Source organism: Zalophus californianus, chromosome 2 (genome assembly GCF_009762305.2).
Source record: "Zalophus californianus isolate mZalCal1 chromosome 2, mZalCal1.pri.v2, whole genome shotgun sequence".
In the NCBI taxonomy this organism is placed as follows: domain Eukaryota; kingdom Metazoa; phylum Chordata; class Mammalia; order Carnivora; family Otariidae; genus Zalophus; species Zalophus californianus.
The window spans coordinates 59,666,626-59,810,804 of NC_045596.1; the positions used below are offsets into that span (position 1 = coordinate 59,666,626).

Genomic DNA, 144,179 nt, shown 5'->3' on the forward strand with positions numbered 1-144,179 from the left:
AATTCTTTAGGAAGTTTCATTAATTCCAGCCACTTTCCAGCTCTGGTGACTAGGGGACCAGCAGGCTCCTACTAACAGAGATATTGGAGGTGATCTGGCATCTGATCTGATAGAGGTGTGAGAAATAAGCAAGTCTAAGGTGGTGGGGAGGACTAAGTGCAAGGTCAGCTTTGATCTGTGTGAACATACAGAAACCTTGGGCTTTGGAGAGGGAGTATGGTACAGGGGATAACCCAGGGTGCCTGGGCAGGCATGCTATCTGTACCATTCGCTAGTTGTGTGGCCTTGGACAAGTACTTAAACCTCCCTGTGTTTCCATTTCCTCCCCTGAAAATGAAGATATAATAGGCCCACCTCAAAGGATTGCTGTGAGAACTTCACTTGGTTAATACCTGTACAGCACCGCTGCCCAGCACACAACAATCACTCGGGAAATGTTAGACTTTGTTTTTATGGCCCTGGTGCACAAACTGCTCAATTATGGGGTCCAGTCCTTACCAGCTATGTGACCTTGAGCACAGTACTTATCTTCTCTATGCCTCGGTCTTCTCGTCTGTAAAATGGAATAATATTAATTCCTGTGTCACAAGATTGTTAGAAGGAGTCATGATACCACACCTAGGAGGTTGCCTGGCTCAGTTATCCCATGATCACTATTACCAGACATTAGTATTATTTCTTCTGGTAGAAGCTGAAAAGGATAAAAGACATCCTGGCTCAGGCACCAGGAAATGCAGCGGGGTTGAATGTGTGGGAGAGTTTAAAGTACACGCAGGAACATTTGAAGAAATGAAGGAAAAGTTTCTCATACTTGGCAAGGAATGTGTATTCTCTTTTGCAATAGTGGGGTCTTGGCTCCTCGAAGTGACGCCTAACATGGCATATGCGCACCTGTTGTAAACTCGCATAAGAAAAGTTGAGATAAATTCCCGGGGGCAGAGAGCCGCTCACACTTCTTTGCATCCCCTCAGTTCCCAGCTGGGTGCCAGACGCCCGGACCTTTGCTGAACTCCGTCAAAACTCGAGTCTCGCGCCCTGACTGTCCAGCAGAGGCCGCCCTGGGCCGAGGCTCCCGGGACCCGAGCGCCGGGAGAGGGGAGGCCGGGGGAGGGGTGGCCGAGCCAGCGCCGCGGGGCCCTGGTGGGAGGGGTTTGGCTGGGGGCCGGCGCGGCGGCAGAGGCGGCCCGGACTCGGGCGGCTGGGATGGAGTAGAAGCGCGCCGGGCGCCGGACGACACGCAGCTGACGGAACCGCGCCGCGTTTGCCTCGCTTCTCCGCCCGCCGCCGGAGCAGCCCGAGCCGCGCGGGCCGAGCGCGCAGAGCCGCCCTCGCCTCCCGGCTGCTACGGCCGCCAGCCCGGCAGAGGAGGAGCCGTCCGCGCTCCGAACCCTCGGTCAGTCCCGGAGCTCGGCACCGCACACCAGGGTACCATGGTCTGCAAGATTCTCTTCGCTCTCTGCATCTTCACGGCAGGTATTTGGGGGCACCGTCCCTCCCGGATTGGCCGGCGCGCTCTGGGCCCCGGTGGCCAGCGCTGGGGCTGGGGCTGGGGCTGGGGCTGAAGCCGGGGACACCGGGAAGTAAGTCACCACGCGCGGGTGGCCGGAGTGGGGGGAGCCTCCGGAGTTGCGTGAAGGTATGTGCGCACTTGGATTTGGGGGTGGTGTAAGCCTGTCGAGATCCTGAGCCGTGCGGGACCGAGGGTATGACAAGGTCCTTCCTGCCGCAGCCCCGCGCCCACACAAACTCCGGGCTTTGTGGAACAGGTGGCTGCGCGACGCGTTCGAACCCCGGGTGAGCGAGACTGGCGTGCGACTCGAGGCTTCTCAGGTCTCCGAGCACACCCCGCCAGAGTCGGGCAGCAGACTTCTTGAGGCGATTGGACCCCGGGAGGGCCGGGAGAGGCGGGGAGAATCATAATCTGGAAGGCTCTAAGCAGTGGCTGCACGCGCGCCCGGGATTTGGCGGTCCGGGTCTCGGGTGTCCGGCGTCCCTCCGTGATTGCGCGCTGGGGATGATGCGTCACTAACAGCCCCACCGGCAGCTGCCTGAACCCGGCTCGAGCTCGCGATCACCGCCTGGGTTTGCAGTTCTACCGTGTGGCCTGGAGCCTCCCAAAAATGTGTGCAGTGGCAGAAACTGTCAAGTTGGCTAGAACTAGCCCCCGCCCCCGACACCCATTCTGGACGGCTTCCGCGCGCGCGCCTCGCTGGTCTCGGGACCAACGGCGGCGTCTCTGGCAGGGGCTGCGGAGAGAGGAGCAGGAGGGCTGAGCTCGGCTTCGTGGGGGCCGGGAGACAGACAACGCTTTCAGTCTGGTGTTGGGCACCCAGTTTTTCCAGAAAATGCAGCCCTACAAGGGACAACCGACTATGGATAAGGCACCAGTGGAACGAGCAGCCCGAGTGCGCGGACACTGGTATGTTTTTGATAAGAATGTTCCAAAGCCACATAGCACAAGCCGATTTGACTCATGCTTCTAGTCCGTGATTTTCTTCCGCCTGAATTGCTTGGGTTCCTGTTCTTGTGGACACAGGTCGTTACAGTCCCTCGAAAAGAAGCTAGGGGTTTCCTGGCCGCTCACAAAGGGTAATGCAATTTTGAGGAAAAGTTTCCCAACTTAAGATTGTAGCGTGTTTTGTTTCGTTTTTGTTTTCTTCCTTTACTTGCTGAAAGCCTGAGGAAAACCCCCTTTTGGTTTTGGTGTCCGCACTGTTTGCAGTCGCGTCCGCAGACGGTTCCCAAACACTCTGGCGGCTTTGGCTCCGCAGCCTCGGCGGGGCTCCGAGCGCCAGGATCCCAAGCAGGTGTAACAGCCTCATTCCAAACCGCGGGATTGCCATGTGAGGCAGTTCCAGTAACCCTCCAAGCAAGAGATGTTTACCACACGACATGAAAGGTGCCTTTACTTTCTTCCTCGCTAGAAATCTTTCCATGAAGCCCAAGGCTCAGAAAAACTTGAGTGAGCCTGTAGAACCAGTGGGTAGGTTTGTTGGCTAATTTCATCTTGTGGCTTGTCTTTTTAATTTTTATCAAGAGCTCTGGCAGCTGGCAATATCCGGATTAACCCTCCCAGGCAGTGTAGGTAGCATTTTTTATCCTAAGGAGCTCAACAGTTTTTTTCTTGGTCAATTTTAGAGCTTAGTCCAGCTGTTCTGGGGGTGAGAATATTGCCCTTATCCATTGCTGGAGTGAGGGGGCTGGTGGGCCCACTGAGCAACCTCATCCACGCACACGTGGGGTGGGGGGTCAGAACCAAGACGATCACAGCCTCCCAGTTCTGGGGCTCTCCAGACCCCAGAAGACATAGTTCATGTTTCTGTGTACGTCTTACGAACAGAGTGATGAAGCTTCAACCTTCCCTCTCTAGGGATCCCTGTGTTGTTAGAGCTACTGCAATAAATTGTGACGAAAATAATATAAAAATTGGCATAAATACCTCAAGAGACTCTTTGCATCCCCAAAGTAGGGTGTTTTCAGAAACCAAAATATCATTTTTCTAGGGGAAAAAAAAAATTGCTGTGTTGGTAAAGGAGAGAGGGGTGAGGGTTCCTGAAATGAAAGTGGCCTGCGAGTTTCTGTGGCTCATCCCCCAGCTCCCTTGGTAAAGCTCCGGTTGGTTTCACCCAGGATTTGCTGCTCTTCTGCTCTCCTTCTCCTCTTCCTCCCCATCCTCCTCCACTCCCCCGCCCCCACCTACTCTTCCTTCTTTTTTGCTCCTCCAGGAAAACTCTGAAGGTGATACTTTCTTGAGCCAGGAATGGGGTTTGGCAGGGGACCTTTTTTTAGCTTAATAAATCCACTCAATATATACATAGCATTTTCTCCTGCCTGTATAATGGATACTTGCAAATATGTGGTCATTGTCAACAACCATGATCTCTACATTTATTCACTTGTATTTTAAAAAGAAGGAAGAGATAAATAAATCTTTAAAAAAAAAAAAGAAGGAAGAGAGCTTGGACTGTCTTCAGTTCTTTCAACATTGATTGTGTTGTGAACTATCATGGCTGGTTTACAGACCATTCTCAAACATCTCTATGTACAAGGCGCATAGGAATACTGCCTCCAAATTAAATTACAAGGCAGCACCCCCCAAGTTTTTGGCTACAGAACTGATGAGGGAGGGAGGATGGCAGGCCGAAGGAAGCTTCCATCTTCATCCCTCTCCCTCTCCCCTCTGGATTCTCTTCTTTTTTCCCACCGCCATCATTACCCCTCTCTGGTGTTCTGTGTCCCCATTTATTTAGAAACTCCCTCACTGAGACATCGGAGATATACTGGAACTCTCAAAAGGCCTTTTCCAACACTCAGGGAGGACAAAAGGGAAAGAAGCGTAGATAAAAAGAGGCACAAACCCCATGATCCTACTTTCCTGCCCTGGATGCTGCCCTGTCTGTCCCTGCTCCCCCCCACAGAGAGACCATCACATCCCACCCCGTTACCTAGGCCGATGTCTTGACCGTTGGTGATCAAACCCAAGAGAGCTAGACTCCAGTCCACCACCCAGCTAGAGATACTGTCTGTGTTCTGGGCCTGTCAGATCGCTCTTCTCTGGGTGACTAACATCTAGAATGGTTCTTATCATTGAAGGGAGACCCCACCCTACACATTTATGGCTCTCTTGTCACTACAGATCCAGGATATATGTCAATACTTTATCATCAGCATATTAAAGTCTTTTCATGAATCATATCATAAACATATTAAAAATAAACCAAAATTGCACACACATTTATGAGAACAGCAAGGTTGCCTGTGGTTGTTTGGGAGTGGGGGTGAAGGGTTACTCCCATCCCTTTAGCCTGGGCACCTCCCATTCCTCTGAAGTCTGTATCACAGTCCAAGAAGTGACACCTCCTTCCCATGAAACCTGACCTGAGAAGGTGGAAGCTCTTCCTTGTTATCTGACACATTTACTGAGGCAGTGTTGCAAAGTGGTAAGCCCGTAGAAGCCCGTAGATTCTGCAGCTAGATCGCCTAGGTACAAAGCTAAATTTCACTACTTACTAAGTGTGTAATTTAGGGCAAGTAACTTAACCATTCTCAGTTTTCTCATCCACAAAATCGGGGAAATAAAACCTCATAAGTTTATTGAAAGTTTTAAATGACAATGTACTCACAGCACCTGGGACATAGGAAGCACTCAATAAGTGTTAGCCACTGTTGTTTCTATTAATCTTATTAATAACGTTTACCAGTGTTTGGTACCCATTAGGTCATCCTCTCAGAAGCAGAGCTTCTACATTTGTGCTTAGACTATGTAAATCAAAGATCTCAACTGATAGTCCAGTACAGGGCCAGCTGTTTTGGCAAACCTTAATGTGCAAATTAAGAAAATATTCAGCTGAGCCTACTAAATGCCTAATTTGAAAAGATTAATAATGTGCCAGCTCAGATTTAGCACAACAGTCCAAAGGAATGCTCTGGAACAAATAGAAGTAAAGTCTCACAAAGGACTTTATTTCTTCCACAAAGTCTTTTGGAAACTGGTGTGTTTCAGAAGCCCAACTCAGCTAAACCTTGAGGTCAGGTTCCCAGAGCCACAAATTTTAGATGATTCCGATCAAAGAACTTAGGAAAAGGCAGCTCCTGGTGCCTGAATGATCCAGAAGGGCTCTCTTGAAAGCCCAGAACCATCAGTAATGGCCAGATCTCTAATTTACCTTGAGCATTTGGGCCAGGTCTAATTGTGTGTGTGTTTTTATAAGGAAAATATTGGCCAAGTATTTAGCCTGTTTGATCAGACTTTCTTAAGCAATAATTTTCCCTGTGGGAGTGGGGAGGTGGGGAGGTGGAAACAATGGAGAGGGACATTTTAGAAATATTTTCAAAAGGGATTGGCTGTCTTAACGTCCAAATGAACGGAACCCTGCCGTAGCATTTATAATAATTTGCTTCCTTTTGGAAGTATCTGTCACTTAATCTGGACATGTTAGTTTAGAAATCCAATATTTGTTTTGCTAATAAGATACTGAAACAGTTGTTTGCGGAAAAAATGTTTTATTAGAAGACAGTGGCAATTCTAAAAAGAGGTAGGCAAGTAGTAAGTGTGTGCCTTAGGTAATGCTGGCTTTTTACTTAGAAATGCGGGGCTAATGGGTTATCGTCCAGTTAAGGTGACTATAAAATAAGACTGATTTGTGTGCGGCATTACTTTGCTTTTAGTCACAGCTTAAATTATTTAAATGACAGAATTCATGTAACAGCAGATTTTCTGATGTGTGGATCTTTAAACATTCATCGTCATCCTTATACCAGCATAGCCCATTTCTTTGACCTGTCTTTTACCTGTTTTAATGTCATTTATAAACCTTGAGAGCTTTGCCACTTTTAAGTAATAGAAATCATTACAACAAAATAGACAATTAAATAATTCTTTTCATCTGTGTTTTCCATTGGTGCAGGGCAGTATAATGTCAATTGAAAATAAGCTGTTTTAATTTTCCTTTGGCTAGTGTTGCCAGATTTAGCAAATAAAAATACAGATTGCCCAGGCCAATTTGAATTTCAAATAAACAGTGAATTCTAAACATGTCTCACACAGTAGTTGGGACACACTTAAACTAAGTAATTCTTCACGGTTTATCTTGAATCCAAATTTAACTGGGCATCCCGTATTTTATCTAAAAACCCAACGTTTGGCCTTTCATCTGCGGTTCATCTGTACAGTGGGTTTGATATAGGACTCGCTTTACCTTGAACCCCACCTCACCTAGCTTTAGTTGCCCCGCTCCATTTCAGTCTGTTCATGGGAAGACAGGGAGATTCCAGAGCGGCTCTCTCTAGGATAGCAACTGCAAGGAATAAGGTTCAGAAGCAGCTCTCCAGTGAAACATTTTAAATCTGATTGCATTTCCTTTTTTTTTTATTTATTTTAGAACATGCGTGCACTCTGGAGTTGGGGGGGAGGGGCAGAGGGAGAGGGAGAGAATCTTGAAGCAGACTCCCTGCTGAGTGCGTGGAGCCAGAGTCCAAGTCTGGGCTCAATCCCAGGACCCTGAGATCATGACCTGACCCAAAATGAAGAGTCAGACACTTAACCAACTGAGCCACCCAGGCACCCCTCTGATTGCATTTCCATTAGCTGTGCATTGTTACGTGTTTCTGAACATCTGGGATTTCTGTAGGCTTCCTGAAGCTACATTACCTTAGCCTCTTGTGACTTTTCCTTTAAAAAAAAACCAAAACGGTATACGTATTTTAAATGGTAGCAATGTTCTTGCCTGGGAGCTGGAACTAGAAGCCTTCTAGAATCCAGCTGGCAGCTAATTAAAAAAGAAAGTTATAGAATAGGTTTGGATTTCACTGCTCTTTTCGGTGCCCGGATCTTAATACATCTCACAAGTATTAATTATATAAGGTTTACGTAATTCCTACAGGGTAGGTCTATTGGTACACTTGAAATCTGTAGGTATAAAGCCTGAAGCAGCATATTAGAATTTCAAGGCCAATGGAGGGTGGGGGGAAACCCTTAAGCGATTAGACTGTGGTAGAAATTTGCATCTTTTATACCTATGGCAGAATCTCTGAAATCTGTGAATAGGTAACTGTTAAGTGGGAAAAAAAATTGTGGCAAGTTACCGGTGTGATATTTGGAAAACACATCTTTTCGATTCAAGAGAAGGTGAGTGGTAGGATACAACTTTGATGATAATATCTTCCACTCAGTCCACATTCTGACACCTGATTTTGTTTTCTATCAGGGAGGAGATAAGGACATAGGAACTTGAGTGCAGGTGTTGAACGTGAAAAGAATTGGAGGAGAGAAAATTTTGTTTGATTTTTGTGTGTGTGTTTTTGGCCGTGATTGAATGGGGTGATTAAAACATATTACCTTTTAAATGATGATTATTCTTGCCAGTTTTGTGTTGTCCAGAAGCATAACCTCATTACTGACAGTTTGTTCACTTACTATCACATTCTGTGATGGATTACTATGGGTGCTTCTGCTTCTTACGAAATCTTTTTAGTTTCTGTTAGAAAAGTTTTTGTGATCCTACAGATGGACAGCAGACAGATACCAATCTACTGGTGTTGAACATTTATTTGATTGCTATACACTCCACGGCATGTGATTCTTGCTTTGTACTGTAATTTGGATTCTTTAGGAAGAACAATAACAATTATCATAAGGATAAAAGGATGCTCTCTTTTTTCACTGTACAAAAGCTACAATGCCTTGTCTATATGTGTTTAGGGAAATATTTAAGACGCCGTAATTCTATTGAGTTACTGTAGTGTGTCAAATTATGTCAATTACGAGGGGATTTCAGTATGTCTCAGAATTACAATACAGGGGAATTTTGATGCCCATTTGTTCATCAGAGGGTCCTAAAGAAATCTGGTGGACTGAACACCTCTTTGTTGGCCTGGGAAAAGAGGCACGTTATTGGTGGATCACACACTCTGCCAGGGGAGGAATTCTTGCTCTCGGTGGATCTGCTGCATGAGAGGCAACATCAAGATGAATATGGGGGTGCCTGGGTGGCTCGGTCGTTAAGCGTTTGCTTTTGGCTCGGGTCATGGTCCCAGGGTCCTGGGATTGAGTCCCACGTCAGGCTCCCTGCTCAGCGGGAAGCCTGCATCTCCCTCTCCCACTCCCCCTGCTTGTGTTCCTGCCCTCACTATCTCTCTCTGTCAATAAGTAAAATCTTAAAAAAAAAAAAAAAAGATGAATATGGCCATCACCCAACCGATGAGGAACCCTGGATGTTGTGTCTTAAAAATTACAATTTGAGGGGCGCCTGGGTGGCTCAGTCATTAAGCGTCTGCCTTTGGCTCAGGTCGTGATCCTAGGGTCCTGGGATCGAGCCCCACGTCGGGCTCCCTGCTCGGCGGGAAGCCTGCTTCTCCCTCTCCTGCTCCCCCTGCTTGTGTTCCCTCTCTCGCTGTGTCTTTCTCTGTCAAATAAATAAATAAAATCTTTTTTAAAAAATTACAATTTGATAGGGACAGCATTCAAGAGGACAGAGCCCTGGAATTCTCCTTTTCGAAGGGCTGTTCAGACAGGTCTTAGCAAGAGAAGGAATGATCAGTTTTCAAGGTTATAAGATTATTCATCATTTATATTCTAGGAAATGTTGGTGGGGAAGTAAGTGTGATATCAAATTACATGTGGAAACTGGGTAAGAAATGGACACTGTGAAGGAGTCATGGCTGTTGCAGAAATTCTGCATAGAGTACATGGGAAAGCCCGGGGGTGGTCTGTTACGTGAGATGGAGAGAATATCAGATGGCTGAATGTGGTGGCGGTGGAAGGGTAATAGGGGGTAATAATTAAAATTATTGGGGGCTACTAAAGACCAAACCAGCCCCTTGCTACTGCTGCTGGGAATGGAAAACTCATCAAGTTTCATTTTGGGTGGAGGGGTACGGGTTGGGATAAGTGATTCCTCCTCAAATTTATATGAATATAAAGCCTACTTTAGTACACCTTTTTAGGTTTGTGAAAGGTTGCAAATTGAGCCTTTCGGATAAAACAATGTGGTGGCCCTTAATGGCAGGTAAGTAAGGTATCCTCAGCATTATAAAAGGGGACAAAGAATGAGAAAATGCTTCAAGATGTCAAAAGGAATTTGCTGCTTAGTTTGGATCCATTAAGGAGGGCTGAGTGGCCTGGGGGTGCTCACTTCAAGGCAGCCATCCTAGACCCTCCACTTCAAAGAGTCCTATTTTGAGCAGACACCCCTTTACATGCTTATAGGATGAGGCACACAGCCCTGATATTTATCAGGTGAGAATGACATATTTTTTTTTAAGATTTTATTTATTTATTTGAGAGAGAGAGAGAGAGAGCATGAGGGAGAAGCAGACTCCCTGCTGAGCAGGGAGCCCCATGTGGGACTCGATCCTGGGACTCAAGGATCATGACCTGAGCCGAAGGCAGACACTTAATCAACTGAGCCACCCAGGTGCCTGAGGATGAGATTTGTGAGAAGCAATAAGGCTGGAACAGGCTTTGGCTAAGTCAGGCTGGCATGGAATGCCAACTCCAAGATCTCAATTTTCTGTGTTGTTGGGTTATGATATATACATTGATTACCATGTGAGTGAGCATTCAACAAATGTTTATTAAGCAAGTACGCCAACAAATAGAAGGTTTAATTTATTTTACTTCATTTGCTTGCCTGCATCCCACTACTAGATTGTAAGGTGTGGGCAAAGCAGGAATTTTAGCTGCTTTGTCCCCACTGTGTCCCCAGCACGTAGAACAGAGCAAAACACATAAGGGGTGCTTAGCAAATAACTGTTAAATTAACTTTTAATTGAGAACCTACATGTACTAAACATTGTCCAAGACTCTGGAGAAACAACAGTGAACAAATTAGACAGAACTCTACCCTCAGAGAATTTTCATTCTTTGAGGATGATGAATTTTGACTTGGTCAGAAGAAATCAATGGTTGACTATCTAATAGTCATCTTAAACTCAGCATGTCCAAGTCTGAACTCCTGGACTTCCCTCCCCCAGGAGGCTCCAGATGAAGCCTTGCCCATCTCAATTAATGGCAATTCAACTTTCTAGTTGCTCAGGCTGAAAATCACGAGTCCTCTCTGAGTCCCTCTCTCCCACCACCCCTCATCCGATCCTTCCAGATCTCTTTGCCCTACCTTTAAAATAGATACAGACTCAAACACTATTTGCCACTTCCACTGCTCTCGCTCTGGGTGAACCACTGTCTCTTTCTCCTGGAATACTGTGGTGGCCTTCTCTCAGGTCTACCAACTTTGACCCTTTCCCTCCTAAAATCTGTTCTCCACATGGCAACAATTGATCCAATGGAAATGTAGTAGATGATGTCATTGCTCAGTTCGCAGCTTAGCAATGGCTTCGCGTTGCACTCAGAGCGAAATCCCAAGTTCTTCAAGTGACCATTAAGACCTACATGAACTGCTGCCCCGTTCATTCTTGGACCTGGGCTTCTTCCTCTTCTTTGCTCACCCTATACCAGCCACACTGGCATCCTTATAGCATGCAGCGGCTGGTTCCCCTGTCTACGACATACTTTTTCAGATGGCTAATTCCCTCACCTCCAAAAAACCTTTGCTCAAATGTCACCTTCTCAATGACCAGCATTTTAAAAATTGCAGCCTGTTCCACCGAACAACATCACATTCCCAGTGCCCCTTAACTGCCTTTTGCCTCTACTTTTTCTTTAATGTCTGTCTCCCTCCATCCCTTACCCATCCCTGCCCCCCTGGGATTTTGTCTCTTACTTTCTGTGGTAGCCCCAGTGCTAAATACTACATGGCACTTAGGGTGTACTCAAAATATATTTGTTGAACCGAATGAGTAAAATACATTTTTGAGGGGTGCTGGATGGCTCGGTCGGTTAAGCATCTGCCTTCGGCTCAGGTCATGATCCTGGAGTCCCGGGATCCAGCCCCACATCGGGCTCCCTGCTCAGCAGGAGGCCTGCTTCTCCCTCCCCCTCTGGCCCTCTCCCTGCTCATGCTCTCTCTCTTGCTCTCTCTCTCAAATAAATAAATAAAATCTTTAAAAAAAAAACCACATTTTTGAGGGTTGGTAAAATGAAGACTTAATTCAAATTTTGCCTTAGATCACCCAAAAATGAGACATTGGCAAACTTGCTTACTATCAGGTGCTTATGTCTAGTGTTTCCAAATAGCTTTTTAAAAAAAAATGTGAGTCAGCCTTTAGTTTTCATTGAAGTTTACAGAAACTAAACTTTAAAATCAGCTTTTTTTTTTGAGCTATGAACTTACAAAACATTTCTTTTAAAAATGTAAGCCTTGGGCGCCTGGGTGGCTCAGTTGGTTGGGCGACTGCCTTCGGCTCAGGTCATGATCCTGGAGTCCTGGGATCAAGTCCCGCATCGGGCTCCCTGCTCAGCGAGGAGCCTGCTTCTCCCTCTAACCCTCCCCCGTCTCATGTACTCTCTCTCTCTCATTCTCGCTTTCTCAAATAAATAAATAAATCTTAAAAAAAAAGACACTTTGATTGCCTTACAAATCATATTCATCAAAATAAAACTGATCTTTTAAAAAAATAAAAAATAAATAAAAATGTAAGCCTTTCCTCACCTCCATGGATATCACTTTGAAATAGCTGAAATGTGAAAAAAAAAAAAGGAAAAAAAATAGCTGAAACATTTTAAGTTCTCTGGCCAATTAAGAAAATGTCACCTTTGAGCTCAGCTAGAAAAGATAAAGATACCTCCACTATTTGAACATTTTTGAGAATTTTCTGGATAACTAAAAATAACCTGATGATGAAAAGTGATTTGAGTCTAAAGAAAGCATGACAGGCGGTTTCCCAGTGATGTTTGAGGAAGTTAAGTAAATTCTAACGCTGAGTGTTGAGAGCCTAAGTTAGTCACCAATAAACTGAAGAATAGAATGAGAGTTTTCCTGGCCTTAAAGACTCTGCATTGTGCCTCCACTGGTGATTCTGAATTGTGCTATATAGTCCAAGCAATAGTTCGAAGTGGTTGAATCCTGACTAGAATCAGACCTGCATTCCTGTGAACGCTTGTTATCAACACTGCAGGGCGGACCCCCCCGACATGGCTGGTGTTACAGTCACCCAGGCTGGCATAGCCCTCAGCTTCATCATCCAATAAATACTCATGGTACTTTCTGGCTCAAATAGAAACATTTAAGTATTTAGCAGCTGCCAAAAAGAACACAAGTTTAGGAAATAACAACATACTTGCTTGAAGCCTCAGGGACAATGGTAAAATTGAAGATTGTACTTGCAGAGTGACCTATAAACAAACCAAAGAACAGAAAAGATGACACTTTATATTAAAAACATTTGCCTTGCTTGTTCAGTGAGGTCCACTTGCCCATTTTTGAGGGGGGCGGGTGCTCGGGCAGCTTGAAGGAGAGCAGCATGGGCTGTAAGCCGGGGAATGGCCAAGGGCAATAAGCCTGTCCTGGTGCTGGGGGCGCTGCGTTGGGTGGTGTGAGCATGACACCAGAGGACTGGGGACCGTTCCCCCACCTCTCCTCTGTGGGAGGGACTGTGTTCCGAAAGGAAATGGAAAGCAGGGCCTGTGGTAATTCTAGGTTTCATTTTTGAGGAAGTGTCAGATGGTTTTCCAAAGTTGCTGCACCACTTTATATTTGTGTATCCTATCTCAATAAAGTGACTCAAGTACATTTTTTAAGAAAAGAAAGGAAAAGCCATGCACATTGGCAAGAGAAGCTTCCCCAGATCTCCAAGGCAAGGGTCGCTGCTGAAGGAGGAGAAATCATTACATCACTGAGACCATTTGAGTATGGAGGTTTATCATAAAGGGGGAGATGTGGTTTTTGAGATGAGGAAATTTACAGCTAAATTTTTGTTAAAAAAATTAAATATCCGTAAGTGACAGTCTCGTCTTATTTTATAACAGTCTTTTTTTTAAAGATTTTATTTACTTATTTGACAGAGACACAGCGAGAGAGGGAACACAAGCAGGGGGAGTGGGAGAGGGAGAAGCAGGCTTCCCACTGAGCAGAGAGCCCGATGTGGGGCTTGATCCCACAACTCTGGGATCATGACCTGAACCGAAGGCAGACGCTTACAACTGAGCCACCCAGGTGCCCTTATAACAGTTTTTTAAAAGCTGCCCTCAAGCACTGTTTTTTTTTATTATGGAAACTATAAACAGGCACAGAAATTGACAAGAATGTATCTATCACCCACCCAGAACTGATTCAGAGTCTGTTTGTTTTGGTAAAGAACTTTTTTAAAATTTTAATACATTGGAAATCATGTAAATGTCTAACTATAAAGTGTTAGTCAGATAAACTAGCATACATTCAATGTTCATTCAACTGGGCAACACCAAGCAACTGCTTAGAAGTAGGAGGTGGTTGGTTCATTTATGTATGAACACATTAAGTGGTTACAATATATTGAACTAGTAAGTGTAACTTTATATCTCACAATTATATCAGACAAGCAAGCTACAGAATAAATGTACATTGTGATGAAATATTTAAAACATTTTTATGTGTGTGCCTGTAGAGAAAATCATTTAGAAGAATACGGTGGTTATTTCTGGCAAGTGAGCTTTGGGTTTCTTTCACTTTTTATGCCCTTTTCTTTTGTCTGACATTGTTAAAATAGTTTGTATTGCCTTCACAATTAAAAAAGTAAAGATATTATCAAGATTTTAATCCCTCTTTATCAACAATGTAGTTGTTGTAACTGCTGGATAGCTACTTCTGTTCTCAAAATCTTGAGTCAAGAAATCCTTCTGATGGACCCCTCAAAAAATACATCTTAGGAAAGCGGATAACCTCAGAAAGGTTTACAGGATATCACTGATACAATGGGCCAGGAAGGTTCTGGGAAGGAATTGACTTAAAGTAATATATTTTATAAAAACAGAGTGCTACATAAATCATTGATCAGAACAACCGTCTTGGATAGTATTTTAAGAAACTCTGACTTAACTGATCAGTATTTGAGATACTTTGTTTCAATACCTTGGTTGTCACTTATGGCAGCAATTTTTAAGTTAAAACATTATTCTAAGCTTTTCTATAATGAAATCTATCATCTTAGCTATCAAATAAGAAAAAATAGCCCTCAGAAGAATATATGATTTGTTTTCCTTTGGCAACATTAAATTTGTTATAGCATCTTTTCAATAAAATAATCAATAAAATGTGGTTTAGGTAAATGCTGGAGCATCCGTTACTAATAGTCCATGAGCAGATAGGCCGACCCCTTCATATTCTAAATAAAGCTAAATATGCTGTTGTGGAATGGAGATTCCACATTTGTAATTTTTAGTTGTAGTAGGTATCACACATCATATGATGCTTATTTCATTTGCAACTTCATCTAATCCTCCTAACAACTCCATGAGATAGACTGTACCAATCCCATGGTGTAGTTCAGGTCACCACGTCTCAGAAGTTAGGTAATGAGATGTAGATCACACAGTTGATAAGTGACAGAGCTAGGCTTTGAACCCAGTCTGTCATCTTTTACCCACCTTAGGCCCTACTGTCTTGAATGGCCAAATCAGACTATGTGAATTTAGTGTCTAAAGTTTCTCTTGACTCTGATCCTCTTTCCCAAGCCCACACCTACAGACTTGATCGAGACCCTTGTCATCTCTTCCTAGCCTGTCACAGTAACTCCTAAATGGTCACTGGCCATTCTTTCCCTTCTCACAGTCTCTTGCCACTCTTTTGGAAGTCATTCAGGCCAGGCCAAACTGCCTGCCCCCCTCCAAAGGAGCAGAAGCAGACCTAAATCTGCTTAAGAGTCTTCCAGGTGCTCAGATTGTGGCTGCTAAATCCCATTTCCACCAAAAAGAATGAAGGCTTCTGGGAGAAGTGGTTAATTCCAGGTGTGAGTTAGAAAATACAAAAGATGAGCCTGGAATATCTCGTCATACCAGATAGCAAGGATGCTGTCAAAGACAAACATGGCTCCTGTGAAAAGGACTCAGAACCCCTCAGTGAGGCCCCCCGCTGGCCAAAGATGGAGCAAACTGAGCATCAGTAAGGATAACTGCAATGAATTACATTATTCATTACAACTGTAATGAATTACACATTCATTACAATGCATTATTACATTATTCAAACTCATGAGTTAATTATGATACCAAAAACAAAGCAATAACACAATACTTCATTTGTCTCTATTGGAGGATGCAAACAAACCAACAAATTATTTTGAAAAATAATAAATAGGAAGATTTAAGGTTCTTGGTGGATTGATTGATTGATCTTTTTTGCCTTTATTTTATGAGGGGTATCAGTGGGTGACCAAATATTAGATGATGGGATGACCATCTTTATACAGGTTTTCCAGCTAGTAAATGAAGATGGCCCGGTGGGAAATAGAACAGCACCATACTACATCACCTGATGAATTAGTGGGTCCTGGCACTGACCGTCAGTGGCTGCCAACATCGTGAAGTGTGACACAACCAGATACTATATCTCCTGTGGAAGGGTACCCCATCCCCTGTGAAATAGCCTTGACACCTTGAAAGGAACCCACATCTGATCAAGCCTCCACATCCAACTATCAAGTCACAGGAGGTACAGAGGACCAAAGAAGGTGTTAAATAACAGCACAGGAATGAAACCAGCAAAAGCCAGACCAAGAAAACTCTACTTGACAAACAGACTGATTTCTCCAGCGAATAGATTGCAAGGGAAAAAAGAGAGATTAAAAGAAAAATGGGAAGTCAGGATTTATTGATGAAAAAGAAGCTTTAAGAGACATAGCAACCAATCACGATTGTGGGCCTTATTTGGATCAAACCAAAACTGTGGAAATAAATTATGATCTTTATGAGACGATTGTGAATTTAATCATTGACTAGACATTTGATGATACTAATGTATTATCATTTTCAGTATGACAATGACGTAGCCTGTATATTTTCAATGACAGCCCTTATCTTTAAGAATTACACGCTGTTGTATTTACATAAGAAGTGCCACTGTGCCTGGGATTTGCTTCAAAATAATAAGGGAGTGAGAGTATTACAGGAAAAAAAAATGATCATGAGTTAGTAGTTCTTGAAACTGAGCAAAGGGTATGTAAGCGTCCATTACACTCTTCTCTCCCATTTTGTAGATGATTAAATTCTTCCATTATTCAAAGTTTTTAAAAAGGATCTTCCAGAAACCCCCATTTCTTCCAGAAACAAGTCCAAACTCCTTAGCAGGTGGATTAAGATCTGAGTTAGAGGCATAAGGAAAGCAAGGTGGTGCAGGCAGTCACAGTGTGAGAGGCTAGAGAAGCAAATAGATCATTCTTGTTTGGGAAGTCTTCCCCAGGATGGGAGCACCTGCCACATACCTTCAGGCCTTTGCCCCTGCCAGTTCCTCATTCTAGAATGCCATACTCCACTCTCTGCCAACCAAAATTCTCTTTGGCCTGCAAGTTCAAATTTCCCCTCCACTTGTTTGCATATGTTACCCCTTTAGACTTCTGGCCTTTGGAGAGCAGGGATCTCAGTCTTAGTTTCGTATCCCTCCTGCCCGTGTATGAGTGTGTACACAGTAGGTGCTCAGTACTTACTGAACTGACCTGAGGAAGCTGAAGCTCAAACATGTAGACTTCAAGGTCTCACAGCTCATTTGTGGCTGAACTTAGATTACAAATCTCATGTATAAAGGAATAGGTGTCCCCTGACTTCAAAGACTCCAAAGCCCCTTCCACATTGTTTCCCAGCACGCCAACACTTGAGCGTGATGCTGGAAGGCTCCATGATCTCTGAGAGAAGTAACACGTTATCTTAAGAGTAGCTGAAAGTGATTTATGGATTGGCAGGTAGAACGGGGGTGGCCTATCGGACAAAAACCTGCTGAGAGTGTAAAGTGGCCTGGGAGCTGGGACACCACGTGGGTAAGGAGTTGCCCAGGGAGAGACACCGCGAATGCACTGGCCATCGAAGGCCCCGAGGGAAGCACAGAAAGGAGAGGAGATCCAGTGCACCTGCACAGGATCCCACAGCAGCTCGCGACATTTGGAAAGGAATTATAATCGCTTTCCAAACAAGCCTGCTGTCTTTGGGCAGCCCCCCTTAGCTGCATATATTTATGAGATAAAATTTCCCTCTAGACAAGGAAATTCAGTAAAGATTGTCCTTTAAAGGATGCATAGGTAGAGGAATTCAAAAGAAAGTGTCTCCTCCTGGGTAGAAGGGGGATCCGGTCCCTGTGTTCTCGGTTACCCAGCAGCAGGGGATGCCAGCCAGCGTTCTATCCCCAAACACCACTCCCCCATCCTGCTGCAGACTGCTTGCTCCCTTGGACTATACCACACTGCCAAGCTTGGGATAAATATAGATTAGCTATTGTCTTAGTTTCCTAGGACTGTCATAACAAATTACCACAAACTTGGATGGCTTAAAACAAGAGAAATTTATTCTCTCGCTGTTCTGGACGCTGGAAGTCTGAAGTCAGGGTTTCAGCAGGGCCATATTCCCTCCCAAGCCTCCCTCGAGGGGAGGGCCCTTCCTTGCTTCTTCCAGTTCCGGGTAGCCCCAGGCATTCCTCGGCCTGCGGAAGCATTAACGTCCATCTCAGCCTCCGTCTTCACAGGACCGTCTTCCCTCCGTCCGAGTCAAGATTCCCTTCCTACAATAACACCAGCCATCCAGTCATCCTGGATTAGGGCCCACCCTAATTCAGTATGGCCTCATCTTAATTTCATTATATCTGGCAGGACCAGATTTCCAACTAAGGTCACATTCACAGATACCTGGGGGTTGGGGCTTCATTATATCTTTTTGCGAGGACCCGATTCACCCCAAGCCAGCTGTAGTATTCTCAGATCTAAGCCATGTTCATGAAAGACCCACCCCCACTGGTAAAAGAAGCAGTTAATAGTTTAATCAGTTTTAAGTGACTTTTACTCAAGATAGCAGCTGCAATCACGTCAAGTATTTTTTGGTTTTACTTGTTTACTTTTTAATTTATTTATTGCTCTCCGTGATAGAAGGCTGGTTGAGACCGTTTACATCAGGCGTTTCTCAAACAGAATGCTGTGGGCATTTGGAGGGGACATAGGATGCAGAGACAGCATCCCTGGTCCCTGACCACTAAGTAACAGTATTACCCTACAGACATTGTGACAAGCAACACAAGAAAAATAGGAAAAAACAGAAGGGAGGGAAGGAAATGCCTTCACATATTTCTAAACTTATCAGCCTCATTGAAAACCAATGGTGTAAATTAATGAGATTGTTAATGGTTCTCCTTAGAATACAGAATGGGTTGCACTAAACAATAGCAGTTCTGCTTATGTAGCCAGAATAACTTTGAGAGTACTCTGGATGCTTCCGGAACGTTCTGATAACTGGCATGACTTGTAGCATGTGTGCTTCTGGGAGGCATGGGGCAAATTTGAGGGCATTGTTTCACTTCTTCTCTGCTGTGGTTAACACTGTATTGTTTTCAACCTTTTGCCTGAGGTAGAGTCAGGAAGAGAATAGTAAGAGCAAAAAGTTACATGGATTAAAAAATAGCCTCTGCTCTTTTTTGGTGTAGCTCATTGCCTGTAGATATGATGCCTATCCTCTATATGCAGGGAAAGCATGATCCCCTCCCTAAAAAAAAAAAAAAAAAAAAAAACCTCTTTTCCCCTTTCTGTGTAATGTGTTATTGGATGTGGGACATGGGAGGTCACAGGAATCTTACATGGGAAACTTGAGAAATCGTGACATTCTAGAACAATGGACTGCCAGTGTGAGGTGTGTGTGCGTGTGTGTGCGTGGGTGTGTGTGTGTAACATATGTATATTTGCGGGTAGGATGTGTGTTTCCCTCCTTTCTTACCTGCATCCTTCCTTACCAAAGTAATTAGAAGAATTTTAAAAGGAGGAGACCAGGTCACACGAGGAAGAATTTTTTTTCAGGGAAAATTAATATTCAAGGGATTCATACATTTTCTATAATATCTGAAGTTCAACTCTTCCTCCCATAAAAAGCTGGATATTCTATATATTTAATTAGCTATAATCATATACATCCACATCTTCTGATTGGTAACTAGGATATTAATTAGGTAGGATATGGACATTCATTTGGTTCTATAGCTACCCTGTCATTTGTTTTGGAATTATAGCTTTCCTTACAAGTCAGAGTGAAAATCAACATTTGAAGTTCTTTTCCCTGGATAAAACACAATTTCTCTTATAGGAGATTTAATTACTCAGATAGTTTTGCTTATATAGGCAAGAGAAATATTCCAAGAAAAGTGAGAGGTGTGCTATCTGAAGTCGTTATTGATTTGGGTTATTCTCAAAGGAATAAAAAAAATTTAAGGCTATAAACAAAGCTCCTTGATGAGAACTGAGTTCATGCTGAGATAAAAAGTTACAAAGCAAGAGAACGGCCTCATTATATTTTTAAAATCCCGGGGAGAGCCATTGTTTTGCCAAAGCAATGTGGTAAAACAGCCTGGGACCCAACATCAGTGCCCAGGAGACGAGGAGTAAAGAGCTTTAGAAGCTTTGAATTTTTTTCTAAAACAATTAAGATTAAAGGAGTTAATCAGGAAATCTGAGGTTATATAAGGGTTGAGCAAGTCAACCAGCTCATGTATCTGGTTTGGGGCACATGTTTGGGATGACCAAACTTTTCCATGGAAGATTGTTCTGTATGATAATTCTTCCAGAATTGAAAGGAGCGACAAGAAACATTAAAGTCTGAAAAACGATCCCCACCACCGACATCTGAGAACATCCTGGCCTCTCCAGAGACATCTGACCAAGGAAAGCGGATGAGCCAGCTGGGGCTCGAACCCCCAGGGGCCTGTCAGGAGGAGGAAGGAGAGTGGGTCAGGTGTGGTGAAACAGCTTGTCTCCCTTGGCAAGTCAAGCTGGCCACTGTGGAGGCTACCCGTTCTATCGTGACTGGCCCAGCCGCCCCACCGCCTCCTCTCCAAGCTCGGCCTTGGCAGCTGCTTGAGACAGGGCACTCGAGGCAGGAACTCGGAGCAGATCTGGAATGGAACCTCCGAAGCTCTAAGGCTCAATCCCCACAACAAATGCTTCTCAGAATTGGTGGGAAGAGATCATTCACTATTTTTGCAGGAGCTACCCCAGGAAAATTAAAAGCCTTCTGAGATGGGGCGTGAAAACACAGGAGTTCTAGGGAAAAGACCCAGTTTCTCTTTGACTTCATTGTGGTTGGGTTTCTAGGAAGGCCCAGAAAACTTGAACTAGAGACACGGTCCCCACTGACATGTGCCAGGTAGGACTTCACCAGGTCGGTGCTAGCCAGAGTGACCTCATTTCTCTTCTTTCTTCAGCTGTGCCTAGTCTAGTCAGACTGTCAATGGTAGCGGCTTGGATTTGAAAGGGCACCTATGTTCTTTGCTTTCTGAAAAGGTTTTGTTGTTTTTTTTTTTCCCTTCCAATTTTTTAAAATTCTGGTATAGTTAACACACAGTGATATATTAGTTTCAGGTGTACAATAGAGTGATTCAGCAGTTCTACACATTGCTCAGTGCTCATCACGGTAAGTGTACCCTTCATTCCCTTTACCTATTTCCCCCATCCCCCCACCTACCTCCTCTCTGGTGACCATCTGTTCTCTATAGTTAACAGTCTTTTTCTTGGTTTGTCTCTTTCTGTTTGTTTTGTTTCTTAAATTGCACATTTGAGTGAAACCATATGGTATTTGTCTTTCTCTGACTGGTTTCTTTCACTTAACATTATACCCTCTAGATCATCTGTGTGGCTGCAAATGTCAGGATTTCATTCTTTTTATGGCCGAGTAATATTCCATTGTATTCATACACCACACCTTCTTTGTCCATTCATCTGTCAATGGACCCTTGGGCTGCTTCCATAATTTGGCTATGGTAAATACTGCTTCAGTAAACATAAGGGTGCATATAACTTTTTGAATTAGTGTTTTCATTTTCTTTGGGTAAATAACCCATATGGTATACTTTGGGTATAACCCACTGGATCGTATGGGAGTTCTATTTGTGACTTTTTGAAGTTTTCGTAACTTTTTGAAAATCGTGTTTTCCACAGTGGCTGCACCAGTTTGCATTCCCATCAACAGTGCACGAGGGTTCCTTTTTCTCCACATTCTCGCCAACACCTGTTTCTTATGTTTTTGATTTTAGCCATTCTGACATATGGGATATCTCATTGTGGTTTTGATTTGCATTTCCCTGAGGATGAGTGATGTTGAGCACCTTTTCATGTGTCTGTTGGCCATGTGTATATCTTCTTGTGAGAAATGTCTGTTCACGTCTTCTGCCCATTTTTAATTAAAAACTACTTGGTTTTTTTTTGGTGTTAAGTTGTATATGTTCTCTCTATATTTTGGATACTAACCCTTTATCAGATATGTCATTTGCAAATACCTTCTTCCATTCAGTAGGTTGTCTTTTACACACTATAAGGTTTTTTGTTTTTTGTTTTTTGTTTTAAAGAGATGGTTCCTGCTGGCTTTATTTATTTATTTTTTAAATATTTTATTTATTTGACAGAGAGACACACAACGAGAGAGGGAACACAAGCAGGGGGAGTGGGAGAGCAGGGAGCCAGATGCAGGGCTCGATCCCAGGACTCTGGGATCATGACCTGAGCCGAAGGCAGATGCTTAACGACTGAGCCACCCAGGTGCCCCTACACTATAAGGTTTTTAACAACCCAAATGTGACCTGTGTTTGACTTATAATGCCTGACCCCCCCCCCTCAAAAAAGCTGCTATTTTGAAACTACACAGTGAGCAATGTGTAGGTCAGACTTTGCTGTAAACTCAGTGTTCTAAACCAGCTCATTTACTTTTCACTTGGGACGCGGATGGTATATTCTAGCATCGCATTCAGAAAACAACCAACCCCACTGCACCACAAGAGAGAAATTTTATTGGTTGTGATGACACTGAACAAGTAACAGGCACCAAAGCCCCATCTGCAAGGGAAGTATTAGCTCTCATCACCTGGACTCCTTAATGTGAAAATTATATTGTTCGCAAATTTTCTTGGCTTTATTTGTATAAGAATATGCTTTTTTAGCATCGGACTTAAGCAACACTTGATTTTTCTTTTTGGTGAGGAGTCAGGCAAAACATGGGCAATTAGCTAGGTGCTATGTAAATTCAGGAAGCCTGATTAATAGTTAGATCAAAATTTATCTAAGAATTTAGGTTTAAACCCTGGTGGATAAAGTATCCTTCTAAAAGCTTTAGGAGTTTGGCTTTAAATGGGACATTGGATTAATTCAATCTATCCTTTCTTGCGACACAGCATTCTTTCAAGGTATAAATTCAATTTATGGTATGGAAAATGGATGAGATATGCATAAGCTTGTCTTGATTTAACAGGGATGACAAATTAAATATTTGGGTAAATAAAATATTCCAAATAACAGCTTTCTCTATATAATCTGGGTTGTCAGTTTTTAAAAATGGAAGAACAACGTTTTTAAAACTATATTTAACATCTGTGGCCAGGCCCCTGATAAGCTCCATGCGTCCATGTGTCATCTGTTAAATAAAATTCTTAAACGAGATGACCTTTGAGATCTGCTCTTTATGATCTGCAACAGACTCTTAACCTGAGGTCCACCAAAGCCTAGATGATCTATAAATGAGCACCAGGAAGTCCACGAAACACCTAAAATTGTACCCAACACTGCATGCTTGTATTTTTGTGTCTTTTTCCCTTGGGAGAAGATCCATAGATTGCATCCACTACTTGAACTCTGGGTCCCTAATAAGGTTAAGAATATCTGACATTCATCCTGTGATTCATTTTACACTTAAATGATTTACTCTTTCTTTAAAGATCCTTAGGACTCCTCAGGATGGTCTGGTGCTAGAGGATGGCATAAGCCTAACAGTAGTGCTGCCTCGAGTTTACACGAGCTATGGCTTCCAATGTCCAGATTGCTCTTGTATGCATCCATGTCACCCTCTCATCACCCAGAAAGGCAGAGATTGTCCTTTCTAGTTACAGATAAGGAAATCATGGTGGGTCAGGGAAGAATGGTTCAGAGACATGTCACTGAAGTGGTGGGTCACTGAGAGCCCTGGGAGTAAGTCATGGGTATTCTGATTTCCTGACTTTGTACTCTTTCCATTGCAGTCTGTTTTGTAGAGTGCCATAAAAGCCACACTTTAATGCACGGCTTAGTATTTTGGAAACCACTAATTTAGTTAAAGTCTTTAAACTCTAAGCTTCCCAGATACCTGATCCAAAATTAATCAGACTAGTGGCAAGTATGAATTTCAATTTAAAAATGGAAAATACGACTCTAAGCATATAGGTCTTCAGGCTCTTGCTCCTTAACTTCTGATAAACACATTCGAATAGTCCCTGCGGTTTCCGCAGAGCTTTCTGGGGCAAAATGACACTCAAACCTCACTAGCTCTCAGTTGGCTCATACCCCCATTATGCAGATTAGAAAAATCGAGACTCAAAGAAGTGAGGCAACGTGTCCAAAGTCCCAGTGAAAGGCACAGAGCCGGAACTCAGTGCCGATCTCGCGACTTCAACTTTGCACCTTCTCATTGTACTACAGCTGTTTTTACAGTGCTCTGAGGGCATCGAGCGTAGGGAAGGGGTGCACAGGCTGGGAACTGCGTTGTCATGTGACAACATATGTGCAAATGTGAGACCACATTTTGCAGAGACTCATGCATTGGAGAGGAAGCTGTCTGCAGAAGAAATTCCTTGAGGGGATCAACAGTGCATTCCCTGGAGTCTAGATTTGAAGAATTTTTCTAAAAGTGCAGAATCTTTTAGCATACCAAGCGAAGAACAAAGATACCTCCAGCCAGTGAGAAAACTACTGAGACTGAAACCCTCCCCAGTCCTAAATGCAGCCTACAACTTTTTACAAAAATATTCTGTTTTTCTTTCCAGAAGAATACATAGCCTACTTCAAAGCAGGGGGACTACAAGAGAGATTTAGGACAAGAAAGGCTATTGTTGCTACCTATGTCTTACTGGGTTTTTGCAAATTCCGTAGAAGCCGAAACCCAGTGATTATTCCATTATCTTTTGCCAACATTAAACCTTCTTCCTAAGTAGTTTTATAATAGTAAGTGGCTGGTAGAGACATTTTTATGAGCAGGCTGTGCTGAAGGTACATTAAAATGCACTGGGAGATGCATGACTTACGTATTTTGATTTTGATTTCTAAAAGACCTAAAACTGGGCATAGATATATCAAATAATGGGGAGAACGTTTGCCAGAACCCCTCAAGTTCAGCTAGTGGTAGAGGAACACCTCAGTCAAGTTTTCATTCCAGGTCTGCAAAGAACTTGGGGTTTGGGGCCCATGACCCTGCTTTTGAACTCCTGTTCAGCCATGTAGCAGACAAAGGAAGGGGGAACTTACATTAAATCTAATAAGGTGCCAGATACCGTGTTAGGCACTTTACGGACATTTTCATGCCCACCTCTACGGCAGCCCTGGAAGGTTGGTACTACTGGTCTCTATTTCCAAATGAGAAAACAGAGACTTGAGAAGATCCAACAATTTGTTCAAAGCCAAAGAGCTAGTGGCACCCAAATCTGAACCCAGGTCTCTCTGCCATGAAGCCCTGGCTCTTTTTAAATTATTTTAATTATTCTTATAATTAATAATTATATTTATTTTAATTATTTATTTAATTAATTATACAGCCCAGCACCTGTATTCTGGGCTTCAATATCTCCATCTGTAAAATGTGATCATTCGATATACCTTTCAGCATTGTTGGATTACAAGAGATTAATTCACCCAAAACAATGCCGCTACACAGGAGGTCTTCAATAATTAACATTTCTCTTCCTATTCATTGTTCTGTCAATAGCTCTGATTTTGTTTTTGTTTGCCCAGTTAATCGATTAGGGGTTTTGTTTTGTTTTGAAGATTTGGACCTAACTCAGCTCTTTTAAAATGCAGAAGCAAGAAGGGAACTCTTAATGCAGGTGCCTATATGACTTTAGAGGAAGGGAGGGCAGGCAGGGATAACTTTTTGTTCTCCTGCTTTCTGTCGGGGGCGGGGGGGGGGGGGTGAGCCGCAGGGCAGGGAGTGGGGTAGTGCTGTTCTGTTCCTGCCGAGAATGTATGGGGTTACCAGGTCTCTTTGTAACTATGCACCAAGACCCTTGTGAATAACTTTAACATCCTTCATAAAGCATGTGCGATCCTGTTGCTTTGGGGAGGGGTTGAAGCAAGACAGCAGCCCGGCTGCACCCTGCCAGGCCTGCAGTGTGTCTGAGCAGATGTAGGCAGTTAGTCCAGAACACTGCCCAGGCCTGGTGCCTGGTGGACAGTGTGGACAAGACCTCACCAGCTTTGGTAGGAATGGCAGCATCTCCTTGTCTAGAAATGACAGCCTGCTTGCAGAGAGATTTGTCTCCAAAATAATGATCAGTTATATATGTGGATATGTATTTAACTTTGCTCCCTGCCTGAAGGTCCCAGAACCCTCTGCTTGCATCTAAATGAATGCATCTAAACTACAAGTTCCAGGGAAAATGGAAAGCATCTAGATCAGCTGGAGTAGTTGGAAAAGGTGGTGACTCTTCTCATCTTAGAAATATATTTAGTATTTTTGTCCAGAAAACATTGACTCAGCACCTTTTTTGAACTGAGGATATACAAAAATGATTGAGGCACAGACTTAATCTTGAATGCACTGACCGTCTGGGAGACCAGACTTGCAAACAGATGTCCTAACAGAACCTCGTGGGCTCTGTGTTTGAGGCATGAATGGAGTGTAGTGGAAACCCAAAGCAGATGGACAAGTGATATCTGAGTTAGTTTTTAAAGGATAAATAAGAAGTTGCCAAGCAAAGGAGAAAAGGAGAGGAAGGGGATCCTACACACAGCATGTGCAAAGGCCCAGTGTCCATCCCAGGAGAGACTGTGAGGAGCTCAAGAGGCTTGGTCGTAAGACGGTGAGAGGAGAGAACAAGCTTGGGGCCAGGGTAAAAACATCAGGGGTTCTAGATTATGACAGTCAGTGGGCTCAAGTCCTCCCCCTGCCACTTCTAGGATGTGGCTCTGAACCCCTTACATAGTCATTCTGAATTTTGTTTTCCTCATTTATAAATATGGAAAATAACAGTCCCTACCTCTAAGGGTTGTTGTGTGGATTAAATCAAAATAGCCCATAGCACAATTCTAGCAATAGGAGTGCTCAATAAATGTCAACTCTTAGTAGTATTTTTGGTAGCAGTAGTTAATGCTACAGTAAAATCAATCACTAGGAACATGAATAGTGTTTGCGTTAGACTCCTCAAGAGTCTCTTTTAAAGAAAAAGGTCTAGAACAGTGCCGTCCAATAAAGCTTTCTGTAGTGATGAAAGCGTTCTCTTTCTGCACCAGCCATCACCTGCATCTGGCTGTTGAACATTTGAAACGTGACTAGTGCAACTGAGAAACCAGAATTTTCATTTAATTGTATTTCATTCAAATGGCCACACGTGCCTAGTGGTTACTGTATTAGACAATGGAGGTCTAGCATCATGGAATCATAGAAAATTCAAATTAGAGATTTATATAAACATTCTTCAGACTCCCCCCCGCCCCATACACACACCATTATATTAATGTGGAGATGTTGGCTCAGAGAAGGAAATTGACTTGCCCAGGGTCACACAGATAGTTAATGACAAACTTAGTGCTAGAACCCACAGGTCTTCTTGCTCCCTGGGCAAGGCTCTTACTATCCTAAAGTTTGGTTGGATTATCCTTTCCACCCTGGAATGTTCCTGTTGCATAAGCCTTGTAGGATCTGAGCCTTGGGCCACCTCTCCTTCCCCCACCATAAACATTTCTGCTCCTTTTGTTTCTCACACACTTGCTGCACCCAGTAGATCCCCAGTAATCCATAACTCATTGACAGATATTAAATTCAGTCCCTGGTTTTGACAGATGCTAGTGGGAGCATTATGTATTGGCAGCAGCTCATTTGGTACAAAATGCTGAGCACCACTCTTTTTATAACTAGTGCTTTTGTTGTTGTTGTTATACTATTATTATTTTTTTTGTGGCTTTGCCTGGTTGTTAACCAAACTGTCGACAAAAATATGAACCTTATTTTACTATTTACAAAACACAAGCCCAGATTATCATTGGAAAACGGAGGCTATTGAACCAATTAGCAGAGTTATGGCTTGAGAAGGGATGGTGGGGCATAGACACAAGTCTTTGCAAGAACCAGTGTAAATTGTTATCCTTGAATTCAGAGGCAGCCATGCTCAGGGGACTGGTATGGTGCCCAGTCTACAGATGTAGCTCTTTCCTTCTTCTGAGAGGGAGACTTCAGCCTTTATCTGTATCAGACCCTGGTTAGGAATGGCACGTGGTATCAGGGAGCTGATCTTCGGGTTTGCTGCCTTGCTGTCCTTCCTGAGATGTGGGTGTGGGTGTAGAAGGAGGAGGGTGGTCGGTAAGGGAGGTAGCCAGGTCAGTTAGCATGTACCCACAGTTCACACAGGGCTCCTCCAAGACCCGAAGGAGGTACTTCACTCTTGCCCTCCTGAGCACTTGCCATGCATCCTACAGGGAGGACAACATTCACAACCTTGAACATGGTCTTAACCTGGCCCTGCATGATTGCTGAGGTCATAAGAGTCTCTATGCTCCAAGCATACTGTCCTCTGCAGTTTCTAGAACATTCCTTTCAGCCCCAACTGTGTTTTTCATCCTCAGCTTAACTAATTTACTCATCCTTCAGGTCCCCTATAAATCTTACTCCTCCGGAGAGGCATTCCCTGACCTCTACTGTTAAAAAGTAAATCTGCTGCTCCCCACACCCTGCACATCTCTCTCTCTCTCTTTCACACACACACACACACACACACACACACACACACACACACACACCCAGTAGGTCTCATTGCATCCTTCCTTGATGCTGTCATGGTGATTCTTGTCATAGCCTGAAATGAGCTTAGTTTTATGTTTATTTGATATCTCCTTAGACTGTAGATTCTAAGAAGGTCAGGACTGTGTCTGTTTTATTTATTACCTGTTTCGAGGGTCTGGTCCAGTCCCAGACATTTTGTAGGAGCTTAGAAAACATCTGTTGACTTAAAACATAAAGAAATAAAAGCTGCATGAAGGGCAGGGACTACCCGATTTCCCAACTAAGCACAAGGAATGATTTTTTTGTCGAGTGATGGAACGAATGACTGAATGGCGTGTCCTCCTGATCTCTAGACTCGTTTCCACTTCTCCGGGAATTTAGGGGTAGTCCTGCCTGAACACTGTCTGGGACACAGAGAGGGGGACTGGGTGGCAAATAGCTGCAGCAGAGTAAACGGGTGAATGTGGGATTGCCTGTGAATGTGACTGTGAAGAAAGGCAATATTGAACCTTTAGGCAAAATAAATTCCTACTCCCCCCCCTCCTGCCCCCCAGATACCAGGGCCAGGACAATTTGCCTCCACTTTCCAGTTCATCTGGCATGGGTGGACTTTTTTTTTTTTTAAGTCATTTTTTGCTTACTAGATTGTGTGTAGAAAAAATTATAATAAACTTTCTTTATATAAAAGAAAAAATGGTGATTGAAAAAATGATTTATTTATTATCCCTAGGTGACTTTTGTGCAAATGGGTCTTCGGAATGGCCTTTGCTGAGCCAGATGATGGGTGTACAAATGCATAAAGAAGAGAGTTGGGGGGATCTGGGGTGCAGATTGGAGTTGGCGGGCTCCAGAGGCCACCTGGGCATGTAGAGGCCGCAGAAGCTGACCTTCCTGCATACAAGGGACCACGGATAGCAGTGAGGGTTTCTCTCTTTCTTCCTTCCTTCCTTCCTCCCTCCCTTCCTTCCTTCCTTCCCTCCTTCCTTCCTTCCTTTCCTTCTTTCCTTCTTCCTTCTTCCTTTTTCTTCCTTTCTTTCTTTCTTTCCTTCTTTCTTTCTCTTTCTTCCTTCTTTTCCTTTCTTCCTTTCTTTCCTTCTTTCTTCCTTTCTGTCATTCTTTCCTTCTTTCTTTCTTCCTTCCTTTCTTTTTTTTTTTTTTTAAAGATTTTATTTATTTACTTAAGAGAAAGCAAGAGAGAGAGCACAGAGGGAGAGGGAGAAGCAGACTCTCCGCTGAGCAGGGAGCCTGACACGGGGCTCCATCCCAGGACCCTGAGATCATGATCTAAGCCGAAGGCAGATGCTTAACCGACTGAGCCACGCAGGTGCCCCTCAGTGAGGATTTCCATTAACTTGTACTCTGTCATACGCCAGGCAACATTCTCCTCCTTACCCTTCCCCACCTTCCACCATGAAACCTCTGGTAAAATTTCTCACTACTTCCTTGGGTAGTGGGTTTCCCCTTGGATAGCTCTGGAACGTGAAGAGTCATGCTCTAAAATTAATGAGCAAAAAAGATGCCCAATTTGTAATACTCAGAACAATCAAAATAATCACAAAAAACATGACCATGTAATGAAAAGGACACTTCACCTCTGTGATATTCTTTCTGAAACCCCATAACCCCAGTCTCATGAGAAAACCATCAGACCGACTCAGATTGGGGGACATTCTACTGGACACTTCACCAGTATTCCTGATGGCCATCAGGGTGACAGAAACAAGCAGAGGCCAAGAAGCTGTCACAGACCGCAGGAGGCTAGGGTGATGTGAACATCGAATGCAGTGTGTACCTGGACAGGATCCTGGAACAGAAAGAGAACATTAATGGAACACCTGATAAAATCTGAATAAAGTCTAATTAATAACAATTTTAATTAAATAAAAACTTGTAATGCATAGTGATGTACCAATGATGATTTCTTAGTTCTAACAAAACTAAGATATCAACAACGGGGAGATCTGGGTAGGAGTATATGGTGACTCTTGGTACTATCGCTGCAATTTTTCTGTAAACCTAAAATTATTCCAAAATAAACAGTCTATTTAAAGGTAAAGGCTCATAACTAAAATAGCCAGTGTTTTCTATAAATCTAAAATTATTCCAAACTAAACAGTTTATTTAAAAAGAAAGCCTCAAAACTAAAAGACTCAATGTTGGCTCTTCGTTAAACCAGTAGAGGAAGCAAATAAAATAAATAACTACAGTTTTTTTAAAAAAGTTTATTTAAACAAAGTAATCACAAAAAGGAAAACTTAAGCTCCCCGCTAAGCAGACAGTGATATTTGATATCACCAAAATGCTTGACCTCTGGCTCCTATAGCATCACAGTCATTACCGTCAATGAAAAAATTACTCCGACATGTGTCAAAATGGTAAGGAAGAATTCATTCAAGACTGTTGCAGTAGGTGCCAAGACTATCGAGTCGGAGGAGAGAGATCAGGCTCAACTCCAAATACAGCAAGGACACGTTGGGTTTGCCAGCCAAGGGTGTAGGGGCAGTGGGTGGAAAATCACTAAGAGGACACATCAAGGGTAGGGGGATTCTTGCTAAACTGACCTCACCGGAACCTTGCTGAAGGTAGGCCAAAGACATGTATAAGTAAATGTCTAAAACATCAAAGGTGAGGAATGAGGAACTTGGTCAGGTACCAAAGGTGATCGGGTATCAAGGTGGAAGGGATTCTCACTAAACTGACTTGGCAGGATTCTTGCTGAGACTGGGCTAAGCAGGTACAGACAGGATGAGAAGGGGAAGGAAGGACCCCAAGGTCAAGGACTAGTTGAGAAGAGGACCCGGAGGAGCCTGACTAAAGTTTGATCAAGGAGTCTTTAGCATCATCAATCAAACCAATACCATCTGATTCCAATTTGAGTGGCACCTCTACTATCAGCATTCACCTTATTTGACTCCTGTCCAGATGATTTGGTTACATCCATAACCTTGGCATGTTACAGACTGGGAGCAGATTCCAAGTGATTTCACATCCAGCAGCTGGATCGTGGCCACTGGCCTTACCGGGTTGATATTATATGAGCTAATTTCCTCCCAAATTGATTAGCTTTGGGGTCTGGAAACAGCAAGCTTTGAGAATTTGGCATGCAGTCTTGCAGATGGTTTGTTACCCAGACTCTACCCGGCCGTTCTTTCCCAGGGCAGAAGTCCTTTTTCCAGTCAAAAATCCTTATGCAGTTGTAAGAACTTCAGGTATAGTACAAACACAAATTCCGTGAATCTGCCAGTTTAGGTCAAGAAGATCAACTAACTACAGGAGGCTTTTATTTCCCTCTGTGCCAGTCCAGCACATTCATTCACATTGACATATCCAGGTGTGCACGGCTTTGCAAAAACTGATAAGCTCAGTCTCCACTTTGCATTACTCTTGGTGGAGAATGTCATGGTGGTTTGTCATTTGGTAAGTCCCGGAGCAGTGTCTCTCCATGCAAAGCCAAGTGATGAAATGAGAACAGTGAGGCAATTTTGAGCAGAACCAGTTTTGGGTTTGGGCCTGTATTCTGACCTAAAATTATCTTCACAGTAGTTCCGTTTCTCCAGCTGGCTTTGGCTAAGGGAACACCTTAGCGCCCAGCCTGCAGAGAGACAGACTGTCATGGGGAGCACGAAGCAGGAGAGCATGTCAGGGGAGCCAACAGAGGTTGACCTTGGCACATGGGCCAAGCTGGTGAAAACTTAAGTTCAAAGTTGTTTTCTTTTTTTTTTCCCCCCCCTTTGGTTTCAGTTCCAAAAAAAATTTCATAAGCTAACACATTTTGACTCTCCCAACTCCTCTAAAAATAAATTCTGAAAGGACATGAAAGAAGGTCATAAAATCCAACCAAATCCATGCCTACCTGTAAAGTCCTCTTGTTCTGTTGTTATTTAACTTGTGGTTTTTCCTTGGGGGATATTTTAATATACCAAGAAGGTGAAACAGTGGCTAGAATATTGGGCAAAATGTAGCCATTATTAAGCAACACAGCTCCGGATTGTCAGCTAACAACCCCAGCACTTTGGTGGTTTACTTAAGTATCCAAACCAGCACAGTGGGTAAAGCAGCAAACATAGGATTCTGATGTTTTGGAAGAGGCCAGGGAGGATATCTAGGGGTTTCATTATTTCTGAAGTCTTCCCAGGATTTTTTCCCGCTTTTTATTTTCCTTCTTGCAGAACTCTTTACTTTCAACGTCATCTCTTACCCAGCTTTCAAAATAAAACTAATCTATGTCTATGACTTCATTTCTTTTCAGCAGTTTATGATATTTAAAGACAAGCGAACCATAATTTATTTATAGAATGTGATTCCCATTTCTGTTTCTCTATTTTGTCTCCTAGAAAGCAGAGGAAAATAGCTCTAAATATATCAGAAAAATTAGACACTGAACTTTCCTTTCCCCCAAATGCTACAAATAAAATTAGAGCATTTGTCTCAAGAAAAAATTAAGGAAAAGAACATTGCATCATTTGGAAATCAGATTACTGAAACATCAGGTCTAGATAATTAAGTTTGTACAGGTCAGGAAATAAGAAAGTCGATTTATTCTGGTTTTATGCCCCACCCTTTATGTGGGTATTGTATTCTGTAATAAGACTTCTGTGCTTCTTGAATTCTATACCATCTCAACCTCAAAAGAGATTTGAAATTTTCCCATGTCATACTCTATTTGTCAGTGTGCAAAGAAGAAGGAAAAGGAAGGAAAAATAATACTGGCACTTAAATGAACTGAAACAGTAATTAATTGTGAAATCAGCCGCCCTCCCCCTGATGTGGTTCTGCCGACTGCAGAGAGAAAAGGCAGTTTAGCATCAGTTGTCCACTGTGCTTTCTTTGGCCAATTTTGCATCCAGTTTCTTTCCTTCTTTTTCTTTTCCCAGAACAAACAAACAAAAAACTTCCTTTTGATCGTTTACTTCTGTCTCCCCATTACTCACAGGTAGCAAAATACGTGATGTGATTTCAGCAGACTGAATTAAAGCAAAGCTCAAGTTTGGGAGGGTGTCAAAATCGTATTGTAGAAATACAGGCAGATCTGCAGGATTTCGGTTTCTGTTCCTTCTGAGTGTAGCAGTGCGCTCCGTATTTAAGCAGTGCTGCGATGAAGTGAGACAATCTCCAACGACATGATTAATGTCTGGAGGTGTGACACTCATGTTGTCTCGCTGTCCCTGCCCCATGCCAGAACACTTAAACCTGAAACTCGGGGGACAGAGAACTTGGATACTGGCAATTTTGCAGCATCACCACATGCTTCGAATGTATAACTCAAGTGAAAAACCACAAGTGTAAAAATATTTCTTTGCAAAAGAAGAGGAAGGAAATGCTGCGAAAGACAATAGTAGATTATGAGCTAGTTTGCCAGAGCTGTTCATGTTCAGGAATAGAAATAACCTTCCAGACAGAGAACAGGATTAGATGGAATTCAGGCCAGAAGTCAACCACGTGTGGCTGCCGGCTCTTGGGGCAGGTGGCTGTGGTCAAGGTGGCCACGGGGGGCGCACATAGGGCTTCCGCTGGTGACAAGGCCGAGGGTGCGGAGGAGTGGCCCGTTAGCCTCCAGCTGCTTCGGCTCACATTCAGGACTACCCAGAGGGAGCCCAGCTCACAGGCCCCTTGTGGTCACGTTGAGGGGTCCAGAGCCCCTTCCTGGCTGTTAAGTAGCTTAAAGAGGGTCTGTCGGCGGTGTTAGGAAGGAATGTGCAAACCTAACCTCCTACAGAACATACAAGAAGGCACTTAAATGCAGAGCCTCTGGAATGTTGTGTTATCCAAGTTACTGCCATGCAGACACCAAATCTGAATGCTATTGCCTCCCCCATCTGCTCCAGGGCTGGCCTGTGTGGCTTTCCTTCCTGAGTCATGCAGGGGTCCTCCAGAGAACATGGCGGGGAGGCGGGGGCAGATGGCCTCACATTTCATCCCAAGAGCTGAAGGGCCTGTCTTGCTTGTGAAAACAGTGTCTTCAGGGGAATGATACATCTTCTTAAGCAACGGGTCAGAAAGCATGGCTCCTCGAGGGTTTCTTTTCTTCCCGAGGCAGGGAGCGACAAGAAGACAAAGGCCACAAGACGTGGCGTTGGCATGATGGGAGCGAATACCTTGTGGGGAGGCTTGCCTCTGTACCTGTCCCCGCACGGGCAGCCTGGCCGCTTCTTCTCTTTTGGGTGCTCTTTGACAGCTTGCCATCAGGCCAGGCAACCGGAGAGTGGCCAGGGCCCAGCAGGGTTTTGTTTCCCGCTGCTTTTGAGGTCACAGTGCACCTCACTCACATCTTGAGATCTGTGGGCTGAGCTCCCAGGGCTCCTAACAAGGGGCCAAGTGAATCTGGGAGAAACCTTTTTTTTTTTTTTTTCCTTGTCTAAGGCATTGGCATATTCGGGAAAGCAAGGCGGTTCACGGCCAGATGACCAGCCCTGGGCCCTGGGGGTGAGGGGTGGGGAGGGGATGAGAGGGACATTATGTGCAGTCACCTGCAATCCAGGTATTGGAATGCTCTGAGTTAAAAGGGGCTTGTCCCCACGTGAGGAATTAGAGGCCATGCCTCCCTGAGCTAAACTTAGAAGTGACGGTATGTAGCCAAGTGATACACAGGGGTTCCTGGGGCACCAGCCAGATGAGACATTCCAGATCATTCTCTTCCAAGCCTAATTTATGCCTTGATGCCAGCCTGACCAGAGGAGGCACTGAAGAGGGGGCCGTCTTCCCATGTGGCCTTGGCCCTCTTCTCAAGTCTGAGGGGATTCTGGGCCACGTGGAGCTGCAGAACTCACATGCCAGCTACTACAGCTTTTAGTGACAAGCAGGGCAAGCTTCCGCCATGTACACGGTGGCCCAGGATTTGTGGAGGACTCTTAGCCAGCTTTGGGGAAGGAAGGGCTAGGACTGTAGAAAATCAAGTCATTCTCACCCCCTTCCACATTCCACTAAGTCCAGATCGAGGGAAACATCAAATCTAACTGCCATGAGTAGCTCCTCAGTTGCCAGGCATGTGGGTGATCTTAGTAGATTTTCCAGAGTGCATTTTCAATCCAGAAGCACTGTCTTCCCCATTGGCAAATATCTACCCTGCCGGCTTCCAACCCACTGCCATGTGTTCAGGACGGCAGTTTGATTTTTATGTTACCACCAGCAAAACCTAATCAGGAGGCAAATGTTCTACAGACAAATGTAGTTCTGTTTTCCAGAGCCAGAGATCAGTACCTTGAAGTAGAGGCCGCATAGACTTGTGGGGGCCACCAGTAGGGGTCGGGGTGTAGCTGGGGCCCCACCTCTGCTTCTCATCAGCTCAGAGACCGAGTGAGTCACCCAGTGACTGGACTCCTGCTCCTTTATCTGTAAAGTGAAGCTACAGCGTGCAGCAGAGGACAAAAAGGACACCCAAAGGCTGAGTAGGTGGCGTTGGGAGGCAAGTGGCCTTCAAACCTCATCAGTTCTAAGACACTCACTTCATGGGGCGCGTGGGTGGCTCAGTCGGTTAGGCGTCTGCCTTCGGCTCAGGTCATGATCCCAGGGTCCTGGGATGGAGCCCCGCATCGGGCTCCCTGCTCGGCGGGGTGTCTGCTTCTCCCTCTCCAGCTCCCCCTGCTTGTGCGCTCTCTCTCTCTCACTCTCTCTCTCTCTCTCTCTCAAATAAATAAAATCTTTAACAAAAGAAAAGACACTCACCTTTTGTTCTTTACATTTACCACCTCTGGACCTGGGTGCATCTCACGGTCGATGGCCTATCATGGTTTGTCAGCAGCATTTTGCCTCTCTTCCCGGTACACAAAGTAATGGTACATCTGATAATCGCGACTTTTTAGGCTTGATAAAAATGCAGTCCTGTTTCTGAGCTGGGGTTGCTTACCTGAAAATGAAGAGGTTGGGGAGGCCAAGCTCTGAGGTTCTGAGTGCCGCTTTGCTGAATCGTTCATTCCATCGCCTTCCTCCACGGGTGGGGTGAACGAGGGGCTGGCTTCACCTTTTAATAACCTTACACCCGATCCTAATTTTCTCCCAGCTGGGGCTGCCCTTTTCTTTCCAAGAGAAAGTCCTCAAGGTTTCCGAGAAGTCTGAGGTATCAGAACACATTCTTCCTGCCTCACAGAGTAGCTGGCTGGTGCTGCTCCCCACCAGGACCAGAGGACAGCCACCAGCATAATGATTTCTTGTCACAGATCCTTCTTTATTCACCTATAGCTCCTTGAGGTCACAGGTAGTAGGGGCTGGGCTGGGGTGTACAAGGGCGAGCAGGGGTGAGCAGGGGTCTTGAGGACATCATGTCCCTGTCTTGGAGCAGGTCAGTGGGGTGGAAACATTGAAATCCCTGAGTCCTGCCTGGTTGCCGGGTGGAGCGAGGCTGCCTGCACCACCTTCCTGAGGAACCATAGAGCTGAGGAAGGATAAGCTAAGGCCCTGCCACTCAGCTCTGGAATCTCCCGACCATCCACCTCTTGTGCCCTTGTGAGGGATCCCTGGCCTTTGCCCTAAATACTGGATTTGTGTGTTTTGTTTTGTTTTGTTAACAACGTTAACAAAAAATGCCTGTGACACTATTTCCTTTTCAACCAGATATGTCCCCTTGGTTTTGAAACTGCTCTGTTTCCCTCCGAACTCCTCTGTTTATCATTGAGTTGCATGTTTATAGGTCTCATAACAATAAGATAACTTCAGAAAGAAGCGCAAATCTAAGTTAAAACCTTTTTGAAATCTTTGCCTTTTTTAAACATCACAGTTGAATCTGAATGTTCTCAAAATTCTGTGTTTGTAGCGCGGCTCTTCAATAGTGTTAGGAGCTCTGACATTCTGCTGTAAATAGCTTCTTAGAATCAAGAGTCGTATTTGAGGGACTTATCTTTTACTTTAACACCCTTGTGAAAACTCTTCAGGTAAACACTCAAAGTAGTAGTACTCCACGATTTCTTACTCTGATCGGCAGAGACCCTAAGAAAGTAACGCAGACTCAGTCTGAGCCTGGTAACATAACAGGTACCTCTGTGTCCTCTGGATTACTTCATTTTAAATATAAAGTCCTTGATGATGTAATTTTGATGATGCACTGTGTTTCCAGGCTGAGAGGTGAAACGAAAGTTTACAGTTTTGGCTTAGAATTGAGGGGCGTCTGGGAGCTGGCCCAGCGTGGCAGAGAAGGCATGGGCTTTGCTTTCGGGCAGGTGACAGTTGAAAACGTTGGTCCTGCCCCTTATCTGCTAAATGGTCTTTGTTTCTCTGAGCCTCATTTTCCTCATTTGTAAATAATGAGACAGTAATACCTCAGAGTGTTATTCTTTTTTTTTTTTTAAAGATTTTATTTATTTATTTGTCAGAGATAGAGCGAGTACAAGCAGGGCAAGTGGCAGAGGCAGAGGGAGAAGCAGGCTCCCCCATGAGCAGGGAGCCCGATGCGGGGCTTGATCCCAGGCCCCTGAGATCATGACCTGAGCCGAAGGCAGACGCTTAACCAACTGAGCCACCCAGGCGCCCCCTCAGAGTGTTATTCTTAAGATTAAACAAATAGTATACCAATGTACCTACTACAATCCCAGCACACAGTAGGTATTTAAATTTACTCCTTCTTTCCCATTTCCACAATGCTTTTAGAAGCTTTATTCAATATTTTTGTTGGTTTGAATTTTTTTGGTTTTGCTTTTGCTTCTGTATTGCAATCAGCAGAGTGTAAAATCTGGATGTTCTCACCGTGGTACCCATGTAAGCAACATAAACTTGAAACAGAGTAATTAGCAAAATCTGCCATTTAGGCGATGCTGGAGAGAATATATGTGGAAGAAAGTAACATATTTTTCCAATAAATGTGAACGGATTTTAAAGAGTATGAAAGAGTTAATGATCTCAGCATATAAAATACTTCAGTTTCCCGCATAAAATTCTCAGCATCTTGAAAGCAGTCAAGGCATTTCCCAGCGTTAAATCACAGTGCAGGGGTAGAGCTGGGGACGTTGTGTCTCCTGGAGGGCACTGGAGGAGGGGGGTCAGGTCTCCTCATCTGCATCTGAGTCCTGGATGGGAGTACGAATTGAAGACAAAGTCCTGCTGTGGGGTCTGGATCACCTCCGATCCTCCCTCAGACCCTCTTACCGTGGTATAAGCCTCAAGCTGGACATTGAGTTGAACACTACCTTTTTCAGGCGTAGAAAACCCATACTGTCCACGCACCGCAGATTCTGGCTCTCTCCTCTCTCCTGGCTCAAGGAAGCCCAGGCCACCTCCCTCAGGTTTCAGGACCCTGGGACCCCCAGCTGCCTCCTGACCTAGCAAAGACATGCTGGGGGAAAGACCACTGGGAATGTGTCCAGCTTTCTAGACTTCCATACCGATGCCAGTATGGCTCTGTTCATGCCATTTCAGGAGACAGGGAGACATAGAAGACTTTTATTGGCTATACCAGCCTGTCAGAAGTTTTTCACTCCCCGTTTTGGTTTATCAACAGAGAATGTGGAGGTGGCTGCATCCACCATAGAGTCTCCCGATTTGATCGCCTGAAAGGGATGAGTTTCAGGGGCAGCACTGGACACAGCAACAACCCTACCAGCCCACTGTGTGTGTCAGTAAGACTCCATCCAGCTGATGCTACCAGCTCATGTTCCTTCCTCAGGGAATAATTTGCACATTTTCCCACCCCCCACCCCCACTTTTGATTGTCAGCAGAGCCCCTGAAAAGCCAGAACAGGTGGACCATAGCATCCAGTTTTTGAAAGATTACAGCCTCTATCAGGCACATTAAATTTGGATGTATCATTTTTCTTAAAAGCATCTTTAGCTTAGCATTAGAGTTCAATGAGCTCTAATTAGACATAACCAGACAATGTAGTTAATCAGAGTTTGGCATGTCCCAGTCAAGCTAGATTATGATTTTGTTTTTGTTTCTGGAAAGCAAAACAAAATAAAACAAAAATATGGGATATGAAGTTCCAAGAGCAGTAGTTCACTGATCTCAATTTCCTTGATCGACTTTGTGAGTTTTGAGGAAGTTGGAAGATATAAAAGCCTGCCTGTGAATACAAGGAAAGGATGTCTCTTACTAGGTTTTGAACCTTGCCAGACATTTCACAGGCGTCCATGTACCAAAGAAGCTTGGGAAACACTGGTATCGAGTCGTCTTTGACTCCATTCATTGTATTGGTTAGATTAATATAGTTAGGAAAGACAAGTGAATTGGTAGTTTACCAACCCCTGTATAATCAACCCTCCCACAATGGCTTGGGTATAGTTTCTTTCTTTCTTTCTTCCTTTCTTCCTTCCTTCCTTTCTTTCTTTCTTTCTTTCTTTCTTTCTTTCTTTCTTTCTTTCTTTCTTTCTTTCTTTCTTTCTTTCTTTTTTTAATGAGCTTTGCATAATTACACTTGCAATTTATATGTTTTATAGAAAATTAGAAAACTCGGGGTGCCTGGGTGGCTCAGTCAGTTAAACGTCTGCCTTCGGCTCAGGCCATGATGAGCCCCACATCGGACTCCCTGCTCAGCAGAGAGTCTGCTTCTCCCTCTCTCTCTGCCCCTCCCCATAGCTCATGCGCGTGCTCTCTCAAATAAATAAATAAAATCTTTTTTAAAAAGAGAAAATTAGAAAATTCAAACAAGCAAACTTTTAAAAAAATAACAGCTTACTCTTCCAACCATCCATAGATCACCCCTGTTCAATCTTAGTGCATGAGTGTATTTTTCAAATCAAGTTGCTGTAACCTGGGATTAAGGTTTCAAACCGGGCCATCACTGGTGAATGTGAACTTTAGTCCAGAGGCAGTGGCCCTCCATTTCCAGGGTGACTTTCAGAAACACTTCCTTCAGGAATATTTTCTGAGAAGTTCAGTCAAGCTTTAAAAGAAAAAAATTCTAAGGCAATTTCCCCAATGATATGCCTGAATTAAGTTGCCATTATTCTAAGACATATAGAGTTTAGTTCTAATTCTTTCTATACAGAAAATCATTATCACCTCTGGAGTCAATCAGCTCACTATTCAGAGGATTCTGGGCTCTGACCCCATAAAGTACACTTGCTAGTCTCATGCATATTTTCCTACTTTTCCACTAACACTTTACCAAGAGAAGAAAATCAGGTCTCCCTTGCTTTACCTCACCCCTAACGTCATTACAAAAAATTGTTCCAGGGACCAGATACTGTCATGTTTCTACGATGACAGCTCAGAATCTTATGCTCTGTGGGAAGAAAACCAGAGGAGCCAATGACAGGTGGGCACCAGGAGAGGTTCATCGAGGGGGACCTGCACTGTCCCTCACATGCTGGGAGATTCATAGCAGAGTGAGGCTTTTGTTACTGACAGTGGTCTGGAAACGAGGTCGTTCGGAAAACAAAAATCTCTATCCTTTTATGGAGAGTGTTTTGGAAATCTTAACCCCTAACTCTTTTATGGGGGAAATCTTTCTGAAACACATGGTTTCCTGACTCAGGAAACAAAGCAGGGGTATGTACATCATTCTCGCATCTCTGGGTGACACAAGGTCATTATTAGGGGAGCGCCGTGATGCGGGGATGCCGTGGGATGCGGGCGCGTCCAGCCATGGGACCCCGGTGGGAGAGTGTCCTTCCATGTGCTGGTGGCCTGGCCGCAGCTGAGTGCCCCTGGTCACGCATCTGCTCCTGCTCAGGTGCATGGCTTCCAGGGCCCATGGCACTTCACCCCACTTCTTCCCTCTCCCTCCCATTTACTCCTCTCTCCCACTACTTTTCCTGTCTTCATTTTGTACATTAGGCCCCAGAGAGTTTGCCTTTTGAACTAGAACCAGTGCCTGGAAATTCATGGGCACTGAATTATTGCTTCTTTCCGGCTTCCCTTTCCCCCCGATCCTTCACCTTCTAGTCAAGCCGTCTTCCAAGACCTACCTTGTCTTTTGTCTTTGTGTCCCTGATGTCTTCCTGGCTGCTTGAGTTCATCCTTCTCCTCAGAGGCCGTCTGCACCATTAAGAGTTAACCAGTTAGTGAGACTTAACCTGTTCTCCTGTTGGAGAAACCATCCCACAGTCACCTGGGGTCAGTAAAGACACCTGTGAGCCCCTCTGAGTCCCAGGCTCCCTGCTCTGTTCGCAAATAGTGATTTAAAAATGTAAAATCCCCGCATAGACCAGAGCTATATTTAATCAAACAATAACTTACTGGCTTGAAGCAGAGCTTAACAACATTTATCATGTTAAAAATGATAATGTTTGCCCAGCACACAGGGGTAAACAGAGGAGAGGGTCCAAGCCTGGTTGCCCAGCTGCCCTGAGAACTGAGGGGTTGGATGTCTACACCCACACTTGTAATCTACCCTTTTTTTTTTTAACCTGTAACCTATTCCTGGCACTGCATCAGGAAGCCTGATAATAAAGAATTGTCCTGTAACCAAAGAGGCAGAACTCACTTGCAGGAGTGGAAAAAATTAGTCCCTGTGCATTATATGTGTACCAGAAAGTTCTCCATTATTTGGGAACATTATTTTGAGTACTAACAGGGTTGCTTTGGGTTTAAAGATGGACAAGTGAAAAGCATGAAGTGTAAGAATAGCTAGTGTTTTCTGAATTTTCACTAATCTAGTACAGATTATTTTAAGTGCTTTAGGTGGATATCAGGGAAGAACCCCAGCTTCATGAAAGTGGAGATCACATCCAGCCCTCAGCCTATTTTTGTTCAACTTGTGAGTTAAAAATGGTTTTCACATTTTGAAAGGTTGTTAAAGAAAAGAAATTCACAAAGAAGATTATGCAGTGTAAATCATATGTGGCCCCAAAGCCTAAAATATCGACTGCCCCTACCGAAGACGTTTGTCAACTCCTATCACAGAGGATGGTAAGGGGTAAAAAGATCCCCCAAAAAGATCCAAAGGACATGAGTAAGCAAGCAGGAAGACTGGCTTGCCAAAACTCCGTAGTTGCTGCAGGTAGACAATGAGCCTCAGCGGATTCCCGCAAGACAATTTCTCCTTACAGCGCAGCACACAGTAGGGGCGTCACGTGATGGTGCAGGCACCTGTGCCACTAAGGCCTGCACGACAGGATGGACCCAGGTGGTTGCCTGTGCAGGCAGGTGTGCTCCAGCTGCGGAATCCGGGGCCAAGGACTTAGCAGCTCTTAGAGCCGGCAGTGAGCAAGCCAGGTTCCCCCTGGGGAGCTCGTAGTCAGATGGCAGTCACTCTGTTTCACCTTTGCTCACTTAACTGGCTACGTGACTAGCTACAGAAATGGCTCAGCGTCGGAGTATGGTTGGGCCTTGCAGTTGGGCACACTCAGCAAGGAAGTTTCCAGATGCTTGGGCCTGGGGCACACTGTCTTTCCCAACAGTGGATCGCCCGTTTCGTCCTCACCACAATCCTGTGAAGTAAATAAATACTACCGATTTCCCATTTTGCAACTGGAGACACTGAGGCTCAGAGGAAGGAGAGCAACAAAGTAACCCACCCGAGGTCAAAAGTAACTTGCCCCAGGTTACATAGCTCAGAGGTGGGGAGCAGTGATTTAGCCCTGATCTGTCTGAATGCAGAGCCCTGAATACAGTTGCCTCATTTTATTCAGCAGGAAGCCAAGAACCACAAGGGCTAGACGTGCATTCTATACCTGATAAAGTAATTCATTGTTTTGCCTTCTGGCTTTAATAATGGTAATGCTGAGAGATGGCATTTTTACAATGCATGGGGCCTGCCATGCATAACCGTTCGAAGATTTACACGTGTTTAGATGCCAGCAAAAGTTTGCCACAAACTTTCCTGGTTAAAAAAAAAAAAAATGGATTTGGCTAGGTTTTACTTTCCTCGGTGGTTTTGAAAGGTTTCCTTTGCAGTATGAAAAGCAAAACACGGATTTAATTACCCTTCTCTAGCTAATGTTGGAACTGCCTAATTACACTAAAAACATTAATTGCAGATATTACAGACAGCAACTCACAATAAAATGTTTTCTCATCATTTATCCAGGCCCATCAATTAAGCAAAGTTCCAGGCATCTTCTTCCAAAACCCTTTTGCGTTATTCTCTCTACATTTCCACAAGTAATGATTTGTATGTACAGCGTAGTAGCAGGTGCAAAGACGTGGTGCACATGTGTTGTCTATGTGCAGAAACTAACACAGCAGCAGAGGAGGTTGCTGGAAGTGGGAACATGAGCACGTGCATGTGAACTCCAATGACAAAGCTAGGTCTGACACGGGGTGTAAATGAAGGGGGCAGGGCTGTTGCATGTGACTTTTGCTTTGCAGGTAACAGAAACCTCTGCAACTGTTTAAGCAAAAGGGGAAGAATTTAATAAAAGAAACTGGTCTTGGGCGCCTGGGTGGCTCAGTCGGTTAAGGCTTCACCTCAGGTCATGATCCCAGAGTCCTGGGATTGAGCCCCGCATTGGGCTCCCTGCTCAGTGGAGAGCCTGCTTCTCTGCTTCTCCATCTCCCTCCGCAGCTCCCCCTGCTTGTGCTCGCTCTCTCTGTCAAATAAATAAATAAAATCTTAAAAAAAAAAAAAAGAAAGAAAGAAATTGGTCCTCCTTATAATATCCAAAGGCAGAAAATTCAGACAAGTCTCAGGCAAGATGAGGAAATGTGATAAGGAGCCAGCCAGCCAGCTCTGCTCCCCGGGGTCTCGGGGCCCCTGACCTGGCTCTGCTGCTCCGGGGCGGTCCAAGTTCACGCTAACAAGTCTGGTTCTGGAGTCCAACTGCTGGATTCATGTCACAACTCTGCCACTCCCATTAACCTCTCTTTGCCTCAGTTTCCTTGACTGCAAATGCTTGGGTTTAATTGAGTTCTCTGAGAAAATAAATGAGATAGTACCTGGACACATATTAAATGCTCAGTATTATTTGTGTTTCTTTTCTATGTTTGCTTCATTCTTTAACATCTGAAAATCTGTTTCCCCTTCTTCTTTATGCATATGCCATCCCAATGTAAACATTAATTCCGACAAACTACCTGATGTCTCAGTCCCAAATACAATTAATTTTCCAAAGGAAGGGGTTTGATTGGTCCAACTTGGGTCACGTGTTTACCCCGGTCTGGTCAGCTGTGGTTGGAGGACAGGACCAGTGTTTGGGTGTGACCACAGGGGCCCGTTCCATTGTTTGTTCTTAGAAGAGAAGACACATAACATTTTCATAACACTTTTATATTCACTGTAAATATTCACAGTTAAAAGTTAGAGGCAGTGAATATTCTAGTAGCCCTATCTATAAGTAATAATTATATTAAGGAAAGGTGTGTGTAAAGCGAACCCTATTTTAAATGGTATACAAGAGGACCATGAAGTAAAATTATTTTTATGGTAAGACTCCTTTTAAATTTGAAATAACAGCTTGAATATCCATTTTGTATATTAAAAATTAAAATATTTGAGGTGTTACCAAAGCCAGATTTTGTCAAGGTCAGCAGATGCAATTGAAGTTTTAAATTCTGCCACTCAATTAGTTTGATAACCTTTTGAAGAAACTCAACTTCCCAGATTTTGTGTTGTTTGTGGTATTCCCTTGTGGTTGATCACTAAGGACAGAATCCTTTCTGTTTTGAAAGGGATTAAAGTCAAATAAAAAGAAGTAAATGAGGGGCTCCTGGGTGGCTCAGTCAGTTGAGCAGCTGACTCTTGGTTTTGGCTTAGGTCACGGCCTCAGGGTCCTGGGATCGAGCCCTGTGTCAGGCTCAGCAGGGAGTCTGCTTGAGATTCTCTCTCTCTCTCTCCCCCTTCTGCTTGTGCTCTCTCTCTTTCTCTCTGAAATAAATAAATCTTAAAAAAAAAGAAGAAGAAGAAGTAAGTCAGCACCTTCCTCCATTTCCCTGGAGGGGGTATTAAATGACCTTTGTCCTCCTTTCAGTTATTTGAGACATAAACAGATTATCAGTATCCTGACTCTTGTTTGAGCTACATTTGTTTCATTAATTCAGAAGTCATTCAAGTCATTCAAGGCCCTGTGCTAGGTTCCATGAAGGAAGCCAGGAGGAATAAGATGCGGTCTCTTCCTTTGGGAACCTTGCTGGGGGGGAAAAATGACTGTGTATGCAGCGGACACATTCACGGTGCCATGGAAAAGAGATGGCCAGGTATGTGCTGGACACATTCACAGTATTGTGGGAGAGACAGCCATGTATACAGCAGACATATTCACACTGCTATGGAAGAAATGGATGTGTGTACATTAGACACATTCACACTGCTGTGGGAGAGACAGCTGTGTATACAGTGGACACCTTCACACTGCTTTGAGAGAGATAGCCGTGTATACCGTAGACACATTCACACTGCTGTGGGAGAGATGGACCATTATTCAGTTAACTCTGTAGCAGGGAACCTTGCACAACATGGGTGCTCAATCATTTCTTGTTGAATGAATAAACTAATTAGTGCATCAAGGCAGGATGATAAAAGTGCTATTGGACAAGTGCAAAATGTTATGAAAGCATAGAAGAGAATCATTCATTCATCAAATGAATACTTCATTTGTGCCTTCTGTGTGGCAGGCACTATTCTAAGCATAAGCACATGGCTATTACTTCTGGCTAGAAACTTTGAGAAAATGACATGAAGGAGCTGGCATGTGTGCGGGACCTAAAGTTCAGACTCATAGGTTTAAAGAGACATAGCTGGGCCTGAGAGAATTCCAAGAGAAGAGAGGAGTGCAGTTTGGCTGGAGATGGCAGCTCTGGGGTGAGTCATGTTGGCCAAGATCACAACAATGGTATAAGCTGGAGTTACTGAGGAAAGAGCCTCCAGTGCTGTAGGATACTTCTGGACTTCATTATGTAGACAGTGGACACCTGTTGAAGCTTTTGAGGAGAGAAGTCACCTAAGCAGGCTGTCCTTGTGGGAGATTTACCTGGAAAGACCATCTGGGATGGATTGGTGACACTAGAGGCAGGGTGTCAGGGATGAGGCCTTGAAGGAAGGGAGTGATGATGGGAATGTAGAGAAAAAATGAATAAGAGAAACACTGGAGGGTGAGAATCTGTAACATACAGGAGACATCATAAATATGAAACTGTTGGAACTGGAAAACAGATCAGGTGAAAACAGTAAGAGACTGAAGTGTTCCAGATGAGTCCTGAGCTTCAAGCTTAAATTAGGAGACTGAAGGCACCATTAGTGAAAATGGGAACCACAGGGGGAGGATCAGAAAGGCAAGAGAGATGAGAAGGTGAATTTGTGGATAGACTGGGCTTGAGGTGAGAGCAGACTGTCGACGTGGTTGACAGAGTTTCTAATTCAGGCAAGCAAGGCTTGGGAGCCACTGCAGTAGGTCCTTAAGGGAATAACTTTCACCTATGAGATAGTAATTTCATTGATATCTTCATCTACAAAACCAGTTTTTCTGTCTGGAAGAAGAATTTTGCAACTGCAGTATGAATAGGAATTATTGAGCTCCTTCAGATTATTGTTGGCCTCAGCACAATACAGATCTAGCTAGAGACGAAATTTAGAACAGTACCAGAAACAGCAAATGGACCTTGGGCTCTGTCTGTGATCCAAGAGACAGGGACTTAGGATCATCCAGGGAACGTCTTGGAAAGTCACAGGTTGCTACCATCTGAGTTGGGCAGACATGGACATTCACAGCAGAAAGCTGGAGCTCAGGATCAGAAGGCAGGGAGATGGCCATAATAATGGGAGTCAACCAAGTGTAGTAATTAAGATAATCAGACTAAACTTTCCAAATGGCAGGTTTTTCTTGCCCGTGTTCCTCTTTGAGATATTTGGCACATAAATTCCAATTTGGGGCCCTCTGGTGTTGTAAAGTTGCCACTGAGGATTTAACAAAATTAATAGCTGAAGCCATCAGATTCAGTGGTATTATGCAGAGGAGCTCCTGTATCTATGGAGTGGTAAGAAAAACTAAATATGAAGAAAACAGAGATAAGAGAAGGACCACAAGGGTGCACTTTTATAGAGCAAACAGAAGATACTTCACAGCCAGCCCTTCCAAGAAACCGTGCAAAAAGAAACATTTTTCAACATATGCATAGCACTGTGTTAGGGCAAAAGAAGTCAAATGATGCATCTTCTGCCCTCTGGGAGCACTTTTTCATGAGCGTAAGGGATATATGAAAATGGAGGGGGGGAGAGTAAACTCTGTTATAGATTAGTAAAGAACAGATTTCTTTTGAACATCATGGAGTGATAGAGACCAGATTTAACTTTCTGCCTTAAACGGCTAAAAAACAAAAACAAAAAAACAAACTATATGAATCAATGGTTTCCCAATATTGGACAACAGCCAATAATCTCTAAGAGAAGGGAAGCAAACAGGATGAACCCCATAATTGCCTCAGTTTGATACCTAAACAGAGTGCCAGGCTGGGGTACAGAGAAAAAGAACTTAGGGAGAGCCAGGCAATCTCCCTAAGTTGAAGAGATAGAATTGAGAATCTTCGAGGACAAAACTGCTAAATTCCTAAGGCAGTGTACTGGAAATACAGAGAGAGCTCCAGAACCTGAAGAAGGTTCCTTTCAAGTCCTAAGCTGAGTACTACGTCCTTCATGCTTGCATGGAAACTGCTTAAAGTTGAGGAAAGAATTACCAGACATGAACATGGTTTGACAGAAAAATTTCATTCAAGACTGGAAATAATTCAAGTTCCCAGCAGCCAGAGGAGAGAAACTCCATAATACATGGGGCATCAGATTTAGTACTCAAAAGGATATTGCCTAAGTAGGGGGGCCAAATTAACTTTAGCCTAAAGCCAGCTATGGTCCCACCTAACAAAGCTTAAATGTAAGCTGTGAAAAGATCAAAATGATTCCAAATAACCATGTTACAGAACAAAGTTCATAAATGGTTTAAATAATGCAAAAATAAATAGATAAATAAATAAATACCCAACATGATAAGACACACTGCCTGTCACCTAATCAAAAATTACCAGGCACATAAAGAAACAATACAATACAACTCATCATGAAGAGAAAATTAATGAATAGCATTTTAAGGAGACATGTGGAAGATTTTTAAAAGAGACAAGTCAAATGTATAGAGAAGAAGATTACAATGTCAAAAACCCAAACCAAACCAAACAACAACAACAAAAAAAACCCACAAAAAACAAAAGCAAAATAGCACTGAATGGGACTAACAAAACTTAGACCCGACATAAGATAAATTAGTAAATTTAAGGACAAAGTGATAGGAATTTTCCAATATAAGATAATGAGAAAAAAGATTTAAAAAATAATTGAAAAAGGCAGGAGTAAGTGGTGGGACCTCTCTGTGCGGCCTCCTCTACATATCCTCAAGGGAAATGGGGAGTTTAGAAAAAAATATTTGAGGACCTTATGGCTGAAATTTGTCCAAACTTGATGAAAACTATAAACTTAGAAATCCAAGAAATTCCAACAAACTCCAAGCAAAAAAAACATGAAGAATACTGCATCAGGCCACATCTTAATCAAATTGTTTAAAACCAATGAAAAAGAGAAAGTCTTTAAAGCGGTGAGGGAAAAAAAATACAATGAAGGACAAAGATAAAAATCATAGCAGATTCCTCATTGGAAACAGTGCAAGTCAATATAAAGAAAGTGAAGTAACAACATTAAAGTACTTGAAAAAAAAAATACTGTCAATCTAGAATTCTGTACCCAGCAAAAACAAACAAACAAATAAACTAACTTTAATAAACAAAGGTGAAATAAAGATTCCTTCAGACGTATAAAAGCTGAAAGACTGTGTGTGCAGTAGTAGACAAGCAATGTAAGAAATGTTAAAGGAAATCCAGAAGGAAAATGATGCCGGGTAGAAGTCTGGATCTCACCAAAGGAATGAAGAGCTCCAGGAATTGTCCTTCTAAACAAAAATGATAACAGTGTGTTGTGCAATTTATAACATAGGTACTGAAAAAAACAAAACAACAACAACAAAAACAGTAGTAGTCCAGTTCTAAAATGGCTCCCAGTGATCCCCACTTCCTGGTGTAATCCCTTTCCCTGTGTGTTCGAGAGATCTGGAAACTTGCTTCTTGTGAATGGAATATAGCAAGAGTGCTGGGATCTCACTTCCAAGGTTAGGTTATAAAAGACTGTTACTTCCATCTGGCTCACACTTTCTGTTTCTTCTTGCTTGCCCACTTGGATGAAGCAACCCTTGTTGTGTGCTGCACTATAGAGAAACCCATGTGGCAGGGAACTGACGGTGACCTGTAGCCAATGGCCATGACAGAATTGAAGTGTTCAGTCTAAACACTCCTCAGGACCTGAATCCTGCCAGCCACCAGATGAATGAATTTAGAAGCAGCTCCTTCCCCAGTTGAATCTTGAGCTGACTGAAGCTCTAGGTACTTTGTTTACAGCTTTGTGAGATACCTGGAGACAGGGGAGCCAACTGAGTCCCATACTAATTCCTGACCCACAGAAACTGTAAAATGATACATGTTGTTTTAAGCTTCTCAGTTTTGGAGTAACTTGTTAGGCAGCAATATATACCTGATATGCCAGGAGAAGGAAAATGGAATATATATAAGGATAAATGTAAAATACTTTTGCCCTATTTTTTACATATCCTTATAAGATAATTGAGTGTTTAAGGCAAAAATTTTATAACAAATGAAGAAATTAAATGTATGGCAATTTTTTTTTTTATTTTTGTGACAGAAAACAGATCAGTGGTTGTTTAGAAGCAGGGCGAGATACGAAGAAGGATGGAATTTCAAGGGGGCACAGGGAAACTTGGAGGCAGTGGGTATGTTCATTCTCTTGACTGTGGTGATAGTTTCATAAGAGTACACATATGCTAAATCTCCTCAGTTTTGTATACTTTAAGTATGTGCTGTTCGTTGTGCATGACTTATATACTCAAAAAAGGTATGAATAAAAGAATAAAAAATAAATAATAGAAGTTTGGAGAAGGGGAGAGTCCAGGTAGGTTGTAATTATTACAAAAAATTTCACAAAGGACAGAAGACCGAGCAACAGAGTCAGGCTTTGGTAAAGTGGTAGAAGGAAGGCAGGGAGACACTGAGGCAGAGGGTAGAGTACTCAAGACCAAGAAGGAGGAGGTGGTATTGGTGTATGGACAGGGAGAATTAGCCAGAAAACCACCTTCCTCAAATCTTTCAAGGTGGTTTTTTTTCAATTTCTTCCTGAAAATCTCCATAGGGCAAATTCCTATAAGTCTAAGACATAGATACTATTAACTCCAAGAGATGTTGATACTTCCTGAGCCTGGAAATTAAGCTACTTATACTAAAACAATATCAAATCCCCTTAAAACGGACACTGTCACTTAAGTAAGTGACATTAATTACCATGGCATGGTCTTCCAAGGCAATTTCCCCTCATTAATTACTCTATGATAAGGCTGGATGTCTTAGTTCAGCTCATTTATGGCTGTTGCATCCCATATATTTAAAGGTTTACTATTCTATTTTAGCCAACAAAAGACAAGATAAATCACTAAAAGCAATGTAAATGGTGCATCAGATTGTCCCTGCTATAGGCTTACAAACCAAAAATACTGGGACTCTTTCCCCACTGGGAAGATGACCTCATAGGGGCTCTTGTTTCCTGACACTCGGCTACTTGGGAAGTACACGCTGTCCAAAGCAGTTCTCATAAATGTGAATAAAAGCATCATCATAAGCCAAAGCAGATACTACATGAAACTCCTTGCAAATTTAAATTCTTGTAAGCCAGAAGGGCATACTCCGGGATATAACTATAACGGAAAATAAGCTTAAGGAAGAGCAAATAAGACCAGGTTAAGGAAGGGTTTTATTGTTAGATTAAGGATTTGGGACTTACTTGGGAGGCCTCTGCTATCTGGAAAAGGGGAGGGACGTGATGACAGGTGTGCTGACGGTCACGTAGAAGGCATGAGCAGAGTAGAATTGGACAAGAAAGGAGCGAGGCGGGAGGGCTGAGAGGTCGCCATGCGGTAGATGATGAGCATGAATAAAGCAAGTGGCAGCATAATACCAAACGCATGTAATAACAATAATTAATATTGATTGCTTCTTATGTGCTCTTCTAAGTGCTTATATGTATGAGCTCTGCATTGACTGCATATTTACTACGGGGTGTATACTGTTATTATCCCGGTTTTACATTTGAGAAAACCAAGGCACCAAGAGATGAAGTAACTCCCCCATGGTCAGAGAGCTACTGAGGAGCAGAGCTGGGGTTTGAAGAGGATGGTCTGGCCCCGGAGTGCCATGTTAGCTCTGCAGACCCTCAGGTGTTCAGGCTGTGTGGGCCCCATGATAGTACCAAGAACGACATGAAAGGAACCCAGTCCACAAGACCCTGAGTGCACTCACAGCTCTCTGTGTCCATGGCCCCTGCCTTCGTCCCAGACCATGGCTTCTCTTCTCTGAAACAGCCTCCAGCTGCCTGCCCCAGCTCCAGACTTGTCACCCTCCAGTCAGTTCTCTGCTCTCCCCAGAGCAATCTTCCAGAAGCTAAATGCTGATCACATTGCCCCCCTGTTCAGAATCACTGGGATGGAGTCCAAAGCTCATCCATGCCGTCTAAGGCTCTACATGATCTGGTCCCAGATCCTTTGGCATTCTAGGTTCCAGACATGCCATGAGACTTCATGCTGTCTCATTGCTGGGATTTGGTACCTGATGCTCTTTCCATTTAAAGTATTGCTCCCCCTGGGGCACCTGGGTGGCTCAGTCATTAAGCGTCTGCCTTCGGCTCAGGCCATGATCCCAGGGTCCTGGGATCGAGCCCCGCGTCTGGCTCCTGGCTCAGCGGGGAGCCTGCTTCTCCCTCTCCCTCTGCCTCTCCCCTCCCTGCTCATGCTCTCTCTCTCTCTCTCTCTGTATCTCTCTGTCTCAAATGAATAAATAAAATCTTTAAAAAAAATAATAAAATAAAATAAAATACTGCTCCCCCTTCTTCCCACCCTCCCCATTCTTCATGGACTAATTTCTACCCATCCCTCACATCCAATCTGAGAGGTCACTTCCCTCAGAAATTCTATACTGGCACCCTGAGCTGCGTGTGCCTGAGGCCCTCCCTTGATGTGCGTGCCCAGTGCCTGGTACCTTCACTAATTATACAGCAGTCTGACCACACACTTCATAATTGGTTCACTCCCCTGAATATTAAGCTCTGTGAGGGCAGTGACCTTGTTCATTATTATATCCCCTGCACTTAGCATGGTACCTAGGACATAGTGGTCTCTAAATAACTCTTTTAATTGGAGGATAAACAAGGATTGAGTTTGACAGGATATAGAAAACAAAAGAGAGAGAAACCAAACTTTCTTCTAATACACCGGACCTAAGTAGTACCATTGGCAGCACCAAGAGGGTATTTAGGAAAATCCTTTGGGGTTATACTGGGGCCTGTGGAATCTGGTGATGAAATGTCATCCGAGAAGAACTGATCTGTGTGCAGCTGAAATGCTGGAACAAGCTCATTTGTGAGGCTGGAGATTCAAACTTGCAAATGTTACCCTCTTAAGATTTTACCACTTTTTTTTTTGAAAATCTTGCTCTCCTGTCTTTGCTTGGTAGTGTTTACTTAGACTGATTGTGGCTTTATTACAATGAAGCAGAAATCGAGGTTATTATGAAGCATATTCCTCTCTAGGTTGTGTGTACAACCACACACAGAAAGGAGAATTAATTTTCTCTGCATTGTTCAGAAAGTTTGCTTGTATCTTTTTTATTCTGCTGTTCTTTGCTTAGGCCGTAAATGAAAGGACGGATTTAGGAGAGAGAAGCCAAAGCTGAAATGTACTTGATTCAATTACACAGCAAATAGGAATGCTATTCCTGATATGGCAAAGAATAATTTGGCTTTTCTATACATCATTATTTGATAAGGACTTAGTTAAAGGTAGATTTTCTGGATGAAGACTTGTGAATGCAATTCCAGCCCCATAGCCATACCAAACCAAAGTGCTTCTGCTTCCGCCTACAGGGACCCAACTAACCGTTGATATGTGCTGTTATGGTGAGATGTGAATCTGTCACGCTCAAAGTAGCCTCAGAGCTGGAGAGAAGGCGCATCGATAGTCTGGCTGGCAGATAGCCCCTGCCAAAGGATGTGTGGGCATCTGGTCTCTAATCTAAAGAATGACCCACCCATTTCCTTCTGGTTAAACATCTAAGGAATTTGTATGTTTGGCTGGACTCTGTGTGTGTGTGCGTGCGTGCGCGTGCGTGCATGCGTGTGTGCGTTCATGTGTAGCTTAATATTTCACCAGAGTGCAAACAGAGTGCTTCCCTTCTAGCCTCCACATCTACAGGAATAAGATCCTCCTTACAAAAAGACCTAAAGGATTACTTAAAAGAGACATACCAGGACCCAAACCCCTGCTTTGCCTCTTGTGGGCTGTGTGACTTTGGATGAATGGATAAAGAAATTATGGCATATATATTTATATTTATAATAATTCAGCCTAAAAAAAAATAAAAGAGATCCTGCCATTTGCAACAACATGGGTGAATCTGGAGGACATTATGCTGAATGAAATAAGCCAACACAGAAAGAAAAATAAAAACGAACTTTGTGACCTCACTTATATGTGAAATCTAAAAAAGTCAAATACATAGAAGCAGAGTAGTAGAACCGTGGTTACCAAGGGGCTAGAGGTGGGGAAATGGGGGGAGATGTGGGTCAAATGATACAAAGTTACAGATACATAGGATGAATAAGTCTAGAGATCTAATGTATGGCACCGTGACTGTAGTTAATAATACTGTATGGAGGGGCGCCTGGGTGGCTCAGTCGGTTAAGCACCTGCCTTTGGGCTCGGGTCATTATCCCAGGGTCCTGGGATCGAGTCCTGCATGGGGCTTCTTGCTCAGTGGGGAGCCTACTTCTCCCTCTGCCTGCCGCTCCCCCTGCTTATGCTTGTTCTTTCTCTCTCCGTCTCTGTCAAATAAATAAATAAATCTTTAAAAAGAATACTGTACTGAATACCAGAAGTATGCTAAGAGAGTAAATTTCAGGTGGTCTCATCCTACACACAAAAAATGGTAACTTACATGAAGAGATGATATGTAAATTGGCTTGACTGTAGTAATCATATCACTTTATATATATATATAAATAAAATCATCATGTTATACTCTTTAAATATATACTGTTTTTATTAAAAATAAAATAAAAGGAACTTGGCTAAGGGGAAGGGTGATCACAGGAATAAGGGAGGCCCGGAGGAGCCGGTTTGATGGGGAAAGGCAAACCAGTTGCTGGACTTATTGAATTATGCAAGGCCCAAAAGGCTATTGGAGACAGAGCCCTGGAACCCAGGAGAGAACAGCAGGCTGGAGAGGTAGACCTGGGAATTGCTTTTAAAATAAAGCCACAATGTAGAGCTAGCTGCCGCTGCCCCAGATGAAGCACATGTGTGTTCTGGGCGTCGCTGCACCATCCCAACACTGCCACAGGGAACTTAGGAATATATTAAGGAAGTGGTTCAGAGTTACTTTTTGAATAATTTTATTTCTAAGCAGCCACACTTACAAATGCATTCGAAGTCAGTATACCGAAAGCAAAATGCCGCTTCAGGTTGAGCTACCAATTTTTATACATCTTCCGCAATTCACCCAAGTTAGCTCATGTCGCCAGCTTCTGTCCTTCCGGACTGATGCGTTTAATAGCATCTGTCAGCAGTGGCTGCAGAGTGGCATTTTGATGGATCCCAAAGATTTTCATCAGAACACGCTGGACACCACGAACGGTGCCAGGGGGCACCTGCCCCGGTGGCGTTGCTGACACTCTTCCCAGCAGAGGTGGCCTGGCTGCAGAAATACTGGAGGGAGAAGTGGCTGGAAGTTGGTTAGCACATGAAACCCTGAAGACGATGTTTATGTGTCTGTGTGTACCCAACCAGTGATCTATGGTATTATAAGCAGAGATGTAAACTCTGTGATTAAAGGGAGTAAGTTAATTCTTTCTGGAGTAGTGAATGTGTTCGGGAAAAAGAGCCTAAGAGAATCTGGATTTTTAGGCAAATTAAAAATCAGAAATCTTTCTTTACACAAGTGACAAATTAGGAGGTAATTAATCACATTAAATGAAAATTCACCGTGGAATTCCTTCAAACAGCCAGTTTCCCTCATTACTTAAAGAATTTGATTAACATTCATTACCCTCTTCTATCAAGCATGTTTCCTCATACTGATTTCAACTGATTTGGTTCATCATAAGGAATATTTCTGAAGAGAAGATTCACTCCTACAAAATTAACAGGGTCCCCTAATAGCACATAAACTGGAAATAAGATTTGTTCCCACTTAGGTTCTGTTCTTCATACCTTCATCTGAGCTATGAGCTTGCACGTGTGACTGCAGGCTCCTCATGACCAGGGTCCCTTCTCTTTCCTCAGGGAAATAACGGGGACTTGCTTCTCTCTTCCCTTAGGATGGTGTGCCTCTCTTTCTTTTTCCTTGGCTCATTTGTTTTGTTTCTTAAATTCCACTTGAGTGAAATCACATGGTATTTGTCTTTTTTCTGACTGATTTATTTCTCTTGGCACAACAAACTCTGGCTCCATCCACGTCATTGCAAATGGCAGGATTTCATTCTTTTCTATGGCTGAGTAACAGTCCATTATATATATGTATATCACATCTTCTTTATCCATTCATCAGTCGATGGACACTTGGGCTGTTGCCATAGTTTGGCTATTGTAGATCATGCAGCTATAAATATTGGGGTGCATGTACCCCTTCAAATGAGTAGTTTGTATTCCTTGAGTAAATACCTGGTAGTGCAATTGCTGGATCATAGTAGGGTAGTTCTATTTCTAACTCTTTGAGGAACCTCCATACTGTTCTCCAGAGTGGCTGCACCAGTTTGCATTCCCACCAACAGGGCAAGAGGGTTCCCCTTTCTCCACATCCTCACCAACACCTCTTGTTTCTCATGTCGTTGAATTTAGCCATCCTGACAGAAGTGAGGTGATATCTCATTGTTGTTTTCATTTGCATTTCCCTAATGATGAGTGATGTTGAGCATCTTTTCATGCCAACACTGTAAGTTTTTAAACCTGTTGTTTAGGAGACAGTTTAAAAGGCAGAAAGAGAGCTAAAGCATAGAAATTATAATTAATTAATTCAGTGTGTTATTTAATAGTCTACCAATCCCTTTCACCTTGTTGTTTATCTGCTTCTGTCTCAGTGTGTTCAGACTGCTGTAACAAAATTCCACAGACTGGGTAGCTTAGAAACAACAGAAATTCATTTCTCCCAGTTCCAGAGGCTGGGAAGCCCAAGATCAAGGCACCGGCGTTGTCAAATTCTGTTGAAAGCCCTCTTCCTGGTTCATAGCTGGTGTCTTCTCTGCCTCCTCACAGGGTGGAAGGCACTGGAAGCTCTGTGGGGGTCTCTTTTATAAAAGCACTGATCCCATTCATGAGGGCCTACCTTCCCCTGACCGAAGCACCTCCCAAAGGCCCCACCTCCTAATGCTATCACATTGGGAGTTAGGACTCCCACGTATGAATTGGGGGGTGGGGGGAAGACACAGACATTCAGACCATAGCACCAAGCTTTCAGCATGCTTGGCAAAACAGATGATCTGTGGGGAGAAAAAGTGGTAGAGGAGCAATCATGGCCGCGCCAATATCAGAGGTCTTTATTCAGAAGGGTCAGGTACAGAAGGCATTAATCAACATGCACGAGGGGGGAAGTAGAGTCACATTGCAGCGGTTAGTGGAAAGGCTGTATGAAACATAAAACACATTTATATCACTTCTGGTATGCCTTCTTCCGGAGCAGGCACTCAACAGGGACTTGTCACGTTGGACCTAAACAAACAGAAATCTGATTGAGTTTTTACAAAGTAAACCGTGGAGTGAAGCCAAAAATTGGAAAACAATAGGAGGGTGCGATTCTGGTGAGTGTGTTCTTGCTTAGCGCCCACCCGCCCACCCCACCCCCAGCACTGAGGAAGGCAGGCCGCCGGTCTAAGAAGAATAAGGAGAGGCAGGTCCCTGGTGGTTATTCGGTGCTACTGAAGCCAGTCAGCCTCATTCAGGTCCTATCAAGATTCACCGTGAAGCTGCCCAGAAGTTTTTGAATGTTTTTTTTTTTTTCAATAAAGTGGAAAAATGCAAATCCCCGTTAGCTGGGTTTTTTGTTTTGTTTTGTTTTGTTTTCCTTTCTGAGGCATTCTGTGGGTGTGGGAGGCAGCTCAGCTTTCAGAGGCATGAGCCTAAGGAATGCCTCTAGGAATGCCTCTAGGAACGCTGACAGGTCCTGTTACCTGCTGCTTCCTTAAAGGATGTGGGGAGCTCTCCGGCCCTGAGGCTCACAGCTGATGCTATGAAGAGTGATAGTCTCCCTCTGATTGGGCCTGCAAAGTGCCTTTTGCAAATTATTAGCAGATTAGAGGAGGTGAAGGCACGTGGGCCCAGTTTCCAGTTAGAGGTCAGCACAATAGCCTAATATTTACTGAGCTCTTACTCTGTGCAAGGCATTGTGATAGGCCTTTTTACGTGGTCTGTCATCTATATTGCAAGTGATGGAAAACCTGACCAACAGTGCTTTAATCCCCAAAGGCATTTATGGTTTATTTAACAGGAAGTCTGGAGATAGGCAGACCGGTCTTGGCTTGGCAAGTTCAACAGTATCATCATGGAGAAAGGCTCTTTCTTTCACTTTCATCCCTAGTGGATTGACTTTCAGCCTTAGCTTCACAAGATGGCTGCCCCTATGCCAGACATCACATCTGCATTAAAGTCAGGAAGGATGGGGAAAGAGTAGGTACCATGGGAATTTCCCTTTCTTACATATTCCTTTTATAAGGAAACAACATTTTTTCCAGAAGCCCCTTAACCTACATCCCATCAATCCTGCTGTGCAGAACCTACATCCCATCAATCCCTGCAAAGGAGGCCAGGAAGGGAGCATTTAACTTTCATAACGTTCATAGCTTCTATAGGGAGGCAGGCAAGAGGGGATGGGGAGTGGATGTTAGCTTAGTCAAACAACAGTGTCTGCCTTTTATGGATTATTGATTTCATCCTCACAATAGCTCTATGAATGGAGTACTGTAGATACCCCAGTTTGCAGGTGAGAAGACAGAAGTTAAGAGATTTGCCCAAGATCAAGCAGCTGATAAATGGTTTGGCTTATAGCTTCCACCATAGCTGGCAGCCATCTAGCAAGATGGTTAGGAAGGCAAGTCGCTGAGATAGACTGCCTTCTAGACTCTGAATCCAAGCTCTACTTCCTTTTAGTTTATGTCTTGAGGGGTTATTTAACTTCTTTTCACCTTGGATTGCTCACTTGTAAAATGGGGATAACCTTCCATTTATGGTGAAGAGTCAGTGATGTAATAATACTTGTAGAGTACCCAGAAAATTTGGCTTGGAATAAGCACGAGCAACTTGTTAACTAAGAATCTATGAAGCAGGCTCATTTATCGTAGCCCCAAACTGGAAAGAACCCAAATGCCCCCCATTGGCAGAAGGGATCAATAAATCGTGGTGTAATCATACAGCTGAATACCATGCAGCAGTGAAAAAGGATGAGTTATTAATACACACAACAACACAGGATAGTCTCATGGTGAGTGAAAGAACCCAGACATAAATGAGTACACACTGTGTGACTCCATGCATATGAAGTTCAAAAACAGGCAGAACTAACCTATTGTGATGGAAGTCAAAAGAAGAGTTCCCATTGGGAGAGTTAAGTCTGCAAGAGGGGATGAGGGAACTTTCTGGGCTGCTGGAGAGGTTCTGTATCTTGATCTGAGTGGTGGTTATGCCGGTATATACACATGTAAAAATTCATTGATTTGTACACTGAAGATGTGTGCATTATACTGCACATACGTTATATTTCTATTTTAAGAGTACATAAAAAATGTTAAAAAGAGAAAACCAGAAACAATGAAGCATACCTGTTTACGCTGACTGGCATTTCTGGAGGACACTCTTAGAAAAAAAATGGTGGCAGGAAGGGGAAGGAGGGCTATTGGTCTTCTCTCAGAAAGCCTCTGCTGCACGTCCCCCTCCCTTCAGAGGAAACTTCCTCTGAGTCATTTGCCCAGTCATGGAGATGTGTTTGTACTGGAGCCATTCTTGCCTCTTGCCTGACCCCTGGGTGGTCAGTGGTGAACTTTAGTGGGGAGGCAAACAGAAATACATCTGATTGCATTTCTCAGGCATTATCCTATAATGAGTCAGATTGCCTACTAATTGACCAATACGAACGCCAGGATGCATCAGCCTGGAATGCCCCCAAGAACTGTCCTTCCAAAGGCAGACTGCCATGGAGCTGACCACCTAAAGAGCTCCAGCTCTTTGTGTGGAACAAGAGGTCATGGATGCTGCCCTCAGCTGACCTGGGGACAATGTTGGGGGAAGAAGTGGGCAAGTACATTTAGGCTGAGAAGGCAGTGGTGCCCATGGCCCAGGGCTGCCGCAGCCATCAGGGTGCTTCGAAGCCTGAAAGAAGATCCTCTGAAGGAAGAGGTTCAGAGTCAGACCGGGACAATATTAGTGGCTTTCTTACATTTTATACTTTGCAGGGGCTATGGGGGCTGGGAAATAACCTATTTGTCATTTGCGCTTCTCAGGGATAGGGTGGAAGAAAGGGTATGCCACCCCTCAACCAGGCAAGAGACCACTGCATTTTACAACACCCAAACACAAACACCTTTTTTTTCTGTTCAATCCCATGAAGGTTTTTTTGTTTCTGTTTTTGTTTTAATTTCAGAAATTGATAGAGCAAACAGGAGAGGGACAGGGTTGCTGAATTGTGCCCCCAGGCCAGACAGTGTGGCCAGCAAGCCCTCCAGTGAGTGTAGGGAAGAGAGAATCAACAGCCTCAGCTCTGGGTCAGCAGAGGGGTGGCTGCCTCTACTTAAATTTGGTCACTGCAAGTCACCCAGAGTGCTACCTGCACTCCCTCCATCCCCTGTGTTTGGGAATGCCTGAAAATCCTGCAAAGTGAGGCCTGGGGAGAGGGAGCCTGCCCACCAACGCTGCCTGGGAAATGTGTATGGGGCGGGCTCCATCCTGGGTTTGGGGGGCCCAGGCCCGGCTCTGGCCTGCACTGCCCCAGCAGGTCCCCGGCCCCATGCATTCCCAGGGCACCAGAGGGATCCCCTCGCTGTGGGCTGCAGGGCCCTGGATGGAACGCAGCCTAGGGCACAGACACAGAGTTATGTGTAGCAGTTACATATTTAGACATTCTCTGTGTGGACCTTTGTGTGTGCTCTGGTCCTGGACCCCACAAATATTGGAACTGGACCTTTGGAAGGGAAGAACGAGAGAACCTGACACTGGTTCAGAAATCCCCCCGCTCCCTGATGGAGATGTTAGGTTGTCTTCTTCTTCCAGCCTACTACCCATGGCACATGCCCATATTCCCCGCAACCACAAAGCAGCCAACGAGAAGGTTCTCGCCCTCCCTTCTTTGTCTCTTTCTCTCCACTGCTCCACCCTGAGGAACCCCAGTAGGGTACCTTTGGAATTTCAGGTACCTGTGGGCGTCGTTGCTCAGCACAGCCGCTTCCTGAGACCAAGCACCACAGTCCCCACGCAACCAAAGATAATGAGTTTTGGGGGGACATCCTACTGACAAAAGACAGTTGTTGCTTCTGGAACAAAGAAAGAAAATGTTATATTTTTTTTCTCCAGGAGATAAAACCTTCTTCCCAAATGTTCTTCTGTCATTAGCCTTCCCAGCACCCACAGGGAGCCCAGTGATATCATGAGGTCCTGACTTTACGGAGAGAGAAATTGAGTCATACACCAGGTCTGTAGGTTCTCATTTGGTGGCTCAAAAACAAAAGGGTTTTTCCTCTTTTTGGACTAGGATTGCATCTCATTTCCATAAACAAAACCCTCAGGAGAACTGGCTTTTCTACTTCAAACAAGTGTCTTCTTAAACACAGTTTGATGGCTTTGGGGCATACACATTCTGCCTAGATATGTGATAGCCTTCAAATACCATATGGGCGGACCAGGCTCTGATTAGTGATGGTTTTGCAGATGTTAGATGACTCTTCTGGAGTGGTGGGTGCCCTCAGTTGGGAATTTTTGTGAAAGTCCCTAACAGTGGCTTCACTCAAACTAAAGAACACAAAGACCCAGTTTTGTTATTAAAAAATATCTATCATCGTAAGATTATTTTTACTCCCTCTTTTTCTGTCTCTTGCACAGAAACGTAGCCCATTCAGTGAAGAAATGGTGAGGCCAGCCTGTGTTTGGGCCAACTGACCGATGGCCAGCATTTCGAGGGCTGTGTGTAACTCTGGTCTGTATCATGCCCGGAGAGAGGAAAGTCCTGCAGTCTCCAAAGTGGAAACGAGCAAGCAAAAAATAGCAAACGTCTGCTTGGAGACCCATCTACAATTTCATATGAGCTGATGGTTTTTATGGAACTTAGAGACAGATCAAAGGGAAGATGAATTTGTCCTATCAGGGCCCAGCCTATAAGCCAGAGAACATTTCTGTTTTTCAAAGGGTCGAGAATCCATGTTTTCACTCAATGAATATTTATTGAGTCCCTTATCTGTGCCAGGCACTAAGACACAAAAAACAAGCTGCAGTCCCTATTAATAGGGCTCCCAGACTGATGGGAGACAAGCATGGAGAGAAACCATGGCTCGGAATAATGTGTGCTACAATTAAAATCTGTGCTAAGTGCTGTGACCCCATCAAGTTAGAGAATACTCTACAGAGGGGTAAGGCTCTCGAGTGCTCAGAATTGGGATGGGGAGAGGGATTCGGGGTGGGAAGAACACAGGCAAAGGCAGGGAGGCAGACAGTAGGGAACAGTTCAGTTTGCTAAAATATGTTTATTTTAGGAATCATTTGAATTCCTGTTATGAGCCAGGCAAGGAGGATGCGTGGTGAGCAAATCCACCACGGCCCATGTTCCGTGTGCATTTTGGAGGCTGGAGAGGGAGGCATGCGTTAGACAAAGCTTCTTGCAAGCAATCACATAGTTAACGCACTGAGGTCAGTGCTAGCCGGCGAAGGTACAGGGTGCTCTGAGCCCAGGTGGGCTGGGGGGTAGGGGAGGGACGGATTTAGCAGGAGAGTCAGCAAAGGCCCTTCAGCTAACACTGGCATGATGAATAGGAGTAACTCAGGCAGAGAAAAGAGCGCTGTTTAGGCAGAAGGAATAGAATTAAGGGAAAAGCCTCGTGTGTTTGAGGGCCTGGTGGGGAGCAAGGCTGGAGGGGCAGACTGGGGCTGGATGGTGGAGAGCCCTCCAGGCCTTGCTGATGAGGGAGCAGAAGGCTAGATGAAGACAAAGCATAAGCTGACACCCTGCATCCTACCCCCCCACCCCACCCCCACTCCTGGGTGGGACATGTGTGACATTCCTCCAGGAATCTCCCAGCTATCTTAACGTTAATACCTTGCTAGAGGGGAAAACAACCTTAACTTGACAGTGGCACGGCCTCTGGTATCTTGCAGGTATCTTGTAGAGCGCCTGGGTGGCTCAGTGGTTAAGCGTCTGCCTACAGCTCAGGTCATGATCTCAGGGTCCTGGGATTGAGTCCCGCATCGAGCTCCCTGCTCAATGGGGAGCCTGCTTCTCCCTCTGCCCGCCGCTCATGTGTGCTCTCTCTCTCTCTCTCTCTCTCTCTCTCTCTCTGTCTCTCTCTCTCTCATTCTCTTGCTCTCTGTCAAATAAATAAATCAAACCTTTAAAAAAAAAAAAGCATATGAAAGTTCTTTTGAAACCTCCCTTTTCCTTACTCCCCCCAACTCCCGAGTATATAATCACCACTCCTCAAGACCCCGGGGCAACAGCTCTTTCTGCCCACGCGTCCAGTCCGCGCGCTTTAATAAACCACCTTTTTGCACCAAAGACGACTCAAGAATTCTTTCTTGGCCGTGGGCTCCGGACCTCACCTATATTCCAAATCCCCATCATTGCGGGGCATTTGAAGTTTTAGCCTCAGGTCAGGGGGAAACCAGCTCAGGCTGCCCGTTCTCTCAAGCCTCGAAGGGGTGTCGTGCAGCCCGGTTGGCTTTTCGGGAAGCTCACTGTGGCGGCCGCAGGGAAGCTCGCGGCGGCAGCCCTCTGGCTAACCTTAGCGGTCGTTGAGCTCGCAGCCCTCAGCAGCCGTGGGGCCTCTGGCAGGCAGGCCTGGCGTGAGCCGCGAGACCACAGGCAGAGGCAACACTCAGCCTGACTTGGCAGCAACGGGAAAGGGCCTGACTGCGTTTTGATCGAGTTTCACTGAATTTGCCAAAGCTTTGTCACATGTTTCCTCAGGTACTTGACAAGCCAAGGGCAGGAAAGGACATGCAGGGGGGTGGGGGGGGATGGGTAAGCAGCACCGGCAGTCGAGCTACCTGGGACTCTGGCACTGGCCCATGTTGCTGCTCATGAAACCCAGGAAAAGGTGACCGTTCGGGGCGTTCATCGTCCACTGGCTGCCCATGCGGCGGAATGTCGCTGACACCCAGTGGGGGCCAGGAGGCGGCAGCACGTGTGCAGAATGCAGCCACTCTACCCTGGAATATCTCAGCACGGGGAGAACTCACCTACCCAAACCTGGCGGCTCCCAGATCCCTTCTCCTAGCAAGGCAAGAAACTGGGGATCGAGCCAGACACCTTGCTCTCGTACATCAAAGAGACGGAAACTCTGATCCTGGCCTTTCCCATAAAGGACAATGTACATGGAAATGAATAATTTTCTTTCCAACTAAGAATCCGCCTTTTTTCTGAGCAGCAAGTGGCCAGCTCTTCTTGCAACAGAAAAGCTTCAACCTGACCAAACTTCAGGAAAGACTGCCATTTGTCAGCCCACTAGGAGGAATTTCAGATTAGGTGAAGTTGGCCATCATTCCCCTAGAACTCTCCTCTGGGCCAAGTCTAAGAGATTTCCTTCCTTGAGTCAGCCCAGTTCAGGCATGTAGGCCTGTCACTGCCCAGGTGGGGCACACCACATCTGGCGATGTCACTGTTTTGGAACAACACACATTCACCTCTAAATTGAGAGTAATGGGTTCGATTTCTTCACTCTAGTTTTTCTGCCATTTTTCTCAAAGAAATATGAGAGCTAATTCTTTTCTTCAGGGGAAAGTGGCTCTATTTGGGATGGGAAGGTGTATGGGGCACTGCATGATTTCAGCTTGTTCAGCTGCCCGGCCTCCTGTGCCCCACCCACCCCCTGCTTACCTGCTACGGTGCATTCTACCGCTCTTTTCCAGTCAAGGACACAGTCTGATTCTGTCCCTACACGATTCTTTCTGGGCCACATAGCCCAGCTACTCCTTTTAGAAGTATGAGTTCACTTACACCACTTTCTGCGTCTGTCTTCCATGTATCAAAGGAGGAGCAGTACTCACATCACAGAGCCCCTTTCTAGCTCTAAAACAAAAAAAAAAAAATTTTTTTTAAGATTTTATTTATTTATTTGACAGAGAGAGACACAGTGAGAGAGGGAACACAAGCAGGGGGAGTGGAAGAGGGAGAAGCAGGCTTCCCGCTGAGCAGGGAGCCGGATGCGGGGCTCGATCCCAGGACCCTGGGACCATGGCCTGAGCCAAAGGCAGACGCTTAACGACTGAGCCACCCAGGTGCCCCACTAAAAAAAATTTTTAAATCCTGACAAAGTATACATCCTTATCCGTTTGACTTACACAGTTTGATATTCCTTTGGAAACACAAATCCATCATGTGAGAAAGCAGAAATGATACTTCCTCAGACTGTCTCCATGACTCTGAACATTAAGGTCCTAACCCCCAGTGTGATGGTATTTGGAGATGGGGCTTTGGGGAAGTGATTAGGATTAGATGAGATCGTGATGGTGGGGCCCTAAGGATGGGATTAGTGCCTTTATGAGAAAAGACAGCAGAGAGCTTGCTGTGTCTCCCTCGCTCCATGAGCACATGTGAGGAAAGGTCATGTGAGCACACAGAGAAAAAGTGGCCACCTATAAGCCTGGAAGAGAGCTCTTACCAGAAACCGAACGGGCCCACACCTTGCTTAGACTTCCCAGCCTCCGAACTGTGAGAAGTAGACTCCTGTTGTTAAAGCTGCCCAGTCTACATGGTATTTCGTGCTGGCAGCCTGAGCAGAGGAAGGTAGCAGGCATTCCTTACCATAGTCCTAGTGGGCCTTGGATGTCTTCATGCTGCAAGAAGACCCACCACCACCATGCGATCGCAGCAGTATGGAATGCACCATCAAATAAGGCAGAGCAGAGACTTCTAATGCCTTATTCAAGTGAAGATGACCAGCACTGTCACAATCTCCTGCATCGTTGTTTTGTTAGGAGTAGGAATTGCTTGAACTGGACGTAAAGTACTTTAAATAAGTACTCAGAAGGTAGCCATGGAAGATGAATGACCACCTCCAGTCCTCTTTGGAAGCAGGAAGATAGGAGTTATAATAGTATGCTAGTCAGAGTTAAACAAGAAATAGATACTTCTATTTCAACAAAACCAATTACTGGAGCATGTTCTTTTCAGCACTTTAATGATTTTCATGGCAGCTTTTAGCTCCACTGGAAATGACAAAGCAAGTGTCACCCTGAACATCATACACCTTAAGTGGCATCCAACTCAAATGTCATCTTTTCTGTGACTTTTCTAAATGTCATTTGAAAATGACATTTGTATACTTTTGCATTTCATGGTCCCTATACAGAATGTCTCCATCATACTTCAGGGCTCCCACTATAACCTGCTTTTACTTCAGTGAGGCACTTGCCACATCATATTACAGGAAGGTGTCCTTTCTGTCCTGCTGGATATTGAACCCTCTGAGGGCAAAGCCACAGGCATAGAAGCTACTCAGTAAAAGAATGAATGAATGAATTAGTGAATTAGTGCTCCTTTGTGTATGACTTATTCCTCACATATCCCAGGCTTCCAAAGGCTCTGAATCAGCTACCAGACTGTGACCGTCTCTGCCTGCATCTGCCCGTCTATTATCTGATACTCTCAGCAGTAGTTAGACGTCGTCATCTTGGGGTTTTGGCCACAGAATAATGAGCCATGGGAGCTACCAGGATGCAGAGCCAGTGAGCTCCAAAGGTCGCATATGAAGATCCAGCATCTTAATAATATTTTTCCCAACTGTTGTTCTGTCCATATTTTTAAGATCTCTTGCTCTGTATTCATTCTGAAATCACTGACACTTCAGAGCTGCGAAACGTCCACTATAGCAGCATGGACTATTATGTGGCCTATTTTAGGAGGTCTGCCCTCCTATTTACTAGGAGAGTAACTCTTGTAGTTTATGGTCTTTACCAACTCCTTTTCTATAAGATAAAACCAAGTACTTCGATAACAATTCAAACGTTAAATTCAGTTAAATGTGAGAAAACTGTTTTCAGAATAGATTCTGTAGCACAACTTTTCATCAGCTACGGCATCTACTGTGTGCCGGAATGGAGAGGTAAGCAGTGTTCCCCCAAGTGCCTGAATGCCTCCACATACATCTTTTCCCCCTTCCTCTGTGCTGGGATCTAGCCCGTGTTTTACTGCTTATGAATTTTGATCATGGTTGGCCATTACCTGTAGGCTACCCCCAAGGAAATCTCCTCTGAGTATGGAGGGCTAAAGAGTTGAAGACCTAACATGACATCAGGCATAGGTTTGTGTCATTGTAGAATGACAGAGCCTGAGGCTGACTTGAAAGCAAGGTTCCTGCGCTCATGTAACACCAGGTAGGCAGCCATTCCTGAAGTAGCTCTGATGGATGTGGCCATACTAAGTGATATGTAGAAGAGAATAGAGAGATTCTGGAGTATTTTTGGATAACGTTCTTAAGTTAATTCATCTTCCTTCTTCCTTCCCTCCCTCCCTCCCTTCCTTCTTTCCTTCCACAAGGGCTTACTGAGCACTTACCATGACCTAGACACTGTCCTAGGTTTGGGGGAAACAGCAATGAATAAGACCAGGTCCCTGGACCCTCATGGAGCTTACATTCTGAAAGAAGAGAGAGATAATAAGTAAATAAATAATAATATGATTTCAGGAAGAAACTTTTATTTTATGAAAAAAAATGAGCAAAGGGTATGGTGGTTCCTCAAGAAATCAAACATGGAATTACCATATGATCCATTACTTCTACTTCTTGGATATATACCCAAAAGAATTGAAGGCAGGGTCTCAAATGGATATTTGTACACTCAGATTCATAGCATTATTCACAGTCACCAAAAGGTAGAGACAACCCATCAAAGTCCATCAGTGAATGAATGGATGAATACAATGTGGTCTATATATACCATAGAATATTATTCAGCCTTAAAAAGGAAGGAAATTCTGACACGTTACAATATGGATGAACCTTGAAGACATTATTCTAAGTGAAATAAATTAGTCATAAAAGGCCAATTGTAATATGACTCTACTTACATGCATTACCTAGAGCGGTCAAATTCATAGAGACAGAAAGTAGAATAGTAGTTTCCAGGGCTGAGGAGAGGGGGAAAAAAAGGAGAGTTACTGTTATTTAATGGTACAGAGTTTCAGTTTGGGAAGACAAGAAAGTTCTGAAAATGGGTTAGTGGTGATGGTTGAACAGTAATGCAGTAATGGGAAGGTACTTAATACCACTGAGCTGTACACTTAAAAATGGTTAAAATGGGGGGCCTGGATGGCACAGTCAGTTAAGTGCCCGACTCTTGGTTTCTGCTCAGGTCATGATTTCAGGGTTGTGAGATCAAGCCCAGCATCAGGCTCCACCCTCAGCGTGGAGTCTGCTTGAGACTCTCTCCCCCCTCCCTCTGCCCCTTCGCCCCCCACACCCTGCACTCCCTCTCTCTCTCTCTCAGATAAATAAATATTTTAAAAAATGGTTAAAATGGTAGATGTTATACGTATTTTAACAATTAAAAAATTAATCTTTTAAAAAGTAAGCAAGGAGCTGGAGTAGGAATGATTTTAGTTAAGATCATCTGGGAAGGCTCCTCTGAGAAGGTGGCATTTGAGCCAAGACCAACCTGAATGATGAAGCGAGCGTGGGGCAATGTAGGGGATTAGTTTGGAATTTTGTTCTAAGTGCAACAGAATGGCTTTGGAGGGTTTTGACTAGTTAAAGACCATGCTCTGATGTACCACTTTAAGAGATCATACCGGCTGCTATGTGAAAAGTAACAGAAAGGGAGAAAATCTGGAAGGCAGAAGACTAATTAATGAAGAGATTATGGCAGTTGTCTCAGCGAGTGACTGGTGGCTTGGGTGATGTTGAGATGATGCAGGAGGTGGGGAAAAGTGGTTGGGTTGGGTATATTTTCAAGGTAGACTCATCCTGATTCGCCAATGGATTTGATATGGGGTGTGAGGGAAAGAGGTGCATTAAGGGTGATGTCTCAGTTTTTAACTGAACAACTGAGTGAAAGAATATGCCAACCACTGAATGGAAATGACTAGGGGAAAAGCTAGTTGGGGGATGGGGGGAGGGGCATGGGGACTCAATCAAAAGATGGTTTACATAAAAAGTAAAAGCAAAATCCAGGACTAGCTGAGTGATAGCACATAGAAGCCATTCATTAAGAACTTGAACGGATGAAAGAATTAATTAGTTAATTAAATGGAATGTGTAAATGGAGGGAGGAAAAAAGGAAGAAAGGAAACTAATTCTAAATGTTACAAAACGTGAAGGAGAACATTTTGCAAAATGTTATGATCGTAAAGACCCCAAGCTAGGATTTGAAAGAAATAGGTTCCAGTCCCAGATAATATTTCCAAACCTCAGATTCCTCCTCTCAGCTTTTATTCTGGGACTTTGTGCCTTTCCCCCTTCAAAGGCAATGGGTTCACATTTTGACTCATCCCACCAGCAAGCCCATAGCCCTGGTATCATTGTGCATAAATGCAAAGCGCACGTGCGTGACACACACACACACACACACACACACACACACACACACAAACACAAGCAGAGCTCACAACCTCTGGGGCAGGGAACAGCCAATCCACAAGTCCCTCCAGCTCTGCACTCACCAACCACGGCCTCCCCACCCTCAGCACACGCCCTGGGCATCCCCAGGTATTGGGGTACAGGCCCCAAAGTAATTCAGACAATTCCCGGTAAAGGTCAGTTCCCCAGAGAGTCTCACTTTTTAAGGGCACAGTTTTAAGCAAGCAGGAGACAAGATTAGGTCATTCCATGCATTGGCTGGACGTGTGTCAACTGACCCACTAATGGTTCTTACTGGGCCTGCAGGCTGGTTCCCACTGATAGTCACAAAGGGAGAGGGGAGCAGTGAGTGGGCAGAAAATATTCACAAGTCACCTTCACAGTTGGTAGGGCACGATGCAAAATGAGAAAGACCTGTGAAAATGCTGTGACGCAGGCTTCCCTCGGAGGTTTTCACACACTAACCACGTTTTGTGCCGGCTCTTCCACAGGATTGAGGGTACAGAGCCTGCCTGCGTCATCCCCCTTGCCTGTTTCTCTTCCGGCAACCACTCTCCCTTCCACGGCCATCTGGACAAGCTCTCCACAGAGCCCTCCTGCCTCCCTGACCAGTGGCACTCCCAGCAACTCAGTCTTCCCAGCCACAGCCTCCGCGCCAGCACCTCTGCTCCCCAAGAACATTTCCACAGAGCCCAGAGAAGAGGAGACGACGAGCAGCCTGGCCTCCCCCCGGGAAGGCACGAACACAGACCCCTCACCAGCCGGCGGTGGGGTGCACTTAACAGCCACACCCTCAGAACACAACTCAGGCACTCCCGAGGGGGCAAGCGCGCCCCCCACAGGGTCCCAGCCCCCCTCGGCGGCCCCCACTGAGTCTCCCACCCTCACCTCCCCTCAGGCTCCAGCCTCATCACCCCCACGCCTATCAACCTCACCCCCGGAGGTTTCTTCTGCCTCCTCCGCCAGCACCAATCACAGCTCTGCTGAGACCAGCACCAAGCCCACAGGAGCCCCAACCCCACCGGAGTCCCCAGCAGAAGAGCACAGTTCTGCCCACACACCCACTTCACATGCCACAGCCCAGCCGCTGCCCACGGAGACAGCACCCCAAGCCACAGTGCCGGCAAAAGTGACCTGTGTGATGATGGACATGGAGACCACTGCCTCCCCTGGGGTGAGCATGCAGGAAGTGGAGCATGCGCTAAGTTCAGGTGAGTCTTAGTCACCAGAACACGGGGATGTGAAGAATGCAGTTCCATTAACCCCACCCAACTGATCTCAGTTTGAGTTTTGGAGAGCCAAGCCTGAGGTCCGTTCACCAGAACTGCCACCAAGGTACAAACGTTGCTTTTAGTCACTTGATTGATTTCCACATGCTATCTCACTAATTGCCGCCAGTCCTCATGATGTGTCTTCACATATGTCACAGAGAATGTCCACAGGGGAGACAGTGTAAACAGAGGGGTTAACTGCGTGGCTTTTTGGCCGAGCTTCCTAGGTTTTAAGTTCTGGCTCCGGCCCTTGGGTGAGTGACTTCATCTTTTTGTATCGTTATTTTTCCTCATCTGTAAAATGGGGACAAAACAGGTTCTGTTGGACATGATTCTTGTGGGGATTAAATGAGATGACCTATTAAGTGCTTAGAACAGTTCCCAGAGGGGAATAAGTGCTCAGGAAATGTCAGTTATTAGTGTTTTGCTCAGCCTATTAACGAAGTGCTTACCTCATGGAAACCAGTCAGGCCAAGTAGGATGGGGGGGGAGGGGTAGAGAACTTGTTTATTCTTTATAGTCACTGATATAGTTCATGGGAAAGACAATAAATTTTACAGGACATCGCATTTGTTTTTATTCCCCCAGCAGTCCTCTGAAGTCAGTATTATTCTTATCTTGATTTTGCAAGCTTAGAAATTACAGTGGAGAGAGATTTAGGGTCTCTTCTGAGGTCACATGCATCTGGCATTGACGTAAAGACGGTAAACTTTAGGGTATTGAGCAGGAAAAGGCTTTCGTGGGAGTGTTTGGCCTCCCGAGTGAGAAACAGTGAGGTGAGAACCCCCAGAAGGTGAAGGGGGGGACGGAGCTGTGGCCCCTCCCCTGGGGAATGTTCAGAACACAGCCACACGACTAGCTGGGGTCAAAGGCATGGCTGTGACTGAGGAGAAATGAACATCTTTTAACAAACAATCAATAAGCAACCCCTGTGAACAGAAACTCCCATGTTTACTGTGCATCTACCAGTATACTGTGCTTGAGGCAAAGGAGGAGAAGACCGGTCTTTGAGATTTCATAGCTACAGTAGAGAGAAAAGGGCACGACTAACTCTTCATACCACTACTACGATCACATTAGTTTCTAATCCGAGAAAGAACTGAAATGGGTAGAAGGATCTTTGAGCAGATGGGATACAATCTGTTCATTTCAAAGGTGACGAAATTATGTCCCAGAAGTTTGGAGGGGCTCGCCCAAGGTCACCCCGCCCAGGGGCAGAGCTGGGCCCGGAGCCCAGATCCTGAAAACCACGATCAGGCCTCCTTTCAGCAGGCGGGGGTCGCTGCGCTGCTCCTTCCCCAGCCCGGCAGGCCAGGGCAACCCAGAGACTGGGCTAGCAGATTAGCGTTTGGGGCTGTTCTCCCTGAGAGGTCCCTGAGCGGCCTTCATAATGGCAGTAATTATACCACACTTCCATTTCTCATTTTGTCCTATTCTGCATGACATCCACCTGGCGTATTTTTATTCCTCCAAGGACTCGTCCACTCCACGGATATCTAGCCGTGGTCAGCAGTGAATAAATCTAAAACAAGGTAATTGCCGTGGCAGTGAAATGTGACTGGGGGCGGAGGGAAGGTTCCATGATGCAGGGAGCCCAGGAGCTGAGTCCGAGGAGAGGAAGGGAATTGAGACCTAAAGAGAGCCAGGGCCAGGGAGATTCAGGGAGCCGGAGACAGAGTAGCTGAGAATCCACACAGCAGCTGCAGTCCCCGGAACTGCTCTTGCGGAGGACGGGTCCAGCGCCCTCCACCTCTGCCAAGTCTAGGGGTTAATGTGAGGCCCGGCTTGACCCGACCTGTCAGCGGCATTGGCCGGGGATGGGCACTGCCCTGGGCTTTGAGGCGCTGTCTCCCCCTGGCCTCCAGGGCACGTCTCTCAGGGCTTCACCTGCCTGGCGGAGCACTCCTTCGCAGTCTCTGCTGCCTCCCTTCGCCCCTCATCCTCCTACCGTGCCGCTCCCCAGGGCCAGTCCTGCCCTCCTCCGCCCCGACCTCTCCGCACTCACTCCTGAGATGATCTCATCCCGTTGCAGGACGTAACATGCCATCCGTTTGCTGATACCCCTGAGACAGAAGGTTCTATCCCTGTTTTGTTTCAATGAACTAAAGTCACGTATAGCCGGCTGTCAGCTAACTCATATCCCCACAGGCCTGGCTCGCAGGCAGCTTGCGCTGAATACGTGTAGGGTGAGTGCCTGATTTCCTCAGCCCTCCGTCTGCTCCTCCCTCACCTTGCAGAAACCCGGGGCTAGTCCTGGACTCCTTCTTTCCTCACAGACTCCTCAGGCAGCCCATCAGAGCCCAGGCTTCTCTCAGCCCTCTCCCTCTCTCACCGGTGTGACTATAATATTCCTATAACGGATCCCCACTAGCTCTCCCTTGCCAGAGAAGTCCTTTTAAAACCTAGGACAGACCCTGTCACTTCTTGGCTCTGTGACCCTTCTGTTGTTTTCCCTCCGAAGCACAGCCAAAGCCAAGCCTGTGTCACACCTGCAGTGCTCCCACAGTCTAAGCCGTGCGGTGTCTCTGCTCTCCTCTTCTTCTTCCACTTTTACCTGCAAATGCACCGGCAGCCTTACTGTTTCTGGAACATACTGAAGACACTCTTGCCACAGGTCCTTTGTACTTGCTGTTCCCTCTGCCTGAAAGATTTTCCCTCTAGGTCTTCAGTGGCTCACTCCTTTTCACCCATCAAGACTTTGTTTGGCTGCCATCCCCTCAGGGATCCCCATGAGCCTTTCCCCTTCCCCCTGGGTGAACTAGTCATCCCATCACTGTTGGTGCCGCTACCCTGACTTATTTCCCTCTTGATTACTTACCATTTTCTGACTTTATCTCATTTATTTAGCGAGTGGGTGTCTGTTTTCCACCATTAGACTGTCAGCTCCACGAAAGCAAGGAACTTGCTCACAAAGAGGAAGATGAAGGTTACATCCCCGATCCCTAGGACAGAGCCTGACATGTGGGAGACCCTCAGTAACATTTGTTGAATATGTGAATGAAAGAGTCAGTCAACCAATACCAGAGAGGTTGCTTAACCTCTCTGAGCGTTGGTCATCTCCTTGGTAAGGTGAGATAAGGCTAGTATCCCCATGACGAGATTATTGTCAGGTTTAATTAAGAAATTTAGAGCTTAGTGGCTATTGACCAATGGTTCAGTCAATGTCTGTGATTGTTATTTCCCTATGATTTCTCATCATCATTATTATTGCCATTTTACTATCGTTACTATTATTTTTGTTGTTGTCGTATTTATCATAATGAAGAATGCCCACCATCTTCAACAAACTTTTATTGAGCTTTGACTGTGAGGCTAGGTACTAGGGATTTGGCCATGAATAAGACATCACTGTCCTCATAGAGTTTACAAGGTAGCATGTGCACAGCATGGCAGGTAGTCTAGTTTAGTGGATCCCAGACCGCATGGAAGGGGGAATTTGTAGAAGCAGGAAGCAAGGTTTCAGGACAACCTGGATGAGGTGATCTACTTGACTTGCCAGACCATTGATAGTCATCAAAAGCTTTTGATCAGGGGAAGAAGATGCTGAGAATCATATTTTAAGGATATTCCTGTGGCAGGAATAGGTATGGTAAGTTGTAGGGCGTTCAGTACCAAAAACACATAGACCAGTTTCTACCTGGTTTCCAGTTTGCCATTGCCCCTGATAGACCATGTCACTTCATTACTCTGACTTTAAGGGCTCTTAGCTATAAACTAAATACAAGAAAGGCAATCTTTTGGGTCCTTTTGGCTTATCATACCAGGAGTTGTGTATTACAATTATCCTATGCCGAAGAAATGAGATCCATATTCACGTAAGGCTTACTGAGAATATACACGTTCTAAGAGTCAGGCTAGCACTGGACACAAGTAAGCCCCTGGGTGATCTTCAGAACATTCCAGTTAGGTGATCTCAATGGTATCTTTTCTACCAAAGAGATTCAGTAACTTACTCAAGTTCTCACTTGAGTGACCAGACCAGGATTCCAATTCAGTTCTCCTGATTGACCCTAAGTCAAACGTTCGTTCCGCTACACCGATCCTACCTGAAGTCACAGAAGGGAAAAGTTGGGGGAGGACCGACGGCCTCCATCACTACTGTGGAAATAAGCCACGTGGGATGTTGTCAAAGGCTGCACGTGGCCTGCCGAGTCTAGGGGGCGGGGCTGCCTGGCGGGAAGGGAAGCAGGTGGTAGTCACAGCCTTCCAAAAGTGGCTATGCAGAAGAAATGAGTTTTGGTTTTTGTTTTTCAGTTTTTGTTTTGCTTTTGAGGAAGAGAGGCATGATCTGTTAAGTTTGGATCCTCTTGTGTTATTAGATCAGCTCTCTTCAAGGGTGGACAGTATGAGAACGATATGCTTTGACCCATGACCGAAATTGAAGGGTGCCGTGTGCAATTTGGTGCGCAACACGTGCTTGAGGGATTGACTGACGTTGCATACCAAGTTATATTGGAGATATCTTCAATTCTTGCAAATGCAAATTTTGAATTATGGTCACTTTGCTTGTTGCGGAGTGGATATTCTCTTTTGTCTGTAAAACCCAAGTGTCCACTGGCCTTACTGTGCTAGCTTATACTCCTCATTACAAAGGGAAAGCCATGTAATTGTGAAAATTGATGATGGTCTTTGAACTTTATATTGCTAGTCTGAACCCCAGTCTTTATTCAGTATGAACTGTGTTAATAAATACCCTTCCATAAAGAGCATTTGGCAGGCACAGACATCTAGACAGCCCTGCATCCATACCTGAGAGGAACTTTTAGCTCCACATGACATTTCCTTATTCCATGATTAACTCTTAGGATGAGCCATAGATTTGAAAAAGAATGAAGTCCTGAAAAAGGTGGAAGACTTTTTTTTGAAGTACACCTGGAAAAATTGTAGGAATAAAAAAAAAAAAATGTGCATCGTGGTAAGTTAATTTAAATGATGTATTAAAAATATGTTAAATATGTTAAAAATGCGTATGATTTATTAAAAACACATAGGTGGGAAGATCATCTAAAAGAATGTTGAACATTTACTGATTTACTGATCAGATTCTTTTGGAATGCCCAGAATGTGTCAGGAAGCGATCATCCTAAAATGCATTCTATGCGTCTTAGGCTCAGTGGTGCAGACGTCCCATCGTTGTGCATGCCCAGGCCTGGCCTCTTACGCTAAGTGGGGCCGCCATCTCTTCATGTCGCTCCTTCTTTACTCCCTGTGTCCTCTCCATCACCAAAGTCTTAGGAGCTGCCAAATTCGTCCACTTCTCTTCATTCTCCCTCTTGTGTCCAGGCTCCCATGATGGCACCCTAATGGTCCCTTCACGTGCTCACCTGCCCCAGTCTCCTCATCCTACCCATTCTCCACATGGCAGCCAGAGGGACGATTATACACAGATCTGCTCAGGTCACACACCACCTTGCTACCACCTGCATCCCAGCCCCTCCGGGGCCTCCTACTGCCCTGAGGTTGAAATCCGTAAGCCCAAAGAGCCCTGCAAGGCCGGGCTGTGCTGCCATCCCCGCCTCATCCCACCCCCTACCCTTCACTCTCTGTACCTCCCACCCTGGGGTCCCTCTGTTCCATGAACGTGCTGATCTCCCTCTTGACACAGGGCCTTTCCTCATTAGAATGCTTCTCCTGGGAACCCCCAGAACACATCCCTTCACTGGCTAATTCCAGCTCATTTCAGCTCAAAGATCACCTGTTCAGGAAGTGTCTCCTGGCCCACCCCCCAGTCCCACTCTGGTCTTCCAGTTACAAACTGTCACAGTTCAGTTGGTATCTCTTCTTCGCATCTACTCCTGTGGCTCTTTGTTTGTGATTTACACTGTGTTTCCAGGTGCACGAGAGTGGGGCCTTGTCTGTGTGGGCTCACAGATATATTCCTAGCACCCAAGAGTCTAGTTTAATGACAAAATATCAAACTTTAGACAATAAATCCACATATTTTCTTAGCCTAACAAACCCTGACCTTTGAGAGTGAAGAAAAACACTTTCACCTATTGTCTTAATCTGTCTGGGCTATGAGGACAAAAATCCCATAGGTGGGGTGGCCTAACCTACGATGTAGTTCTCAGAGTTCTGGAAAGCACAAGATGAAGGCACCTACAGATTTAGTGCCTGGTGAGGCCCCCTGACGCAGACATCTTACCATGTCCTCACTTGGCAGAAGGGGGCACAGGAGCTCTCTGGGGTCTCTTGTATAAGGGCACTAATCCCATTCATGAGGGCTCCACCCTCACAGCCCAATCACCTCCCAAAGGCCCCACCTCCTAATACTATCATATTGGGGGTAGGATCCAATGTATGAGTTTGGGGATTGGGCACAGACATTCAGTTCATAATACCTGTGCACACAGATACCCCCCTCATTAACACACAGCCATCATTATAGACCGTCTAAAGGGCTCTCTGCCGCCACTGTGGGTTTCAGCCCACCCTCCTTCCCACCACACCTCTTCTACCCTGCTGACTCCCTCCTGTCTGGTTCCTATGGACTTCAGAGTTGATGAGATTATGGGTTGCCATAAACCTTCACTCACTTTTTTTTAAATTTTGTGCCCACTTTTTGAAACTTAGGCTAAACCTCAAAGCTTGTGAATCCCAAGTAAATTCCCATAAGGAGCTCCAAAGATCAGATTTCATTTTAGGTAAAAATTGTTCTGAATTCTTGTCTCCACTACTTTTATTTCTCCTTTGCTTTCTTTTACAATCTAAATCTTAATCTGAAATCTGAAGATGAAATATTTCCAAAATATCCTTTGAAAAATATATGTCAAGGTAATAAAACCAGCTAGTTACCATCTATGTTGTTACCTAGTAGCTAGTTACCAAGCTAGTTACCATTGCTGTTGTTACCTGGTAGCGGTTCATCTCCATCCATCCAATATGTTAATTGTCTCAGTATCACCTTTCATTACATTTGGACAGTTTCTGTCTCAGTGGAACACTTTCTTATTTTCTGTTTCAAATACTTTCACCAGTCATATATGACTAAAGTGATTCTGTAAATGCTTCACTGAGAGAGTGGGATTTCGCTTAGAAGCACAGCTGATGTCATTAATGAATCTATGGCTTGCTGTCTCAGTGGGGAAACTGACTGGAATAGACTCGATTCTATATCTAGACCCTTTACTGTAATCTTCTCACTCAAAAGATTGCGTCTTTTCATTATCAAATAATAGGAAAGTGAAAAGGGATCAGCACCAATTCATCATCTTTATCAAAATAAGAATCTAAATATCCCACCCCAGAGTATTGACTGGGGAGCATTGTACTAGGAGAACACATAATAGATACTTAATTAATACTGCTCTCAGCATGCCTTGTGTCTCAGGTCTTACACAAGAAAAATATTGGCCAATAAGAGACAGCATTTCACTTAATAGTACCTTGCTTTTATCATCAGACTCATGGTTTTCAGGTGGGAACCACAGTCTCAAAAATGAAGGTGAGGGACACCTGGATGGCTCAGTTGGTTAAGTGTGGGACTCTTGGCTTGGGCTCAGGGCGTGATCTTAGAGTCAGGAGATCGAGCCCCCCTTCCAGCTCCCCAGCCAGCACAGAGTCTGCTTGAGATTCTCTCTCTCTCCCTCTGCCCCTTCCCCCTGCTTGCATGCTTTCTCTCAAATAAATAAATAAAATCCTTAAGAAAAATAAAGTAAATTTAAAAATGAATGTGAATTTAGGTTAAGATCATGAAATCTCAGTAAGTCCATGGAAGTAGGCCATCAAAGACACTTTGCCATATTTCTGTCTGGAGAAATTGTGGGGTCATTTTAAAACCAAGCTCTAGAAGGGTAAGAATATTACTAATAGTACAGACTTTGGCATCGGACTGCCTGCTTCAGATCTCACCAACGCCACTTGCTGGATGGGAGATGTGGGCAAGTTTGTTCATCACTGGGTGTGACACTTTCCTCATCTCTAAAACGAAGGCCATAGAATTGCTATCTTGCCTCATGGGCTGCTCATTAGGATTAACTGAGACAAGCATGTGAAGTGTCTCTTGCAGAGTTCACACTAAAGTACATATTAGCGATTATTATTACAGTGGGTAGCCAGCTCTTCATGTGGATACCAAGGGTTTGACTCTTCTAGACTTTGATTTTCTTAACTTAAAAAATCAGAATGTTTGTAAAACACTTGAAGACTCTCAAAAGGATTATTACTGTAAATCTTAGGTAATAAGGATCCATTTAAGTATCTGTCTATAACCCAATACAGAAAGGGATAATCAAGAGTGTGAAAGGGAAAAATAACTACATTCATCTGTATTCCGTGATAAAAATCATAAATTTGCACACTGCGTGGCACACAGGGTTCAGACTCTATCTTGCGCTCTGAGAGGTTCCTTCCTTCTTGCACATGTCCTCTGAACCAAGGAAATAGCACAGTGGAAGGTCTTACTTGCTAAGGCTGGTGAACCCTGAAGGGAATCTGAGCCTCACCTGCACACCAGTTAGGTCTCAAAAAGGGCATATGCCAACTTTTCTGGTTTATTTTACCCTCAGGATTGTTTTATCCATGGTCATGCCTCATTTTCATCATTGAAATACTAGAGAAACAACAACAAACCTCCCCTTCGGTGTCCATGGAGCTAAATGAGGGCTCTTAAGCAAGACAGTGGCATGCTTCCTGCAATCCATTATTTTTCCCCTCTGAGTCATTCACAAAGGGATGAGTTGAGATTCCCAACCTGGTCCTTCATGTTGAAAGTCAGAGGCTACAAAAGGCTGCCTTCCCAGCCTCTGCATTCCTCCTCCTACTCCCTGCCATGCAGCTAGTCCCCAAAGGAAAGAACCCTAGGAGATTCTTTTGGATCATTACAATGCTAATTGTATTAAGGATGCTGAGATAGCAGAGTGATTTAGGGATTTCTTTTCCTCTTTCTGATTAACTCCCGAATAGAAATATCTATAGCCCCCAGTCAAGGAATTAGATGAGCTAACATGACACAGCTGACCTGCTCACACTTACAGATCAGAATTTTCAGAAGGGCAAAAAGAGAATTCTTCATCATCCAGGACAAACAATAGAAGGGATTCTCTGTTCTTTTTTTTTTTTTTTTCCCTCCAGAAATCACTCCAACCCGCACTCCCCCTTCCCTATCCCCCAGGGATCTGAGCTGAGATTCCCACCCATGGCAAGTTGTGGTACTCTTAGCTCATTAGAAGTTCTAATTCAGCCCAGGCTGAATTCTATTCATTGTATAAAGTAATTTAAAAATAGTGACGATGGGCAATGATGCCAGGCAGTGCAAATCTGTGCTACAGGAGAGAGCAGAGAAGGCAGAACGGACATGGGGCATGTGAGGGAACAGACATTGGGGCTTAGTTAACATCATGGACCCAGAAGTGCAGTCTTCCTCCATGTCTGCACTGCTCCTGGGAGGGGCTGAGGCAGGACAGTTGGACCTCCCATGTCACATTTCCGCCAACTTTGGCCTCCACCAAGCAGCAGTATTCATGAAGCTGCCGCATTCCCTAGAGCAGTGGCAGGTGTCGACACAGGTGCTGCTGGCCCCAACTTTCTGCCCTCCGTTCTTTTTGGCCTCTTCCGGGGGCCTGAGGGAGGCTGATTTACCCCCCAGCCCAGCATCTCATCCCCCAGCCCCTTTGAGAAACTGGTGTTCCTGGAGCAGTGTTCCCAAAGTATGGTCCCTACATGGCTAGTATGCAAGGTGCTGAACCTTTTTTTTATCTTAATAAAACCTGTTTTTGTTTTCCTGTGAACTTGAAAAAATAAAATAGCACATTGAATTCATGACTGCATAGCTATTATTGTTTAGGCTATATATAGTAAGTATCTAAAGAAAAATAATGACTTGATTTAAAGACATATTAAGAAAATTATAGTGTAGGAGGTGTGAAGATGGCAAAAAAAAAAAAAAAAAAACCACGAGAGTGGTATGGAGATGTTTGAATTTTAGAAAAAGTATACCGTGAGGCAGAGACCAGGATCTTATCCTTGTTTATTGTCTCAGCTACCAGCTTCACTTGGGATGAGTCCAAGAAACAGAGAATTTAAAAGAATGCAAACCAGAAATCCAAAGGTGTCTAGTCCCAGCTCTGCAGTTGATGGAGTCTGATCTCAACCAAATCCCTTAAATTCTATAAGCTTCTGTTTTATCATCTGTAAAATGAAGAAGTTAGATTCAGTGAACCTTCTCAGAACTTCCTTTCAGCAGTAAAATGACATTATCCCATTGGTCACGATCTCACTGGAAACAAAACCTGAATTTGAGATCCACAGTCATTGCTAAGATACCCGGGTTGGCTCACATGTCCTCACATCAAGCTTTCTTACTGGCTTTAGGGTTTTATGGGTAAGAGGTGCCCAGAGCCTGTGAGACCCTTGTACTGTACTTCCTGATGGACAAAGCATTTTAAATACACTATATAACTTGGAAAGATGCTCGAGAGGAAGAGTGTGTTTCATCAAAGTTTGACACCTCGTAAGCAATAAACATCAGCTGTGTGAATGGTTGAATGAGTCCTTATTTTACAAGTAGAGACACAAATGAGGCCAGGAAGGCGGGGAGGAGTAGAGTGACTTGCCCAACACTGTTCAGCTCGTGGGAGCGCATGGATGGCTCAGTCGGTTGAGCCTCCGACTCTTGGTTTCAGCCCGGGTCATGATCTCAGGGCGGTGAGATCGAGCCCCCCCATCGGGCTCCTTGCTCAGCGCAGAGTCTGCTTGTCTCTTTTCCTTCCCCTTTGCCCGCTCTCTCTCTCTCTGTCAAATAATTAAATAAAATCTTAAAAAAAAAAAAAAAAAGACTATTCAGCTGGTGCCTTATTAGGCCAGTCTCTATGCCAGGCCTTCTAATCACACAAAGTAGAAAAGCATGGGTTTGGGGGATCCAGCCTTAAAGGTTGAATCCCATTTCTGCCCACTAATCAATTGAGCTGGTAACCTCTTGAGTTACTATGTTACGTTACTTGAGTAACTCCTTGAGTTTCTGGTAACTTCTTGGAGTCTCTATTTCCTAAATGCCCAAATGAAGATGCGACCCATCTGTGCCTAGCTGGGGCCTGGCACGGGGTAGCTCAAGGCAATGATGGCGGCGGTTCCAGCTGTGATGACCAGGGTCTCTTTCCTTCATGATCTCACTCCTGTTCTCGGCCCAGTACTCCTCCGCGTGTCCCCTGAGAACAGCTGCTGAGCCAAGAATGGACTCAGGGCAATCTTTAAGGAGACCCTGTGAATAGCATTCAGATGGAGGCTTAGCCACGTTTCAGGAGAAATTCTCATTCCCCGCGGGCTCCTTTGGTCTGGGGAGCGCTGAGTGAGAGGAATGCTCCCTGACATTGAGCGGCGGCTGCCGTGTGATCATCAAAATGCCGGTGGGGAGCACCGTTTGCTGTTTCTAGAAACCCAGTCTAACTCACAGTACAAGTGTCAAAGGAGAGCTTGGATCGGGGGGACCTGAACACGTAGTTTGAACAAATTCCCAGGTGGGAAAGGGGCTTCATTCGTGTTGGGAGACACTGTAATTGTGAGTGAAATGAAGAAACTTTAGGACCTTGATAACCAGGAATAGTGCCCATTTGTGTGCCCTGGGCTGTGTTCACTGCAGACCCGGGTTCCCTGTGTCCCTAAAGTGTAACTCCTGTGCCCACATGAGAGGGACATGAGGAAAAGGAAACGAGCATTTGCTTGATTTATATTAATATTAGTTAAGCTTCATGTGTCCAGGACACATCTTTAAAGAGATTAATATTTTCAGTATACATCTTTACATGCTACCTAAGTGGGTCAAATGCTTAGATAAAAGTGAAGCCAGTCCCCAAACCAGGTCTTCCGATTACAAGAGGAAGAAGATAGGTACTGAGGGTTCTGTCCCAAAGGTTGGATCCCCAGTCTGCCCACTAGCCAATTCTGCCCATAAACGAGCGTGTTAAGTAAGAAAATAAGCATGAAATAAAAGGTGCCAGTTGTGGTAATATTTGACTAAATTTTATAAAATTTACCTCTGCCACTCTGCGGAAGGGAATGAGTAAGCGGTGATTTAATGCTTTAAAGATTTGGGCGTATGGGGCAGTGGGGAGAAGGTCCAATTTACTGAGGCAAACTTAGGTTGTGCTAATTAAAAACATTTCTGTAACGTCTTTGGATGCAAGCTGCGTGCCTTATAAAGGAGCTCTGTATTTGCATCATAACTACTAATAAAGTCCAATGTTAAAAATAGCTACACTTTCAGAAGAAATCGTATATTCTATGAATTTCTTACTTTGGGCCTAGACAAATGAAGAAGTATATTTGGTATCCCAGGATTTCAAGGACTTTCAGTCGAGAGAGAGCAGACATCAAGGCATGAGAGGGCTCCCGTAAAACCATTAGTAAAACGGCATATAGTGTCTTTATCTTGTATGTATGTGCATAACTTACCCAGAGCTACCTGTGTCAGTATTAGCTATGTGCTAGGATGTTTACTAAATTGTGCCATGCTAAGTAAAAGGGCAAACCTCTAGAAAAAGAGGGCTCAGGATGAACAGGACATCATTTCGGATGAGTTCCAAGAGAAGACTAGATTTGAGAAGGTTCTTGCAAACCAGCCCTCTCCCCAAAACACTTCCATGGTCCCCATTCCCCACACTGTCACGGTGTCCCCAAACACCGTGTCTGGCTTTGAGAACACTCCCATGATTTGGCCCCAAATACCCAGCCATTTCATGGTCCCTACTAATTTCCATTACATCCGTTTATGTAGACTGTGGCCTTGGTTTTGTCAGCTTTGTAAATTGCGTGACCTTGGGTAAACTGCTCAGTGAATCCCTCAGTATTGAGGTCTCTTGAATCCTAAAGTGAAGGGGCTGGGCTATGTTAGGTGTCTATTCTCCATCTAGCTGGCTCCAGCCTCAGATCTTCATTGCTGTCCAAGTTCGGCCCATCCTTCGAAGAACAGCTTCATCCCCAGGATTCCAGCTTGTATAGACACCCCCCAAGTTAGAGGCAGAAACACTGAGCTTGGTACCATCCACCTCCCACATTAACTACCTACCTATCTGTCCACCCGATCCTACACTCCACTGGATGGTTCCAGAGCCTGACACCTGTCTCTGCAACTGGGTAGTGAAACCTGGGAGCCCTGCCTGTTGCTTGTCCACGCCCTACTCGGTCCTAGCTCAGAGGAAACCATGCAGCTTATTCAGGAGAAGTTCATGGGATTAATTCAGAATCAGAGGGAGATAAGCTCAGCTTCCCTTGTTGTGGGGTAGAGTGGGAGGAAAAACAGGAGTGAACTCCAAGCAGAATTCAAGGCCAGAAGTCCAAGTGAACTGAAATAATGGTAAAATTAGGATCCACCTAGATCTCCCAAATACTGAGATTTTTCTTTATCACTTTCTCTCCCCCCTACCATATCCCGCACACACGCAGGGACACACACATGCCCCAAAGCGAGTTGCAGTTAGTGTCAACCCCCCGGGGTCACTTCATATGGGGCAATGAATAGCACTGGGCCATGCTCTCAGCCGTTCTTTCGGACCACAACACTCACTAGAAACCAATGACATGGGCCTGATTAGGTCGCTGTTCTGTGGCTGTTGGCTGCTTCTAACTAGTCCTGCCTACAATTACTCTGAATTATAGAGTTTTAACCAACTTTCACCAGGACCTACAAGAAGACCCGACCCACAGCACAGCCCAGAGTGAGGCCGGGCGTCCTGGACAACCAACAGAAAGCATGTAGGGGAGGTGCAGGGCCGCAGGGTTCAAACCTGGGTGGACTCGCACGTACCAGCCCAGGGTGGCACGGACCCGGGAACCTGTGCCGGATTCCAGCAATTCCAGGGATCAACGCTGCTCCTCCCGGCCCTCAGCTTCTCTGTGCCTTGGTTTCTTCATCTATAAAATGGAGATAATGAGAGTCCGTACCTTGCAAAGTTCTCGTGATCACGAATGACATGAATTCGAATAAGTGAAGCTCCTAGAACAAACAGTCCCGGGACCAGAATAAGTAACGAGAAAGTGTGGGTTGCAATTATTTTTCTTGTCGTTGTTAATACTATTAACATTGTTGTTTGGAGTACGGAGGTGTGATGCGAGACTATGACTGTAAGGCTGGGACGGGCTTTTCCTAGTGTCATAGAGTTTGCCCCCCCCCCCCTCCGCGGAGGTCTTACCTCCCAGTCCCCACCCCACCCCTGCCGCTGCCCCCTCCCCTCCTCCAGCACATGCGCAGACACACGCTCTCAGGGAGGAAGAATGCCTTTTGAGACAGGATGTTCCTTTCCTCTCCGTGACCTTGACTGAAGGAGCAGCCACGCACTCTGAAGTGGTCCCCTGCTCCTCTTCTCCATTTCTTACCTACTTTCTGGACCAGGGAGAGGAAAGAAAAGAACAAGACACGTCTGCTGTGTGAGAGGCGGGTGCGGGGAGAGAGATCCCTTAACAGGATGCCATAGTTTATTCCAGGCCAGCACAGGGCACAGAACAGACTAAAAGCAGGGCAAGCGATGACCTCCAGGGCAGCCGCCTGCCTTCCGGGGATGCCAGGTCTGACCGGGAGCATAGCCTTCTGGGAGTTAGCTGTGGCTACTTCAAGGATGTTATCTGACTCTGTTCGGACAGTTATTCCCAAAATAACTCTCCTCCAGTTCCATCATCCATGGGAACTCGCAAGCACATGCCGCAGGGGTCGGACCATAGCTGTAGAGTATCATAGGAGGAGATGCTCGGGTAAGACCTGGAGCAGGGGATTCCAAGATGGAAAGACAGGAAACCTGCTGCTCGGGAACTTTCTCAGCACAGTGACTGGGCTCAAAAACTGCCAGTTCTCTTTCTCTTTCTTTCTTTTTCTTTCTTTCTTTCTTTCTTTCTTTCTTTCTTTCTTTCTTTCTTTCTTTCTTTCTTTCTTTCTTTCTTTTTCTTTCTTTCTTTCTTTTTCTTTCTTTCTTTTTTCTTTCTTTCTTTCTTTCTTTTTTGCCAATATTACATTTATTAATTCGACATTAAATAAATGAATCAAGTACCCACCGCGCGCTAGAGACTGCACCTGGGGTTGAGAGTGCAGGAAGTAGGGGAAGAGATGCAGGATGAATATGGTTAGAACCTGCCTGGGGAAGCTCATAAACACAACAGAGAGTGTTTGAAAGAGGCAGACACAGAGAGCTGAGAACCCACAATAACACGGTCATTAGCATGGGGGCGCCGGGAAAGCTAATCAGAAGGGTTGGTATTTAGTTAGGTCACCAAGAAAGCTGGGAAAAGGGCCAGTGGAAGTAACCTGTATATGTTAGTGATTACAAATGCCAAGCCTGGAATGAAATAGTCCCGGGTTCGAATGTTAGCTTAACCATTTATCAGACTGTAAAACCTGAATCAAGTTCTTGAATTCTCTGAGCCTTAACTTTCTCATCCATGAAATGGGACTCAGTCCACTCATCTCATAAGGAGAATCAAGTGACAGGATCGCCATCAGGCTCTTGGCACAGTACTAGCCCAAAGTACCCACAGGGTAGAGGTAACTGTGGTTCTTTAGCCTGTTTATTTTTGTTCTGCGTTGTTGTGAAGGTGGTGAAGTGGCCCACTGAGAAATCCCAGCCTCCAGCGAGGCCCGGTGTTCCAGGAGGCTTGGCATGGATCTTCAGCAGCCCTCTAGTCAGGCAGAACATGTTGGCAGGGTGGAATGTGCTAGCACAGTGGAATATTCTTGCATCTCGGCTTATAAAATATACAGATAAGTTTCCTCCAACTCTCTCTAATGCCTTCTGGCTCCAGGGCTCTTCAGCATGCGCCACACCCAGTCTGTAAGGAGCACATCCCACGGAGGAGGAACCGAAATGCCAGCCACCTTCCCATCCCCCGCTCTCAGCGTCCTGCCCACCAAGTGGCCATACCTTCCTCACAGGGCAAAGCCTTCACTGCCCCAACCACACCTTCCTCATTCTCTGTCCCCCTGGCCCTCCTTGAAAAAAAAGTCAGTAGGAGGAGAAGGGGAATTCCAGTTTAGTTTAAACAGAACTCGGGGGCGGGGGGGGGGATGACATTTGTTTTCACAAGGAGGAAATCAAGCCTTTTCAGTTACCATAAAAATTGTGCTGATGTTGGCTCAGCAAACCCCTCATATGCTTGAACCATGATGCCCTGAGGTGTGGAACTTCCCAGGATGAGGTTCCTGGCTGCTTCTGAAGGTAGCAGGCACTCTGCGGGTCAGAGCAGGCTCAGCCCACAAGACCTCCTAGGCTTAGGGCCTGATAGAGAGCGACTTCCAAGGGACCCTGGCACCCCGGGAGAAGAGCCGGCGGCTGGCAGAATAGTTAAGATATTGAGCAGTACCAACCCTCAGAAGTGCCCCTTTGCTCAGCTGCCCTCAGGAGCCCATCCGGGGGAAAATCACCTGCTAATCCCTGCTCTGGTCATAGAGGCTGCCCTCTGTGAACAAGGAAGGATGGCCTTGAGAGCCCCATTTGAGGATTGGGGCTACATCGAGAGCTAGAAGACAGCCACCAGCCACTGAGAGGGGCAGCGGGTCACTCTGTCACTTGCCGTGTTTTGAAAAAGAACAGCACTTGAGTTGGGGAACTGCCTGATTTATCTTTAGAAAGAGGTGATGTATAAATATATCCAGTAAATCGCAGAATTGGAGGTGATCCAACTGCCTAGGGTTAGGAAAGAAACTTTGAAAAAGGTCAAACCTACAGTTTCCTGTATTAAACTCTGCTGGCACAAGAAAGAAAAGTCTTATAGAGAAATCAACTATAGTCTGTCTCTTCTCCTGTTTTTTTTTTTTTTTTTTTTGAAAGGGGCAAATTAAATTTAAAGGTCAGTTTTTAAGCAGCTCCTAATTGCAACCACTGTATCTCTTTGAATCTTGAAAGGCCCCCATCACCTTACCTTGCAGTCATAATCCTCATTTCACAAGCTCTTAAAAGAGCTTTTAAGAGGCTTCAGTGAACTTTGAATTGTTCTAATTTCAGCACAGTTTGGAGGCCGTGAAGCTAAGTGCAGCCTTTCAAAGCAGGGGTGGAAGTTTTCCATAAGGGGATCTGACCTTGAACTTTCTCTACATCGATCAGATCTGCACATCTGAGCATTCCGTGTCATAATTCTGTCTTTACCGTGGTAAAAAAAAAAGGGGGGGGGGAGAGAATTAACCTGATAATTACACGAATCTGGCTCTGAAGGGTTCCAGGAGCAAGGAGGTGGGCATGTGAGCGTCCACATATGTGGAAGCCCTGAAATGGTGGAATGTGGTCAGTCTGTATGGACACATCAAGCTCTGGTCTTAGCCTCAGTGTTAGTTAGCAGTGGACCTCTTTGGCTCTCTTTTAGAAATTCTAAACCAGCAGAGAGAGCATGGATGTTTGATGTAGCCTTCTTTCAGTCAGAACTTTTGGGGAGTTACTAAAGAGTTAATAACTAGACTGATTTGCTTCTTAGCTGTGCTCTAATTCCTTTGGTGGAAGGGCTAACAAGAAGAACAATATACAAAAGCCGTTCATAAGAGAGGGAAAGAAAGAAAAGGAAAAATGACAAAATAATCTACAAATGACAAGTCTCCAAAAATGTGGGGGCAGATCCATCACCCTTGAGATCCAGTACATGACTGGTGGGCACTGGTCCAGGACGGTACATTTTGGATAAAACTTCCACTCGGTGTACGTGGCATCTCATTTAATCCCTGCTAAAGTCATGGGGGCGGGGGGGAACAGCTCTTCTTTCTCTGTTGCTGCAGGTGAATGGCATGCAAGTCAGTGTTAGGTAAATAACCCATGCTACATACACAGCGAATGATGGAGGCACACTTGAATCCACATGTTCGGACTCCAGATCTCTGATGCTCTTTCCAGTGTGGTTAAGAGTCCCGTTCATTTGTTGAAGTAGTAAACAGTTTCCCAGTGGCCTGAAAGAGTACATGGTGCCCCTAACACCAGGTTTAGTGCCAAAAAAAGTCACTTTCACTATTAGGGGACAAGAGCCCGATTGATTCTTTGCATTTCTCAGGTAGAATAAAGCTGAAGTAAATACATTATTGGTCCAAAGCTCACACAAAAAAGAGTGTTGTGCTTCAAAGTAGTAATCTTGGGAAGCAGTATGGTTATTCTTACAAGGCTACCTGCTCAAAGGGTTTTTAACTGCCCATTAATAGTTGCCTTTGGAGCCAGATTTCAAATTACACAATAAAACATTCATGTTACTTTATAATTACACCTGGTTATTTCCATACACAGAAAATGGTGTTACCTCTCAGACCAGACCATAGTTTTACACCAAACCTGACTTTCTTCTCTACAAAAACAAATTCACCTTCCGAGGATGAAAACTCAACACTTCCCAAAAAGGAGTTTTAGAAAAAAAAATGCTTTGATTTGATGGCATCATTAAAATAAGTACATCTCCTACCAAGATGATCCTTTTGAAGTGGACACTGCTGATACAACTGTGTGGTTCTGGTTTATTTAAAAACCAACCACTTACTCTGTAGTGACCCTTGAATAAAACATCCCAAGCCTCCCAAGATCTCCCAAGGGTAGAGAGAGGAGCCAGAGTCTATAAAAGAAGAAAATAGGATGTCGGGAGGTTTGTAGTCCCCACCTCTGCCACCAGCAACAGCAGCAGCAAAACAGCCTGCTGTCGTTCTTAAAACAACAAATATCACTGGAGACTATTTTCAGAACTCCAGGCCAGCCACACGGTCTTAATAAAGTTCGCCATTTACTCAATCTCTCGGAGCCTGAGAAGTGTATTGGTAACAGAATTAAGATCCTGGGTTTCAGGGCGCCTGGGTGGCTCAGTTGGCTATAATCGTCAGCCTTCGGCTCAGGTCATGATCCCGGGGTCCTGGGATCAAGTCCCACATCGGGCTCTCTGCTCAGCAGGGAGTCTGCTTCTCCCCTGCCTGCCGTTCCTCCCCCTGCTTGTGTTCTCTCTCTCTGTGTGTCAAATAAATAAATAAAATCTTTAAAAAAAAAAAAAAGAAAGAAAGAAAAGATCCTGGGTTTCGTTCTAGCTCTGACTTCTGTGCAGACCGATGAAAGTGAATGCCCTTCCTTCATCTTCTCCCTCTGCCTCTCCTCCCCTGCAGGGAGCATCGCCGCCATTACAGTGACGGTCATTGCCGTGGTGTTGTTGGTGTTTGGAGTCGCAGCATATCTGAAGATCAGGTGAGACGCACCTTACTCTTCCTTATGGAGAAAAGGGTTCCATTTTGTCAGTTTGAGAGCTGGTTTGCTGAGAGCTGGTTTGCAGGGCACGCTTGTGTCCTGATAAGCACCCTAGCTCTTGGGAATGCTGGTAGGGATGTAGCAATGGCCATCGTAGCACGTGCTGGACAGGAACCCATGCTGTGGTATTTGAACCTTGGCAATGCAGAAGAAATAAGCGGAGGTATACAGCATGATGTTGTAATGGAATGAGAACGGACCTGCAGTCAGGAGACGGAGGCCGTGGCCCTCTGCCCTTAACTCCCCTCCTCACCCTGAAAAAGCTACATGCCCCCCCCCACCAACCTCAGGTTCTTCATCTGGGAGATGGGGTGGAGGCTCAGTGGTTCGTAAATACTGATGTTCAGAATACCACTGTGTGGATGTGTGCCCAGTCTGTAAGGAGGTTTTCACTGATTCTAAAGCAAAATGTTGAAAATACAAGGAAAGTGTAGTGTTTTCGGGGTGCGTGGGTGGCTCAGTCGTTAAGCGTCTGCCTTCGGCTCAGGTGATGTTTTCAGGGTCCTGGGATCGAGGCCCGCATTGGGCTCCCTGCTCCGCGGGAAGTCTGCTTCCCCCTCTCCCTCTGCTCCTCCCCCCTGCTTGTGCTCGTTCTCTCTGTTTCTCAAATAAATAAAAAATCTTAAAAAGAAAAGAAAGTGTAGTGTTTTCTATAAAATTAGATCCCCCCCCCGAGATTATGTTTATATTTTGGCTTTAAAATATCTCATCTTTTATGAAATGAAGGTGATCACGGATGGCAGCTGAGTTTTTACTTGCTTTGGCTAAATAGAAAGTTGCAACAGTCTGTGAGCCCCCAATTTTGTTGTCTACTGCTTCGTGAAATCCCAAAGGCTCAAAAACCACATTGCTTACCCTAAGGGTCCTTACAGCTGGAACATGCCTAATGGCAAGTTGACAGTCTTATTTGCCAGTCTGTGCAGGGCCTCTAATGAGTGACAAAAGGCCACGTGCCACCATGAGCACAGCCGCTCTCTGACCCCCTCCCACGGCTGGAGTCATCTTTATGGTAGCTCCGGGCAGGCCGTCACTCCGTCCCTTAAAAGCCCCTGTACTTTTGGGTGGCTTCCCCCTGTACTTAGAATTATTTTCTTTCTTAAAGATTTTATTATTTATTTGAGAGAGCGAGAATGAGAGAGAGAGAGAGAGAGAGAGCACATGAGAGGGGGGAGGGTCAGAGGGAGAAGCTGACTCCCCGCCGAGCAGGGAGCCCGATGCGGGACTCGATCCCGGGACTCCGGGATCATGCCCTGAGCCGAAGGCAGATGCTTAACGACTGAGCCACCCAGGCGCCCCTGTACTTAGAATTAAATTCTAACCCCCCAGCTTGGCCCTCAAGGTCATTCACGGAGCCTGCCCTACATCTTCTCACCCATCACTTCTCTCTCTCCCTCTGAACCCCCGAGTCACAGTCACACAGGCTTTCTGTCGGTTCTTAGAACGCGCCAGGCTCTTCTTCTCTCCAGGCCCTTGGCTCTTGACCGACCCTGTCTCTGAAGGCTTTTCTTCTAGCTCTTTCTCATGCAGGGTTTTCACATCACATCCTCCAGAAGACTTCCCTTCCAGTTTGGTGCCTCATTACGTTTGTCCTGGCTATCGCCACTGTTTATTATTTTATTCATTGTTTTATATATTTGTTTACTTGTTTATTGTCTCTTTTCCCCACACAAAAAATGCTAAGCTCCATGAGGACCCAGACTTTATGAGCACAACACCGGGCGCAAAGAAGATGCTCAATAAACTGAATAAGTAAACCACATGTTTAACTTATCATCTCTGCCGCACATTCCCTTTGCTCTCCTCTCTCATTTCCTCTGCTCGCCCCAGCCCAAACCAACACCCACCAGGAACCTCTCCCATGCTCTTTCCCTTTTACCTCCCTCCATTTTTTGTTCTAAATTGTGCACCAGCTCAATCTAATGATGATGTCAAGTATGAGAATGCCTTGTGATATCACCTTACCTAAGGTACAAAGAACAGGAAAGCCAGGTTTCAAAGAGAAATTGGAATTAAAGGGCCAGCGTTACCTGTATCTAAAAGCCTTTGTGAAAGCATCCTTGTCTCCTTCATTGCTTAAAACATCTCTTTTCTTCACGAAGTCTGTATTCCCTTGACCAAAAACTTAATTTTATGAATTATATCTTACGAAATGGTACACTTTTCCGTCCATTTCGTTACTAGTTTATCACTGCGGGATACGCTGTTTTCATTAGGAGTTAAATTGGCTTTTAATAAGCTAGTCTGGAACCCTCATTCCCACTTTGTGTTGAGGTGGGAGGAGGCAAAAGCGGAACTTACGGATAAACTTTAGAATCACTCTGCAGTCACAGTGGTGAGTTTCTGAAGGGCTGGGTCACAAAAAATATGACCTCCACTGAAATGTGGAGTCGAATAGAAATGCTTTCCTCTTGCCACACACTTGCCAAAATTTATCTTTGTCTTGACTCCAGGCAAGAATTCAGGTTTACCATCTCAAACCACTGCCTAATCTATAGAACAGTGATTAAGAATTCAGACTCCTTGGGGCACCTGGGTGGCTCAGTCGTTAAGCGTCTGCCTTTGGCTCAGGTCATGATCTCGGGGCCCTGGGATCAAGCCCTGCATTGGGCTCCCTGCTCAGGGGGGAGTCTGCCTCTCCCCCTGCCTCTCACTTATTCTCTCTCTCTCTCTCAAATAAATAAATAAAATCTTAAAAAAAAAAAAAAAAAGCAGACTCCAGAAGCCAGGAGGCCTCAGTTAGAATCCAAGCTCTACCAGTTTTCAGCAGGTTCTAGTGTGACCCGAGCATGTGACAGAGCTTCACTAAACCTCGCTTCTCCTTCCTGTGTAAGATGGGGGCCATAATATTAACTGCTTGGTAGCACTGTTGGGAAAATTAATGGACACTGCTTCCCAAGTACATAGCACGGTCATCAGCATCATCAGCATCAAAGAGGTCAACTAGAAGGAAGGGCCCCCAGGAAAACAGTTGCTTGACAAGTGACTGAGTGTTAGCTGTGTGCCAGGCCCTCCTCTAAGCACTGGGGTCCCATCAGTGACGAGACACAATCCTGCCATCACAGAACATACTTCGTTTGGAATATTTTGTTAGCAGGTCATTAAAATCGGTTCTAATGAGTGCTGATTAAAATTGCATAACATTTTATTTTAAAAATTTAAAGAGTGTTTTCTCCAGGCATTCTCAACACCAGATAAATTCAGTGAATGATCAAGATGAAGTAGTCACTGTTTCTCTCCCCCATTTGGGTCCTCCCTCTTAAATGTAGAAAGGCCCCGGGGGGATAAGTTTAAGGTTGTTATTTATCTTTGGGACTATAAATTTAAGGATGGATAAAGTGATCAGACCCCGTGTAGAAACCCCCTAAGGAAAGCCCCTTTCTGCTGCTCTGATAATTATTTTGGCAAAATGATAACATAAGGAGGTTAAGAGCCCTCACGAATATTAAGGCTATGCCAAAACCCTTTCGAGTGTTATTTTGCCAGATTCTTGGAAAGCCCCACTTATCATTCATCAAAAATACATGTGGATCAATTGACAAATTGTGTGTGTGTGTGTGTGTGTGTGTGTGTGTGTGCGTGCGCGTGCATGTGTACCTAGGATTAGGTTTTCCCTTGGCTGCAAGTTTACTGCATTCCTATCATCCCAGATTTCTGAGAACAATAACATGACAAGAGGTCTGTCTTCTGTGGTCCTTCAGCTCACTTGGCTGGAGTAGCAAGTGACTGAAATCATAACCCAGGAAGGAACCATTTCTGGCCTGCAGCCAGTGGGCTATCAGCCTGGCGCAGCCAGGGTCCCTACAAATGCAAAAGAAGAGTCTGCTTCAAAGGGCAGCCCCACAACCAGGGGAAGAGCATGTCTTGTAAGCTCTGCTAAGTGGCTTGGTCGGTTCACCTTTTCCCAAATCCTGACTCCCTCTGAAGGCATCGGCCGCCTCCGCCATCTATTTCCATGCTCCTATTCTTCTGGGACCTGTGACCCCTAGTTCTGTCACAGTATCCCCTGCCTAGAGAACCACCTCCTTCTGTCACTAAGCCACTGTTGGAAGTGACTTATAAACATGAACTGCCCTGAGTCTGCCAGGGGTCTTCTCCATCACCGACCCCACATCTTCACTGGTGGTGGTGTGGCAGGGAAGGAGGAGTTGTGGGCTTTGCGGTCAGGTTTCACACGGACCCTTCTCCTTACTGGTTAGGGGGTCTTGGGCAAGTTATAATCTCCCTGATCCTTAATTTCTTCATCGGCAAAAATAGAGTGGATAACACCTCTCAAGGTTGTTTTGAAGATGAAATGGAGTAATGAAGATAGAGCACCTGGTGGTTAAGAACATGTACTCAGCAAATTTATTAATCACTGTGATCAGTTTTATAGTTCTATGAGTATAACTATATATAGTTGTGTTAGTATCATGGTACTGATACCTAACTCAGGTTAGGTAATACTAATACCTAACTAATCCTAATACCTAATACCGAACTCAGGATTGTTACAAGGATTAAGTTATAATACAGATACACAGTCAGCGCTGGTTGCGAGGTGAGGGCGGAGGAAGGGCTAAATCCTGTCATTGTAGTTGTTGTTACAATAGTACTTACTACCTCAGTGCTCAGTTAGATGGTCGCAGCTGACAGTCCCATTCACCAGGCATCGGGGATTCAGAGAGGGAAGGGGGAAAGGACACAGCAACTCAGGTTTCTAATTATGCCCCGTTGGGCGGATGTCCACGTTCCCTTTGATGGTTTCAGTTGTGTTGTTTTCTGCACGCCTGTGAGGCTGCACCCATGTTATAGGTTCATAAGCAAAAACTACTTCTGAGCAGTCTTGATTCCAAGGCTTATTTGCAACTTGCAAAGAAAGCAAAAGCCCTGCCTGCCTCTTGCAGAAGGGTGTCTTTAATTCGTGCTGATTGAAGAATGAGGTAAGTCGGTTTTGTTTTTGTTTAAATGGGCTCAAGACTGTTCTGCCAGGAGATAATCCCCTGCGCGGGAGACCGTATCTGCTATCGCCAGCAGTGTGGATGCTGCTATAATTAGGTGTGGGTAACCCAGGCGGACAACATGGGCTGTTCCCGTCACAAAAATAAATGTGATCTTGATTTATAGACACAACAGGGCCTGGCTCGTAAGGCATTTTGTTAGAAGTCACCTGTTCTGCTTTAAGTCTTCCAGTGATTACATTTTATACAACTGGATGCCTTTTGGTTGTTGGTAGGTTTTAAAGAGTTAGCCCAGCCAGCCATTAAGTCTAAGATCTTCTAGAATTTGTTACTGACAGGTTGACTTTTTAGATCAGCTTTTGGCATTCTGTAGGTCCAGCTGACTTGATTCTCTAGCTCAATGCTTCTGAAACGTTAATGTGCATAAGAATCAATGGGGGAGCTTATTATAAACACAGTTTCCTTTCAGGTGATGACTCGACAGTGTTAGCAGCTTCTCCTGAATGTTCTCCTAAACCCAATTTAGTCATGTCCTAACTTATTTTGACAAAAATCCAAAAAAAGGGGAAGATGCTTAGAGATGATACTATACAAAGTCTTCATGAAGGAAGTAGGTCTTAAAAGAAATTAAATGAAAATGAAATTTAATTTAGTATCCTGGATTTTATCCACAGGATGTGTCCATGGCTTATGTAGGCAAAATTAGGTGCTCTTCTCTGCTAAACATTGGAAAAACAGCTTCGATGGATATTGGACAGCTCATTGTCATGTTCAACTTAGCATATTTATGCTTAGCAATCAATTTTACCCACTTATAGGCCAATATCAATCTGTGAAAACATGTGGAATTAGCAAACACCAGTCTATAAAAATGTTTATCATTGAAAAAATCTGTATTTATATCTGAACTCACTTATATAACCCATTCATCACTTTTCCTCCTTCAAGTGTCTAGTGCGTTCCTCATGGCCATTGTCCCTGTTCATAGATCTGTCATCATGGGTCTCTAGAAGAAATACATTTCAAGATAGTCCCCCCCGCAAAACAAAAACAAAAAACGTCAGTTTCCTGGGTGTGGTCCCATAGGTTCTGATGCAGTGTGGCAGCTCACAGGTGAGGACAATGCTGCAGGCTGTGAAAACCATACTTTGAGTAACCCTGATCTACCCCTGTCCCCCAACACTCCAAACACACACACTGTAGATACGGTACCCCCACTGTTTTGTGTCTTGGTTACTTTGGACATGCTGATCCCCCTGCTAGAGGTGTTAGGTTCATCTCCTTTTTTAATCTGGCTAGTTCCAAATTGTCTAGCTTGAAAGAGATGCTCTCCGGGAAGCCTCCTCCCCACCATCTCCACGGGGAGCCCCTTACTGCAAGCTTCTCCTTTGTATGACTCAGTTCCCTATCCTGGAATCACTGCCTTCTTTGTCAGTCTGCTCCACTAGAAGGATAAGAAGCCCCTCGCAATACCTGACAATCAATAATTGTTTTATACATAGTTCCTGGAGTAGTGAATGATTCTGGGTAGCAAAATTTGGGGTACAGCAGCAGTGTTCATTTATTCCAAATAGGAGGAAATGGGGTTTAGAGAAGAGGGAGCTTGTGGGAATCTGTTAAAACCATACACTTTCGTTAGTTACCTCGTGACTCTGAACTGCTTTACAAATAAACAGGTGTTTCAATATGTGGGCCTTTTCTGTGATGAGCGTCTGCCAGGATGATACTGGCAGATAATTTTAAAATGGAAAACAAACAAATTTCATCTACACCTTCAAAGTAAAGGTGATTATTTATAGGTAAATTCAAAAGTAACTGGTCTTTAAAAGAAACCCAGACTGTGGACAGAATACCTTGAAAATGAATGATTGGAATGTTTCCATCATTGGGATTTGGGTAGAAAGACAGGACTGATAGGTTTCCTAAGTTATGGTACTCATTCTGCCACCGACTTGCTACAGTCACTGTAAATTCACCCCTAATGGTCACAGCTTTCTTAGCCTCAAAAATGTCGCTGATCGTGTTCCTTTCCTAGTTTGGACAAATGTGACATGGCTATATGAGACGTCACTATCAAGGGAAGCGGGGTGAAGGGCATACGGGAATTCTTTGTACCATCTTTGTAATTTTTCTATAAATCTAAAATCATTCCAATAATTAAATAATTTATTTTGAAACAATTATAGGCCAGTAGCTATCACACAGATACGGTGTTTGCTGCTTCCTCAGAGCCTCTGCGCTTTCTGTTCTCTCTGCATGGTTTACCTCAGGCATCCACGTGGCTCATCCCACACCTCTTTCACCTGTCTGTTCAAATGTCATTTTAGTGAGACTTTTTTCTGATCACCATATTCCTAAGAACAGTCTCCACCTCACATGCAGAACTCCTCATTCCCCTCTGTTGCTCTGCTGTCCTCTACTGCACAGATTACCTTCCACCATATTATTTTTCATGTCTTATTTGTTGTGCCTGCCCCCACTGGAACGTGAGGTCCCTTAGGACAGGGGTTTTGGGGGCGCCTGGGTGGCTCAGTCGGTTAGGCGGCTGCCTTTGGCTCAGGTCATGATCCCGGGGTCCTGGGATCGAGCCCCACGTCCGGCTCCCTGCTCAGCGGAGAGCCTGCTTCTCCCTCTCCCTCTGCCTGCCGCTCTGCCTACTTGTGCTCTCTCTCTCTATCTCTCTGTCAAATAAATAAACAAAATCTTTAAAAAAAAAAGGGGGGGGGGGACAGGGGTTTTGGTCTGTTTAGCTCACTGAAGTATCTCCCGGCCCCTGAATAGGGCCTAACAGATTGTAAGTGAATTCATTTTCAGTGAATCTTTAAATGAAAGGAACCAGGCAGGGAAATGACAGAGAAAGCAAGCCACCCAACAGAAACAAAGGAGACCGTGGCAACCGTACCAAACTGGCTTTGCAAATGGATGATAAGAGTCTGAAGGCTTAATTACCAGTGACTAATGAGCTATACGTTAGGCTGTGTTTTCCCAGCACTAAGCCATATCTTTTTCATCTTTATGCCCCTCCTTCTTAGCACATAATAAGCGCTCACAATTGAATGGCAAGACTCACTTAACTCAAGAGGAGAGAACTTGGGGGGTGTCACAATAAGCAAAGCTGGAGCCTAGAGGCAGATCGGGGCTTGACCCTTGTAAAGGAGAAGGTGTTTTCCTCAAACAAGTATGTGTCGACACAAGGGAAGTAAGACACTTCATTCATTTTCTTTTCTTTTTTTTTTAAAGATTTTATTTATTTATTTGACAGAGAGACACAGCCAGAGAGGGAACACAAGCAGGGGGAGTGGGAGAGGGAGATGCAGGCTTCCCGCGGAGCAGGGAGCCCGATGTGGGGCTCGATCCCAGGACCCTGGGATCATGACCTGAACCGAAGGCAGACGCTTAATGACTGAGCCACCCAGGCGCCCTTCGTTCATTTTCAAAGACGATTGGGTTCCATTAAGTATCGATGCTGCACTTATCTTAAAATAGGTACCATTGTGCAGTTGTGGGGAAAGGCCTCCAACCGCAGATGTCTCCACTGCATGTCCCAGTTGTCACAGGCCATCAGCTATTAGGGACAAGGTGAGTAGGAAGGGCTGCTTCCTGTTAGAGCAAAGCCATTTGAGAAGGAAGCCATGAGGCCAGGGCTTGACATAAATCACTCCCTATTTTGTCCCCCCAGGTTCTGCTTTTAGCTCACGAACCCATACGGTAGCAGCAACATGGGGCTCAAGGCACAAGGCCATGGATTACCTGTGAGCTCTGTGCTGGGGGGCTTTAATGCCACATCATTGTCTCAGAGAAATGCAGAGCTCTCTTTCCTCTCACTATAATTAAGGTCAAAATGGTGTCTCTGACCCTTTGTACTCTTTAGTAATATTTTCACCCTGCCCCAGTTATATTATGAAATGAATTGCCCCAGACCGTACGAATCCCTGCTGGTATCGACCAAGCAAACTCTTGTCTATGCTATTTATGTGTACCTGATGTAAGCCCTCATCATCAAGTATTTACGAAAGAACCACTGACTCAAGAGCAACATGTGAAATGTTCTGAGAATTCAAAGAAAAGTCAGAGGCGGCCTGTCCCCAAGAGGTTTACCATCTATGGGAGCCGCGGTGCAGCAAAGAGGAAATGTAGCTATGTTGGCTGGTGCCAGTCTTGACAATGAAATTGAGTAAACAAAACTGTTCTGATCCGGTGATGATGCCATTCGTACCGACTGCTCTTCCGAGGGAAATGAGATGAAGCAGTATTGCAGAAGAGAGCCGGGAGACCCAGATTTCAGAACCAGCTCTGCCTTTAAGTCACGTGCACACAGGCATCTAGATTCCTCGAGTCCCACTTTCCTTATCTTGAGGGTGAGGTTGTTTGCCCCTCGTGGACTTCACAAGTACCAATCTGAAAACCGCCCCATCGCCATCTAAGACGTGCATGATTTAAGAAGTTCAGACCTAGAGAGACAGTTTAAAAGGGTCCTTAGTTATTCTCTTTTTTTATTTTTTATTTTTTTGATAAAGATTTTATTTATTTATTTGACAGAGAGAGACACAGCGAGAGAGGGAACACAAGCAGGGAGAGTGGGAGAGGGAGAAGCAGGCTTCCCGCCGAGCAGGGAGCCCGATGCGGGGCTCGATCCCAGGACCCTGGGACCATGACCTGAGCCGAAGGCAGACGCTTAATGACTGAGCCACCCAGGTTTTCGTGTTTTATTTTTTTATTATCATGTTCAGTTAGCCAGCATATAGTACATCACTAGTTTTTCATGTAGTGTTCAATGATTCATTAGTTGCGTGTAACACCCAGTGCTCATCACATCACGTGCCCTCCTTAATGCCCATCACCCTGTCACCCTATCCCCCCACCCACCTCCCTTCTGTAACCCTCAGTTTGTTTCCCGGAATCCAGAGTCTCTTATCCTCCTCTTAACTCACACACACACACACACACACACACACACACACACACACACACAACACAAACGTGTTTGTCTTCCTCTCTTTACAGTATTAGAGGATTGATGCAAACCCGGCTTGCATCCCAGCACACCCAATTCTTCTTGCTTAGGCTCATTAATATATTAAAACAAGCCCTCCGGCTTCAGTACATTCCCAAATAGGGCTTATCTATAGCTTTTGCTTCACTTTCGTCAGTTATTGGTATTGTGCTCAACTCCCTGTACATTCCAACAAGAAGGCAAAGAAAAATGAAAGTAAAGGTCCCCCCTTTCCTTTTATTTTCTAGTATTCATATAGTGAACGTCTCTTATAATACAGCAGATTCAGGATCAAATAGTCTTGCCTGGACTAACTATAAGCAGGAAAACCTGATGGCCGAGAAATTTTTAATCCTCTAACCCCACTCCAGCATAATGCTTTAAAAAACAAATTCAAATACTACTATAAGAAACCGGTTTTATAACTGTGCCCGCAGCGTGGTTTCAGGAGTTCCTGATGGAAGGGAGGCTCGCTTTTCCCTCCGCGCCCTTTTCCACTCTTTGCAGATTTGCCCTGTGCCTGTGTAAGTTTCATTATAATAAAAATTAAAAAGGGGTACTGGCCAACATTTACTGTGCTTTTACTATGTGCCAGGGCTTTTATAGGCATTACCTCATTTAATCCTCCCACCAGCTCTAACACATTTTAAGTTTCTTCAATTTATAGATGGAGAAACAGGGGATTAAAAACATATTCAAGGACATACATCCGTTGACCCAACTGATACTTCTTGGGAATAAAATTATATGATAGATAATAAAACGCTTGTGAGAAGTTATATTTACCATACAAAGGCGAGGCAGGTGTAACCCTATCAATAAAGGAACAGGTTTATTAGGTAGCTGTTGGCCAGGCTTACAACAGTAAGTCATGCTAAGTTTAGGCTCGGCTCAGTCCCATACAATCCCAGGTTTTTACTTGTTCATTCTCTAGCTTTCCATTGCTCAACATCCTGTGAAGATTTGATTGAGGCTGGAGGTGTTAAATGTGGGGGAGGTGTTGGCGATGCGTGGCCAGTGACCTTGTGTACCAAAACTGGCCTACCCTCTTCCCGGCGATCAGAAGATCAGTGGTGTGTTATCTGTGGTCTCTGTCCCTCTCACATCCACGGAAATAAGTGGGCCTTTAGGGCAAACAAAGCATATTGTGGAACATCCTCAAATGTCCAGGTGCACAGCTGGGCCAGCTGAGCCAGCCCGCAGAATTTTGAGGACTAAGAATCTAAAACCAACTCAGCAAGGGCCTGATGCTTTGCAATCAGACCATCTCTTTTCAAATATCTGGCATATGGGAGTAAGCTTCAGAAGAACAGCAGTTATTTTAACAACAGATAGAAGTGTAACAAATGCTTTTTGTGCCTTTCAGATTGTGTTTTCATTTGGTTCAGGTTTCATATACGAGTTGAGACAATAATTAGGGGGCGTGGGCCCGTTTGTCCATACTATATATAGCAGATGGGATCTGCAGTGGCAAGGTGTAATCATTCACACACAAACATGAACCTGAGAGCCACTCGGTGTTCATTTTGTGATGTTCTCCTCACCCTGACAGTACTTTTAGCCATACAGAGACTACAGTCCTCTCTGGGAAGCTCCCATCTTGTGAACAGATTGGCTTTTGGGGACTTTTTTTTTTTTTTTTCCAATCACTGTTTCTTCCGCAAACATTTATTAAGGACTTCCTATGTCCTGGATATTCTTCTAGGCATTGCAGATAGTGCCAAGAACAAACAAAGCTGTCACATCATCCATACTTAGAGTTTAGTCAGGGAAGGTGGCAATCACAAAATAAACAAGTAAATTATATAGTATGTTAGACGGTGATGAGTACTTTGAGAAAATGAAGCCAGGAATGCTGGGAGTGGGGGGGTGGGAGTTGCAAGTTAAACAGAGTTCCTGAGAGAGGCCTCACTGAGAAGGTGACATTCGTGCAAAGACTTGATAGAGGTGAAGGAAGGCGATCTGGAGGCCAGCTGTTCCAAGCCGAGAGAACAGTACGTGCAAAGGCCCTGAGGCAAGAGTGTGCCAGCCGTGATGGGGCGGAGCAAGGAGGCGTGGTTGGAGCAGAGGGAACAAGGGGGACTGAAATAGCAGCTGATGTGCTCAGAAAAATAACAGGGGCCAGATCCAGAGGGCTTTGCAAACCATCCTAATGATTTGGCTTTTACTCTGTGAGATAAGGAGCCGCTCCATGTGGTTTTAAACAGAGGAGCAAGAACTATCTGATTTCAGTTTCTTACAGAAATAATACTAATTGTGAGACAGGTTCCCAGAATAACCAGTCAAAGCCTGTTAAACCCAAGTTGCCATTGAACTAAGAATGCTAATCAGACTCTGGGAAGCTCAGAGCCCGGGATCTGGACCCAGGAGGTGAGAATCTGACTCATAGCTCGCTGGGGTGACTTGGCGCACGTCAGATCAGTAGCTCGGAGAGAGAACTTCTCCCTGTCGGAGAAATAAGCAATACCCGCCCCATGGCCTTATTTTGAGGATCAAGTGAAAATGGAACACAGAAACCCTGTGTAGGTTGTAAAACACGATATGCAGGTCAGGAGGGTGGTGAGAGAGCAGCAGTGGTTGTGGTGGCGTCCTTACGACTCCCGGGAAAACTAGGTCCAGGGCTGAAGTCAAACGCCAGGAATGCAGCCTTCCCTTTGCTATTCCTTCTTATTAAGGAGCCATAGGAACGGGTCCTCCTCCTTCTCCAGCACTAGAGATCAAGTAGAGAGACAAGGACCCAGCTGATCTCAACGGAAGGGGCCAGCTGGGCTCCCACGTGAGCAGTCCTAACTTCCAGGGGTCTGTAGACTGGGGCCTCCAGGGCTGGCGGGTGGAAGAATCGGGTCTCCCCTCCTGCGGGCCCCAGAAGCCTCCCCGCGCAGGCTACCAGGCATCCGGCTCCGCTCAGGCGGGCAACTTCTCCAGGTAACCGTAGCTCTCTGCTCTCTGCTCCCTCCACCAGGCATTCCTCCTACGGAAGGCTTTTGGATGATCATGACTACGGATCCTGGGGAAACTACAACAATCCTCTGTACGACGACTCCTAACGAAGGAACGTGGCCGGGACGAGGAAGAACTGTTGTTTATTTATAAAGTGCTTTCCAGTAGAATTAATACAAGTACCTGATATGCATTGAGCGACAATCTCTTAAGCCCTGTTTCGTTGGTTTGGTTGTTTTTGTTTTCCTCCCTCTCCTCTGGCTGCTATAACTTCCCCTTTCTGGTACAAAAAGAATCATTGTTTAAAGGTGAGCGAGGCTTCCTTGCAGCTGAAATGGGCCAGCCTGAGCCGGACCACCATGGTGGAAGCTTCCGTACCCACCGCAGGATCCACTGTAAGAGGGACTGAGGGCCAGGGATCGAGTCGTTCCGTCGGGGGCTACTTTTAGGGGAATTTTTTGTTGGTGGTATTCTCAAACTTTTTAGTTAGGAAATTACATTCAATCTCAATGAGGGGGAGGGAAGTGAGTACTGGGAGGACTTCCCCCTGCAGGTGAGGGCGCAGGGCTGCTCCGATTCCTTTTTAATCTCTGTTTGTATCTGCCAGCATGCTGCTCGGCTCTGCGAGCGGGGTCCCGGCTTCTTAACTGCCCAATTAGTGGAGGAGAAAACCAGAAGGTTGCCCCGGGGAGGCCAGGAGGACAGCTAGCGTGTTGCTGTCAGATCGCAGCGTGCCCTCTACCTGTTCTCCCCTCCAGGCCCGCCATCTCCGCTCTGCCCGGGATGCCCGTTCTGGTCAGCCGCAGCCGGCCGGCATCCGGCCCGCGGGCTCTCTGCGGGAGACGTCTGGGAGAGGAGTTTAGTTAGAGAAGAGAAAGGGGGAGGCGTGGGAGGGAGCGAGCGCTGGGGCTGTGGAGGAGGCTGGGAGGGGAGGGCATGGAGGACCACCTGGGGGGAAACGAGGAATCAGCCCCCAATAACTGAAAGAGATATCCACTGCTCCGAGGAAACTCTAGAAAGAATCCTTGCTTTATACCCACAAAACAGCTAGCTCACTGCCTTACTGTCTGTTGGATAACGGCTGTAGACTGTTTTTTAAAAAACTGTAAAGGCATTAGTCTATCTGCAGTTGCTCAGTGAGGCATTTCCATAGGAAACAGACACCACGATTAATCCATGTATTCTTCCTGTACGCTTACCTTACTAATTCTGCCCTCTAATTAACGAACACTCCCAGGTACATGGTCTTCAAATCCTAGATCTCGAATTTTGAAAAAGAACTGCTATTGTTTGCAGATGGCCATTTACTGCAGTGGGTATCAACCGGCAGACAATTTTGCTCCCCAACGTGAGCCATTTAAAAATGTCTCGTGACATTGTTGAGTATCACGACCCGGGGGTGCCACTAGTAGATAGAGGCCACGGACGCGCTGAACATCCTACAATGCACAAGACAGCCCACTACAACAAAGAATTGCCTGGCCCCAAATGTCGGTAGTGCTGAGTTTAAGAAACTCTGGTTTCTTGAAATGTCCCTTGTGACAAAACAAGACACTCCCAGCTTAGTAACATTTTTTATTTTTACCTAAATGAAATGATTTGTTAAATTGTTACCTAAGAAGTATTCAGTTTGTTGGCTGATGGGTTGTTTTGGCATGTGTGGTTGCCTTTTTATTTCTGTGTGTTCTCTAGATAGCTTTATTTCGTAGCTAGAACTCTATCTTCCCGAAACACCTCATGTTAGTAACTGGCATCTTGTGCCCTGACTGGAGTAGGAAACTTCACGGATTAGGAAGCATCCATTGGGTCCTGATTCGGAATACGTTCTCTTGTCCAACAGTGTCCTACAGTGTCATAAAGAACTTGAAACTGGATCAATTTTTATTTCTAAACTTGGACCTGCTGCCGTGGCTGTTCCCGGAAATCTGACCCTCAGCTCAACCTATCACTGGCTGTGGTCCAGCAAAGTACTGACATGAAGACCACTGTTGCCATGATATTCGGAGATGCTAGGAGCTGTGCCGCCCTCCACAGCCTGCCTTCCCACACTCTGAAGAGAAATTATTCCCAAACTCCTTACATATCAGAGGGGAATGAGCAAGCCCCAGAGGTACTTTACAACAGGACCAGGTAATGAGAAGTAGGCTGTCAGGAAATCCGATTAGCTCTGATTATTAAAAAACAAACAAACAAACAAAATGGACATTCTCAGAAAACTGGCCAGGGATGACCCATGGTGCCCCCTCCGGCTGTGCTGGGCCTGATTAATTGTTTCTCTTCCCTATCCTACCCCCTTTATAAAGCCTGTAGGCCTTCAGTTTAGCAAAGGACTATTCAATAAAAACAGGACATCCCTTTATTTTCTCCCTTGGCCACAAACATTTTAACGAAATGTCCATGAAACACCTTTAGAGCGTTGCTCTCCTGGATGCTGCTCCCATTATGACACAGAATCAGTAAGCATCTTCCCTTACCAGAGTCTTCTGTTGTGCAAGAGCACCTGATGGGTTTGTTGCTCCTATTAACTTCCAAATCCTTATGGCAAAGAGAGGGATCTGGGCCTAAAGCAAATGTATTCAGCAAGGTGACAGCTTCCCATAAAAAAAACTCTAACCCTCCTTGGGGAAGAATGAAGGGGGGGAAATCGGAGGGGGAGACGAACCATGAGAGACGATGGACTCTGAGAAACAAACGAGGGTTCTAGAGGGGAGCGGGTGGGGGGATGGGTTAGCCTGGTGATGGGTATTAAGGAGGGCACGTTCTGCGTGGAGCACAGGGTGTTATATGCAAACAATGAATCATGGAACACTACATCAAAAACTAATGATGTAATGTATGGTGATTAGCGTAACAAAAAAATTTAAAGGAAAAAAATTTAAAAACAACAACAAAAAAAACCTCTAACCCTCCTTGTTATGGCAGTATAAAATACCTCCAGGTTGAACCTTATTTTGCCAAGTACTTTTTTTCTGAGTTGGCCAAAGAATTTGAACTGTATTCAACACATGTTGCTTGAAACACACACACACACACACACACACACACACACCTGAAATACATGCTGATAATTGATGTCAGGGAGATATTCTGTCTAGGTCTGCACAAGGGAAATTGCTCCAGTGGATCTAAAAAACAACCACATTTCATCCAGGAATAGGACTAGTCATAAAGTGATAGACTGTCAGAGCAGGAAGGAGGCAAGCAGCCTCTTCTAGACCGTAGATTGCAAATGATGAAGAGTGGGATTCAACTTTGTTTTCTTTTCTCTGGCCCCAGTGAAGTCTCCTGCCCTCCCTGGATGTCTGTCTTCATTTCTTAAATGAGGGTGATGCTTTCATATTGACCTCACCCCATGCTACCTCACAAATGTGTTGTGAGGATTCATGAAACGATGTCTACAGTGTTTTCAGTTTCTGGAGAAAAATATTTATAGACATCTTAAGTATTACATAGGTATATAAGTGATCTCAGTTTCAGTTTCTTGTTTGTTGTTATACTGGTGTGTTGTTTTGACTTAAATCTATAAAACAACAGCTGTTTCTTGGCCACATCAGGCAGCTGTCCCAGCTCTGAGCTACCCCCAGTGCATCTGACTGCAGGGTGAACCATGCCTGGAACCAGGAGAATGGTTTCCATCTCCAAATGAAAAGATGTCCCAGGACCTAGGTCTCACAGACTATTGAGTTAGGATCCAGAAGGTTAGGGTAATACAGGAGGGATACCTGAGCACTGACTGATAGAAGTAGGCCTCTGGCCTTCGCCATCCTGAAGTCTTCTGAGTTCTTTGTGGAGTTGATTTTGGTTTGATGTCATCCGTTTGCCCTTCATCTTGCTTGCAAGGGTGCATGGTTCAATCCCTCGCGTATGGGAAATGAATTTTGCAACTGCGCCGTGTTGATTTGCACGTTCGATTCACCCTCTTTGCCTTTAACCTCTTTTTGGCAAACGAATGTACCATTTCAACTTCCATTTTAAAAGTGCTAGTTGGTACTGCTAATAGTGCTAACCGAGAGACCAATGCCACATTGCTTTCTTGGGGTGAGTTAGCCAACATCATCTAACGATGGAAAGATGTGCAACTTCTTTGATATTTGATGTCGTTGTATCTACATTTGTTGTAAGACATATTGCATACCAATTATATCGATTAAAGTTGTTAAAAGCTTGCATCTGACAGTGGTGACTCACATTTTGATATGTTTTGTTATTCAGGACATTCAGTTGATATGCCCCTATTAAGTAGCCTTGACTTGTTCTTGAAGAAAATTTATCCCCTATCAATAAATAATATTTTCTGCACAGCGGGAAGGTCTCTCTGATCTCGAAACAGAATTGAAGTGTGTCAGAAATGAAGAAACTTTCCAAGCCGTCATTTTGCTCTTAACAATACACCATGTCTTCTAAATTAACTGTAAAAATAAACACTTTGATTCAATAAGTAGGCAGGGGTACAAAATCAAGTCATATTAAGGCATATCGGCATTAGTGGTACATTTGATACCTGCTTGTTTCATTCTCCTTCAAAAAAATTGAGTTCATCATACCCATCCTGACAGTTGAAATAGCAAGCAATTTCAATCATTCGGAACATAATATCAACCCTCAGGAGCTAACCAAAGATTATTCTGATTCAGAAGAAAAGAGCAACAATAAAACCCATGCATTTTGCAACACAGGAGGGGAATGGAAGCACCTGCAAGCTAGAGTGAAGTGATACGATGATTTGAAAACTTGAGGTCAGATTTAATAAGTTTAGGTGCCTGGTGTCCAGTGGCACAGCATGGAGGATTGACTGGAAAGAGTCAAGAGGAAGAAAGAGGACCAAACGTGAAACAGACCCTTTCCTGGTGATGATCCAGGCATCTCTGGAGGCCCTCCACGGGCACAAAAGCAAGTAGCAACTCCATTATTCCAAGCTCACCTGAACACAGTCGGTCAGAAAGCACTTCAAATGTGCATGGAAAGAAAAGGCGTAAGGATAATGTGTAGTGTTTACCTATTACGAATTATTGGGTCCAAAACATATATTTTCCTACAGTGTAGCTTTTCCAAGTCAGATCATAGTATGTTTCAAGGATTTAGTAACCTCGCTGCCGTGTTTTACTCTCCTAAAGGTCAGCAGGACTCACCAATCGCTGGCTATATTTTGATTTTTGTCAAATCGAGATTGAAAAGTCCTGAACAGATTGGGGGACAAAGCCTGTGAGAGGTATGATCTCTGAAAGGATCTAAACCTTGGCAAGTATAGAATGGACTCCATTACTGCACTAAAGCAGCATTGATCAGTTTGACTCAAGAAATGCATTGCGTTTCTATTTTAAGCAAGATACTGAATATTTACTATAAAACAGAAGGAATATAGTACCCAGTAGGAACTTTGGGTGCCTGCAGGCATTGTCTGATGCCATCCTGCATCAACGTCATGGTCTCTACACTCTCTCCATGTTACAGGTAAGGAAACTGAAGTTCCAGGATATGAAATGCACTCTGGCGTGTACTGAATCCTTCTATGGACTCCATATCAAATAAGATGGGCCCTGCTCGCCACATATTTACAGTTGAGTCAGTGGCAGAGGTGGCATTCCAACCAGGTCTGTCTGTCACCAAAGCCCTGGGTTATTTTCCACTCAGGGGACTGGTTTCTGATCTAAGTAGAACCCAGTGCTCACACCTTCTACTAAAATGGGATCTTCCACCTCTTGCCAAGTCTCCCGTCAGCTATTTTAGGTGATCTCAAGGGGGTCTGGCACGCGGCCCAGAGCAAGCCCGGTCAGCTCCCAGGCACATGTCCCCTGCCAGGCGCTGTCACCTTCCTGCCAGTTCATGCTGCCCTGCTGGGCTGTGTCCTCTGCCAAGGAAGAGGCTGCCTCCACCTCCCCCACTCTGTTAGAGCTCATCAACACAGGCCCCGCTGCCTCCCCGAGTTGAGTGAAAACCTCTCCTAGCTTCTACCTGCGGCCTCCCCACTCCCCGTAGGAGACCAGTGTGAGCCCACAGCAGCCTGGACTAGAGATTCTGTCTCGGAATCTCTTCCCCTCTCGCCCTAAGTTTCCATTATTTCAAGAGCTTGTCTTTCCTTGGTATCCTAACAATAATGATAGCTTATTCTCAGCTAACACTCACTATGAGCCAGATCCTGTTCTGAGCGCTTTACCCGGATTAACATCCCTAGGAGGTAGATATTATTGATGCAGTATCCCTATTGTACAGATGAAAAAACTAAGGGCTGAGGGTGTAGAGACTTGCCCAAGGTCACACAGCCCCTAAGTGCTGGGGCAGAATTCAAGTGCCAGCAGTCAGACTCGAGCGCCCATGCTCTCCATCACCTCCATGGAGCCCCCACCCGGTGCCAGAGGTTCCTGCACGTCCGCTCAGCCCGCCATCAGACAGGCTCATCTGTGTCTGAACTCCGTGTGGCCAAGGCTGGGCGCCCAGCACAGAAGCGAGCTCCCTCCCTGAAGGAAGGCTTCTGGCCTGGCCGACTCTGTGCTGCTTCTGTCTCGATTCTGGCGCTTCCAGACAAGGTCGCCCACCCGACAGCCCCCAGCTCGACAGCAGGCGACTCCAGGCTGACCTGTCCCTTGTCACCACACCCACACAGTGGATGTGGTGAGACAGTGCAGAACACTCTCGTGTTCTCCCACTAGCCACGCCTGCCTTGGCACGGGGACAGAATTCACTGCAACAAACACTGCTGGGCAAAGTGCTGAAAAGTTCAAACCCGTCAGAAGCCAGGGGTTGTCAGGTGGTGTGAGAGACAAACGCATGCCCCCGCACCACCACACTGAAGCCTGCAACCGGCATTCATCAGGGAAAACAAACAAACAAACAAACAAAAACACTTCTCCGTGTATCTCTGGAATATATATTAAAATCTCAATACAAAGCAAAGGATTTCACGTCGAAATTAGAGTCTCACATAGACACTTTGAGAGCGAGAAGAGAAGTGGGTAGGGGAACCATAGCAGGTAACTGCTGGAAATCTTGGGTGTCTGGGAAACTGCCACCATCTCAGGCTCCAGCAGTGAGGTGGGGCGGGGGAGAGGTGGGGTCCTCAAGAGCTCACTGGGGGCCACAGCTGCCCCCACACCTGCCTGCAATGATTTCGGGGGAATGGCTTCCCCTGTTTTCCATCTTGCCTATATCCCTGGAGAACTTCTCATGGGCAAGCTCCAGCCAAACCCTGCAGGAAAGGGAATTGGAAGAAATGCGATTTCTGGTTCCCCTCTGGTTTGCCAAGGAGACCTTAGGCAACGTGGGAAGGATGCTGAGCAGCAAATAAGTGAGCACAGTCCACCCTCACTCCTCCAAGATTAGAACTTCCCCAAAAGGAAAATAACATCATTTTATCCCTAAGGTGATAAAACTGTCCCTTACACAACTGAGGGTACACTCACCTGCCCCCTAAAAAGAAAGACAAAGACACGGAATATGCCATGTGTGGCTTCAGCTCTGGGAACATTCACTCCTAGTCCAGATGCAATCTTCCTTTGATACCCAGCAACTTAAATGCCCAATTATAGGGTTAACCACCTTATGTTGGATAAAGGTGGGGGGATGAAGAGAGAAGAGGAACTGATGAATACAAATACCTATATATATATACACATACGCATATATGTATCAAATTGAGGAAGAGAATATGCATAGTTACAAAAAGACTTCCTTTCTGCAACTGATGAGGAGACAGCATTGGTATTGAGAACTTCCTTCTTCTGCTAGCCTGTGCATTTTCCTTTGTCCTCAGCCACATCTCATCTGGACATGGTTCTTTACGTGGCAGGGTGACTCAGACCTCCTGCCGGAACGTGAGGAAAGCTTGGGGACTGGAAAAGCAAGAGAGCTACTGAACTGAATACCACAGATAAATGAACATGAGAGAGAGATGCCCACATGGTACCTAAGTGCCAAATACTCTCCCTTCCCTACTTTCATTCCTCTTTCCTCTCTCTGCCCCCATCCCTCCAGCCCACCTCACCCACCCCCACTAAACAGAAGAAGAAAAAAAAAATAGGGTAGAGAAGAGGTTAAAAACCATTCTCAGCACTTAGCTTGCTGCAGGCAGAGCCCTGGGTCATTCCACACCCTCATCCACCCACCAACTCCCCCAGCTCCTCATCTCTGCTTGGGGTCTTCTGAGGACAATGGTGCATTCTTCAGAAAGCCAGAACTTGATAAAAGATCTGCTGGGGAGTGTGGCGGGCAGTAAGAGCAAAGGTTTCCTTTCATTCATTCACTTTCCACATAGAAGTCCCATGGGCCACTCCGCCCTCCACATCCTCCCAACTCCCCCACTCCTCTCCTCCTGTGAGGAAGTGCCTGGCTGCAGATGGTCTTGCTGAGCCATGATTACAAGCTCTGGGGCTGATATGCAATGAATTGAAATACATTTAACTTACAGGATGAGTAAGCCCCAACGGCAATTTATCTCAAATCCTGAGGCCGGGGGGCTGCTTGAGGGACTGTGCTCTCTCCTTCTGAACAGCTATTTCTGGAAAGCAGCCAAGCTCACTAAGCAGCCCTAATCATGGGGGCACAGCCTTGAAGCATTTGCCTGGCCCCTGCCAAGGGCTCCCAGTAATACCTGGCTGCTGGACTCTTCTCCAGAGCGGAGAGGCCGGATTCTACGTCTGTCTCCCCTAGACCGGTTTCAGTGCCCCCATGAGTTCAGGTAAACTAACTCACTCCTCGGGGACCGACATCCTGAGCTATCCAGGGAGCTGACAGGTGGCTCTTCAGCTAAAAAAAGGCAAACCATTCGGGGTGTCCGGGTGGCACAGTAGGTTAAGCATCTGTCTTCAGCTCAGGTCATGATCCCGGGGTCCTGGGGTGGATCCCAGGCTCCTTGCTCTGCGGGGAACCTGCTTCTCCCTCTGCCTGCCGCTCCCCCTGCTTGTGCTCTCTCTCTCTCTCTCTCTCTCTCTCATAAGTAAATAAGCAAGCAAACAAATAAAATCTTTAAAAAAGAAAAAGGCAAATCATCCTTCCCAGCCTCCATAATTTCCTGCAAACTGAGGCAGCTGGTTCCCTGGAGAGTAGCAGGCTCTCAATCCAAGCATAGTCAAAACCATGGACAAAGGCTAGAGATTCTGCCCTGCTTTGCATCCTTCCCCTCTCAGTGCCTTTTCTATGCTTAGGACCCTAGCTGTAAGAAGGGAGGGGGGCAGTGGGAAACCCAGGCTGCTACCTGACAGGCCTTATGGGACTAGGGGCCAACTGGAAAGCACTTGTTCATGGACAGCCTCACTGTTTGCTCAGTTAAGGGCCCCATGGATTCAACTAAGGAGTAGACTGCGGTGGAACGGTAGCATTGAAAGCAAACATTTCATTCATTCATTTATTTACCATTCAACAAACAGTATTCATTTATACATTCTAGATGTATAAACAGGTGAAACAAAACATGATCCCTAAGATAATATTCATCGTCAACATGCTTTCAGTCTAAAAATTAAACAGGCTAAATCTAAAACTGGGACTCCGTACAGAGTGACGGGCACCTTGGTAATGTGCAGGGGGCACTGGGAGCGTGCAAGAGGGTGTAGTAAAAAGATCGGAAAGTGTCCTGACAAGTTAAGTTTCATCTTCGCTATTCCCAGATGTCTCTCAGATCCTCATTCCGCCACCATCCGCCTAATCCATTCCCTGGATCTGAACTTGCCCTCTGGGCTCTTCCTTTGAAGATCCATCCTTTGCCACCAGTCCCAGATTTTATCTTAGAAATTTAATTTGTTCCTCCTGACATTTGAGCCAAGGGTACTGGCTTCTCCCCACACTGGTCACACCCAGATCAGCCCTTGCTTCCAGCGTTTGTGGTGGCCCAGGGATGCCTCAGCTGGAACGTGATAAATATTGTGTCTCTCACTACAGAAAGAAAGCAGGAGAGTGAGGAGGGGGCAGGGAGAGAGAATATCATCCTCTCCTCATCTTGCCACATTTCCTATGGTCACAATTCCCTAGGGATCACCAGGGAGTTTAACTGGTTTTCCCGACTATGTCCTCTGATGGAAGAGAGAAGAAGGGGAGAAGGGAAATGACATTTGTTGAATGCCTGTGATGTGTCTACGCCATTTGGAAGATTGTTAGGTCTTTTTAGAGACCAGAAAACTGATGCTCGGGAAGGTTAGGTGGCCTTCCCATTGTTACAGAGCTAGTAAGAAGCGAAGTCTTGATCTCAATGTTGGACCTTCTTACTCCAAAGCCCATGTTCTATCTAGAATGATGATGCTTCTCAAACTTTAATGTGCATGCAACTCATTGGGGAATCTCATTAAAACACAGCTTCTGATTCATAGGTAGAGGATGAGGGATGCACATCTGCATTGGTAATAAGTTCCCGGGTGGTGCTGATGCCAGGGGTTCCCCATTGCCCCCTGATTTTGAGCAGTAAGTACTCATAATCCCAGGTAACCCCCAAGGGCCTGCCAGCGAGCCCTTCTCAAAAGGACTGATAACACCACCTCTTACCCACGGGCAGTGAGGTGTGGCAGCATCTTTTGGTTTTGGTTCTTAGTTGTTGCTATGACTGGTGGAGTTAGGAGCATTTCATATCTGGGAGTCAAGGATGCCACAAATCCTTCAGTGTATGCAATAATCCGGGGTTGATTTTCTTGGGACAGTCGTACACAGTATAGATTGTCTCACCTAAAATTCTCAAAGCATCTTCATCAAGGAACCCTGAGCAGCGGCTGGGGGAGGGGGTGGCACACTACTGTCATATGCGATCCCTTTGGCTGCCTTATCCTGTTCTCCACGGTTGGAAACATCAGCTCCGCCCCCCAGCTGCTCTGCTCCGCACTGTCTTCACCAACACGTGGTGTGGATGCCTTGCTTCCTGGGACTCCAGCGTTTCGGCAGAAAAGATGATCCAAGAGGGGCCGCATCCAAGAGAGGTATGTTCACATATTTCTTGGCACCCCCCAAGGGCACAGGGATGCTGCTATGACACAAACGTGGACATTTTAGGAAAGCATGTTGGCAGACTGATAAATTCGTATTTTGCATTCCATGACAATTTCAAAAGGTATTTCTTGAGAAGACAGGAAAGGAGCTGACATCTACTAAGCCTCTGCTATGTGCCAGGAACTGGACAGATGCTTTACAAGTATTATTTCACTGCAGCTGTGGCATGGAATAGATATTACAAACTCAGACTCTGGAGCTCGAGTGTCTGGGTTTGAATCTCAGCTCAGATGCTTACCGGTTGAATTACCTTGAAAACAATATTTAATCTCTCATTCCCTCAGTTACTTCATCTGTAAAATGGGGATCAGAATGGTATCTGCCTCATTAGCCTTTTACGAAAGTTAGATGAATTAATACCTGAAGAGCACAAAACACAGATTAAAGACATAAAAGCATACGCTTGCTAAACAGAATCACCGTATAAGATATTTTTACAGATTTTACAAATGGGGAAACTGAGGCTTACTCAAGATCACATAGCTACAATGTGGTACAAGCTGTCTCATCATCATAAAAAACTACTCTTCACTGAGGGGTTCCTGGGTGGCTCAGTCAGTTAAGTGTCTGACCCTTGGTTTCTGCTCAGGTCATTATTTCATGATTTCAGGGTTGTGAGATTGAGCCCCACATGGGGCTACATGCTGAGCGTGGAGCCTGCTTAAGATTCTCTTTCTCTCTTTCTCCCTCTGCCCCTCCCCCACTGCTTGTGTGCCCTCTCTTTTTCTCTAAAAACTAAAAATAAAAGATAAAATAAAAAAAATGCCAAATACTAATCATAAAAAGAAAAACCTCTCACTTTAGATACAGACTTTGACAAACATATATTTAAAATACAAAACCAGGGGCACCTGGGTGGCTCAGTTGTTAAGCGTCTGCCTTCGGCTCAGGTCATGATCCCAGGGTCCTGGGATCGAGTCCTGCATCGGGCTCCCTGCTCAGCGGGAAGCCTACTTCTCCCTCTCCCACTCCCCCTGCTTGTGTTCCCTCTCTCGCTGTCTCTCTCTGTCAAATAAATAAAATCTTTAAAAAATAAAAAATAAAGAAAAGGAAGAGAAAGAAAGAAGAAAGAAAGAAAGAAAGAAAGAAAGAAAGAAAGAAAGAAGAAAGAAAGAAAAGAAAGAAAGAAAGAAGAAAGAAGAAAGAAAGAAAGAAAAAGAAAGAAGAAAGAGAGAGAAAGAAAGAAAGAAAGGAAATATAAAACCAGGGGTGCCTGGGTGTCTCAGTTGTTAAGCATCTGCCTTCGGCTCAGGTCATGATCTCAGGGTCCTGGGATCGAGCCCCATGTCGGGCTCCCTGCTCATTGGGAAACCTGCTTCTCCCTCTCCCATTCCCCCTGCTTGTGTTCCTGCTCTCGCTATCTTTCTGTCAAATAAATAAATAAAATCTTTCAAAAAATAAAATAAAAATAAATAAAATAAAATATAAAACCAAACACATAGTATAAACCTATATTTGAAAATATTTGGGTAAAAGAAAAAAGAAAATATCTGGGTGTGGGTATAAGCTAACTCTTTGGTTCCTGAAAATATGAGTCAAGCAAAATGTGCCCTGAAGGGGCCTCCTTTCCTGGTAGGTTTCTTTATAATCAGAATCAACAGTTGTCATTGCTCTAGGGACCCTGCAAACGTTCATTATTTGCTTCACCTCAGGCAAAATTTTCCACTGATGAGTTATTGAGCATAAATGGTCAATTCTCAGGGAGGAATTTCAAAGGTAACTTCTCTTACAATAATCTCCTGTTCCCTTTTCAAAAACATGAAACACAGATCTTAACAGTAGCCTTCATCTTCAAAGATATCAGCCAACTTCTCCAGAGAAGTCTTTAGATCAGCCCCTTCAGCTTTCCCTGAAATCTGAAATTTACCAGCCAGTTATCATCTTCCTGAATACTTAAACCTTTCCTTACAGCATTTATTATCTTTTCTTGATGGTTTCCCAAGCTATGTCCATAGAGCTTTAAAAAGTGACAACCAATACCTATTAATAAGCTAAGAATTTATAGCTTAGTTGAGGAGCATGCTCTTTAGCCAATCAGGAATTCACATCATCCAACGCTTTTTTTTCACCTTTCAAATCAGCACACCACATTGTCAACACTAATTATTTGCATTGACTGAAGTCTATTCTAAAAGCACATCAGCTTCAGCTGTTACGTACTCATAAACACAAAGCCTGTTCGATATGGTTAAAGTGTTACTTATGATAAGCCTGTAAAGATTGTACTTCTCAAGTTAAGCCATCCCAAGTCAGGTGGTATCTGTTTCCAAATATTCCATTAAGTACATGGGCTGTCTTTGCTCAAAATGGGGCTTCTGGTCTGTTAACTAATCCTACCAACATTGCCTCTCTCTGAGCTGGAAAAAGATGAGTTATTTTTGGCAGTAGGTAATTCCATGTCCCAGAGACAAAATTCTTTGCATAATCGAGTTTTTAAATGTCAGTAGCAGTTTGGAGCATTATTAAAGTATTTCTGGCTTCCGAAAAGGTTTTCAAATATCCTTCAGTGTGTTTAATCTTTCCTAATGAAGTCAGATAAAAGCTGAAGTTTTTGTCAGTCTGAAGTGGATCGCAGTACACGGCCATGGATGCTGAGTGCTCTGTCTGCACATTTTGTTCTGAAATATGTTTCCCTGCATCCAGAGAAAATAGCCCAGCCTTGGAAAATTTGAAGTCACAAGCTGGAAAAGCTTAAACAAACAAAGAGAAGTCATGAAGTATGTTTACGGTCCTCTAATAAAATACCTATTTATATTTAGCCTGTTTCCAACCCAGTTTTATTAATTGGCCCTTCTAGGAATTTGGGAGATTGAAGGGCAGTCTAGTGTCTTATTTGATGGTAAACAAGACCAGCATACTTCGAAATCTTCTGCTGTGTGCCATGTAAATAAAGGAGGAAAGGCAAAAAGAAATGGCCATTGGTCTGGATGACATAAAGACCGGGTCCAACAATATTTGTGCCTCAGACATTTTAAGATTATTTTTAACCTTGCTAGTAGTTTTTAAAAATTCCAAATAAAACTAGTGCACCATTTTGCATTATAAATTTAGAACACAAAAACTGAATCCCTAACTTTAAAAACCCAAGGTATCCAATAGCAGAAATTCTGGGATGAAACTATTATATCATGTATTTCTAGTGGGATATAATTTGGCGCAAACCTTCTGTCACAGGGTCATAAACCCAAAAATCACGCTCCAAGATAGAGATTCATGTGCAAGAGGTTCATTGGGAGTGATTTACATAGAGACCAACACCTGAGAAGGAAAGCAGGAAGTAGGAGTGGGCAGAGAGGGTGAACTGGGACTTTAATACCATTGCAACAAAGGTCTCGGTCAATCCTACAGGGAGCTCTGGGGCTGAAATGATCCCACAGAGTTGTCTCAAATGGGGGTGTGAATTGCAGGTTCCCCTCTGTATAACTTTAGGCAAGGCAGCTCTCTCCAGCCTATAGAAAATCCCAGAAGAGGAACTCAGCTGAGAGCCATCTGCCACCAACATTCCTACCAGCTGGAGTAATGAATGAACTGACCTGGAGGGGGAGCTGGGTGGCACGCAACGGCATCCTTTGTAGACAACTCCTTGCTCCACTTAGATCCGCTAGCTTCATATAGTAAATTCTGAGAGACGCTCCTCCAGTATTCTGGATTCTTTCCCTGGGAGAATCTTACAGGAGGATCATTAGTGGGAAAAACTAGCCATCCCTGCCATTGTACCTGATCTTGAGGAAGTAACAAACTCATCTTGCCTGAGCTCCACCATCTATTCTAGAGTCTCTTTGCCCTCAACTAGTACCTCTGCTGGTCTAGGTGGCTGGGCCACTGAGATGACATAGACACTCATTTTCTGAATAAGAGAGGCAATGGGCCACTTGTCACTATGACCTGCCCGGGCTGTGGTTGCTGCCACATTTATCATCAGAATCGGGCAGTTACCAAGAGCAGCCCAAGTGGACTCCCTGAGTGCCAAATATAGACATCCCTGACCCTAGTGTGGAACAGCAGCTCTACCTCTGCTGGATGGTCAGGGGTAATTATTCCTGCCAGTATGGTGATGACTTTCCTTGCCTGCTGGTCTCTTGAAACAAGATCTTTGAAGTAACCAAGTAAGAGCCTAATCCTATTATTACCTTAACAGAATCTTGCTGGGTTCCTTAGTGGACCCATGACTCCTCTAAGAACCAAGACTATGAAGTGTCAGGATTCACTGTTGTGAGGAAGGGAAGCACAAGCTCCCTAAAAGGGCCCTTGGGGCTGATGGTAAGCAGGGTCACTGCTACTTTCACCTCTTGCTTCCTGGATCCGTGCCTCCTACATCTTGAAAACACAGCACCATATAGTATTTAATGATTTGAGGTGTATACTACATCTTAAAGGATAGCGTTTCATCTGCACAGTGCAATCTCTCCAAGATGGTACATCCGCTAGACCTTTGACAGACTGTTCCAGTGTTCTGTCAGTCCAGCAGCCCGTGGATGGTGGCACATGTGATGGGACCATAGGTACCATGGTCAGTTGTCTACTGCTCACCTCTTTTGTTATATAATGACAATGGGTCTCTTGACCCAATACAATTTTATGTGGGATCCCATGTTTATGGATCAGACTCTTTCTAAGCCCTTGGTTAGTGGTGCTGGCTGAGGCACTGCCGGCAGGAAAGGCAAACGCATATTTGGAATAGGTGTCAAATCCAGTGTGGAAAAGCCCATCAGCCTGGACCTACTGCAGATCCCTTTTCTGTTCTGAGACCCACACAATGATGGCAATCTTATGGGTCATCCTGTAAATGGGTTGAGTCAATATTCCCAGTATGCTGCTCCCAGAAATCAAAAACTCCAACTGGGTACTCTGTTCTATCCTGGTGGTGGGAAGTGCAAGACGAAATAATCTGCCCCTAGCGGGAGAGAATGTTCTAGTTTACTTCAGACCATTTGCCTAAATAATTGCACTAATGCTGTGGGCCCTGGAGTCTTTTTAGAGTTTAACTCCTACCCTCTGGAACACATATTAATTTGTATTAATTTTCTGTCTTTGCAAAAACTACCACACGTTTAACTGCTTGAAACAACACCCATATATGACCTCACAGTTCTATAGGTCAGACGACCAGGCAGACTTAACTGGATTCTCTGCTTAGGGTCTCACAAGGCCAAAGTCAAGGTGGTGGCTACATACCATCCCAGTTCACCACTATTAAAAAGTTTTAACAATTGGGGTACCTGGGTGGCCCAGATGGTTGAGCGTCCGGCTCTTGATTTTGACTCAGGTCATGATCTCAAGGTTGTGGGTTCAAGCCCCATGTCGGGCTCCATGTCAGTGGGGAGTCTGCTTGAGATTCTCTCTCTCCCCCTCTGTCCCTCCCCAGCCCCTCCCCACACAAACTCTCTCTCTCTCACCCTCTCCCTCTCTCTCTAAAATAAAAACAAATAAATCTTAAAAAAAAAGAAGGGTTAACAATTGTACCATCACCTCCCCTTGCCCCAGGCTGTGTTCCACCTGCCATCAGTAGATTTCAAAATTGCTGCCCAATTTTTTGCATAATACATTGAACATAATGCACTAGGTAGCCACTATTTGTATTTACAACTGTGGCCCACGTCAATGCCAACTCTTCCATGTGAATGAAACAGAGAGTGATTTCACATTCCCATTGAATCTTACTTGCTGTGAACAGAGCTGGTCCTCCTTCAGAACTAATCTCAATGTATATCTTCCCATCTGCATTGTGACTTACAAAGTTACAATTAACTGAATGAACTAAAATCTCCCATAGTGTGTGTTTTCAGGAATAAATAAAACAAAAAATTATTGAGCAATTTTCCCTCATATATAATGTGACCAGTGTCAGGAACTATTTAAAACTCTGAAATTGGTAATCTTTTTAGAACCACAAAACGTTTACTATTAATGGGCACTCGTGATAGTAATCACCCCTTCACTTTATAATTCACTGATATTGAGCAGTATACAACAGAGCCATTTCATACACAGATTTACCAATAACCCTCATACTTGACATTTATCATGAACTTGGTGAATAATTTTACAAGATTCTTGAGATTTGTGAGATAAATACTCATTCTGTCATAAAAAGTACCACTTTTAAGTGATTCTTCTTCCATTTTGGTCTCTTCTTTGCCTTTAGCAACAAAATTTATTGGTACTATACTAGAAAGCAGCATTTTGTGCTTATTCTTAAAAGCTGATTAATTTGCTTTGGAGGTCATTTGTGAAAGAAAGTGCTAGACAATGTCCATTTTCCCCTTCCTCCTTAGTATCAGAACCTCAAATTTTAGATGGACACTCTGTTGCTCAGATGAAGGACTACCTGCCCACCTCCCTTGCAGCTAGGATGGTCGGTCATGTGACTAAGTTCAGGTGAGTGAAATATAAATAAATGTGTTTGTGTAGAATTTCTGGGAAGTCTCCTTGAAAGGGAACAGGTGTATCTATCCTTACTTTTTCTTGCTGGGTACAGTAGGATGTGATGTATGGAACTCTGGCAGCCATCTTTGGCCATGAAGTAACTAAGAACTGAAGCTCTGAGGGGGCTCTGAGGATACCACAGACCCACTGTACCAAACCTAGACTGCCTGCCTTAGACTTCTTTGACAAAGAAAAATTAATCTCTCTCTGTTTGAGACACTGTTATTTTGGAGTTAATTTCTTAAATGCAGCTAAATTATTCCTAGTGGATATATTATTCTACTCTGTTTTTAAAATATGCAAAGGCTATAATGACTGTTTTTCAATAGATAATACACTAAGTATTAGGGAAATTTAAGTTGTCAGTCCATTAACATTCAAATTTCAGAAATTTATGGTTATGCTTTGTATAACACTGAGTTTCTTTTTTCTTATGCAGAATCATCATTCCCATGGATTTTATTGTCCCAGTTGATGGAAATTCACAGTGTTATGTTCATTATATTCACATTCTATTTTGAGAAGTTCTGTTCATATATCCTGAGTTATAGTTTTGATGTGACTATTGTTATCATTATATTTATACTTTGATAAACTCTTTTAAGCCTGTGATTCATTGTGCTAAAATCAAGATATCATGCAACAGCCAAAATCAAAAGTAATAATCATTAACACTAACAGCAAATAAAATGCAATGGTAGAAAGGGGTTGAGGAAAAATAGTTAACTTGCCGGATTTTTCTATGCATAACAGTTTGTAATGGCCTCAGATCCAGTTTGGGTGTGAGGTGGACAGAGACTGAGTGTGACACCTTAGAGTAAAAAGTTATTGGTGTGAGAGCACAAGGCATGCATATGTATGTAATATTAGCTCACTTCCGTAAACTACCTAAGATGGCAAATAACAACATTCATTAAGATGTTGATCCTAAATTGATGGCTAAGGTAACATCTGCCTAATTTTTAATCTGTAATATTAAGTAAAAACCATTTGTTGGGTTTTGGCAGGAATTGAATGTTAGAGTACAGTTCAAAGAAAACAGTTGTGGACAGAGAGAGGAGGACCAGATCTCCATCCTGGCCAAGGGTATGGCAGCTGGGATTCAGACCAGGCTCCTATAACCCACAGACCCTACTTCCTTCAGACTTCCAAAGCCACCCTCAAATAAAGTGGCTTTATGGACAGCATCCACTTAAGTATTTGTGGGGAGCACCTGCTACTTGTGCACTCATTTGCTAGAAGCCCCCAGTGGCTGCTCAAATGTAACACATTATCTCTGCACATCTCCATGTTTCCAGCCAAGAGTAAGAGAAGGTCATATGCCTCTGCACCCCCTACCTAGGCAAAGAGAGGTGTGAGAAGTAGGGAAAGCCTAAATGTTTAAAAACATCTTGCTTCTGCCACTTATTTTTGGTCCCTATGAAGTCTGGGGCAAAATCTGTCTGCATGTGGAGAAGTGATTAGGAACTTTGAAATTCCCACCCAACACAAACACAGTAATGGAGACGAACCTAATGTTAGCAGGGACAGCTGATCCCCATGGCCTTTTGACATAAGCAACATTTTCAGGATAGTTTGGTTTGTTGGGAATGTAGCAATTTCTCTGAAGACTATCGTTAATCTTACTTTGCAATTATGTGAAATAAATATGAGCAAAATGGTCATTTCTTTTTCCTGTAAAATTGCCACACTTTGTGAGGACTTCCTGATAAACCACTGGGCTAACCAGTGGCCTTGGGAGCCCATTCAGACCTCCTGGACCTCAAAAGCAGAAATGTCAAAGTAAGAGAGTAAGAGTATAGTAGAAGAACCAAGATGCCCTGAAAATACTACTTTGGTGTAAAGATTCTAAAAAGCCAGTGCACAGCACTCAACCCTATTTCTAAAACTAGGGTACCTTCTGAATTCATCAGGAAAACCAAAAATCGCAGCAGTCTGTCTGCAGGTCCTTGGCAACACGAGGGTAGTAACTGAGCAGGGAATGACAGCTGCCTGGGAGACGGGATTGGATATTAAAAGGAAAAAAAATATTGTTGGGCCTTTATATGGTTTTAGAATCTCTGGCCTCTGCTCTCATTATAACTCTAAGAAGGAGAAAAAATTAAGAAAAAAAATAGTTTTCTAACCGCCCTTGGACTTGGAGAAGAAGGGTGTATTATGGAGGCTTTAGTGATTCCTGGGTAGTGTAGCATTAGGATTTCTTCCATCCTGCCCCTCCTAGTCACACCTGCCTAGCAGGTGAAGCCACCTTCTTTGGCAGGAGCAGAGGAGCCAGGGCACTGAACTGAAGACCACAAAGGGCTTTGTGTCGGTGGCCCCCGGGCAGTGCCCTGCATGGCTGCAGGGGCCAACAGCGTCAACAGCACTCCCTGGAGCTGTCCGTGTAGGGGCTCCGGCCCCAAAGGCCCCTCTGCCTCGAATCTTCTCTTCCAGTCTGTCCCAGTGCCCAATTCCTAGAGCCTTTTCAGTAACAATTGTGAAAACACTTTACAAAGTATAAAAAAAACCTATGCAAATCTGGGGTATTTCGGGGACTATAGTACTATTTCCAAGAGCCCCTGTTCACATATCAATATATTACCAGAGGGACTAATTTATTAATATATTAATTCACTCTAATAAGTTGATCAAATAATGTGGTATGTTTATAAGCACCTAGCAAACTTTCAGGAACCCTACAAATGTTAGGTGTTTGGATGATGATAAGGAGTGTCTGGGTAAATAAGTAGTCTATTAAACAGAGCCTCAAAAGAATCAGACAAAGACACGTACAGTTTAGTGGGGGAAAGAGAGTCCTGGTGAGCCAAGGTATGGCGTTACAGTAGAGAGAGCAACCACAGAGAGCAGAAGGCGACTGAGAACCCAGTGCCAAGCGGTTAGAGGGACCCCTGGGAGATAAACGGAGATGCTAAGAGTAAACTTCATCTCCTTAACAATTTACCTTGTACAATCACAAACTCATTCTGTTTGGCTTGTTCTCTGTTTTCTCCCCTGTCCATTCTTGTGAGATTTCTATTTGTTAAAATCAGAATGCAACTGCTCCAAAGGTTCACTCAACCAGGGTTGTTACAAGATTAACCATCCAGATCTTGAGTTTCCTCCCCGGGGAACAAACACCCTGGCTGCTCTCTTTGCTCCATGAACTCTTCCAAGGGCCGACAACTGAAGGCACTTCTCTAGTTGCTTTCCCCAATTTCTGTCCTCTTCTCCCCGAGAAGTGGCCATGTTTTCCTCCAGAGAACCTCGCTCCTAAAATTATTTTACCATCTGACTTCCCTTTCCCCGGACACACTAGATTTTAAATCCCTTGAGACAGTGCCAGCATCTTATTCATCTTTCCATTCCCCATTGTTTAATAAGGAAGATGACGGATGCTTTAAACTACACTGAACTCCTGAAGTCAGTGGCCTCACAGTTGTGCTCTTAGCCTCGAGGAAGGGAGGGCAAATTTTATTATGAAAATTTTAAGGACTTAACTTTATATACTCAAGAACCTTAACACTTATTTTTCCTTAACAAATCAGAGATGGTACTTAATGTTTTAGTCTTTTGCCTACAAGTGTTCTGGGTCCACTGGAAATAGAGAAGTGCAGGTCTGAGAGTCCAGGCTTCCACACCCGAGTCCCAAGTGGCTCAGAAAAGAGATGGCAAGATCGACAATGAAACATAAAATCTAGTGGCAGGAGACAAATAGCAAACAAATGAATAAACTGGAAGGACCCTGGCCATGGTCATTGTAGCATATATTTGAAATTAAACCTAATTATAGTCAATAAAATCTCCCTTTCCCATGTGTAAGGAAACTAGTAAGTGATTACCTTAAAAATCCTTCTCTTAGGTGACATTGCATTTCAAAGTAAAGGGCCTGACCACTCTAGAATATTACTCCTATAATTCCATAAACTTAAGATCATGATTAACTGGTAACCTTTGTCATTTCTTTAAAAAAAGAAAGATAATTTAAATCAGACCTAAAAAAAGTTAGCCATAAAATGGAAAAGATTGGCATGGTGGTTTTTCTGGGTCAACCTGGTAAAGCTGAAACTACATTTCCCAGACTTCTTCTATCTGTATATTATATGGAGTTAAAGTTGGTGAAAACTGGAATTTGCAGTGAAAGGTGGAAATGAAGCAGCGGCCATTATTCTCTAGGGTCTTCAAGCTTAGATGTGGGTGACAGACAATACAGGTGCCAGCAGGTTCCATATTGTTGTCACTCTCCTCCACTCAAGGTTAAGCTCTTCTTCCTGACTGTTCACCCTGCTGTTTAACAGAGACCCCAGATGTATCAACAGATGGGTGGCTGTGGATCCAGACAGGCAATAGCCCCAAAGACTTCTCCATAGGCTCCCCTTTTGGTCTCACTTTGGTGGTTGGAAGTGTCTGGCTTTCAGATTGACTGGTTGTTGTCTCCTGTGATCTTCCAACTCACCCTTCAGACCGTCACTTCCCCAGCCTCCCACAGTTGCATAGGGTTTAATTCCTGTAATAAATCCTTTATCCGTAGCTCAGAGAGGTCAGCTTCTTGGTTGAACTCTGATGTTAAAATTGCCTAGAAAGAATCATCCCATTACCAGTTGTTGAGCATCTATCTGGGTCAACTGTCTTTCACATATATTAACCTCATTTTATCCTCATGACATCTATATGAGGTTGGCATCACAATTCCCTCTTACAGATAGGAAAACAAAAACTGAAAGGGCTTAACTGGTTTGTCTAAGAGACTCCCACTAGAAAAGAAAGATGAGGGGAGCAAAGCATCTCTCCTTGGCCTGCCATCTTCTGCCCCACTCACCTCACACACATGTCAATACACCCAGCAAAGAACATGCTACGTTTTCACCTTCTCTAGACCAATTGGAGAAATGGGCACCTGGGTGGCTCAGTCGTTAAGCGCCTGCCTTTGGCTCAGGTCATGATCCCAGGGTACTGGGATCGAGCCCTACATCGGGCTCCCTGTTCTGTGGAGAGCCTGCTTCTCCCTCTGCCTGCCGCTCCCCCTGCTTGTGCTCTCTTGCTCTCTCTCTCTCTGTCAAATAAATAAATAAAATCTTAAAAAAAAAAATAAGACCAGTTGGAGAAAGAAATGAATGACATCATAGCTGAGGAAATTAAAGTACTCAAATAATTAGTGAAATGGGGGCTAGGGTTAAATTAAAGGTGGGGTTGGGGGAGAATTAAGCCAGCTGGGAACACTCCACAAATTCTCACAAAAACTCTGTAAGGCAGGCACTACTACTATCTGCCTTTTACAGATTAGGAAACAAAGAAAGAATAAAGCCTCAAAACAACCCAATCAAGATAAAGCAAGTCTTCGAACACTCTAGTTTTTCAATGGCAGAATATTCTGCCAGAATTCTAGAAAAGTCGCATGACTATCCCACGTAAATAAAAAGAGAAAGGGAGGGGGAAAAGATGACAAGCAAGTGACAGAAAGGGAAGAAGAAAGAAAGAGAGAGGAGGAGGGAGGGGGGAGGGAGGGAGAGAGAAAGAATAAGAGAAAGAGAAAGAGAAAGAAAGAAGAAAGAAAGAAAGAAAGAAGAAAGAAAGAAAGAAAGAAAGAAGAAAGAAAAAAGAAAGAAGAAAGAAAGAAAGAAGAAAGAAAGACAAAAGAAAAAGAAAGAAAGACAAAAGAAAAAGAAAGAAAGAAAAAGAAGAAAGAAAGAAAGAAGAAAGAAAGAAAGAGAAAGAAAGAAAAGAAAGAAGAAAGAAAGAAGAAAGAAAGGAAAGAAAGAAAAGAAAAGAAAGAAAGAAGAAAGAAAAAAAGAGAAAGAAAGACAAAAGAAAAGAAAGAAAGAAAGAAAGAAAGAAAGAAAAGGAAAGAAAGAAAGAAGAAAAAGAAAGAAAAAGAAGAAAGAAAGAAAAGAAGAAAGAAAGACGAAAGAAGAAAGGAAAGAAAGACAAAAGAGAAAGAAAGAAAGACAAAAGAAAACGAAAGAAAGAAAGAAAGAAAGACAGGAAAGAAAGAAAGAAAGACAAAGAAAAAGAAAGAAAAAGAAAAAAGAAGAGAAAGAAAAGAAAGAAAGAAAAGAAAGAAAGAAGAAAGGAAAAGAAAAAGAAAAGAAAGAAGAAAAGAAGAAAAAAAGAAAGAAGAAAGAAAGAAAGAAAGAAAAGAAAAAAGAAAGAGAAAAAAAGAAAGAAAAAAGAGAAAAAAGAAAGAAGAAAAAAGAAAAAGAAAGAAAGAAAAAAAAAGAAAGAAAGAAAAGAAAAGTGATGGAAGAAAATGAGAGGTAAAAAGGCAAAATTGGGAAGGAAGGGGGAGAGGCTGGCAAAAGATCTCCATTTATTCCAACAACATTTCTTGGTCACCTGCTCTGGGTGTAGAACTTCACAGACTGTAACATATAGGTGGGCATTTTAATTTATACTTAGAGGTAGTTGGTTAATATCTGAACTATCCTAATCAGAAATACACACTCCAGGGGTAGGTAGTTAGCATGTGAAAAACTCTATTCAAAATTTACACTCCAGGGACACAAGGCTACAATTAGCTCAATACTTGATCAATATCGGATTTGTTATTTAGTGTAATGGATGTTGGAAATAATTTTTCTTTGGTGAAATAAATAACCTTCCAGTTGTATGGAATGATTACAAATATTGTATAAGCCCTATGAGCCTTACATAAACAAATATAGAAATCTATCAAACCTAATAGCTTTATATATTTTGAAATGATGCCCTGGGCCTTGGTATTTCTCCTGGTCCCATATCCTGCCATTTAGGTGGTATTTGATACTGCTTAAAAATGTAGCTGAATCTTGCTGCTAGAATATCTTCACATTTGCCTCAAATGAACCCTTTAATTTAAAGGTTGTCTGGGTGCATAAAAAGGGAACTAGGATTTCACTGAGCTTGCAGAACAGTCTGTGTGATAGTTCTTGTACCTGCCTGATGATATTTGTTGTGCAGAATCCCTTTGGGGACTTGCCTTCAGTGTAACATCTCTGCTGGTTATGAGTTCTGAAGAAGATATAATAATTATAAATGACCAAGTTAGCTTAGGTCATTTTACAATAGCAATTAATTTCAAATGTTACAAATGCCCTAAGAGAGAAATACTGGGTAACAGGGAAGCATATGACATCTACTCCTGATCTAATATAATAAACCAGAATTCGAGTTTATATGAGGCGGGGGGATTAAGCCATTGTAGGTAAAATATCAAAGATCAAGAAGGTTGAAATATTTAAGGTTGAAAGGAGGCTACCTGTGATGAGTGAGCTGAGTCAGGAAGGGAATTAACACAGGTAAGATGGATGGATGGGTGGATGGATGGATGGGAGACATTCCAAAGGAGCCAGCAGAGGAAAGAACACTAGGTCCAAACACACAAATTCTTTCTGTTTGACAGTACTAGAAGGGAGGTGCTACTTGGAGAAACTTGATCTTGGACAACTGAGACAAGCCTTCAACCTTAGGAAGGAAGATTAGTTGTTCCAATCAAAGTCCCTGGCCTTAAGTGAATTATTCTGGCACTTCATCTTTGTTCTTGGACATTAAGTTTATCTTGTAGGTACTGGTGTGCTTATAGAGACCTCAGAGATAGAGATGAGGGAGGTACTTTCTGGCACTGTGTTTGGCAATGGTGTTTTTGTACCAATGCCCAATTAGCCCACAACTCCTCAGTGAACAACAAACCTCATTCATTTGCATAATTATTTCCTTTGCTGCTTCCTTTATAAAAAATAATGAGCCATTATGCACATAATTAAAGCAAGCTTAACAAATGAGGGCCAGGCTGACAAGAAACACATGAGAAGGTCAAGAGAAATTAGCATCAAGGCCTGTCTGCTAAGCAGAAGGCCAATCTAATATGCACTGTCTCTTGGGAGCAGAAAGACTCCTTTGGGGCCTCTGCTTTCAGATTTCACTGAGGTCAGGCTTCCTGGAGAAAACATGATTTGATTTCATCCATCCCTTCTGCTTCTGTCCTTTCCCCCCTGTCCTCCTCTATGAGAAGAGGCTGGCTTGCTTGTTATTAGCACACCTCTCAACAAGTCCTGTCTCTTCTCCCTCCCCCTTCCCCTGAGTCACACATTTTCCCAATGATCCTTACTAAAAATCTAATGCAAATAAGCAAAGTTCTTTCATCCTAAGAAGCCCAGTGATAAACTTTATGGAGACCAATATTTCCTTCTTTAAAATTTTTTGATCACAAAGTGGCTAGGACAAGGCATAGATGGGTAAGTACCTCTTCTCCCAGCTACATGTGGGTCTCCTGGTCGTGTGATCTCTAAGCAGTTTCTTTCTTCTGGTACCAGGGGATTGTTCCACCTTAGTATCTTACACAGATCCTAGTCAGTTTCCAATCCTTTAGGCTGAATGTCCCAGTTTGTGGAAGGTACTATCAGTCATTCCTGGAAGGGCTGGAACCCTAGATGATTGGAAGGTCATTGATGAGCAATATAGTAAATGTCCCAGGGCCCCTGGCCTGGACTCGGTGTTCCTTGGGGTCTTGTTGTTCAGTGTGTAGTCTGAGGGACAGCAGTATCACCCGAGAGCTTGGTAGAAATACAGTATCTCAGGCCCCACTCTGGACCTACTCCAGACCTACTAGGTCAGAATGGATTTTAACAAGATCTCCAGGTAATTGCTTTTCACATTAAAGTTCAAGAAACAATGATCTAGGGCATTCAGTGGGACCCATTCAGTTCAGTTTCTTCTAGGGTATTTGGCCACCTCCTATTCACCCTGTGGGTGAAAGAGGGATTCCTGTCCTAGGGCTAAGGGGATGCCCAACACACAACACCCAACACTGGGTAAATGAGAAAACAGCAGTTTATTAGTCACATATATTCACAGCCCAGAGGCAGGGAGGATACCACACACCTCATGGGCCACATAGGGGTTGTGCTCAGGAACAGAGTGAATAACAAGGGGCTATGGGAGATAAGATTTGTAGTATCAAGAAAGTGAGGCACCCCCTGTTTCCCATGGAAGGATGTGATTGGTTTGTTTGAATAACTCTGTGGTTGGCAGGGAACTGAAACCTGCTATCAGGGATATATGGGAACTGTACCTGGTCCATTTGACAAGGAGGAGGGTGGTTTGGCTTGGGGACCTGACCTGCAGCAGGGTGGGAGGGAAACTCGTGGTTAGGGTATTCAAGGACCCCATTTGCCCTCCTGATTCCTGCAGATATCAAGGTAGCATATAATATTGGACTTTAATTTTAGGCATTGTACCACAAGGGGAACTCATCTGATAAAAACACTTACTAATTTTACAATATCAAACTATGTGTGGAAACCACCAAGCATAGTGTCTGGACTATGGAAAATGCCCAATAAATCGATACCACTCTGTATCTCCTCTCTGCCTTTAGTCTGAGCCCTGCGGTAACGGTAAACTGGAATGATTCAGATTTTACCAACATTACTTGAATGTTTGCCACATGCCAGGCACTACTAATGGCCCTCATATACATGATCTTATAATATTCATCCCAACGTTATGACTCAGTTTTTCTAATCCTTGTTTTAGGATAGACCAGGAAATTGAAGAGAATTTTGCCCAGTCTAAATGGACTGTGTTTATCATGTCTCATTGTGGCATTTATCAATGCAATCTGTGATCTGTTATAACAACACAATGAGAATCTAGCAATGCAATGGAACCTTCATAAATATACAGATGCCAGTTAAAATTTATGAGAAACCAGCAGTAGAAAAAGTTGAATTTGTCTGGCTAGCTCAAAAATGTGAACAGTAGGGAAGATGGACGGGTATAAAATGTTTTGGATTGATTTGCTAATCTGATACAGATAAAGTCCGACAGTAACTAGAAGGTTACTTGAGAAACATGTAATTGAAAGAGATGGCAGCTATCCATTTTTTTTTTAGATTTTCTAAGTTTTATCTGATTAATTTGGATCATCAGGAGCAATGAACCTGGACTGTATTTTTTTAGGCCCCAGAAGAAAGGCTTTCACTGCCTCATGGTTAGAGGTGGCGTAGCATAGTATTTAGGAGTGCAGACTAAATCCAGACTTCCTAAATTCAAATCTCAGATCCTCTGCTTTCTGGCTGTGGTAACTGGTGCTGGTGGTTTACCTTCTCTGTGCCTCATTTTCCATCTGCAAAACATAGATAATAGCAGTTCTCTTCACAGAGTTGCTGTGAAGATGAAATGAGGTAACACACATAAAGCACTTAGAACAGTGCCTGGTAGAGTAAGCTCTAATGAAGCAGAGATTATTATTACTATAAATCACTGTTATGTCCTCGACTCACATAAAGGGTCAATAAAATAAAGTGATCATGTGAAATTTATCCAAATAAATGGAGAATAGCCCAGGAACAGACCTCAATATATAAAAGAATTTCGTTTATGGTAAAGGAGACTATTTCAATAAGTAAAGAAAGATTGGGTTATTCGATACATGGGTCAAAGAAATTGGATAACTTGGTCTCCTGTTACTTTGCCCTCCATCTGTTCTCCATCATATGATATTCCTGTTGATACTTTGAGTATTCATGATGACACTATATACTATCGATCACCAATGTACCATTTCCCCCAGGGAAAAAAAAAAGGTTATTCATGTGTTCATCAAATAAGTCAGAATCTCAATCAGAGTCCATTTTAAAAGCTCAGTTCTGGGGCCTCCCCTGGTACCAGTTATATAATTCCTTAGGTTGCTGGCAGGATGTAGATGGCATATCCAAACAGGGTAATGAAGAAGAGTTAAGGTAAGGGACTATTGACAAAAGTGTGGTGGAAACCAACAAGAACAGTGAAGAACCACAGGGCTATAACAAGACATTGAATACCATACCTAGGTCTGAAGAGAAGGAGCAATTATCAGAATGCAGTAAAACCTTTAGTTATTAGACAGCCACCTGAAAAGAGCTGTGGCCTTAGCAGGAGAACTTAGCCACTACCAACCTGAAGCCTGGCAGGGAGGAAGACATGGAAATAAATACTTTGCGTGTATCTCCTCTGACACCCTCTAAACTTCTGGAAGAATGGGGGCCTGGTTGATCCAGCAGACACATGTCAACCTTCAGGGGCACAGAGGAGGGTGGAGAGAAAAGACTGAGCCTGAAAGAGTAAACAGAGAATAAGAGAATATCCACTATACCCAGTAAGGAAGCAAATGTGTCAGTCCAAATAACTGGGGGGTGGGGGGGGGAGAAAGGGACATTGTCTTCTCACTTTCCTAACCACCAGAGGACATCGGCCTTAGATAGGACTAGATCCTTATCTGTTATACTAAGAGGAAGGGTTCTGTTTGTAGTCACTGTATAAATGGTGCCAAAATTTAAAAGACAAGGCCACATGACCTACATCCCCTAGATTTACTCATATTATTATTAATCTTCAAGATGGCTTAGAGTCTATAACCCCTACCCATGTAATGTAAACCTTTGACTGGAATCTGAAATATATAAGTAATAATGAACTATCAGTAAGAGAAATTAAGAAAACAATCCCATTTATAGTTGCATCAAAAAGAATAAAATACCTAGGAATAAATTTAACCAAAGAGGTAAAAGAACTGTACACTAACAACTATAAGACACTGATGAAAAATACTGAAGAAGACACAAATATACGGAAAGATATTCCATGCTCACAGATTGAAAGAATTAATATTAAGATGTCCATACTACTCAAAGTAATCTATAGATTCATTGTGATTTCTATGAAAACTCCAATGGCATCTTTCACAGATATAGAACAATCCTAAAATTCACATGGAACCACAAAAGACCCCCAATAGCGAAAGCAATCTTGAGAAAGAGAACAAAGCTGGACACATTACACCTCCTGATTTCAAACTATATTACAAAGTTGTAGTAATCAAAACAGTACAGTTTGGGAATACAAGCAGACACATAGATCCCTGGAACAGAATACAGAGCCCAGAAACAAACCCATGCATGTATGGTCAATTAATTTATGACCCAAAGGAGCCTAGAACATACAATGGGGAAAGGAGAGTCTCTTCAATAAATGGTGTTGAGAAAACTGAACAGCTTTTTGAATGAAAGAATGAAACTGGACCACTTTCTTACACCATACACAAAAGGCCGGGTGATGAACATTGGGGAAGGTATGTACTATGGTGAGCGCTGTGAAATGTGTAAAACTGATGAATCACAGACCTGTACCCCTGAAACAAATAATACATTATATGTTAATAAAGAAAAATTTTTTTAATCAACTCGAAAATGGATTTAAGACTTGAATATAAGATCTGAAACCATAACACTCCATGAAGAAAACAAAGGGGGTCAGCTCCTTAATAGTGGTCTTTTCAATGATTTCTTTTTTTTGGATTTGACATCAAAAACAAAATCAACAAAAGGAAAAATGAACACATGGGACTACATCAAACTAAAAACCTGCTGCACAGAAAAGAAAACTACCAACAAAATGAAAAGGCAACCTACAGAATAGGAGAAAATATTTGCAAATCACATATGCAATAAAGAGTTAAAATTCAAAATATATAAAGAACTCACACAACTCACAGCAAAAAGAAAAAGTGGGTTTTTTTTTTTTTTTTGGTTAAGAAATGAAGAGAGGAACTGAATAGATATTTTTTCAAAGAAGACATCCAGATTGCCAACAGACACATGAAAAGATGGTCAATATCACTCATCATCAGGGAAATACAAGTCAAAACCACAATGAGGTATCACCTCACACTTTTTAGAATGGCTATCATCAAAATGACAAGAGATAACAAATGTTGGTGAGGATGTATGGAAAAGGGAATCCTTCTGCACTGTTGGTACAAATGTGCAGCCACTATGGAAAATAAAATTAAAAATAGAAAGACCATATGATCCAGCAATCCCACTTCTGGGTATATATCCAAGAAATAAAATAAAAACAGGGCACTGGATGGCTCAGTTGCTTGGGCATCTGTCTTTGGCTCAGGTCATGATCCCAGAGTCCTGGGATGGAGCCCTGCATCGAGCTCCCTGCTCAACAGGAAGCCTGTTGCTTGCTCTCCTTCTACCCACCCCCACTCATGCTCTCTCTCTCTCTCCCTCTCAGATAAATAAATAAAATCTCTAAAAAACCAAACAAATCGAAACAGGGTATTGAAGAGATATCTGCACTTCCAATTTATTGCAGCACTATTAATGCACAGTAGCCAAGATATGGAAACAACCTAGGTGTCTCTCGGTGGATCAACAGATAAAGAAGATATCATATATATATATGACACATATATGACATATATACAGTGTGTGTGTGTATATATATATATATACACACACAATAGTCTCCCCTTATCCAGTTTCACTTTCTGTGGTTTCAGTTACCTGTTGTCAGCCATGGTCTAAATGCGATGATCTCCTTCTGACCTATCCTCAGAAGATCAATGGTATCCTAAAGCTAAATCATAATGCATGCCATTCACCTCATTTCATCTCATTACACAGGCATTTTATCATCTCATCACACAAAAAGAAGGGTGAGTGCAGTATAGTATCGTAAGATATTTTGAGAAAGAGAAAGGCCACATTCACATAACTTTTATTATAGTATATTGTTACAATTGTTCTACTTTATTATTATTGTTATATCTCTTACTGTGCCTAATTTATAAGTTAAACTTTATCACAGGTACATATGTATAGGAAAAATATAGTATTCTAAGCAAAAAGGGGGTGTTAACATGTGAGGTGATGGATGTGTTAATTAACGAGATGGAGGAACCCTTTCATAACGCATATGAATATCGGATCATCACATTGCACACTTTAAATATCTTACAATTTTATTTGTCAATTATACCTTGATAAAGCTAGAGGAAAAAAGAAATTACTAAAAAAGCAAAATAATAAAATAAAATTTGTTGGGGAAGTGATGTATGACCCTTTCTTTGAGATTTGATAGGACACTTGAGAGAAAGCGAGGCTGAAGCCCTTTTAGACCTTGCCCAAGAGAGTATCTTGTAGGTGCAATGGGACTTACCAGAAATAGCTAGCTATAGTTAATTTTATGTGTCAAGTTGGCTAGACTGTGGTGCCCAGTTACTCCATCAAGCATTTGTCTAGATGTTGCTGTGAAGGTATTTTTTAAGATCTGACTAACATTTAATTCTATAGATTACTCTCCATAATGTGGGTGGGCCACATCCAATCAGTTGAAGGCCATAAAAGCAAAGCCTGAGATTTCCCAAAATGAAGGAATTCTCTTCAAGACTACAACATAGAAACCCTGCCTGAGTTTCTATCCTGGGGATTTCAGATTCAAGACTATCATAATTTTGCCTGAATTTCCATCCTACCTGCCTGCTGTACAGATTGGAACTTGCCAGTCCCCATAATCACATGAACCCATTCCTTAAAATAACTTTATCTCTCTCTCTCTCTCTCTTTCTGTCAGTTGTTCCCTCCCTCCTGTCCTCCCTTCCTATATATATATATATATATATATATATATATATATATATATGTATATATATACATATATATATATACATACTTCCCATCTCACAGGACATGCATTCAAGAATTCTCAGAAGGAGCCTCCAAAGGGGAAGAAAGAGAGAGAGAATAAACACCAACCAAGCATAAAGAATACATAGCCATCTCACAATAATATCCGTCCTGGAAAAATTTCTCTGTCCCTCTTACTTCTCCTTCCACTGTCAGTCCTCCCTCAACCACATCAATCCAGGTAAGGATAGAAAACACAACTAGCCAAATAAAAAAGGAGGAATGGAAGCCCAACTTGGGAAAGGAGAGACAGGGTGACCCATCCCCTTCCCTGCCTTCCTGCCTAAAGAAAACTACCAGCCATGGAAGCAGAAACATTTTAACTTTAGAGGAAGTTCAGAGTTGCAGTCATCACTTCGGATGGATGTCTTAATTTCTGAATTGAAACTGAGGTTGTAATTGTACAATTATTTTTATTGTTATTATGGAAAAGGAAACCAGGGCAGGGAAACACATCCTCCACTGAATACATTTGAAGTAGATCATGGGAAATAAAAAATAAATATGCTTTTTGAATATATCCCAAGAGTCCTGCCTATTCAAGGTACCAGTTACACAAATATTTCTTTTTGTGATTAAAAGTCAGCCACTATTACATTTTAAATATCAATTTAATGAATATTCTCATATCTCTTATAGATCCTAATTAAATACTTTGTCTGTTATACTACCTAATAATGTCTTTTATATGCAGACTTAGATGATAAATTCTTCAAAGAATAATTTGATCCCCCTAAAGTTAGATTTCCCAGAAAATATATACATTTTTAATTTACAATAAAAATTAGATTCCTTTTTTCCAGCAGATACTTATTGCCAACCTACCACATGCTGGACGTGTGCTAATGATAACAAAGTGGACACTGCTCCTGTCCCCTGGAGTCACTGGCTGGTATGGGAGATAGTTACTACATACATAAATATGAAATTACACATTTGGATAAGCATTATAAGGAAAAGTATCATGTGAGAATACAACAGAGGATGGCAATTTAAATCAATAAGTTTAGGAACTGTCCTTCTGAGGAAGTGACATTTAAGCCTAGACCTAGAGGAGGAGGAGGAGGAGCTGACGAGCTCTATAGAGAGCAGGAGAAGAGCATCCTGGCAGAGAGAAGAGCATGCCCCGTCATGAGGTGGGAGAGCCCTGGGCAGGTTGAAGAAAACGTGGCTGGCGTGTAAAGTGAAAGGTAAGTGCTGGGGAAGCAATCTGGGGAAATAGATTATGCAGGGCTTTGTAGGACACATCAGGAATTTTGGGTCATATCATAAGTTCAGTGAGAAACCATCGAAGGATTTTAATAAGGGGAAAGACATAGTTTGATGCATGTTTGTTAAATGCTCACATTGGCTGTGGTGTGGGTGACGGACTCAAGGCGGCCCAGAAGGAGAGGGAAGACCCCTGGATAGCTAGTGCAAGGGTCCAGGGAGATAATGGCGGCTGGAGGGGAGGGGGGGTGGTGGAGAAGACTGGTGGGTTTGAGTTTTAGTTGGCCAGGCTGAGTGGCTGGTTGGATGTGGAGAGTGAGCTGAAGGAAGGAGATGTTGAGGCTGACTCCCAGTGTACAAAGGTTTTTGCCTCCCTTCACTGCCCTCAGCCCCGATCCACCTCTCAACACATCCTCCCCTCCAACCTGCCATCCACTTAGCACTCAGCAAAAATGGTGTGAGACAAAAGGACAACCTCTCCTCTCCGCCCTGGAGTCTGGCCAGACGTCCACACTGAGAGAGTGGAAAACCAAAGAGGAGAGCACAGACCATGGCACCAAAACCACAGGTAAGGAACCTGACCATGTGGCCTGTGACAGGCTGGCAGGCCACAGTTATGGGCCCTTAATGACAGCCCTTATCAACATACATTCTTTTTGACAATTGCATTTACAAGAATTCATCACCCAAATATTAACATAATATTAAAATTTAAATAATATTTAAAAAATTTAAATGCTAATGATTCTAATTTATCATCCAAACATTAAATAATAATGAGAACATTTGTCTTAGAAACACAGTGGGGTCTCTTGCTTTAACTATTTCTAAAGTTATTCTGCCCATTCTATCACTGCTTTCTGGGCCAAATTCAGATGATGCCCTAGTGCCAGAAATTGCACAGATCCATAAATCAGACAGACAAGTACAACAGACTGTCTTGGGTAATGGGCTCTGAAGCATGCCAGAGAAACCTGTATTATAGCTGGAATAAACTTTAAATTACTATTTTAAAAGAGAAAATAAAGGGGAAAAAAATGACTCCTGGGTATCTGGCATGAGCAAACAGAAGGATGGAGTCAGCAGCATTTACTAAGGCAATATCAACCAAAAGGGGCTGATTAAGAGGGATAAGCAAGTTTCGAACACGTTGAGTTTGAGGCACCTGTGAGGTACCTGGGTAGGGCAATCAAGTTGGCAGTTGTATAGAAAGATTTGAAGTTTAGAATAAAGATCCAAGCTGGAGATAGAAAACAATTTGAAACTACTGGAATATAATTTACACATAAAAACTTGTTAGAGGATACAATTTCCAAACAAAGTTAAGTGTAAAGTGAACCAAAAGAAAGCCCAGGTCTGAATCCTAGGAATTCCTAATTTAGAAGCAGAGTTGAGAGAACGTGCAAAAGACACTGTGTGGTGGTGATTGAGAGAGAGGTGAAGAGGACCATGGGGTCATGAAATCTAACAAGAAAACCATTGGCTCCCTACTTGTTTTTAGGTTCTCGACTACGGTAGCTAACTCACTCCACCTTTGACATATTCTGGGCACTAATCTTTCTCCTCTCTGATATCCTATAAATATTCATGTTGCACTAACTTTGTCTGCTCATTCCCAGGTTGTACTGCAGGCTATATGAGTTACGTTGGGCATTTGCTCAGGAGCACAAATGAAGGTAAGACCTGAGGGACTGCCAGTTGGTCTAAGAGAAACCTCATAGCCTTAAAATCTGCCTTCAAATAGCCTCCATACCCAGACCCCCAAATTTAACTTAGTAACCTCCTTAATTGAGGAGTTGGTGCAGGAGAAGATTAAAAGAGAGATGCTGGAAAGCAAAGAATAAAAGACAAGAAAAAGAGAGAGAGAGAGAGAGAATCACTTTAGAGGGATATCTATTCTACCAGACTTTCATCATTAAAATCTTCAGCCAGGCTTTCAAATCCTTAGGTGCAGCAATGGCTAATTTGGAAAATAATGATCTCAGTCGAATCACTATGCTAACCACTGAAACTAATGTACATTATGTGTCAACTATACTTCAATTGAAAAAAAAAAAAGAATGATCTTAATATGGCAGTGATCTCAATTTGGTCAGTGAAGTAACTGAGAAAGCCTCTACCTGCTGCAAGGAAATTAAGATAGAAAAAAGGAAACTGTCAGTTCAGGAATCCCCTTACTTTAAAAAGAGAACTGGACCATTCAAATCATTTTCAAAAAGGCCTTAAAATTTTTCCAAAGGCAATCAAAATTATAGTGACTTCAATGTGTAAGTGACTTTCATCGTAGTTGGTATGTTGATGACAGGCAAAGATACTGTACAGTTGGATTATTGTGTGAAATATGCATATTAATAATATGTTGGAATATGTATGATATTCACATACATTTCATAGAACTCAAGAAATTAATTTCAATTATTTTAGATGTTTTTGTTGTATTTTTTCTTTTTGACATCATAGATTATATCTATGGTTTATTTAATTCTACATCTAAAATCAGGAATGCAACTCCCGATTATAACACTATTGCTCTTTAAAAAAAAATAAAGACTTTAAGATTAGATCTGTACTTGAGACTATCTTTACGACTTACTAATTAGATGACCTTGAGCCAATTGCTAGCTTCTCTTAAAGTCTGCATCTATAAAATGGGTATGTAAAATGGTACCTCACGGAACTATTTTGTGGATTAAATGAGATATAGCATATGACATACTCAGCTACTTAATTTATGTTCCTAATCAGTGCATTTTACTGCCTTCCTAGTATACACTTATAAAATGATCCTCTGGGCAAAATTTATACATTCCCTTGGAGACCTCACATTGATTGGGCAAGAAAGTAGGGCATACAGTATTGTCATAGCTGATATCAAATAGAGTTCTGATATTAATAACTGGAGGGTATATTGGAAAAGCACTAGTTATTCAGGTAAAGTAAATCCTTCAGATTTCTGTGTAGGAGCATGAACAGGAAGAAAATTAACATGGTGTCAATAGTCACTCTGAAGGCCAAGAGAGAATGCCCTCCCCTACCCAACTTTGCATTATTGGACATGACATTACCAGAGAAAAATTCTGCTCTCCTCTCTCTCTTTTTTTTTTTTGTCAGTAACATTTCTTTGAACGGTGAAAGAGGCAGTCCTGAGCAGCATAAAAGAGTATATATGGGCATCATTACAGGAATTTGATGATAGCAAATGTATGGCCATATATACAGAATAGGAAAAAGAAAAAAAAATTAATTCAGTTTAAGTCCAGTAGTTTTACAAACAAAATCTGAACATTTTATTATTTTAGTTTTAGAGATGAGTAAGTGAAGACTCTGAAAGATTAAGCAACCTTTATAAGACATTTAATTAGCAAACAATAGAGCTGACATTTGTACCCAAGTCTTTCTCATCTTCACACAATGAGGGAGACTAAATTAATCCCCCCCCATTCTTAACCATCCCTGTATCCATATCCTTTGCATGTAACTTCATAGTTACTCCCATTATGTGGATGAAGCATATTTTCCCACCCCTTTCCATTGGGTTCAGCCATATGACTTATGCCCAATAGAGTAAAAGGGAAATAATCATGTGCCAAGGTCCTCAGTGGCCTTGCTTATTTTTCCACTTGCTTTGTTGGACCTCTGCTGTCCATGAAAAGTACATGTCAAGCTTCACTGGTCCTAAGAGGAGGAGGAGAGACAAAAAGAGCAGAGCCCAGCCAAGTCTAATCTCCCACCCAACCCAAAGCTGATTTGTAGGCAAAAGAGCTACAATATTAAATGACTGTCATTGTTGGCCACCAAACTTGTGAGTAGTTCATTCGGCAGCAATAGCTACCTAATGCAAATACTGTCAACAGATTGAGCTTGACATTAGCCATGTCACTCTCATTAAAAAGTTGCTTTGTAAAGAAATAAAAGGCATCCAAATCAGCAAAGAAGAAGTCAAACTCTCACTCTTTGCAGATGATATGATACTTTATGTGGAAAACCCAAAAGACTCCACCCCAAAACTGCTAGAACTCATACACGAATTCAGTAAAGTGGTAGGATATAAAATCAATGCACAGAAATCAGTGGCATTCCTATACACCAAAAAGACAGAAGAAAGAGAAATTAAGGAGTCAATCCCATTTACAATTGCACCCAAAACCATAAGATACCTAGGAATAAATCTAACCAAAGAGGCAAAGAATCTGTACTCAGAAAACTATAAAACACTCATGAAAGAAATTGAGGAAGACACAAAGAAGTGGAAAAACATCCCATGCACATGGATTGGAAGAACAAATATTCTGAAGATGTCAATGCCATCTAGAGCAATCTACACATTCAAGGCAATCACTATCAAAATACCATCCACTTTTTTCAAAGAAATGGAACAAATAATCCTAAAATTTGTATGGAACCAGATAAGACCCCGAACAGCCAGAGGAATGTTGAAAAAGAAAAGCAAAGCTGGCGGCATCACAATTCCGGACTTCCAGCTCTATTACAAAACTGTAATCATCAAGACAGTATGGTACTGGCACAAAAACAGACACATAGATCAATGGAACAGAATAGAGAGCCCAGAAATGGACCCTCAACTCTATGGTCAACTCATCTTCGACAAAGCAGGAAAGAATGTCCACTGGAAAAAGGACAGTCTCTTCAACAAATGGTGTTGGGACAATTGGACAGCCACATGCAGAAGAATGAAACTGGACCATTTCCTTACACCACACACAAAAATAGACTCCAAATGGTTGAAAGACCTAAACGTGAGACAGGAGTCCATCAAAATCCTAAAGGAGAACACAGGCAGCAACCTCTTCGACCTCAGCCGCAACAACCTCTTCCTAGAAATATCACCAAAGGCAAAGGAAGCAAGGGCAAAAATGAACTATTGGGACTTCATCAAGATAAAAAGCTTTTGCACAGCAAAAGAAACAGTCCAAAAAACCAAAAGACAACCAACAGAATGGGAGAAGATATTTGCAAATGACATATCAGATAAAGGGCTAGTATCCAAAATCTATAAAGAACTTCTTAAACTCAACACCCAAAGAACAAATGATCCAATCAAGAAATGGGCAAAAGACATGAACAGACATTTTTTCCAAAGAAGACATCCAAATGGCCAACAGACACATGAAAAAGCACTCAACATCGCTCGGCATCAGGGAAATCCAAATCAAAACCTCAATGAGATACCACCTCACACCAGTCAGAATGGCTAAAATTAACAAGTCAGGAAACGACAGATGTTGGCGGGGATGTGGAGAAAGGGGAACTCTCCTACACTGTTGGGAATGCAAGCTGGTGAAGCCACTCTGGAAAACAGTATGGAGGTTCCTTAAAAAGTTGAAAATAGAGCTACCATATGATCCAGCAATTGCACTACTGGGTATTTACTCCAAAGATACAAATGTAGGGATCCAAGGGGTACGTGCACCCCAATGTTTATAGCAGCAATGTCCACAATAGCTGAACTGTGGAAAGAGCCAAGATGTCCATCGACAGATGAATGGATAAAAAAGAGGTGGTAAATATATACAATGGGATATTATGCAGCCATCAAAAGGAATGAAATCTTGCCATTTGCAATGACGTGGATGGAACTGGAGGGTATTATGCTGAGTGAAATAAGTCAATCAGAGAAAGACGTGTATCATATGACCTCACTGATATGAGGAATTCTTAATCTCAGGAAACAAACTGAGGGTTGCTGGAGTGGTGGGGGGTGGGAGGGATGGGGTGGCTGGGTGATAGACATTGGGGAGGGTATAGGCTATGGTGAGCACTGTGAATTGTGTAAGACTGTTGAATCACAGATCTGTACCTCTGAAACAAATAATACATTATATGTTTAAAAAAAAAAAGAAGAAGAAGATAGCAGGAAGGGAAGAATGAAGGGGCAGAAATCGGAGGGAAGACGAACCATGAGAGACTATGGACTCTGAGAAACAAACTGAGGGTTCCAGAGGGGAGAGGTTGGGGGGATGGGTTAGCCTGGTGATGGGTATTAAAGAGGGCACATTCTGCGTGGAGCACTGGGTGTTATACACAAACAATGAATCATGGAACACTACATCAAAAACTAATGATGTAATGTATGGTGATTAACATAACATAATAATTAAAAAAATAAAGTTGCTTTGTAGTTACCAGGATGGTTACATAGAAGATCAAATGTCATCTTTTGAAAAAGTTATTAAAGGTATTATTAAAAAGTCAAAAAGCTCTCAAAAAAAGTCAAAAAAGCTATTGGGATATTTGATGTCTTATATATAAAAAGGAAAAATCTATTTCTGATTTTCACAGACTGAGTTTTTGCCTTAGTTTCCCCAGTCTCAGTCTTAGCTTTCTGTTGCCCACTGTGGCCTAATGTCCACTCCATCAGCACTCCCCAAGTCCAACCAGCCCACCCACGAATGGCTCTTCTGAAAGTTTCATCTTTTATTTTCTCTTAGTCTGAGCCACTTATGACTTTCAATTCCAATTTTCTGAAGCAAACTGGGTCTCCATTATTTATGGGAGCCTGTTATTTATGGAACAGAGATGTCACCTCCAAAGTATTAAATAATAATTGTGGTAGCTTTCCATCAGTAGCAATCTGAGCCAGATGCAAAGCTATTTATTCAAACTGAAGGCTATGTCATTAATCAATAAGTCCCCAAATGATTGTCTTCTTCTATGCTCACCCTTCTCTATCATCCTTTGTATAGTCTACTTTTTCAGGTTTTCAATAAAAGTGCACTGTAAAATTATGATAATAATCTCTGGGGGGATAAAACACACTGGTGGTCCTCCTTAGAATAGCTACTACTGCAAGATGATATAATTAGTCATCAGCTGTATGCGCATTTTTGTTTCTTAATTTAACTTGCTATGCAATGTTTCTGTGCATGTGTGTAGATAAATGCATTCGTTTGTTTTGCTATTCCTAATAGGTTGTGAGATTCTTAAGGATAAGGACTGTGACTTCTCCCTCTCTTATGGTCCTAGTATCCATCAGTACCATGAACATAATAGATGCTCAATAAACATTGGTAAATGAATGAATAAATCCTCATTCTGCATGGCTCATTGTTCTATAGGAGCAATTTTCTTCAGTTATGCTTACCAAGTGAAACACCCTGCAAAAGCCCAGTGCCCGTGACTCATGGGGGCTGCTATGTTTGCTAAATTATGTTTCTGACCCTCAGGGCATTATAGCACACTCATAGAGGGAAGTGCCAATGTTGCTTTCAAGCAGTTACTTTCAAGCAGAAGTAACAGAAAACATCCTTTTCCATGTGCCCCCATTAGCTGCAAAATTAGCAACTCTCTGATCTTGCAAAAGTTCCTTCTTTTACTACATTTTCCTCTCCCTCCTGTGCCCTATGCCACCACCCAAACACACACAAGAGTCAGCAGTGGTTTGGATAATATTTACATTATATAACTTTCTCACTCAACAATCTGGTTCCAAGGGTGGTCCTCACAAAATAAATGAAAAACAGTGTGAGTTCTTTCTGGATCACTGTTACCTACTTCTATGTTCCTAGGTGGGCCCTAAAAGAACGACTCCCAAAGGCCCGTTTAGGCACCCTTGGCTGGGATGGCTGCAGTCGCCTCCTGCTCTCCCTCTTTCCAGCTGCCCTCATTCCGTTCCATGTCCCATACCGCACCAGAGTGATCTTTCTAAAATGCACTTATTCCTTTATTTAAGAAACAAAATAGCTCGAATTTCCAAGAGCAGTGGTTGTTAACTTTTGATGGAGGACTCTTCCCATCCCACCTAAATATCCATGCACATAAATCCACTAAGCATCACATACAATTTTAGATGTTCCTTGGATCGCAGGATTAAGATCCTAGGGAGTACCAAGGTCCTCCACAATCTTCCCAAACTATGTTTCTAAGCCATCACATCTCCCCGAATTCTCCTAACAAAATTCCAGGTAGATTTATCACCAAGAATGCCTTTCCCATTTACATTTCCATGTGTTAGAAAACTGAAATCAGAAGCCCTGGATTCCAAGTAGCTGAGGGACTTTATTAATCACATATTTTCTAAAGTTCAGTTTCCACATACACAAACTGACGGATCTGATTTAGATCTGGGTTTCCCAGAGTGATATGCAAACCACTGATTTTGGATGACCCACAATTATTTTTTATTGTAAGAATTGTGTGTTTGCAGAGAGCAGATTGGTGGTTGCCAGAGATGTTGGTGAGGATGGAAGAAAAAGGTGAAAGAGGTCTAAAGGTACCAACTTCCAATTATAAAATAAGTAAGTCATGAGATGTAATGTACAGCATGGTGACTGTGTGAATAATCCTGCATTGTATATTTGAAAGTTGCTAAGATAATAGATCTTAAAAGATCTTTTAAGATCTTAAAAGATCTTAAAAGATCTTTTTTTCCTATCAAAAGGAAAAAAAATTTTGTAAGTACGTGTGCGGCTGGATGTTAACTAGTCATATTCTGGTAGTCACTTCACAACACATACATATCAAGAAATTATGTTGTACACCTGAAACTAATGTTATAGGTCAATTATATCTCAATATAAAATTTAAGATAATTTTTAAAAGAATTGTGTTTATTTTAACATAATTTGGGAAAAATATATATTTATAAATTCTATATTTTTAAATTTGTAATATAAGGTTAATGGTACATCTCAACTATAACATACAGATATTATTACAGAGGACAAAGAAAAGTGTTAAAAATAAGTCAGTCTGAAATCTATTTAAATACATATTAAATAGATAGTAGGTGATATAAATATACTGCAAAAATTAACAAGATCATAGGCAGATCTGAAGATGAAGGGGCGCTGGACCAAATGATCTCTGCA

General features: G+C 43.8%; 1 protein-coding gene and 1 long non-coding RNA gene across 2 annotated transcripts; one reads left to right on the forward strand and one right to left on the reverse strand.

Annotated features, from left to right (window-relative positions):
- Window positions 1-1,278: 1,278 nt before the first annotated feature.
- PARM1 (prostate androgen-regulated mucin-like protein 1) lies at window positions 1,279-102,498 on the forward strand. The gene is made up of 4 exons (XM_027599297.2): window positions 1,279-1,473; window positions 69,471-70,190; window positions 89,278-89,356; window positions 102,309-102,498. The coding sequence occupies exons 1-4, from the start codon at window positions 1,431-1,433 to the stop codon at window positions 102,391-102,393; spliced, it is 927 nt and encodes a 308-aa protein (XP_027455098.1). The 5' UTR covers window positions 1,279-1,430; the 3' UTR covers window positions 102,394-102,498.
- Window positions 80,230-84,683, reverse strand: LOC113924936. The gene is made up of 3 exons (XR_003520855.1): window positions 84,558-84,683; window positions 83,989-84,095; window positions 80,230-80,378 (listed from the first exon to the last, which is right to left on the reverse strand). It is a non-coding gene; the product is annotated as an uncharacterized LOC113924936 (long non-coding RNA).
- Window positions 102,499-144,179: the final 41,681 nt, after the last annotated feature.

Coding starts and splice junctions, on each gene's coding strand:
- PARM1 (XM_027599297.2), top strand. CDS start 1,431: ATGGTCTGCAAGATTCTCTTCGCTCTCTGCATCTTCACGGCAG. Junction 1,474..69,470: donor TCTCTGCATCTTCACGGCAG/GTATTTGGGGGC, acceptor GCTCTTCCACAG/GATTGAGGGTACAGAGCCTG. Junction 70,191..89,277: donor GGAGCATGCGCTAAGTTCAG/GTGAGTCTTAGT, acceptor CCTCCCCTGCAG/GGAGCATCGCCGCCATTACA.